This window comes from Maylandia zebra, linkage group LG10 (genome assembly GCF_041146795.1).
Source record: "Maylandia zebra isolate NMK-2024a linkage group LG10, Mzebra_GT3a, whole genome shotgun sequence".
NCBI classification, from domain to species: Eukaryota; Metazoa; Chordata; class Actinopteri; order Cichliformes; family Cichlidae; genus Maylandia; species Maylandia zebra.
This window is the reverse complement of record NC_135176.1, coordinates 14072307-14184150: the sequence shown is the minus strand read 5'-3', so window position 1 is coordinate 14184150 and position 111844 is coordinate 14072307. Positions and strand designations below refer to the sequence as shown.

At 39.5% G+C, this 111844-nt stretch overlaps 3 protein-coding genes across 3 annotated transcripts; 1 reads left to right on the top strand and 2 right to left on the bottom strand.

Moving 5' to 3' along the window:
* Window positions 1–27936: 27936 nt before the first annotated feature.
* LOC101464929 (GDNF family receptor alpha-4) lies at window positions 27937–50945 on the bottom strand. The gene is made up of 8 exons (XM_004563989.3): window positions 50430–50945; window positions 41955–42221; window positions 41778–41870; window positions 41299–41668; window positions 38220–38329; window positions 37574–37708; window positions 33752–33888; window positions 27937–30462 (listed from the first exon to the last, which is right to left on the bottom strand). Exons 1-8 carry the CDS (start codon window positions 50482–50484, stop codon window positions 30262–30264), a joined length of 1368 nt encoding a protein of 455 aa, XP_004564046.1. The 5' UTR covers window positions 50485–50945; the 3' UTR covers window positions 27937–30261.
* Window positions 50946–53248: 2303 nt separating this feature from the next.
* On the top strand, window positions 53249–55557 carry si:dkey-251i10.1 (ADP/ATP translocase 2). Its single transcript, XM_004563988.5, has 4 exons — window positions 53249–53460; window positions 54294–54780; window positions 54867–55007; window positions 55130–55557. The coding sequence occupies exons 1-4, from the start codon at window positions 53350–53352 to the stop codon at window positions 55285–55287; spliced, it is 897 nt and encodes a 298-aa protein (XP_004564045.1). The 5' UTR covers window positions 53249–53349; the 3' UTR covers window positions 55288–55557.
* Window positions 55558–58199: 2642 nt separating this feature from the next.
* Window positions 58200–91982, bottom strand: zbtb20 (zinc finger and BTB domain containing 20). The gene is made up of 4 exons (XM_004563987.5): window positions 91718–91982; window positions 75897–76041; window positions 73135–74640; window positions 58200–70399 (listed from the first exon to the last, which is right to left on the bottom strand). Exons 3-4 carry the CDS (start codon window positions 74618–74620, stop codon window positions 69864–69866), a joined length of 2022 nt encoding a protein of 673 aa, XP_004564044.1. The 5' UTR covers window positions 74621–74640; window positions 75897–76041; window positions 91718–91982; the 3' UTR covers window positions 58200–69863.
* Between the last annotated feature and the right edge of the window lie 19862 nt (window positions 91983–111844).

Genomic DNA, 111844 nt, shown 5'->3' with positions numbered 1-111844 from the left:
TCCGTTTAAATTGGCTGTGATGGAGGACACGTCTAAAACCTGCAGGGACACCGGCCCTCGTGGACTGGGATTGGGGACCCCTGGTATATACATTACACGGCAGGTTCACATCTGAAAAATTTTGAATTAAGTGTCACTTTTTCACAACGCCCTAGGTGACTAACAGCTTTTAGACACAACTTTTTTCAAGGCATCTAAAAGTGTCAAAGACTACAGTTTCTCAAACAGCCGTTTTAGGCTGTTTACCAATGTGAGTCATTCAATCTATCTACACTTAGGTTTTAATTAAAATGACTCATTTTAGAGCAGAAACACACATTTTTACCTCCTGGTAGAAAAAACTGATTGACAATTAATAGATAATTTCCTTCTCTGTGGTGACTGTAGATGGGTGTATTTTATTGTATTACCAACTTGTTTAAATTGTATTAAGGCAAAGTTTGACACAATTACAAGTGATAGGCTTCTTCGAGTGAGGAGTGGGTTCTGTTTTATCTAGTTCAGCATTCGGTTATGGTGACATATGCTTGAATGAGTCAGTTGTTCAGTTTCTCTGGCAGCTACATTGTATTTGTCTGTCCAAACACACTCACAGGCAGCTTTAAGAAATCCAACAGAGCAATGGCCTCAACGCTCAACTTGAGTGTTTGTAGCAGCAGTCCACAGATCAGTGGGTGATGTCATGGTGGGTGACTCATGAAGTTCCTGATGCCGTCTGTACATCAGAGTCTACTCTTGTAGATATTTGCTTTTAACCATGGAGCCTTTTGTGCATTAACTTTATTTCTTTGACGTGTGTTTTGACTTTTTTGGTTGCATGTTGAGCTCTGAGCGACATCATATACGGCAAAACCATTTGGGACATTTTTGTTGAAAAGAATCTAAACTTCTGAGTTGGCATTTTACGTGAAATGAAACTGCACACGCTAATACACATTCTTTAACTTCTCATTCTACAAGCTGGGAACTGACACAAGATCGCGTCACCATTGGTTGTATATCACAGGATATAATGCCTGACCTTTTAAAACACTTGACAGTGAGGAGGACATACTCCTCTATTATGTGTCTATTCCATTAGTCTGGTGCAAGCTAGTAAATATAGCTAGTTAATGTTAGCACTGGTTTACAATATTCATGAAATTTCCGCCCCTGTTTAATCAGTGAAACATTCACTGGCTGTCTCTTGTGTATGCACAGTTGTGGAAGTGACAGTATAGCATTTCATACTGAAAATGCAACTAAGTATCATGATGATCACATCGTATTATCTGGCCTTCTGAATATCTTTGATCTCAAGATTATACTCAGACTCAACTCTGCAGGGCTCTCCTGTATTTTTTAATGAATTCCGTGGTTTCGAGTAGTTTTCAGGTCTTTGCTGTGACTGTCCTCAGTGTGTCCCTGACTGTCTCCCTTTACTTTGTCTCTAAACCCAAACTCTACTGTCTCAAGGTCTGGGGAGGATTGCATCACCCTAGTTCATTTCTGTGGCTGTGTGCTCCGTCCATAGAGCTCAGTAAAGCAGAGAGCCAGTCTCTCTCCTAACTCAGCCTCCCCTGGTGTGTGACCTCAATTACAGAGGCAGAGAGATTATGGGTCAGAATTAATACCACTCTTAATCTGTACACTCCTCTCCAACTCCGTCTATCTGCTCTTATCCGCTGTCTTTAGCGTCTTGATTCAATGCCAGTTTAATAAACACAATAGTTTGATCACTCGTTCTTCCATCAAATGTGCACAGACATCAACTTTCTTCCTCTTACTTGATCTGTATGTTGTTGTTTTTTTGTTTTGTTTTATACAATACAGCACTGATTTTGTTGATCCATAATGCTGCGGGGAGAGTACAGACAGGAGAGACCACATTTGTCCCATATTGGCTTCTTTTTGTTGGTTCCCTGTTAAATTTAAAATCAAATCCTCACATACAAAGTGTTGATTAATCAGGCCATATTTCAACTTAAAGACGTCATATTACTCGTATTACTGTATGGCTGCTAGGATATTTAAAACTGAAATGGGAGGCAGAGCCTTCAGCTTTCAGGCCCCTCTTCTCTGAAACCAGACCCCAGTTTGGACTCAGGATACAGACACCCTCTCCTCATATTGATAAAATCTACTTGCATAATAACTAAGCAAAATCTACTTAGTTATTATGCAAAACTATCAAATTTACACATAGTGGAAACATGTTGTAGGCCACAGGACAAAACCATTGCATTTTGGTGCAGATCTATTTCTTTTTTAAAACTGTAATACAGAACTTTGGCTTTGGGAAAGGATGTGCTCTCTGTGTGCCCTTCTAGTTTGTTCCTGCATCAAAGCAGACTCAAGGCAAAGGTATTTGTTTAGTGCTTTTTGTGTGTTTGGTTTTTAGTGAGAATGCTTACACAGAAGCTACTTGTTGGAGAGGTGTAGCATGCCCAAAGGAAGAAGTCTTCTGTTGCGTTTAAGATTATTTTTTTAAGTCAAAAGAAGATTTACTATTGTTTTTCACAGGGAGCAAAAATCAAGGATTTCAACATTTGTCTCTCTAGACTTTCAGAAATTCTTCTGCACGTTACAAATGTTTATGAAATTTGCCATGAATGCTGAAATTTCATATTTCAAAGTGGAAATGGAATGAAGTAGAAGATGAAAGGTATTTGTTCACAGGTCATTTTAATGAACCTTCACTGATATTAAATAGTTCCCTTGTGATGAGCCTGTGAGCATGTTTTCTTCTGCTGTTTTACTGCAGGCTATTCCACATAATTTGCTGGATTGTATTGATAGTGCAGCAGAAAGGCTGTTAGGAGTGTGATTCAGCATTTATGTTAGTGTTCATGCTTATGTGCGTGTGTGTGTGATCAGGGAAAATCGGGGAGGTGCAATGGGAAGGTAGCTAGAACAAAAATGAAAAACCCACATCTCTGCAAGAAAGGTGGATTTACAGCTTTAAAGCCTGTGGCTGTAGCTTCACCTCTGAGATATCCCATCTCCCCCTTTTTCCTTCCTCTCGTTCACTCCAATTCTTACATCCCTTCATCCCACTTGTAATTCTCCACATTCAGAGACATTTTGCTGTGCTCCTTCCATTCCTTCTATCTCAGCAAACAGGACCAGAGATGAATCCATTAAGTTGCATAATTTACCCTCAAAGCAAAAGTCTCAAAAAGGGCCTCTGCCATTGTGTGTCTTTCAATAGAGAGGAAGCGCTTTTGTGTAAGCCTCACCCGACCAGACTGTAGGCTTTTAAAGTCTGACCACTGGCTCCTATGTACTCAGAAGGTCTAAATCTTCAATGAGGAGTCAGCTGACATCTGCCCTGACATGACTTTTATTAAATGCTGAAAACACAGACATAGAAATGCATTTAAGCTCCACAATGTTTGTGTATCTTTCTTGGCTTCTCGTGGGAAAGTGTCTTGGTTGTGCCTGCGGTTTCTTATTCTGGATCTATGGGCAAGTGTGCCTGTATCTCAGGGAACAAAGAGCTGTCATCAGTCAGCAAAAGTAAGTGCAATGACATCATCAGAGGCACTCTGTGGCTGACATTTACAATCTCGTAACGGTCACGTTTTGTGTGTACATGGAAGGGTAACTGCTTTAGTGTGTTTGCTTTTTCTTCTTTGTGCGTATGCGTGTGATGTTCTTGCACGACTTTAAAAATCACGTTAGGGTTTAAATCTCAAGGTGAAGAGTCGACTATCTCGAAAAACACTTTACAGCCATGCGAGTAGCTCTGTGAGACTCTAATAATGGATAGCTGTGCTTTCAGCTAAATATTAGCAGGCCCACATGCCCCCAGTGGCAATGTGAACATACTGACGCTGAGCAATTATCACTGCTACCATCTTTGCTTCGTGTTTCATGCTCGCTAATTAGAACCTGATACAAAGTAAAGCTGAGGGTGACTAGAAATGCTGTTTACAGATATTTAGTCATAAATCAGTAGAAAGATCTCACTGCTATATTAGGAGGTGATTACAGTTCTTAAGGAATATGAATGTGGAGTTAGGAAGTTGCACTAGAAAACAAAAACATAAGCCTCATGATGACGGAAGAGGAAAATAATGACAAGGTCTTAAGTTTTGTATGTCCCTGCAAAACATTTGTCAATGCAACCACTATGTTGAGGTAATAACTGGATAAATCAAAGCTTAGAATTTGAATTTAGGGGGTTAGAAAATAACAAAATTTAGCCTCATGGACACTAATAGTTGATACATTTCAGTCTGGAACAAAGTGATGGACAAAGTGTCATGGTCCTGGGCCATGTTGGCCCAGTGTTCTTAGTTTTCTTGTATGTTTGTATTTTGTTCCTTATTTAGGCCATGTTTTCTGAGTTGCCCTGTTGTGTTGTTCCCTAAGTGTTTTCCCTTCATGGCTTTTACCCCCTGTGTGCCCCTCTGTGTATCTGTGAGCCCTCGTCTCTCCTTATGTTTTATTCCATGTTTCCCCTGCCCATTATGTCCAAGTTCTCCCCGTGCTCTCTCTCCCCCCCCCCCCCCCCCCCCCGTGTGCCCTGTGTATTTATGAGCCCTCGTCTCCCTTTGTGGTTGTTTCATGTTTCCCCAGCCCGTTATGTCTGTGTTTTCCCCGTGCTCTCTCTCCTCCTGTCTGAACCTCTGTGCACTTCCTGTTTACTTTGTGACTCTCACGCCCGTACATGTCATGTTCAGTTCACCCCGCCCTGTCTCGTTATGATTATCAGTGTCACCTGTGTTCCCCGTGTGTTCCCACTTTCCTCGTTTACCCTCTGTGTATTTCTGTCTGCGTCTCCCTCTGTTCGGCGAGACGTCGTCCCTCATGCTGTGTGTGGATCTCCCTGTGAGTTCTTAGTTTATGGTTTCCCAGTTTAGTCTAGTTTGTATGTTTGTTCTCCCAGCAAATAAAGCTGTGTTTTGAGTTCACCTCCCCGAGTCTGTGAGTCCTGCATTTTGGGTCCAACTCCTGCCTGCCGCACAGCGATTTCTGACACAAAGGATGAAATAGATTCACAGACTACTTTCATCATGCTCAGAGCCACTCGCATAATAATTATATGAGACACTGGTTCAAATGTCATCTCTTTCCCAAGCATATTTCAAAGCACTGTGAACACTCAGGCGCCGTAAATAAAAGTGTGGTGTACTAAAATGTAAAAGCAAAGGTACAACATGTACAAAAAGAAAAAAACAATAACAGTAAACCCACACAAACAAAACCATGACCTTCTTCAGTCTGTTCAGTTTTGAATCAAACTGAAGGCAACTGTTAGGCCTAATGAAAAACATGCTAACTCTTTTTAAAACACTGACTTTATCCTGCGTCAAAATCTTTTGCATCTCGTTAAAAATTGCTGTTTCCTGAAATGAGAATATGTTTTGATAAATTGCAGACTTTGTAAAAGCACTGCAGAATAAAAAATTATGAGAGTGAAATATTATGTTGGTCCACAGAATTAGTGGCTAAAGCACATTATTTCTTTTCAGTGCTTCATCTTTTGGTTTTAAGAGTAAAACACCAGAGTTCTCAGTAATTTAAATAATTTGATCTATGTGAACCAGACCAACAGTAGTTATCGTCTGAGATCTGAGTTATGCTGGCAGCAGCTAGTGGGTGGAGGAGGAATTGTTTTTCCATGATCTGAATCAAAAACAATATGCAGACATGAAAGAAAAGGCACATGATTGACATGATTTGATAGACTGTGATGGTGCAGCGACTCACGTGTACTCAATGACTTAGTTGACAATAATGGCTGATCGTAAGCAGAGTCATGTGCAAAACTATTTCAGCTTTACAAACAGCCAAGATGTGGTTTGTGACACACGTGGCAAGACCACAAACCTTGTCAAACACATAGAAAAGTAAATTGTGGCACAGAACCTGATGATGAGTATATGATGATGCGAACTGAAGAGGACGAGAGGGACAGGTGCTGCTAGGGCAAGACAGCTTGCGGAGTCATTTGGCGCTGTAGGCAGGCGCTATCCATGTACAGAGTGAGAAAAGGTGGTGCTGTTAGCGACGTGTAGCACTGTTTCTGAATTTTTGAAGTGACTTAGGTCTAAGTTAGGTTTTTGTGTTGATGTTTAAACAATGGGAATTCCTTAAAACTACGGAATCCCATTTTTTCAGATTTACAATAATAAATTTAGTTATTAAATAAGTAATGAAATAAATGCAAGCTACAGTTTAGCTTGGAGTATTATGTGTGCACCAGGGATCACTCACATCAATGTGAGTTGGCCTAGTTTTAGCCAGGAAAGGTTGTAGAGTAGAGCGTTTAAAGTAGATTATATAGGCTAGGTGTCATTAAAATATACTGCATACTTGCAGTAAAACAGCCATTTTAGGCCTTTTAAAAATAATAATACAACTCAAATTATCATAAATTATATAAATATGCATCTTTAAAATATACCTATAAAGTGTTTCTCAGCTTTATTGTTATTTTCAATTAGTCATATTTGTTTTGATTGAAAAATGCAGTCACTGACTTGTCAGGTTTTTCATTTTTTATATGACAATTCTTCATAATTAAACAATAAGAAGAAGTAGGCTGATGTCTTGTATCCATTTAAAGGTATGGTTTGAAATACAATGTTTTTGATTTTCCAAACACTTTAGGTTTTTGTACAAAGTATTACCCAATCAGTATCATCAATACCAGATCAAAAAGGAAATCAGTGGTATAACAAGTGTCCAGGCTTTAAAACTTTAGGTAAAGAGTCTGATACGACTCAGTGAAGCTCACGTCTGTTCGATGACAGCAATACTGAGATGAGTTTTTGAGGATACCCTCAACAGTTTTGTCTTTAAGTGCTGCTGTTTTTGCTGCTGCTAGTCTCTGTTAGCTGTTAGCCGGTGTTAGCTGCTGTTAGTTAGCCTTAGTGAAACTGTCTTTGAAGTGGATGCAGCATAGTTAGACTCAGACATTTAGTGAAAAAAAACTCTCATACTATATGAGAATGTAATCACTATTTATCAGAGGGAAAGTGTGATTTATAGGTCACTCTAGCCTAACATTAGCTGGCATGATTTCTACAGCTATTAACTAGCTATTGTTGCTGTTTAGCCGACTCGCTATCAATTGTCCAGAGACGGGAGGGTTACATGTCTAATCTCCTAATAATAATTAATTTTGACAACATTGGGAATAAATAGGCATATTTCTGAAAATGTTTGTGTTTTAGAGCTTTTACTTCAGTTCAGGAGGTAAGGCTTGAGGTGAGGATGAAGAGGATGGCATTTTATTCAGATGCTGGTTGCGTTGACTTTTTTGCTTTGCTTTATCGCTTCTTTGGTGAATGGGACCCTTCCTCCCGTGATAAAACATAGGTATGATCAGGGGCATTTTTAGCCCATTTTGGGGGTGCCAAAGCTCCCCCCAAAGATTTCTTACTTTTTTGACAATATTTGGTACATGATATTGTCATATTTTTTTGTGTGTGATACACTACAAAAAAATATAGAAGGCACACAGTACTTGGTTGAGATGTAATATTTTAACAACAAAAGCATAGATACCCCTCCTCCCAAAATGGTTTGTTCCAGCTCGCCTCTCCCCCACTCTGGCTCTGGTGCCCTTTGTGCCAGACCGATGGTCGCTGAGACGCAGCGGAGAGGTCTAAGTGCCTGGCTTAAAACAGGACATATTTGCTGCATTTAACCTTCAGTTATTGTTTATATAGTTAGGTAGGAGTCAGATCATGTTTCTTTTTAGCTGAAAAACATTACACCAGGTAATCTGCTGAAAACTTGTTTTCCGACGATGTTTGCTACCCTACAATCCGTCCTGCTCTGTAGTAAAATCAGCGACATTTGACCGTCCTGTTGCTCCCATTGAAATTTTTGGAGTGTATTTTTTATGTATCTGTATTATATTATACAGATTTGATGGTTTTGTTACAAACTTCTCAAAAAAGTGTTTTGCTTTTCTTTCACAAATGTGGGGATTAGAAATTTTTTTTAGAATTGAATATTGATTTATTGATTAGCATTCAAATATCTCAGTGAAAACAGAATAAAGATCTACCACAAAGTAAGAAACCGAGACAAGGCTAATCAAAAGGTATTGGGCTGAAGCATATGCTTATTAAATTGTGTTAAAATGTACAAAACAGTGATCTCATGTTTTGAGACGAGGACCCATGCACAGAGAGACTTGATGAATTTAAGAATCTTACGATCTAATAAAGAAATTTGCAGACTTGCACAGAGATGGTAAAATTATGATGACTGATAACGGAGACGAAGACAACAGTCGACAAGGACAGGGAGGAACAGGGGTTTAAATGCACCAAGGAGACAGTCAGAGAGAACTCGGGACAACTGGAGGCATTTAGGGATGCAGGGACTGACAGAGACAGGGAAGAAGTCTCATTGTGACAAGTAAAGTTTATCTTGCCTGGCTGGGCAGCTCTCCTGACCCCCAAAGCTCTGATCCTAGAATCGCCCCTGGGTATGATTCCTCATATGTTGAGTCTGAAGGTACAAACATGAATTAAAATTTGCCTTCACAGCACAAAAAACCTTTCAAGTTCTATTCTCTTCTGCTTCTGCTGTATGTTATATGTGGCCAACGTCTAGCCGCATACATAAAATGCAGCGATGTCCATCAAACTGGTGCCCACTCCTGTCACTTTTAAATGGAATTTTTATGAGAACGCATTTGTTGGAAGATATAATTACACAGTAATTAACAACATTAGCAACATTTTTTCTATTAATGACCTCACAAAATGACTGACTGTACCTTTAAAGTTCTTAAAACCATTAAATGTAAAAAAAAAACCTCTTCATATAGAAATGATGTGTAGACGTAAACAACTAGGCTCAAGCAGTGATCATGAGCAGGCTACAGGGTTTTAGTATGCGCTCTTCACTCTAAATCCTCATCAATAGATTTCTTTTTAATTTCCAGCTTGTTTCAAATTATCAGCTCCCTCTGGAGCAACAGAGCTTTGCATAAGTGTTTTTCAGTACATTACTCATCAGTAAACTCAAATCCTTATTTCATTTTCTCTTGCAGATATTCTAAGATAGCAGTTATTTTGCATCCACGGTAAAACAAAAAACAGATTAAATACCCTGTGTTTTATTGAGTGGGATTGTTAGTACAGCTTTGATTGGTTAAAGTAGAATATAGTTTGTTTAATCGTGCAATATTTTTCATGTGTTGCTAAACAGAGTGTGCACTGTCACTTTCATTCCTGCACTTAATTATGGCTGCGTTATATATTCATCGTCTTCCTCTTGTGCCTTCAGCACCGTGCATCTTGGAGCATGAAGGTTTAACAGTGCAAAGCTCTCACTCATCACCTTTTATGCTTACGCTGACAGGCCTGTGCTGTCCACTGGCCGACTTATTCATTGGCAGTGTTTTATCATTAATGCCACTCTTGTTCTCGAGCCATACATCAGACACTTCATCTTCATTTCCCTCCTCCTCCCCCACTTTTTCTATCTCTCCTGGCCTCCAGCAAGCACATTATGCTTTTACATTGTTATGGAATGGGATAGCCAGTTTGGTATAATGACATTCATTTTCTTGGTACTAAATACAAAAAAAAAATAAAAAAAATAAAAATTAATGAATGCTAGTGGTTAGTACATTAAATAATCATTATAATTATTTTTTGCTGAAGCCCACATCCACAATCACCATTGTAAGTTTAATAGGCTGCTACCAATCAATACTTTGTCTCATTTTTAAGCACAACATTGCTTCTAAAAGTTCTCCTGGTTATCAAGCGGACGCAGGGCTTCACCCCCCACTGTCTTCTCTCTTTGGAGTACTTGTACTGCTGTCGGCCACACTGCGCCTCTTTCCTCCATCTGTTGCCTTGTGTCTCTCACTATGTGCTCTCTCTCTCACAGAAATATCTCCTGCACCACCCCATTAAGCAAAACTCCCTCCGATAGCAGACACTCTGTGTCCTTGCAAACATGATCTGCAATATTGCTATCCCATATTTGTCACAAAATAAACTAAGGCATTATAGTCTCTCTTGGTCCTTTTTACTTTCTCTTCAAACAGAGTCCATTATAAAAGGTCTGTGCTTCTCAATCTTGATATATATCTGTCTGTGATGGAGTACTGTGAGGAAAATAAGGGAAGGTTTTTGTTGCAGCTCTCGCACCTTTTCCATACAACTATTTTTTTTTTTTCATCTTTGTGTTTATGAAAGGGTCTGTGGGAATTGCTCCTCTGTCTTGCTTCCTCTCATCATTCTGTTCCTCCTAGGTGGTTTTACTTATTCAGCCAGCAGCTGTGTTTTGGCAGAGGCTCATCTACCCCTCGCTGCCTTTCTCTCTCTGCCTGTGTGTTGTTTCCTGGGCTTTTCTATACTCTTATCTATCTTCATACAAACATTTCCACATGGTCAAAGCAACAGGTCAACATGCAAAGCTTAGATTGCCTTTAATAATCCATGATTAACTTGTTTCAATCTTGTATCTGTGCTTTCTTATTGGAGGTCAAGTATCTTTATTCTACCTTATATATATTCTTTAACAACTCTAAAGTGCCAAATGTAGTTAGTCTTCATTCTTGTCTTGGTTTACACTATGTTCCCCCTGTGGAGTGCAGTGATACAGGCTGAATTTGTGAAAATGTTAAGTCTGAGAATATTTGTTTTGTGAAAGTCTGTGTTTTCAAGAAGTGTGATCATGCTCAGTAACTCCGTTTCCAGATAAGCATCCATGGGTCAGCATTCATACTGCCATACTTTAATTACAGCACTGTGTCAAACTATTGAGCCCACCCCTCATTTCTTTACTAACTTAGCACATAAAGTAAGGAGATTTGTGTTTGGTTCATTATTATTTCTTGGCAATAAATCCTACACTGTTATTGATTTCACCTTAAATGGAGCAACATGTGTTAAGCAGCAGAGTTGGATCTGTGGGTTACACCCATGAAAAACTTGCCAAATCGTCAGCTTCTGGTACCACAGGTGCTGACAATCATGCCCCTGATTAACATCACCTGTGAGCATGGACCCTGCTACAGCAGTCAGTTGGTGTTTGTTCCAAGAATGCAGCATTCCACAAAACCAAGTTGCAGCAATATTTGGAGTGAGCCCTAAAGCTAATGTCTAAATTAAAGGCTAAGTTCCACATAAGGAAACAAAGATTTTGTTATAACCAGTCAAATCTGGATTTGTTACTCTGTTTGACCACTGACTTTGAGTCCAGTTCTTATGTAACTTCACATACCTCGGCCTTTTCTCCCTGTTTCCCATCCTTAAGTTTGCTTTCTTGTCAGCCAGCCTTCCACTGAGACCATTCCTGATGTTTCTTCAGTGAAACATCAACCGAAGAGCCAGATGCATCTCTGAGGTCCTGTGTCAGGGCATTGCTGGTCTGTGTTATCTTTGACATTTTTCATCCATTCTACTAAATAAATCAGAACAAATTATGTGTTTATGCAACAGACAGCTAGTAAGCAAGCAAGTGCCCGACTAAAGATAAAAATAAGTTTTTTTTTAAAAAGGCCTTCAGCAACCCTGGAGAATTTGTACTCCAAAATGCTTTAAAAAATTACACAACTCTGGCTCCTTGGAAGTCAAATATAAAGAAACGAGGGGCAGTTCATATGTAATAACCATATAGTTTCCCTGTATCAAAATTTGTTAATTAAATACCAATTTCATTGTGATAGTTCTGTAATTTGCCAAATACAAATTACCAGTCATACCTAATATGTAAACTTTCAAATTGCTAAAAATCTCTGTCTGTGTGTGTCTGCAAACGTAACCTCCAGGCTAAAATAGCCCAACTGTGGCATATTTTTTCAACTTATAACACTTTATAACATCTGTATTTTTGAAAAATAACATTTCAATTATACACACAAAACTTGAATTATGCATCATGTTTAATGGTATCAGCACATCACCTAACAACAGGCAAATATAATATAACATTTATATTGTGAGTATTGCAGGCAGCTTAAATGTTGACTCAAATCTACTTTATGTTCACACAAAATAATCAATGGACAGAATGTGTGTAAATTTTACTACAAGGGTTTTAAGGTTTAAGGTCAGACTTAGACAAGTCAGGGGTTATGGTCGCAAGACAAAGTCTCCAAAAACATACTCTGTTATGTGCAGTAGTACATGAATGTGTTTGTGTGTCCTTAATTACAGCGGCCTGACAAGGACACAAAAGAATATAACGATGCATCATCCCTTATCAAATCAAGGTTGTTGTGTGTGAAATGTCACCTGAAATGTCAGATTTGATAGATGTGTTGAGCTCAGATTTTTTTTCCACACACGACCAGATTCGCATTAAAGGACTCTGTCACAGTTTTTTCCAACCAAATCTTGTGTTTTAATAGCAGGATTTTTTTTTTTGACCTGTATAGAGTTTGTTTAAGCAGCACAATAGACAATTAGCAGTGGCTGTTAGTATATCATTAAATGTAAGTCTTCTGCTTGTTTACCTAGTTTTTTTTAATTTAGGAGCCCAACATAGATTTAAATAATTAATGTCAGGCATTATAAGCCTTATAATCCCCCAGTTTAGGGAACCACAGCCACTAAAAAACAAATGTACAGCTAGTTAAAGCCTTCCTATTGTGGCTTTGTATTGGCAGGGGGGAATAAATCTATACAAAATAACAGAACCGAAAGGTTAATGTGAAAATGTAAAATGCAAAATGAAACTAAACTTGAGAGTGTAAAGATTTAACAGCCAGAGCTACAGAACTGTTTCAGCGTGAAGCAAATGAAACTGAGAAGACACAGCCAGCAGGCAGAGTCGGAGCTCAGACGTGATGGGATATTGTAGGGCAGGTGCAACATGGACAAGAGGGAAAAAGATGTGGTTATGAAACAAATACAGACGGAGGTAGCCAAGTGTCATCAATGCAAGGTTTTAACCAAAGCTGTATCGGAGACTAATCTGTGAGGAAATGAGGAAGAGATGAAAACAAAACAGGTTACTGGGAAGATAATGTCAACAACTGTTAAAATTAGTTGTATATATTTTAATATAGAGCTATCAAAACATCACAGATCATTTGCCAAACCTTCTGCATGCAGCAGCCATCTTCATGCTGACATCACTGAAAACTATCCAGTGCACCACAAATTCAATGACCTGTGTTATTGCAGATAGAGACTATATGGCCAATAAAATCATACCAGTCCTTCTCTTAGAAGCGTGCCATTATCACAAAGTCCAGTTCATAGGCATTATCACATAATCCTTCTATGGTAGGTGAAGATGATGTTCACAGAACAAAATCTGCATTTCCAAGTCATCAGGAAGATTCATTTCTCATGATATTTTTGTCTTCTGCAGCAGTATATGTCTGCCTGGCAGACCTGAAGCCGCAGCATTGTCATAGTGGATACTTGGCAGCAGGTGTATCACTGCAGGGCAATGTTTATATGCCAAGTCACTAAAATGATGGTTACAACTGTCTGTGTGGAAGAAAATGTGTAATCTGTCACATTTTTTAGCATCTACCCATACAGCAGCGCCAATGAGAGATTCTTTGTCAGCATTTGAATATTGTTTGCTGGATTTCATTTTCCAAACAGCAGCAAATAGTGTTTGTCACATAAAAATCAGTGCAAGGGTCTCGGCCATAAATGACAGCTCTACAGGCAGCACTTTCAATTAGGATGTTAAGAAATGATCTGATAGAAAATGTGCGGAACATTTTCTGATGCACTCTTGCATGAAAGGTTGTTTTCCCAGCGTTACTTTTGGAAAACATCACTGAAAATCCGTGTAAAAACAAACCCTTTCTTGCTTCAGTGGAGGGTTTATTAGAGAGTGTTTCTTTTTCTTCTGTTTTTATTTTTTTTGGCTAAACAAGAAAAATATCATGCACACAAAGCCGTGCAAAACCACAAATTGCTGATTTTACACTGTGATTTATGGGAGATTAAAAAATAAGGCAAAACATATCAATAAGTGAGGTGACAGTATCCAGTTGCTGTTGAGTTTGCACCGAGCTAACCAGTTTCTAGCCTTTGTCATAAGTGCAGTTAAGCTTATGGCTCTAGCACACGATCGCAGCATTGATCTTCTCTCCCAAATTGTAGCTGGCTTTTATGTAAAGTTATTTTTTTTGTAAAAAAAAAAAAAAAAAAAAAAAAAAAAAAGTATCTTCATAGCAGGTTGACTGTGAAATGCACCCCTTCTGTTACTGTCTTGAGAGACTTTCATATATTTCCGCAGATCTCAAAGATTGATGAATATTAACTGATGATAATTAATAATTAATGATGAACATTCATTCTCAAAATATCATTTTATTTCTGACCTTAAGCCTTTAATCTTTAATCATAACTGTAACCTAATACAAGTCTGAACCCTTAAATAGGTCATCGTGTCTCTCAGTGGGAGGACGTCACCAGCTATGAGACCAAGTTAACATTCAGTATTTGTGTCCCAGTGACATAATGAATAGCACATAAACCCATTGTTGTAAAAGACAACTGTGTAGCACTATACGTGCTAAAAACAGAGACGTGACACGTCAATCTTAAACAACACCCAGCTGAGCTCATCAGCCCCAAATAATCAAACAAGAAGGGCCATAATTAAATAATTTGGACACTATGTGACTGTCATAACAGGCTCAATCCACCACAGCTTTTTTCACTGCAGTAATAAGATAAAGGTCCCTGTAACAACATAGTCGGTCTTGGGAGCAGTGTGGAAAATGAAAAGAACAGAACAGATGAACACATTTTATTGGCAGAGAGGATAGCCTAATGGAAAGTACTGTGCTGAGCTAAAACATTAGATTGGTAGAACTGTAACCGCAGGCATTTTCTCTCTGTTCATCTGAGGTGAAACTATCTGGACCGTCCACAAGTACAAGAGCTTCTCTTCAAAACCCACAGTTTAAAAAAAACATAAAGTTGTGTTTTTCTCTCTTGATGATTTATTTATACATGTGTGTGTATATATTTTAAGCACATTTTCAAATGCATGTCAGAATTTTGAACAATAAAAAAAATCTCAGGAGAACCCGAGGAGCTACAAAGCCTTAATCCTATGACATTCTGCAAATCCCAAGTAGTTTTCTCATATGTAGGTAATGACTAACAACAGACCAGACACCAGCGACGAGCCAGTAAGCAAACCTCAAAGATCCACACCTCTGTATACACTAAAATCATCTGGTCTCGATCCACTAATGCCACTATAACTTGCTCCAATGTTAGTTCAATACCAAATAAGACTTATTTTTAATGGCATCATTATTCGTAATAAACTGGACTTTTTTGCTTCAAGCTGAAATCAAGCTTGATAACAGTGGTAGCACAGAGGTGACTGAAACACCGCCCACTAATTATAGGTTTGAATATTGCACCCATCCAAACAGGAGGGGTGGGGAGATCACCGTTGTTTAGTATATTGCCGAAAGTATTCACTCACCCATCGAAATGATTGAATTCAGGTGCTCCAATCACTTCCATGGCCACAGGTGTATAAAAATAAGCACCTAGGCATGCAGACTGCTTCTACAAACGTTTGTGAAAGAATGTGTGTCTCTCACGAGGTCAGTGAATTCCAGCTTGTTACCATGATAGGATGCCACCTGTGCAACAAGTCCAGGCGTGAAATTTCCTCTCTAGTGAATATTCCACCAGTCAGCTGTTAGTGGTATTATAACAAAGTGGAAGCGATTGGGAATGACAGCCACTCAGCCATAAAGTGGTAAGTCAGTGGATGCTGAGGTGCTCAGTGTGCAGAGGTCATCGACTTTCTGCAGAGTCAGTTGCTACGAATGTCCAAACTTCATGTGGCCTTCAGATTAGCTTAAGAACAGTGTGAAGAGAGCTTCATGGAGTGCGTTTTCATGGCCAAGCAGCTGCATCCAAGCCATACATCACCAAGTTCAATGCAAAGCATCTGTTGCAGTCATTGTATAGTAGGTCACCACTGGACTCTTGAGCAGTGGAGACGTGTTCTCTGGAGTGATGAATCATGCTTCTCTATCTGGCAGTCTGACTGATGAGAGCGGTACTTGTTTGACCGCACTGTGCCAAGTGCAAAGTTTGTTGGAGCGGGGATTATGGTGTGAGGTTGTTAGTCAAGAGATGGACTTGGCTCCTTAGTTCTAGTGAAAGGAACTCTGCTTCAACACATCAAGACATTTTGGACAATTTCATGCTACCAACTTTATGGGAGCAGCTTGAGGATGCCGCTTCCAGTACCAACATGACAGCACGGCAGTGCACAAAGCAAGATCCATAAAGACATGGATGAGCAAGTTTGGTGTGGAAGAACTTGACTGACCTGCACAGTCTCGATCTTAACCTGCCAGAACACCTTTGGGATGAGTTAGAGCAGAAACTGCGAGCCTCCAACATCAGTGTATGACATCACAAAGGAGCTTCTGGAGGAATGGTAAAAAAATTCCCATAAACACACTCCTAAAACTCGTGGAAAGCCTTCCCAGTAGAGGTGAAACCGTTATACCTGCAAACAATCCCTGTGGAGTAAGAAATCTATCATTCTTGCACAACTCCGTTGTATTTATCATTTTCCTCTCATGATCTAATCGCTGGTTATATAATAATAAACCACACTGATGAAATTAAATGCTGGATGTCTGGAAACCTTTTAGAACTAAATACAGAGAAAACAGAAATGAAGTTTATGCATAAGTTTGATAAGGAAGATCTGTAATCACTCATCTGCCTGTTTCCTGTTAGTCCTTTTTTACATGACTTCCAGTTTCCCACGCTGTCAAAGTTAATACTGACATCATTACTCTAGTCCAATGATTCTCTTGCCCGCCTTCAGTGAGCCAGTCAGCCTCCAACCTGTGTGCTTTAAATCTCAGTGCTGCTCTTTCAGTCTGTCTCCCACCTCCTCTCCGTCTCCACTTCACTCTGGTCACTCAGGACCCATCAAAGCCGTTGTCTCCATCTTCATCACCAACAGCGTCTAGGCTCTGTCCTAAATTCTATCATCGCTGGACTCTATTCTTTCACCAGACAGATTAAATAACGTCTGTATCACAAGAAATCATTTTAAATTCTTACAAACAATCTCTCTTTTTTTTTTTAAATATTTGTTGTTGATTTAAAAGTTCAAAGGCAGGAAAATTGTTCATATTTATCGCAATGAGCAAGTTGCAAACCTTGCCTTGATAATCGTTTTAATAAGGCCACCAGAAATGCTTTCAGTCACTTTAAAAAAATATCAAAAGTCAGAAAAATCTTATCTCAAATTGACTCTGAGAAATTGGTCTATTACACACAGGTTAGACTATTTTAAGGATGTATTTGTCAGCAGTCATCAGCAGGATGACTTCAGTTAGTTCAGAATACAACAGCCTTAAATTTCCACAAGGAAATTTGATCATATTTCCCCAGTATTTCACTTCACTGGCTCCCAGTTCAATAGAGAATTAGCTTTAAAATGGTTCTATTAGCTTATAAAGTTCTCAGTATATGTGTGTCATGTCTATAACTCAATTAGACCTCTCAGGTCATCAGGTGGTGATCTTTTAAATGTTCTGACAATTACATCTATGTGTGCTGAAGGTGCTTTCAGCTATTGTGGTCCTGTTCTTTGGAAGAAGCTGCCTGCTCGCCTGAAGTCAATTAGAATTGTGTCTAGATTCAAAAACAAACTCCAAACCTTTTTATTCTCACAGGCTTACACTTAATAACTCTGTGTGTGTGTGTGTGTGCATGTGTGTGTGTGTTAACTTGTATTTTATTTCTTTGTAAAGTTTGTTTTGTTGTGTTTATTTCCTTAAGGTATACCAACTTAGGTTTTTTTGTTTTTATCTTTTATGTTAAACACATTGAGTTTACGTGTCATGAAATGTGCTATATAAATAAAACTGCCATTACCAAAAGAAAATGAAGAGAATATGCTGCAAAGGGTTGGAATCAGTCTATTCTTTCTTCCTTTTTTTCCAATATAGATTTTACTGCAGATAGTAAAGGTCAAGAGCACTTATTGTTGACTTGCAGATCAATTGAAACTGCTTTAATGTACAATAAATACATGAAATTACTCTGAACGTGTCATTTATTCACTCTCTATATTTCCCTGCTATTGACTGGAAACTCAAATTATTGTCTTCAATTGCGACTTTCGTTTGCTTCAGTACATTTATGTCAGTTTGATTCTCCATCCACCTGATTCTCTAATATCTTAATGACAGAGCATTAATGCTAAACTTTATTAATATAGCAGGTCTTTTCAAGTCTAACCGACAGAAGTACACACAATGATAAACCGCTTTTAATATTATACAACTGTACAGTGCTTTTGCTGTCACTCATGATGCTGATTTGTCTGCAGCAGCTGTATTGGTTTCACCATGTATTATGTGTGTAACGGCTGCATGTTTTTCTAATAGTATACTCTAAGCTTCTATTGCAGAATCAATGCACTGCTGCCAGTTGATTTATGCATGTTAAGGTTTGGTTATATGCTGCTAATGGCCACTTTTCATGTGAACACACTTGTAGCTAGATTGATAAACCCTGGTTTAATTCATGGAGTTGATAATCACTTTCATGTGATCGTTTATCCTGACTGCCTGTGTTAAGGTAAATGAAACCAGACACTAAAAAATATCCTGAGGAGATTCACATTGCTTCACAGTATAGGGCCCACTTGTCATTTTAGCTAAATGCTCGATTTTTTTTTGGATGGTTAATTTAGACTGCATTTCCTTTTGACAGACTCATCAAATTTTTTGGAAAATCTATCCTGTTTTTCCCTCTTATTTCTTCTTCTTTTAATTGTTACAGTTATTACTGTTGTACTGTATTCAATGGGAGTGGTGGCATGCTTTCATGTTGTTTACATCAAATTCGTACCCTACCATGTTAGTGTTAAAGCAAGAAATAGAGACTCATCAGACTGGTAAACATTTTCCAGTCTTCTATTGTCTTGTGTGAATTGTCTCAGTTTCCTGTTGTTAGCTGACAGGAGTGACATTCTCATCCCGAGAAAAGCTGCTCACTCGATATTTTCACCTTTTCACACCATTCTCCAGAGATGGTTTTGTGGGAAAATCCCAGTCTATCTTCTCACATTGAACGTCACCTAAATTTCCTTTCTTTTCTTCCGCATTCTGACGCTCGGTTTGAACTTCAGCAGGTCGCCTTGACCATATGTTGATTTACTATTAACGTAATGTTGCTAGTTTGTGGCTGGAGGGCACACAAATTGCTCGCAATTGGAAACAGTTGACTGAATCTCAAGTGTTTGTCAGTAGGTGATGAGTAATCATCTCACATAAGCTTCTCTGACAAATCAGGGAGACCTTCCCTCTTTATCACATTCAATCACCATAAACTTTGAGTAGGCCTATTTTCTTTGCAAAATGCCAAAGCACATTACAATCAGGCCTTCGTCACATGGAAGAAAATTATTGCCTATTATCATTCAATATTTGCATGAAAGAAAGCTGCTCCAGAAGTACTATTTGTTCAAGTGTGGTGTCTGTTGTTATTTTTGCATAAAGTAATAAGGCCACCGAAGGCGAGTGGAGTTTTTTTCCCGATCTAATTATCGGTAATATCCAACATCACGGGGCATTTGAAAAAAAAATTTAAAAATCCCGAAAACAACATCAGTCAGACTGTACATCATCTAGTCTTTGGCAAGAGAAAAGAACGCTGTGATTTCCTCACATTACTTTTTTTCCTAATTTGCACAAAAAAGAGTGCGACTGCGTGAAGAGCTCTGCACGAGTATCAGCATCTGTGTTGCTCTCTGCGTGCGGCACTCTGGAGTCAGCAGGTGAACCAGCTCTGTAAACTGGTAGGAGGCAGAATGTCAGGTGAGTTGCTCTGGTTTGGAAAATTACCATAATAACAACTCTGAACCTGTTTTGAAGGGAAAATCATGATGAGCAACAGCACAAAAACATGCAGGGAAGGCTTATTGTTTACTCCCCTGTAAACCGTTCAAATTCAGCGAAGCAAAAACCTTCCCAATCAGTGAAGTTTAAGCTAAGTGAAGAGAAAGGAATTTAGGAATAAGAAATCTTGTTGCAAACCAGCAGACTCCAGTCACCTGCAGTCTCTTTGTCGATAGCTCCATATTTAGCACACAGATGTACTGATGTCACGTTTTTCTTCTGAAAGCAAGTATTTCACGAACTGTGAAGCTATTCCTTTAAATAACCTAAAGTGGCAAGAGAGAAAAAGAAACTAAAAACAAAATGACATTCAGCTGCTGCCCTAAGAGCACTATCATTATATGCATCCCAGTGTATCCCCTTGGCAAACATCACTCCAGAAACTCCTTGTTTCTGAGGCCATTTGCACCACATCACAACAAAAAATGTCCATCTCCTACACCAAAGGAGAACCACAATTTTTAAAGCACAGTTCACCCGTAGCTAAAAACAAAAATCCAAAATGTGAGCATGGCTGCAGAAAAAACAGAGCTGAAATTATGGGGGTTGTTTTTGTTTGTTTTACCTTTTCCTTATCAGACATGTACTCATCAGTAAAGTTTTGTTTTATGGTGATTAAAATTTGCAGATATGTGATCCTTCTGGATATGGCTGCTTAATTGTGTAATGCACCAATAGCTATTCTTTTTTTTTTTTTTTTAATGACCATGTTCAAAATTAACATTCTGTTGGGTTACACAAGCTTTGGGTTAAAAAACCTGTTTCATAATGTGAATTTTTTAAATGGGCTTTCTCTCCTTTATATCAGTGAAAAATGAGAGGCTCCTTCTAATCATTGCTTTAACAGCCAGTGATAATGAACTGCATCAGCATTTAGAGTCATTTTTTTTCAGAACACGTACTACATATTTTGGATAAAATAGCATTTACATCCAGATGCTGGGAGCAAAGGACATGCAAAGGTGTCAGATTTATGCACAAAAATACGTAGAGTCAGTAGGAAAGGAGCAAGTATTTTTGTACTGGAAGCCAATGACCAATCACGTTTGAGCAGGCATTTTCTGCTTGCGAACAAAGAGTAATTGTGGAGAGCAAAACAGTGACTGCATGTGAAGAAATGAAATCTCAAAACCACATCATGGCTCTGAAATGACTTAACTTTTTTATTGCCTTTATCTGCATTTGTAAACAAAGACAGGCAGATGGCTACATCTGGAGGCCCCAAAGCAACAAGTCTGACAGATTAGTCTTCACTTTGACTTCTCAACCGTGCAATAACACAGTAATAACTTCAACCGCCGTGCTCTTATGTTCAAGTGTCTGATAAAGCCACGGCATTGAGCCATCCTGAACAATGGGATTCCAAGCTGCAGCAGCTAAAATGGATTTGGGTTATTGCTGAGTTTGTTTTAACACCTGTGATTTTATTTTATCTTCTCCAACAATAATAGAACACGGCAACTGGACTGTGGCAGCTGTAAACTGACAAAACAGATGAAACCAGGAGACTTCATACATGACAAAGAGAAAATAGCACCATAAACGATAAAAACATTAGTTTTTTTTTTATTTAAAATGTTCAGAAGAAGGCACGGGCTCTTTTTATGTATCAGGACACAATAATAAAATCATCTAACCCACAACCAAATGTATTTGTAGTACCAACCCCAAGGCTGGAAAATGGGAAGGGCATCCTTTGCAAAATCTTTACCAAATCAAACTTGGAGATAATTAAGAATAAGATTATGTACCAGACTGGTGAGGTTAAAACTGTGTTGCTGTTGATTTAAGACAAAGGAAGAAAAGGAGCATAGAGGTATCTGCGCAAACACCTCCACTTTAGTCTGTTCTTATGGGGCTTTTTCAGATGTAATATTGCAAACTGCCATGCTTAGAGAGAATAGGCTTTCTGCTGGCAACCCTTCTAAGACACACTTGTTCAGTCTTCTTCTAATTGCACTGTCATGCACTTCAACATTTAGTTAGCTAACTGAGGCATGTAGAGTCTGAGATGTAGCTCTTGGGTTTTTTGCAGTTTCATGCTCTGACCTTGGGGTGAATTTGCTGGGACAGCTGCTCCTGGGGAGTGTCTTGAATGTTCCCGAATAATCTTGCTCACTGTAGAATGATGGAGTTCAAATTGTTTGGAAATGGCCTTGTAACCCTTCCCAGATTGATGGGCAGCAGCAATTGCTTCTCTAAGATGATGATGCTGCTGCTGCTGATATCTTCCCTCCTTGGCATTGCGTTAACACTTAGCCGAATGCTCCAGACCAACAAAACGCCAAAATGTCTGCTCTTATAGAGGTGCTCGCACTTGCTGATGATGTATATAATTAAGTGCATTTGATTAGCAGGACCTGGCTGCTATTTAACTTTAATTCCTATGGCAGCAATAAAGGTATACTTAGTTTTTCACATACTGTTTCTGCATTTTGCCTTACTTCTTGTAAATAATGACATGGTGTAGTGTGACATGCTGTTCATCTTACATTGTACTCACCTGATTTCAAGACTTTTTGATTTTTTTTATTATGTAAAATTTTGGAACTTAAAAAATGGTGTACTGTATAAACAACGCCCCTGTTGTAAGCAGACTTCCAGTGCCTCAGTGACATCTGCAGTGTCCATGATGTGAGCAGAATGCCATCTACTATACACAAGTCGCTACTTTCAAAATTTCCATCTGTTTTCATTCATTAATGTCCCATCAAGTGGAAGAAAACAGACTCATGAGAAAATGCACCACCTTAGCATTTCTACAATAAAGAGCTGCCCTTTCAGTGTTTGTTCACAGCACTGTTTCATGGTTAATATTTGAAGTAAAAGGGAAGTTAGAAGAGTATGAAATCTTAATTGTATTAAAATCCTAACATGCCCAAAGGAAGTGAGTGCTGATATGATGAATCATATCAGCTTCGCACAGTTCCCGTCTGGGAAGTTACAATTTTACCTTGTAGTATTTTACCCTGTAGGCAAAAATCTACAAGGTCAAAATAGGTTTTTGCACCAAATCTCTGTAGTGCCCATATGATAACTGCATAATGTTTCTTCCACACAGGCACTGATAAAAAGTAACTAATTAGATCTGCTCAAGCATGGTATTTAACTACAGTTTGGGGTATCAAATAATTGTGAAGACTTGCTCTTCAGAGTGAGGTTTTACATTAAAAATCAAGTAGTAATTGAGAAAAGCAATATAAACATAATTTTAAAAAATTAAAGCAGTAAGAACCAGTCTTTGAATAAAATATTTAGTTCCACTTGAGAGATTTCCCCTGAAAACATCTAGCTTAATTTAAGTTATTTTTTTAGCTTTTACCCAAAATAAAAGACTAGATGTAAGTCTAATATTTTTAAAAGCTTTGCTTGTTATTCACCATTAAAAAGTCTCTTTCATTTATATTTTGCATGGTGGCCGTCCATAGTAGTGTGGCAACTACTGCAGAAAACTAAATATGTGTTGTTAGGACTAAACACATGTGGAGTAGTAAAACAGCAAAATGCAGAAACATGAAGCTGGTGGTTCTCAAAGTGTGACAGGGAGACACACTAGCCCGGATAGATCTGAAAACGGCGTTTTTGCCTGAAAACGCTCCACACTGAAACAGCCGAAAACGTTACGTTCCAGTACTGCGCATGCGTGAAACGCAAGAAGATGCCACTTATTTACTTTCCAGCTCTTTGAAACGTTGCAGCAAAGATGTTGAGGAAAAGCACCGATTTTTTAAAATGGACTAACAATGAGGCGGAGTTGTTGCTGTGAGTAACACAAAAGTACAAAATTGCAAAAGCGAGTGAGAATTAAAGAATATGAAGAAAAGCTATCTGAAGCATGTATAGACTGATATTAATCTTTATTAGGGCTGTCAACATTGAGCGCAAACAAAACAACTGCTGTATAATGCCCTCCGCTATCTTTGTTTAATTGGTCACATGACTGCATCTGCATCATGTGACCAATGACTAACATCATTTTAGAAAGTCTGCGTTTGTTGATGTCCACACTGTTTTCAAACGTATGCGTTTTCTAGAGCGTTTTGAAAACGCTGTGTTTTCCATGAGCGAAAACACCGTCTCAGTGCGGTCGGGAGACCAAAACCGAGAGAAAACGAATTAGTGTGGACGTAGCCTACAAGGGGTAGTAGTGATTTTTTTAAAGGGAAAATAAACAGCACTTTGGTGATGCTATTGCACTGACTTCAATTCAACTTGGATCCATTCGCACATGCTTGGAGTGTGAACTTTTTTTTTGTCTTGGCAGACAAAACTTGAGAAACAGTGATGTATCAGAGCATCAGTGCAATTATCTAATAATGTTACATTTAATAATTCACTGGATAATCAGATAGTTTAGAACATTTCGGTAAATCTCAGTGTCCCTTGCAGGTTGTTTTTGTTACTTTCTGGTACTGATGCTTTTCTGTTTGATTTCAGATGACATATAAAATGCTCTGTTTTGAATAAGTGTGTCTGATATTTTTTCCTATAGTTCTCTTAAAGTTATTGAATATCCTTTATCTGTAACTATGCAAACATATATTTCATTTCAAAGGGTTAATTGTTGGGTTGAAGATCTCACATCAGTGAAAAATCACTCACAATGTGCAATGCAACCTTCCACACTGCACTTTTTTGCCTTACACTCAGAATTAAGGACTCAGGGGAACTTTCCATTTCAGTGGAAGAATTCAAAATCAGTCTTCTAATGTCAAACTCTACACATGAATAATTCTGTGCAGTGAAGCTGAAACATTCGAGAGGAACAACATTAATCAAACCACATTTCTGACTGCAGGCCTTAAAGTAAAGAATCTAACGATTTTTTCTTTCTTCATTACTGTTCACAGGGTGATGTACAGTAGTGAACTTGCAGGCTGCATCACTGGGGTGGTGGAATCACAGGCAATGTGTCACCTTTGCGCACCTCTGATCTGCCAGCTTTTCGGGTAATTCTTGTTTACAGTGCTGACAGGTATCTGACTGTGTGTTTGTGTGCAGAATGAGTCTTGGAAAAAAAATGCAACAACATCACACAATAGTGGATATGAGAGAGAAGCTAATGGGATAATCTCAGTAGACTTTTTATATTTCTTTGCTGGACATATTATCATATTAATAAAAAAAGGACAATTTTTGCTTACTGCTGTAAGGTTTTGGGTTCATGCCTGAGTTATAGATTATTATTAATACATGTTACTTAATATAGGAAGATAAGTGTTGTATGTGGGCATAGGATTACCTTCAAATGCATGCACTGATTTACCTAATTAATAACCACATTAACATAACTGCTTATCTTTTATATATTGTAAGCACAGCGCTGGGATATTAAGCAGTTCGACAGCCTCCCGGGGCAGAACAGTGGCTCAGCTGTGATTACTGTCACCACACAGTGAGAGGGTCCTGAGTTTGAATCCAAATGGAGCTGCACTGCATGCGGCGTTAAATTCCCATCGTTCCTGCTCTTTCCTCACAGATTGCTGCTCTTTCTACCCTTAAATGCCTCGTGTTTTTCGCAGACAGTCTGAAAACATATGTTTTCTCCATATCATGATATACTTTTGTTTTCCTTGTAGCCACTGGCTTCCATTTTCCATTTTTAAGAGACTATATGGAGGCAGGATTTACTAGAAAAGCTTTAGCAAAACGTTGTTAGCTTCACACTTTCAGTTGAGGGCTGCGATAGTTGGGGGAAAAGTCAGAAACAACTACGCTAGCGTCACACTGATGGCATAACTAAAAATCAAATGATTGACGTCTGTAATCTATAGTGAACACGAGGGCAGACATTGACAGGCCATTAACAGGCTCATTCCATGAAGCACAGTAGCAAACACTCAGTCATAAATAATGTTTAAACAGCTTAATTCCCTTTGGCTACTTCAGCATTGTGGTACTGGAATAAAAATTTGACCAAATAATCTTTTGGTGTTAACAGCAGCATGACCGGTAGCTGTAAAAGGTAAGAAGTGGTGTGGTTTAGAATGTTGACAGTCCTTGAAAACCTCAATGTAATATTTGTTATTACATTATAAAAGATTAATTTATTTCAGCAGTGAGTTTTGAACTCTCCGTGGCTTTTCTTCTGCAGACAGCAGTGTTCAAAAAGAACTTTTAAACTAGACAACAGAACATGTATCTGGTCTTCTAGACTGCTGTGTTTGACGTATGCATACATACTAAAGGATATTGATTTATTGATAAACTATCCCCAAGTGTAGAGTAGTACAGCTTAAAAGAAAAAAAAACAATACAATAGCAGGATAAATATTATAATCGAGGACGCTCAGCTGCTTTTCTCAGATTTCTTTTTCTTTTTCTTTTTTCAAATCATAGATCGCCTAAAATGAATTAATAAAATAAAAAAAAGAAACCTAATTGTATTTGTACTATGCTGCACTCCTGGCTGCAGCTGTCTCACAGCCACTTCCCTACAATAATGCCCGAGGCTCTAAAAATAACAACAGCAACGCTGTGTATGAAATGTTTACCCGTGATGGTTTCTAGTAAATGGGTTAAAATGTGAGAAACCACTCAGAACTTGAGAGCTCCCACTGGTCATAAATAACAAAACGTAGAAGATATTTTTACCTCAGGGGGATTAATAAAGTATAACTTAACTTTGGGGACACTTGGCTGAGTTTGGACATAAACAACAAAGGCCCAGAGCCCTTGTGCTGCACTTTTTTGTAATTAAAGTTTCCATTGCTGCCTAAAAATCATTTCACTGTAGCTTGTTCATGTCACAGCGGCTTCATTTTGTATGTAGACACCCCCAGACCCTGTAATCACCTCTGTCAGTCAGGAGTGAAATGTAAAAATGAGAGTCCTGGCTCAATTTGTCCAGAGTCAATATGTAAGCTGGGGGGAAATTAAAGTGACTTATTAGCCTGAACATTTGACTTTCAATTAGAGCTAATTAAGCTACAAATAGTATTTATACAGTCATCAAATAAAAAGCTTTACATATCCTTAGCAGGTTTAAAAATAAAGTAAATATAGCCTGAGATGAAAAAAACATGGCATATTACATCCTGTCATTATTCATTTAACAATATTTTTTCATTTTTAGCCATTCTGTTGTAGATTTGCTGCTGTGCTTGGGATCATCGTCTTGTTTCCTCACAATGTTTTGGCAAATCCTTTAGCTGTAAGACAGACAACCTACTTTGATATACAAAGCACTTTGTGGTCAACTTAATGACTCCGATGTGTCCAGGTCCTGTGGTTGCAAAACAAACCCAAATCATTAACCCTCTACCACCATGCTTGACAGTTGGTATGAGGCGTTTGTGCTTATTTGTTGTGTTTGTGTTTTTATCAAATGTAGCACTGTATTATGGCCACACATCTCCACTTTGGTCGTGCATGTCCAAAGAGTCATTATTCTAGAGGTCTTGCGGTTAGTTGCAACTTTGCAAACCTAAGCTTTTTCTTCTTTCTAGGGTGAAGAGGCTTTCAACACTTCCAAACAAACTGCAGTTGTTCAGTCTTTCTCTAATTGTACTGTCATGAACTTTAGCATTTAACATGCTAACTGAGGCCCTGTTAGGATATGAGCTGCAACCCTTGGTTTCTTTCCAGTTTCTGTGAGGATTGCACAATCTGACCTTAGGGTGAATTTTCTCACTGTACAATAATGAACTTTAAATGATTGGGAAATATCCTCATAACCCATACAAGATTAATGGGCGGCAACAATTGCTTCTTTCCTTATTGGCGTTGTGTTACCACACACGTTAATGCTCCCGAAAACTGCCAAAACTTGCTTTTATAGAGGTGCTCACACTAGCTGATGATCAGTCAAGTGCATTTTATTAGCATCACCTGGCTGCTACTTAGCCTCTTAATTCCTGTGGAAGCAGCAAGGGAATACTTCATTTTCACACAATGCATTTTGGCTTAGGTTTTGTTAAATAAATAATAACATGATTTTGTAGTTCTTATGAGGTTGTAGTTCCCTAATTTGAAGACTTGTTAACGACCAGATTATTTTTTGATGGTTTCACAATAAAACCTTAGAGCTTTCTCATAATAACTGGATACTTTAACACTCTTTTTTATTTTTATTTTTTCCAACTAATTGATTTAATGTTCGCTTACATTATAAATGACCAAAAAGCCCTTCCACAGCGGTCGTTCCTCGGTCATTCAAAAGCACTTTTTTCAATTTCCAACATGACTTTTATTTTGATTTTTTTTAACAAACTGGAACACTTTATGCTATGTCACAAAATTACACAGTTAATACACACTAAGGTCAGCATTATTCAGCATGTCTGGTATGTTTTTACAAGCATTGAAACAGTACTGTACATAGCCTCACCACATCCATGATATAACATACAAACTGTCTGGGGAATAGTTACAGTTTCTTTAATATCTCAGTTTTATGCATGGAAAGTAAGCTGATGTAAACGTTTACTTTACATAGTTTACAAATATAAACAAACCTGCGGATACACATGTAAACTCACATTAAGTCGTTAAGGCCAGAGTGCACGGGATGCAATTACTGACACTTGTCATTGGATGCTTAAGAGCTCGCTGCGGCTGATTCTGCAGCGTAAACGCTGTGATGGGTGATGTTTCTCTGTCATTAGCGGCACGCCTCCTCCACGGTCTGCTTCATAAATGTGAATCCCTGCTGGTTGTCAAATCAGACTATTACTTCACTTCTTCTGTCCGGTTATGTTCTCTTGACACCAGCTAAGCATGAAGTCATACTTCAAAACTTTGCTCTCAACAAGTACGTGGTCAAAAAACTTGCATGATGTCATTTCGCCCTACAGTCAGTAATAGTCACTGCAGGTGCACTAGCCTTACAACATCCATTCAAAGTCCAACTTTAACTTCCCCAAACTTTGAAATAGGATAGACTGGCACTCAGGGAAACAGAGCTTATATGCTTCCAGAGTCTCCTTTACGCCTTCACACTGTCGAGACATATCCAAAGTTCAGTCTTCATATTAATAAACAACTCCAGCAGATGTTGGTGACGCAGTCTCGAGTCACCCATCAATGCAATTACTCCAATACATATTATTTTCTTAAAAACATGAATTCATAATTACAATGAATTGGTGCTATAGCGGTTTATGACTAGTGAGAAACCATGGAGCGATTTTCTTTGCAGAGCTACTTCTTGGAAACCCATCATCAAATCAGAGAAGTTTACCCCTCTTAAAAAGCTTCACTATACTTCTCTTTACCTACACCCCTGCAGCTGCATAATTTCACAAGAAAATGAGCCATAAGAGGAAAAATCATTAACATCAGCAAAAGATATTTCAGGCAGAGAGAATGGCTCAATGTGCTGCTCAATGATCAGAGCAGCCAGCAGGCTTTACAGCCTCCTGTGTCCGTCTCTATCGCTGCATCTCGCTCTCGCAGCATCTACAGTGCATGATGGTGAAGGCGCACTAAAAACACATCTCCTAAGGATAAAAGAAGTGAGAGGGTATGACAGCAGTAAATTGGCTTTTTCCTCCCCTGAGCCCTACTCTAGACTTCCCCTGCATGCTGAGCAATTTGAATTGTGCTGTAATTGCTTATGTTGCTTTTCTCTCCTCGTCATTTCTACAAAAGAATTTGATCTCATTACTTTTGCCTGTGGTTGAATTCGCAGCCACTCACTGCGGTAGGAATAATACTAAGTGGCGTGTTAACAAAAGAAAGGGAGCAGAGTGACTCGGTGCGCCAAACGCAAAGAACTGTATGCGACGCGACAACGCGTTGGTTTTACATTTCATCACTTTTTTAAATGAAGCCATTGCCAAAAGTGTTTCGTTTTTAGTGGTACAAAGCAGATTAAGTGTGGTGCGGCTCCCTATTAGCTCGTTGCGAAGTGGATTATCTTACTCTACCACAGTACGAAGGAGGGAGAGGAAGAGCCGAAGGGGCAGCAGAGAAACGGATGCGACATGGGTCATGAAAAAGAAATCAAAAGCCATGCTCATGCCTGGTTGCAGTGGAGTAGACTGGTTATGGTTTTTGGGAGCAAGTAAAGTGAATGTGGCCTTGGGCAATGTGCTTCTTGGTAAAAGAGGGGTTTCAGTGTGAAGCAAGCTCTAGATGGAGCATTTGCCCAGAGAAAACCTCTCAATTCACCCATGCTCTCATGTATCTGCTCGTGCTGTTGCCTTCCTTTCATTTGAGACAACTTGAGCACAGACAACATGGATACAGCGGGGCTACAGATATCTTTTAACATCTGAGGAGGCTCAAGAGGAAAAAACAGATAGAAAAAAATGCTGGGATACAAAACTAGAAAAAAGGAAAGAAAAAGTGTTATGAGTATTTACATTTCTTTTTGATGACAGTCCTCTGAGGTCCATTCTGAGTGCTGAGATGGATTTGACAGCAGTAGCGAGTGTAAAATGTAAGTGGAGAATGAGATGGAGGCTTCAGTAGCTCCAACACTTCCAGTCTATGATGAGCGCAGGCAGCAGCAGTAATGGATACACGGGCACTGCTTGGTTAGCTGCTCCCCGCTGGCTCCCTCTAGCACCCGATTCTGTGTCAGAGTCCTTCTCGGAATACGGCGGAATGACGTTGAATTCTTCGCTCGCCTCTTCCTCCTGCTCCTCTTCTTCGCTGTCCTCCATCTGCGGGAAGCACAGGAAGAGCGATTCTTTCAATTAACATGTGTGCTGGAGCATGGAGGAGAGGTCAGGAAGAGAAAGTCTACATTAACCCAGAATCTAAAGCACATGTAAAAATATCCTAAAGGCAAAAAACCTGGAAGCTAAGACATGACTTTTAGGTTAACAAAAGACAGAAAGTACATTTTGTTTGTGCAACTTGAAACTATCTATCTATATGTGTATATATAGATGTGTGTTTTTGTTGTCAGTTCTCAATGGTATTTGTACACTATTTTAAATTTTAAAAAAAGGTCAACCCCCAGGACGGGACCTATAGGATGTCAGAGAAGTGAAACGGGCAGGGCAACAGATACACAGTTATAGGAGGAGCTGAGAAGAGAGAACCACAGACAGGAATGAAAATTAGCAACTAGGAAGCCACGGTGAGGGAACGGCCACTGGTGAGCCACTGTCGCCCTGAGCATAGTGAGTGCAGTAAGCGACTTGATCATTGTAGCAATCACCTCAGAGCAATCACCTCCCCCAGAGTGGAGACCCATGCCAAAGGACTAACAAGTGCTGCACTAGCTTCCAAAACAACTTCCTTTGCTGTAGCCGGGGAAACTTTTCTTCTTCTGTGGTTGCAAATACTGTTTTATGATTTGGAGTTTTTATATCTACTGAATTGCCTGACAGCTTTATTCTGCTCACCATTTGATTTGGTAAGATTTTATATTTTTATGTCCTGTATTTCCATATTTTTGCTATTACATCCATGAGCTTGAAGTAAATTTGAATGTTTTATCTTTTTTATCGTTAATGTTTTTGGGATGATCCATTTTTTATTGTGAATAAATGATTTTTATCTACTCTTTAAGCTACCACTCTCTTGTCTGCTCCACTCAGTATCAAAAGAAAAAAGGAGATGTGTGGTGCTGATCTGTGGATCCTTACTGAAACCTAATAATAGTTAGAGTACAACTGTTGACAGTTTTCAGTTTGCTGCAATAGAAAAATGGAACACACCAAGACCATCAGACCATAAAAGTAAACTTTAACTTCTACTTTTGCTAATAGGAAGTTGGGAGAATTGCAGTTGTAATATATTTGTCCTTCACATGACGTAAAATGTGCAAGTGTATGGTTCACTGTCTCTCTGTGTTCGCACTGTCCAAGGTAAGTCCTGCCTTTTCCACTATAGCAAGACAGGGCTGTCAGCATATATAAAGATTGGCAGGTGTAGGCTGAATATAATTACTGGTTGAACCGCTGTTTTTATACAAAAACCAAATTCTGTTTTCATCCATATTTTTCAAAGGTTTGTGCAAGTAAATCTTTCCATGTTTGTCATTGGCTGATTGGTCACATGCTGTTAACACTGCCTCTCATTGCTAAATTAGGAAACTGCAGATTGCCTCACTGAGTTAACAAACACCTTCGTGTGACTGCTTAGCCTGATTGTCGATGTTGGAGTTAAACCAGAGGAGGAAAAGATATTTGGGGTATGCAAAAGAACTGACCTTTGCCCTCTTTTGCCTTTCAGCCCCTCCCCACAGCGAGGGAGTCTACACACAGAGTCGAATCTGTAAAGATGATCATTGCTGATACATAGCATATAGCATGTATATAAGGTGCGCTACAACCTGTAAGGCTTTCTACTCAAATTCTATGACCTAAAGTACAAATAGGCAGTTAAACTACGATGAAGCACATAACCCAGCTGTCCTTGACAGATTAGTAACACTCCAAAAATTACAATTTAAATGTAAAAATGAGGATCATAAGAACCCAAGACTTCTAGTAAGCCTGGTCCATTATTAATATTAATGAAAATCTATAAAATCACATTTAGGAGTCCCACCAGTAATCTCCAATTTGTCGTGCAAAAGATTTAAAAAGTCAAAAGCAGCACTTCTCTGAGGTAAATGTGCACATTTTGCCCAACACTTGGGATGAGGGATCTTGCTATTTAGGCTTTTCCAATGTCTTCTGTTTCCTCATGTAATCTGTTTTTGACTGTATTTGTATTTCAGGTCCCCGGGGAGCTATATCAGCTCTGCCCAGGCTTTTGTTTCATCATTTCATTGAAGATAGTTCTTTAAAAGTCTGGCTGTATGTTTGGGGTCGTTGCCTTATGCCGCAGGAAAATTTGGGACAAATGAGATGTCACACCATGGAACTATGTGATGGATAAGAATATAAAACGTGAAAATGAAAATTTACACAGTCAGGACAAGTCAGCAGGCAGAAAACTCCCACATTAGCTCAGTATTAGTACATAAATGTATGCTGGGCTTTCTCTGGTCTATGCTTTTGATGTGAAGCAGCGTACAGAAGCAGTGGTTTTCACTTTTTGACCATAGAGCAACATCTACTGATGACCTGGGTGTGATCTTTTTTCAGTAAAATATTAGGTTATTCACAAAATGTTGCTCTCTGTGGATTGTTTAAAGCTATTTGTACAAATAAGAAAGAAGCAGAGCTTAATATTAATAACCCAGATAACATTTTACACAACTTCTCCTTCAAGAGTTCACATTCAACAATCTCTCACTGCTGTATGACTTTCTGTGCTATATATTTTTCCTTTGAGAAAGCCCTGAGTTACAGCGAAGCCTCCATTCAAACACAGCCACAGAGGGTTGTGAGGGCACACTGAATGGAAAGAGACTGAGTCCTCACCTCGGATCCTTACTTTAGTTTGGGTTTTACTTTTGGTCTTGGCATTTCACTGCATTAAAAGTACGGAAGGAAACTTGTAGCACAGTCATCTATCCATTTTTTCATTCAGGTTTTCTCAAATCAGTGCATCGATAAAAGCATCAAAGGAGATGTGGAGTGATGCTGCAGAGTTTCACTTTGGTGTATCCACGAGAATTCATAATCTGACCTTTTTCAGTGAAACTCCAGAAATGAACTGTGCATCTCGATGTCTTCTAAATCTACTAGCGGCGGAGTTTCTGTGCTACGAGGGTGGGTGGCTTGGGATAGGAGGAAAAGAAAATGAGGAATTAGAAGGATTAAACTAGTGAGAGAATGGAGACTATGAAGCAGATGGGTGTGCATACATGAATATTAAAAGTAAGGGCTGAGTCTGCTGCTGCAAACACCTACGGCTAATCCTAGGCCACAATGAGAGGTGTGGATAGGAGAGAGAGGGAGGGAAGTAATCTGAGTTTATACAAGGAGCTCCGGAGCCCGGCACACTGCGATAGTCCCACTTAGGTGTTATCACCTGATACACAGGCGACTGCCTCTTTAGCTGAACTGGTACCACCAGCATATGGCGCAGAGAGCACAGACAACTTACACTGTCGAATTCAGGAAGAGTGTTAATACTGACGTGGACCTTCTCCTGGTAGACGTGTGGGGAGGGCTGAGAAGTTGGCATGGGAGAGTTTTCCACAGGAGGAGGTGCGGAGATTCCCATGGAGCTGATGGCACTGCCTAAAAACAAAAGCAGCAGGGGAAATCTTCTTTAGCTTCACATCATTATTCATCCCTGAAGCATCACCCAAAAAAATTTCTGTGACTTTTCTAAGCATAGTTAGAGCCATTAGCTCTGAAAACACTGTGCAAAACTGTGCATGAGATATGAGCCTCTCTTTTTTGCTTTTTGTTTTTGTGGCACGGTAGTGCACCGTTTAGCACATTCACCTCAAATCATGAAGGTTCTGTTTTCAAACCTGCTACTCTGAGACCTCTGCGTGTAAAGTTCTACCTGTGGCTACTTGAACTTTCTCTGCGTGCTTCAGCCTCTTCCATCAGCCATCGGATGGATTGCTGTGAAATTGGTACATATACCCACATATCCCTTGGCATGAGTTCTGATAACTGAAATTTCCTGACTTTTCATTTAATGCCACCTTTAAGTCAAAACCTTGTACAATATTTCTGTTGGCTCCCTACATATAAAATGGGATGAAAATAATCTAATTTCACATCTCTTCTACACATTCCAAATGTTATTTTAGCTAAATCCCACAGAGAACCTCCTGGCTGCCAAAGACAAGAAAATATCTGCTTTGGTGTGAACAATTATTCCAGAAATTAGCTGGGTCCATGCCACATGTTACCAAGCAGTTCTGATAAATGGTAAATGGCCTGTATTTGTATAGCGCTTTACATATCCAGTCATCCACCCATTCACACATTGATAGTTGAAGGACAGTAAATAAAATACTAAAATATTCAAATTAATATTGCAACTGTTTGTATTTGTGGTGAAGTCATTAGTGGTTGTACAAATACTTGTACGTATATGTAAGTATATTCATGTGAAAGAGAAGGTTTTCACAGGACTGCATGGTATCCTGTGATCCAGGTTGTAGGGATAACTGTAGCAGTAGTAACTTAAAGTAATTGTTTTCTGTATGACTTTGTCAGTCTCTCTTTTTAAAAAAGCGGCTTCCTGCTGGTAACCCCTCCAAACAAGCCACACTCGTTCAGGCTTTTTCTAATAGTGCTGTCATGAACTTTAACATTTAGTATGAGCCCCGTAGAGTAAAAGATGTAGCTCTTTGATTTTGTGCAGTTTCTGTGAGCGCTGCACAGTCTGACCTTCGGGTGAATTTATTGGATGTCCACTCCTGGGAAGATAAACACACACCTGAATGCTCCACACCAGCAAACCACCAAAACCTTTTTTAGAGGTGCTCACATGTGCTGATGAGGAATTAATCAAGATTAGCAACACCCAGGTGCTACTTATCCTGTTAATTCCTATGGAGAAAATGATAGTGTAGTTCGTTTTTCACAGTAATACATAGAGTGCTAAGAAAACTTTCTTTTTCACATGACTCCAGTTATTGCTTAAACACTTTTAAGTCATTTCTTATGCTGCTTTTTGCACTAAAAATATTATCGGTGTAATGTTTTAAATTTATATTTATATAAACATGAATATTTTTTGCTGTGGGATATTCTAGCTTCAACCTGTCAGACATTGGCTACAGGGTGGGATATATAAAATGCACATCCTTGAAACTAGTCATTGTAATATTTGGTATATGCTGCATTTGGTTTCTTTCTTTTGCGTGTTCACTCAGCTACTTTTATCTTAAGCCCAAATAATTGGATGCAGGTGACCAATGACTGCTGTGTATACTAGACATGTATTGACTGATTCTTGGCTGGACAGCACTTAATGTTTGATCATATTTTACTTAAGAGAATGTGTCTGGCCTCTAACAATTATTCTTGCTCTCTTATTAGAGTACAGTACATCAGTAAAAATTGTTTCTACTGTATTGTACTGCAATTTTTTTTATTTTTTTTTTACTTTTTACAGTTTTCTTTATACTTACACAGCAGCAAAATGAGATACTACCCTTCCAGCCATTCTGATTTGGCAACAGTTCAACAAGAAGCCACATTATATTTATCAGATTTGGTGAAAGGATTTATTGACTCCACAAAGCTTGGAAATCAGATTCACATTTGGCAGCCAGCCACACACCAGGGATGATGTCTCTTGCCACTGATTTATTTATAAGAAAACATTATGGTTCAATGGTTTGCCATTTCAATCATCAATTATGACCCACCTAATTTGAATTCTGTGTTCATGCACATTTAAAATGCTCACTTAGATCAGCATGCCTACATTCGTTTAAATAATACTCTAAAAAGTAACATTTCCTCGGTCATTATGCTGACACAGGGTGATTTGTCAGATACAAGATACTTAGCGTAAAGATGAGCAGTGTGTTTAAATTTTGATTTGTAAGATGCATCAGCTACTTGTGCTTCCATTTAAATTTACAAGAACTCCTTCAAATAACACAAAATGTAGAAAAAAATACTATTAAAAATAAAATCAACATATATTACCAAATCCTCAAATGTGAATGTCAATAAGCGTACAGTAAATGATCAAAAAGGTACACTGTTTCTTCAAGTTGTGTTTTTACAGTCTCCTTAGTTAAGTTTAAACTTCCTGAAACTGAAACTTTGAAACACACCTGACTCTCTGAATGTTCATGCACACTTTTATTTTCTCAGAATGACCAGGACATACTCATGCCACAGCTTTGTTTAGCCTATTCCTGATGGCTGTGAAATGATAATGACACGATGCTTCCATAAGGAGTTGTAGTTGCATAAATACAAACAAAATATGGGTCATTGTAGCCCATTGCAAGGTGGTTGCTAGGCAACATCATGACACTATAATACATAAATGTATAATTCAGTTTTTACAGATATATACAAATGTTATTGTGAAATTAAAATGACAGGATGCTTGCATAAGGTGTTATAGGTGCATAAATGCTAAAAACAGGTCCTTTTAGACCTTTGCTAGCTGGTTACCAGGCAACCTCATGGTGTTACAATATATAATACATAACTGATGTTTTGTGGATATAAATGAAATGTCACTGCTGTGAAATTAAAATGACAGGATGCTTGCATAAGGTGTTATAGGTGTATAAATGCTAAAAACAATATTTTCTTAGCATAGACAGCAATACCCTGTTGCTAGGCGGTTGTCTTGCAACCTCATGGTGTCACAATATATATTACATAACTGAATTTTTGTGGATATAAATGAGATGTTAAAGTTAAAATGACATGAAGCTTACATAAGGTGTTATAGGTGCATAAATGTTAAATACAGGTCATTTTGGGCAGTTGCTAGGTGGTTTTTAGCATGGTGTCATAATATATAATAATTTAAGTTTTGTGGATTTGAATTAGTTATTGCTGTCATAAAGTAAAAATGATGTAATGCTTTTATAAATTTTTATAAATGCATAAATACTAAACACAAGTCATTTTAGCCCATTTCTAGCTGGTTGCTAGATAACATGATGACATCATCATTTCTGAGATAGATAAGAACCTTAAGGTGCCTAAGAGGTTCCTGTGCGCCACGTTTGGACGCTTAACTCCTGATCATGTAGGAGGAGTGGGCAGAGAAAGACAGAGACACAGAGACGGAGATTTTGTGTACTAGAGGAAAATCCCAGATCTTAAATTTTATTTGTCTTGAACTGTTTGGTTCTCACAAACTGTTGTGAGTACTGCTTTTGTTAGAACATTTCTGGTATCAATTTTTTTCCTTTGGATAAAAAGCTGTAAAACTGTGCTGTGCTGCCTTCCCTTCCCAGCCTTATTACATCGTACTCACGCAGACAAATATTGTTGGTGAACATCTGCAGGATGCGCTGACAGCCCTGCCATTCATTCCCACTGCCTTCGCATGTGCACCACTGGGACACCTCTGTACTGCTGTTGCTCACGTAGTTGGGAGTCATGATGGTTCCTGGTTATAGAAAGAAGACCAAAGTCATACTGCAGGCACAACTTTATAAACTTTTAAAATCATATTTCCTTCAGACCAAGAATTTTATTTTCAGCACACACCTCTATGAAAGGTAAGACACAGACTACTAACGGTATTAGATGCCCTGCAGGTATGGTGTCACCAGGTTCCCAGCTCTAGATATTGATAATTTCAGGTACACAAAATTACATTTTGAGTGTGAGGAATGAGTGAAAATAATATTTCCCACATTATTTTGGTGAACTGCTGGAAACACTGTTTTTGAATCTGCTGCCGCTGTTATAAGTGATGCTATAAAGAGTAGCAGCTAAGGACCATTTGTGAACCCCTGTAGATTTATTTTGCATAATGAAAATTACACATACCGAATATCGCTGCTAAACACCTATTGGAGGAAGTTCTGTTTGTCAGATTCTGTCTGGGGTTTTTTTCTGAGCTATACACTCTTTCAGCCTCTTCCACCTCTTTAATTTGTTTTCCTCCGTCTCACCTATGAGTCCAGCATAAGCCTTCAGGCACATGGTTCTGCGTTCTCGCATACAGCCAGAGGCAGAGAGAGGGGAGGGCTGGCAGTTATGCTGGAAATCAGCAAAGCGGGATCTGAAACACAAACGCGCACACATACACACACACAAGAAGAGAAAACAGTTTTTCATGTGTCAGCACAGAGAAACAGAGTGTGCATTTTAAAAGTGTTTTGACAATTTCATTTCGGGATTCAGGGTTGTGCTGAATGGAAACAACAAAAGCAACACAAACAACGACATAGTATAGGAGCTCAACCCACTAGAGAAAGGGATACATGAAAACTGCCTGGTACTTTAGTAAAGCTTCAAAAAAATGTAGCTTTCTAGCACTCTGACGCCACCTTCTTTTCTGCAAAAATGCACACACTGTTATTGTCAGTGCTGACAGATAATTTGAAAGGTGTGCAAACCATACATTTTGCAGGTAGATGATGTCTTTTAGGTTTGCAATCAACCCTTTCCACAATGGAGGTGCAGCCCATATGCCGTGTGCATTACTGAAACATAACCCGCTGCTTGTTTCTAGAATGCTGCATAGGTTAGCACGCTAGACAAAGAGACTGCTTGATGCTACTGCAATTAAAAGTAATGAAGCATTGTTGTGCTTCATTACTTTTGTATAAAAATCTGAGTGAGTCTATTGACTCACTGATTTAAAGCTGGAGTTCAATTTAAAACTTTTGCTGATGACAACTTCTTGAGTTCAAAATTCCCACGACTCTCTCTTATGCACTTTGTGCTGTTTGGCCTTGCAGTTGTTCTTTTACTTAATCTTCTTTTTCAGCTTTCATTCATTCATATAAAAAGTATCGCCAGGCTAATGAAGTTAATGTATTAAATGTGCACAGATACAGTCATTTGCAGCTGCATCATTCAAAGCTTTTATCAATAATCAACAGCAGATCTATAACACTGTACATTAAATGATGTGAGGTGTGTTTTGGTGCCGTTTCCACACTCTGCAGTATAGTAACACATGTCAGCAGGAATGAAACAGGAGAACCTCCGTCGGCGTAACTTTGTGCTGAACATTGGGGGGGTCAAGATCTCGGTCTAAATAAATAAATAAATCTGGGTAAATTCCCATATGATTAAACATGCAGCTATTTTGCTGGTAATAATTGAAATGAGTAAAGGAAATCAACAGCCTATTTATGCAAGATAATTCATAATTTTATTGGGGGGGTTATATTGGTTGGGTCTGATTATTGGGGGGGTCATTACCCCCCCTAACCCCCCTGAAAATTATGCCCCTGAGAACCTCATATCTCTTTGTTCCTCATAATGCTGTATATTGAAAGTGTGAGTGTTGCGTCACCGTCTACTAAGTCTCAAGTAGTTTACTCTATGGACACTTTGTTAGGTACACCTTGCTAGTATTCGGTAGTACCCCCCTTTTCGTCTTCACTGCTGCCTTAATCTTTCATGGCACAGATTCAACAAGGTGCTGGAAGCTTTCCTCAGAGATTTTGGTCCATATTGGCATGAAAGCGTCACACAGTTGCTGCAGATTTGTCAGCTGCGCATCCATGATTTGACTCTTCTGTTCCACCACGGATGGGTCATATAAATACAGTGATGTCATGTTCAAGAAACCAGTTTGAGAACTGAATCAGTTTGAACTGTTGATATAAGTCATGATAGAATCATGCTTTTATTCTGTTAATGTCATGTGAATTTTGCAGCACTGAGACTCATCAGAGCATGCAACATTTTTTCTCTGAGCTGCTTCCGTGTGAATGGCTGATTACATCCTCGTGTTTACAAGCAGGTGAACAAGTGGACCTAACAATGCGTCTGGTGAGTGTTGTTATATCCATTTAAGAACAATAAGTAGACAGCGCTTGAACAAAAACTGCCCTCACAAATCATCCTGATGAGCAGCGATGTAGCTTTGAATTCTGAGTCACTGGAAGTAAACTGGTCCAATCTTTTGCTCCCACTTCTGTATCTGTAAAAAGCTTCCTCAGTGGTTATGGCCCCACAGGACCTGTCACCTGCTTATATTTCCCTACGAGCAGACAAGAAAGGATACGGTACATTCAAGGCGTAAAATATTTATATTCCGAGACTTTAATCTTTGAGTTACAATGCAACAATGTGCTGAAAACCCACAGGTCCTGGCATTAATATGGATGTAACATTCATATCTACCACCTGCCTGAGCACCGTTGCAGACCAAGCACCCCCATGCCAATACCACTCTCTGTTGGCAGCATGACAATATTCCCCAAAAACCACAAAAACTGCTCAGGAAAATCCCAGAATAATACAAAGAGCTGAAATCAACAGCACAGCCTCCAAACCTCCCACATTCAAATTCAAACAAGCATCGAAATTGGGATCTAAAGATGCACTGCATCAAGTCTTACCACAGGCCAGAACAGGACTCAAAGGCACCATGGGACACTTCAAAATATCTTGTGTCCATGCACCAACAGGTCAGAGCTTATTTAGTGGCACAAGTGGACATGGACAACATTAGCTTTTAATTCCACTTTAAGTCCAAAAGCAAGGGTCGTGCAGTGGGTCTGGTATGTTCAGGACATCTTGGATTGTATCATCTGAATGACATGCTAAATCACATCTGGGAAAAGCAGACCTGGTGGATGAATTTTGTCAATCAAAAAAGCATTTACAGCTTCCATTCACTTTACATTTAGTTACATTTATTCCCCTCACTAGTAATCCGGGGGGTGCATCTCATACATATCACCCTTGAAGGACTGCATGTTTGTGCTTTAGGGGAGAGATTATTTAATTAACTCATTCATCAGTGAAGGGGAAATTTTATTTGCAGCAGTTCTGTTGATACTAACAAAATGGGAGATGCTCATCAGAATGCAGCTCACTGGTGCCACTAGTGTTTAAAAAGACAGCACCGTGTGTTTGATGTATCCATGTTTGAGGACTGTGTCGAATCATTACTTTGTGGTTAACTTTGCAAATATTTCTGACTCATTTTTCAATGCTTTTTCTGTTCTGTGTCCATACGACGAGCCCTTAATGTTCAGCATCAGTCTACTCAAACAGCCATCTTACCTACACAGCTCATCTTTGGAGCAGTAGTTCTGAAGGCTGAGGCAGTTGGGCTTGCCCGCCCTCTCCTCCCCTCTCACATTCTCCTCATAAGAGCATGACGGGACGATGGTTTTCCTCCGGCGCTCCCCACACAGTGTGTCAGAGCAGGGACAGAAGAGCAAAGCGAAGCTGTACTCCTCTGGCACGCGCTCCAGGAAGCGCCGCAGGGCTTTGTGGCATTTCTGGCGGTTACAGCTGTTGTCAGAGACTGTTGCTCGCTTGGTGCAGGCTACAACATATTCTGACCGCAGAGAGCCACATTTCTCGTACAGGCCACAGTCCTGTGCCGCCTTCAAGCACTGGTTTTGACCATCCATAGTATTAGAGGAAGCTGGGGGGAGGGATTTGGGAGGAAAACAGAGCAATGTATACCCAGGAAAATCAAAAATGGCATCTAAATCTAATTTTGGGAGCAAAATCACAAAAACGTTCATCTCTACCTGACATGATGGAGGCCATACGCGACATCTCGATGTTTCTCACCAGGTTTAACTTCAGTTCTTCATATGGAGACACTTCATACTCATCATATGCTAAAAAAGCAGAACAAAGACCACATCTATGACCCAGCTGAGAATTCAGCACATACAGACATTAAATGCAAGCATCAAACCCACCTGCGAATCTCACAGTCCAGTAGACCTTGAGGCAGTGCTCTTCCCTACGAGAGCCACGCTGACACTTGCAAACTTGGAGGGGGCGATAGCGCTGCAAGGAGTTCTGGGCCTCCAGGCACTCCAACCGCGCGTCTGCCCTGAGGGGCGCCACGGCTTCCTCGGCCGCGCAGTACTCCAGCAATCGATAGATGGCCATGCAGGACTGCTCCTGGATGCATCCCTGCTCGGCCACCAAACAGTCTACGGATGCAGATACTGTCACGCTACCTGCAAGAAAGGTTAATGTCGTAAGTGGTGAAAGCTGCATGTTGCCAACATTACTGGGTTTATTGTCCCACCATCCAGTACTAAATAGGCTTTAATTAAGGCAGCAGAGCCAGGTGAGTGCACTCCATAGGCACTCAGCAGGTTATGATAATATCCAAAAAGGAAGATAAAATTGAAACTACACAAGAGCAATAGAGCAAAACCTCAGATCTAATCAAAGAGACTAAGGAGAATAATTTACCAACACTACAGGAGTATGTTATGGCTATAATCATTTTCAAATTATTTCCTCGTCTTCCCAGTGGGCATCGTAGTTGAATTTTCTTCTTCTGGTTTCTTTTTTTCCCCACACAACTTAAAAGTAAATCTTTGACTTTTTTATCAGTTTATTGTTCAGCACAATATTTGCACCAGTGGGAGTTACAGCATGTCCTCTTAAGCTGTTTAGTATGCTTCACCTCAAATTGTAATACGATGGAGCTCATATACTATGAGTTAGCTTCATCTCTCTTAAGAGTTAACCATCTTTGCTTTAAGTGAGCAAAGATGAGAACTTAGCCAAATCTTTAGTAACCACTTCTGTTAGTCATATATTTCCTCAGCTTCTACATTCCCAACAACACCAAAAGGATTTTGCTCTCTAAATTAACATTGCCATACTGTTTGATTAAACTACTTAGTGGAGGATCCTACTGATGTTTTTGATGATTCATCCTATTAACTACCTCTTCATACACCCATGATGTATCCCATTAAACGCAACATTACTACTGCTGACAACTTTCCGAAGCGTAATTTCAAGATTGATTCCCCACCTTGGTTTCTGATTTCGCCGGATGTTCACACAGTTAAAGTTTTGTCTCTTTTATTTTGGGGGTCAAATCAATGTTATTGTCCGTTTAGAAATCTGTCCACACTTTTCTGTTCAAGTGCTTCTTTGAGGGTTTGGGAGTCAGCTTCCTAACTGCATTGCATTCAGACACTAGGAAGAAACTCTAAAAGACAACCGGGCATGTGGTGAGAAAAAAAAAATCTGCTAGTTTCCTGGATCAGAAGGGATGCCATTCAACAGCCAGCCCTCAAGTCTTGGATGCGTTTTTGCTCTGCAAATACTTGAACCACCACCAAGAGAGTATTTCCGGAATTGGCCCCTCCTATGTGACAGTAATTGGCCAAAAAGTGAAAGTAGCTTTCTATAAACAAGCATGCATAGAAATATCATTAAAAAAAGTTTATGAGAGGCAGTGAAAGCAGTGTAAAAATGTATAAGTTTAAATTACATAAAAGATTATACAAACCTGACTATCATCCTCTTACATGTGTCACACTGGTATTTATTAGGCTATGTTCAGATATGTGTACTTGTGAATGTCTTGCGCTGCTGTTGTTATTATTATAAGACACTTAAACAGCTTAGGGCAAATCCTTTTGCAGCAGAGTTCCTTCCATTTGGAACAAGCTTTTACCGATGCCAGACACCGTCTCCACATGTAATGCCAGAGACAAAACCAATTTATTCAGCACTATGCAGCACGTCACTTCCAGTTTTACCTTCACACTGAGACTCAATCTGGATATCACACTCAGACACTGAGTGAATTGAAACATCCACTATCAGGATGTTCCCCCAGCTTATGTGCGCATTCATACAGCTGCTCCTGCAAAACATGCTACTTAAGGACGCTAAAGATTTGCATCAGCTGTATATGTATTTGTAGAAACATGCTGAATATCACCAACCACATTTCCTCTACATGTCAGAACAAAAAACACGTGGCTCCATTGTGATTAGGCATGAAGCATATTTTGATTGGCAATGTTCTGCCTCGAATGACTGCGAGTGATAAACTACAAATCATTTCATAATGCTGATTGCTGCTCAGTAAAAAAAAAAAAAACACAATGCAGGAAGGCCAAAGGCAGGCCGAGTGAGGCGAGAGAGAGTAAAAACATTTGTTTAAAGAAAAGAAAAGAAAAAGCAGTCTTCAAAAAAATGTATCTGAAGGAGCATTTCAGGAAATTAATTTTCTCAAATGTGACACATTATTGTCCCCACAAATTACACTTGATATACAGTCATTCGAGACTTATAAGGAAAATAGCTTGGATAGGCAATATGCACTCACTTTTCCCACTTTAGCTCATTAATTTTCTATATCCTGTCACTTTGTAAGTGCATGTAATGAATAGGCTGGCAGATATATAAAACTGGGTTGCACATAGAGTAAATCATCATGTTTAAAACTTAATGCATGCCTGCTAACAAATATCTGTACCCATTTCATACACACGTATACTTGTGATTCAGTACATTAACATTTACATCACATAAGCTCGTATGCAAACACACGCGGCATTGTGTTAGATTGGTCACACACTTCGATTAAGCTCCTGCTGACTGGCGGCCCAAAGCGCGGCTGCAATCCAATTCTGCTGCTGCATGTTTTGCAATCTCAGGCGCCACATGAGGTCCACGTCTCACTTTGGCATGAGACATATCATAAACAGAAGCTATGCTTCATCGCCACAGCAGGAAAACTTCCAAAGCGACTGCTGGGACTCCATAGGGTGAGGTGGGGGTGGTGGATAGTAACACACAGGCCAATCAGTCATATTCACGGTTACAGCAAAGGTGATGATTACCTGTCTATCTGTGTATCGTGACGTCTCGATAATCCTACCAAAGTATTACATCCCAGCACTTTTAGCTGCAATTTTAGCAGGCTTTGTATAATCTCCAGTTTATTCATTATTCTTTCTCAGTGTTTTTTCCTTCGGGCTTACATTCGATAAAGACAGACTATCAGCAGTTTTACTTTGTGAGAACCTTTCATGGTGTAAGCTCACACATGCGCATACCAACACACATATACATCAGAGATAACAAAAACCTCTATGGAGTCCAGACCAGCTCTTTTATGCCTCGTCCAGCGTGCAGGTCAGAAGTTCATTTTTAGCATTATTTAACGCTATGCTGATAAAGAAGCACTAGGCTCACATTATGGGGGGTTTTTTTGGGACGACAAATTGCTACAGTAAACTTCTGCATTAAGGGAATTGTTGGTGTAAGCACGGGGTTTATGTTTTTCAGGAAAAAAGAAAAATAGAAAGAAAAGTAAGCGGGAGATTAATTACTGCGATATGGGAGCCATAATGCACTCTATTGATTTCTCACTGGGCTGATTAATAGAATTTGTGAGCTGATGAAGGTTGAAGCCATAAACGTCAAACCATACACCACATACCGACATTCACAGAGGGACCAACTGGGTTGGCAATTTTCTCTTCCGTCCTTTCAAACACATGGGATGGGCTGTAGAGCATCCAGATTGTTGGGCAGTAATTTGACTTGAGAGGAGACCGTAGCGGGAGAGTGCGACTCTGATGTGAAATCTGCTCAGAGATTGTGACAGAAGGGACTTCTTGGAAGGAAGTCACAGACTCAAGGAGCAAATGGAAGCACAGCAACAAGATGGAGAAAAAGGAGAAACACGCTCACGGCTGCCACAAAGTGTTACTACGTGCACTCATTCACAAGCACACCAGTGGGATTCCTGTCTGACCTGTTCATGCATTTCTGCGTGCACGTAAAAGATTTTACTTGTTGTAACTGGAATTGTTGACAATCAGCAGCTACAGTTTTGTGTCAGGGAAAGTAGAGCTATAATTAAAATGCACTTATTCCACCATAAAAACACAAACACTTACTGCTCTTCTTGACCTTCTAGTGAGTACATTAAATAAATATAGATTAGGATTGGACTTTAAACAAACAAAAAAATAGCAGCTTGAAGATGTCAGCTTGTGTTTAGGTAATTATTAGTAGCAGTTAAACCACATATTCAACCGTGGTTTTATAGCTGCAATGACAACGATGAGGCTAATGTTCAATATCTCTATAGCCCTGTTTTGTTCATTAGCGGCACATTAAAAGGACGACAGTGTTGGCATGCTAGGGCTGACCCACAACCATGCTGGGATATTGTATTTCTATGAAATTAACTCATCAACTGACCACAAGACGTCATGCTAAAAACAAAACAAAACATGGGACTAATAAATGGGAGCGGATACCCCGCAGAACATTATGCTCAAATCATGATGTGTAATTTGAACACTGTTCCCTGTGCAGTGTGGTCAGAGCTGCTTCCTCAGGAAGGACACAGATGGTTGATCAGTGCTGATTAAGGCTTCAGTGGCTCCTTATTGACACAATCGTTTCCACTGAGAATTATGCAAATTCAAACAATCGGCTCAGCCTCCTCTAACATTAAGCCTTCTTTTAACATTAAACATATGCTTAACAGTTTGCACATATTCTCTTTGTTACGAGCAAAGTTTCGCTACTGCCCTGGGCAGCCTCGGTCGAGCAGTTCCTCTTAAAGAAATGGCAAAAGTTGGTTTTCTTTGTCTGTAATGGAAAGCTGACTTATTTAGTATGTGAACTCGTGCTGAGATGACTCTTATTTAACATGCTATTTCAAAGCATATGCATTTCCTTTAGATGTCGCTGGGTATTTGGGACTTATTAGTGCTCAAAGAAAAACATTTCAAAAGAAGCTGAAAACAAAGTTATTATTTATCAAGGAAACACAACAACAACCATACATTAGCCAAGCAACCACAGTACACTGCGTTATCTTTTTCTCCCTCGTCATTGTGCTTACATGCTTTTGTGGCCTCTCTGTTCTGCATTGTAGCTTCTTCCCCTTCAGTCACTTCATGCAGTTCTACCTGCTGCATTTATTTATTCTCTACAACCTATCAAGTCATCAAATTTTTCCACACCTAAAGTGTACAAGCCCCATCTTTTTTCCAGCAGCTCTCACAGCTGTGGCCACATGAGGACAACACTGATTGGTTTAGTAACATGTTTCATTGACTTTAAAAAAAAAAAAAAAATGTGCAGTCTTCAAAAAATCTGATCATTTGCCAACTTCTTTTCAAAAAGCTGTTTGTGGAACAACTCTTCACACCTCCTTAAATAAAAAACACACCTTGTTTAAATTACCTCGCATGTATGGGCAAACACCTCACCTTTCATTTTGCCTCAGTTTGTGCAACATAACAACACTAGTGCTGAAAACTTCCATACGGAGCCACTTGCTTAACCACTTTTGATGTACCAACCCAAAGAAAGACTCCAGGCCTGGGGGGCCCTCAGTAAGTGAGTCAGGAGTAAGCAAAGCAGTATTAGCTGCTCGACAGTGAGTTGTTGAGCAGCAGGTAAAGCTGTCTGAATCCAGAGGCGACAGTTCTGCTGGTGAGGACAAGAATAATCATTTCATGTTCGATATCAACAGCTACCCAGTGCATCTAGTACATGGATAATGTCTCACTTAATGAGCCGTGCCAGCGGATTGTGCAGCCACATCACGCAGGCAGCATCCCTCCGCTGTACACCAGGTAAAACGCATCAGGTGCTGCATCAGCCAGCTAGGGTGTCTGGATCTGTGTGAATATTTCAGGCTTCTGCCTTCTGCTGCCTGATGTAGTTCTAAATTCCAACGTGCCAAGACATTTCTTGGCCAGACACACACACGAGCACTGACAGTTTCCATCGGGCTGTGGATTTTTTGTTTGTGCCATCAAGTGTGTGCGAGCGGCAATCAAGATGCAGTGCACACGTGAACAAATTGACTATTACAGCCAGTCATACATAAGTGACACAATTTAACGTTTAAGAAAGTGGGGCTTTTTTATGCTTTTAGCTTGACAGTGAGAAACCAGGTGTCATTCAGACCTACATTTAATTGCTATCCTTGATGTGATCCTTTTAATTAAAATGACTCCTTTAATGCAAAATGTCAAATAGATGCATATTCAGAGGAATTTCATATTTTTTATCTAAGGAATATTCAATGGGCTTCTTGCCAGTTTAATTTTTGTGTGCTGTCGTCCTAAACAAAACAGAATTACAGGCACAGGGAACATCAAGACAATGCCTGAGCATTCAGAGGGGAAGACAAAGAAATGCCTATGGCACGGAGAGAAGGATAAAGAGGCTGAGAATTGGATAAACCTGCGTGCATGAGGTGAAGTCAAATAGCCAAATAGAAACTCCAGGGAGACTAGTCCACCTAAGAAGTGGGTAACTTTACACAGCCTGAAAATAAGCCCTAATAAATTTGTGACAACCGTGTTATGGCTCAATCACATCCACTAAATGAACTACCAAAATAGCAGTGCTCAATCAGCAGTTGCAGCCTCTACTGGGACTTTAGCGATAATCCTCAGGGGCCTGGCAGCAAAGGGTCAAAGTCGGGTTAAATGTCACTCAACAATAGCCAGCTTTCAGTTTATATAGCTGGCAAACATGCAGTGTTTCCACATTCAAAGTGATTGCATGCATTATTTGTGGGCTTTCTTTCCATTGCACTATTCATTTGAGGAAAGAACCGTGGATTCAACAACATATACAAAAAATAACCCAGAGAATGAGAATCAGATCATATCTTTGACCCAACAGATGATAGATTTTAAAGTCAGCTTTTAAAAGTCGGGACTTTTGTTCAAAGGCGTGAAAATTCTTAATCTATACCTATAGATGTTTTTCTCCTCTTCAGTCTTGGTGACAAACCTTTTGAGAAGGCCACTGTCATCATCTTGTTGGCGCTGCCATTGTTGAGGCCACCGAGTTGCACAAAGTCGGATATATTCCAAGGTAAAAATAACATTGCATGAAATGGAATACAGTTCGTAGGGGCCAGCAAGTCTGGCCAAACAGCCGTTTTGAAACAAAGTAGCTCCACAACAGATTTGACCAAAACGACATTAACACCGAGACCAGATTCTGCACCGATTACACTTTTTTTTTTAATGACGTTGATTAACAAAATTAAAATCCAATAATTTCTCTTGCAATCAGGTATAATGTCAGAAGTGAACATCAGTGCAGACTAATTTGCATGTGTAATGATTCGTATCTCGATTAATTAGCACTTGAAAGTAGCTGCTTTTCTTGGTGTGATTCCACCTAAGTGCGTGGCAGGTGGGCTTGAAACACTATGATGTTCTGCGTGTCTGAAGGCTCTGACATTCACGAGAAAGCATTCATCATCTAATGATACAAATCTCTAATTGGCAGCCTCACCTGATGTTATCTGAACATTCCCGGATGCCGAGAAGGATGAACCTCCTGTACTTGGAGCATAATCCAACAATTACACTATTTGCATGCATTTGTGCAGTGAAAAGCAGAGGGTGGGCGGTGGCTGTGTGTCCTGCGGTCTGTGTTACATTAGATCAAGAACAATAGATCAAGATACATGACATGTAAAGAGCCACAAGCTCTGATGTACATGTCACATTTTTCAAAAGAAAGATCAAAATGGATATATCTCTAAACCAGCAACCACAGACCAACAAGCTTTACGCTCCACTGAGATGTCCGACCACATTATTGACTTTAGACAATATAAAGGCACTTGGCAGAAGCTTAATGTGTGTTCACACTGCAAATTCACGGAGCCTGCTGAAATGTCAGATATTGCTGAGAGGTCTCTCTTGAGTTGATCTTCACAAAAGACAATGACTGCTCGTGCTGTGACACTAAATGCTCTCTTTTGTTACTTCTATTAAGTTGTGAATGTCAGATTTAATCCTACAGCAAATTCACTTCCATTGCACATTTTATGAAATAAAGGAAGAAAGGTCTATTGTCTCAGACCTGAACACATCATCCACATGTAATATCTGAACTTCTGCTAGCTTTTGTATTATTTCGTGGACCTGTGTAGTTTTATTCTGAAGGCTGTCCCAAAAGTTTCTCTTAAACCTGGAATACAATGCAAGACTATTTATGAACCTGCGTCCAGCCAACGTTTATTCTCCTTCTCATGCGTGGACAAAAAGTCTTTCTCCCTTTATGAATTTCAATATCAAGCCAGCTACCGCTCGGGTCACACAGATGTAGGCAATATACAAAAATAATAACAGAACATCAGCAAAACAAATTTAGCTCCGCTGTCTTCGTGTGTATCTCGGCTTGGGGCTTCATACTCTCTAATATGCTGCTATTCGTTCATACATTTGCATGAAAAACACGCACGCACGTACCCGCACACACATGCACTTTCTTATTAAAGTTGCCGGTACTGTCAGAAAATATCTCTTCCAAAAGATCCCAGCTTTGCATTATACACCGCGATATGGCAGTCTAAACGGGTGATTAAAATCTAACTTCAAAATCAGAAAGGTGATGCTTACCATGAGAGAAAACATTGAGCAGAAGTCCAACGATTATCATCCTGCCCGGTGACATTGGATAGTTAGGGATTAGGAAACTCGCACCCGGCTCACTGCAGCTCAGTGACCCGTCTCCTGCCACATCCAGCCTCCCCTGCCGCTGCGCCCTCACGGACTGACTGACTGAGGCTGATCGGATGGTCTAGCAGCCTATACAAAGTTGGCAAAAACTGAACAGGAGCGATTCAAGTTCTCGCGATTTTTGTTGTTCCATTTATTTTTCGGATCCCGGTTATATTGATCTCTGTCGGACGCCAATTCCAAAATCATTTATCCACAAAAGAAGAAAGAGAGAGAGAAGAAAGTTTCTCTGCAGCTGATCGCGACAAAGCTCCCATCAGTCACACACCGTACCGTAACCTCCCGAGCGCGAGCTGTGTGGCGTTTGCGCTTCTGCTTCCCTGGCAGCTCCACAGTTGTCCAGCCAGAGTTGAGAGCAGACTGAGACTGCACGGTGCAACTCTTGTTAAAGGCGCAATGTGATTGGCCCAATGCAACGAGCGATTGTGGCCAAAGGGACGTGAAAATGTTTCCAGTGGGAGAACAGCTGGGTCCCAGAAGGAAAATATGGGCATCAACTTTATGGACAACGTGCATCTGTTATTGAGGTTACACGGGGAAAAAAAGTTAGCACCATTACTGTGAATCTACTCAACTCTTCACGTGTTGTGTTTAGTTTTTGATGGTCGGTTGTGTTCAAAGCATAGCTCCAGTGAATGAACATGAATGCTTTCGACCTTGACGCTTATAATAGGCTTTTGTGCCATGTCAGGCTGCATTCAGAGGAAATCTGAGGAAGACGAACCTTTGTTTCCGTTTGGACTATATGTCCACGGTTATAAATCGTTTTGGGGTTTTTGTTTCCTCCACAGCTGCCTTAAATTAAACAGCTCTCATCCTTTCCATCAAGACTGGTCTGCAGTTCAGGCTTTTCCCATTCATATCAGTTTATAGCAGGAGTGGAACTGTGAGATCTTAATTTGTTCCAGTGCTGTGGCTGATCTGTGGGGGGACTGTGGTTATCCACAGAGGAATGAATTCAGAAATACTAAAATAAGACTGCTCACCTGTAACGCTAAGGTGATTTCACTCCCTTGTGTTTGTTATTGCACGATTCCGTCTTTCATTATTTCCTCAACTTCTCTCACTTTCAGTATTTTACAAAGATTTGTAGCATCGTTGAAAAGCTTTCAAGTATAGCATCCACTTTTTTAATAAATTGCTTTCTTCTTCTTCTTTTTACTTTAAGGTGTTTGTTTGTGGTTTCGTGGAGTTCACAAGCCTATATGTTTTTAAAAAAATGCTCCACTCAAAAAACACGATTAAATACACCCACAGCTGCCTCTCAATAAAGGCGAACAAAAGCAATTTGAAATTGCAAAGTGCGTGCAATTGACCTGCTGTCCTCACTGTAATTAAAAGCAGAGGGATTAATGGATTAATTTACACATCCTGTTGAAATGTATTCTCAAGTGGCAGCAAGAAATACAAGTGGACAGTGACTGGCGTTAAAATGCACATGCAGACAAACAAGACCAACCACACAGGGCATTTCATAAGGAACTGTAAATATCAGAGGGCAACGCAAGATTTTGAGAAAAAACTAAACATTTTTCCAGGGTGCTTTTAAATTTTGAATAGGCAAATATTTTCTCACAGCAGTACCAAGGGGGTTCATTTAATACGCTGTTAGCCCTTTCACCTTCAGAAGCTGGTCTGTGGTAGGATTTCTTAGAGATGGCTAGACACTGACTGCTGTACATGGCATGACAGCAGCACCTCCCTGTGGTCAACACTGCGCATGAGCCAAGAAACGTGCAGCTCGCAGATCCAAATGCTCAAATACAGCTAAAAATATATGTTGAGTGTTAGTGATGTTATGGTTTTACATAATAATGTCAAAAAATCAATAAAACAAAGTCAACAAGTATATTATTCGATGATCTGTGGTTTGAAAGAAAATCAATGGCTTTTATAAATAGTCAGACAAGCAGAAAAGCCATTAAGATAGATAGATAGATAGATAGATAGATAGATAGATAGATAGATAGATAGATAGATAGATAGATAGATAGATAAAACTGAGGCCAAGTCTTCTGCCGCCCTCTGGTGTACATATGTGCTTAAGTCTACTAGATAGATTAAATATCTATTTGCAGCATTGTCACAATGGTGACTCACACACACCTAAAGGTGGCTTTCAGAGGGTAGTTGTGGTACCAGCAGTGCAGGTGCAGAAATGAACAAGCATCGAATATCATCCTAGCTGACTCTGCGTAGTACGTGAAGAATTATCTGCAGGCTGGTGCAGTGATTTAACCGTTTAGTGTAAATATGCAGATCAGGGCAAAACTAGAATGCGAAACCTATGTTAATAGAGTCACACGTAACACTGAAAATGAGTACAGGCTGTGCCAGAGTTGTTTCATAACAGGTAATATGCCGTTAATAATTGTAGGGATTACGCATCTTTAAGGTCCTTGATAGATGAACCTCACGGTATGATTCACACCAAGAATTTGAAACTGTCTCGTTACCCACCATAGTGATTCTGAGCAGGAAGCCAAAAAGGAACGAGAACACGTTCTGTCTCATTTTGGTTTTCGGTCTAAATTAAGGCACTTCACGTGAATTTAATTATAATTCAGGAATTACTCGCCTGGGGTAAGTGACGACAAGACAAATTGGACCGTTTTATTGGCGGAGCAGCGCGTGACGTGGAGGCTAGTTCTCGTGTAGTATCGCGATCCGATATGTGAAATAAATCCCCGGCGCAGCTACACAATCGGCCATTTTGTCGGTGCAGGCCATCAGCCGCAGAGGGCAGAGGGGCGTATAGTATTTACTAGTTACCTGGAAGACGCATCAAGAACATCGCAATATGAACGATACACTTGTTTCATTCGCCAAGGATTTCTTGGCCGGTGGTATTTCTGCTGCCATCTCCAAAACAGCCGTCGCCCCTATTGAGAGAGTGAAGCTTCTCCTTCAGGTAAAACTCTTTGACTGGCGGAAAGCCGTTAGCCGGCTAGCTTGTGTAATCTTACTCACTGCCATTTAAAAGTATTAATCGAATACTAATTGAGTAGCTTGTACATAAACTAATTGCAGCTTGCTTATTATAATGTTTATCCGGAAACGGTGAAACTATAAAGAGGGACTGCTTCAATAATTTGAGGTCACCACAGGATGGGGAAATGACCTACACGAGCCCGGCTGCTAACGCTAGCTTTATTACACGTTAACCTTAGCCGGCATAGCTAACAAAGGACAAACACGAGAACACTCTGTACGAACAGCCGGCAACTCGTCTGGATTATTTAAAGCGCTGGTATCTCAACTATAGTTACACGGGGATAACATGATTATAGTATTCTCGGTAAAATTTGGCGGCGTATCATTGTGGTGGCCCATGTACCCCCGGATGTTAGGCAGCGTTTAGCACGACTGCTAAGCTAAAGCCCGGGCGGTAGTCAATCACAGCCAGATCAGCAAGTTTTACATCCCTTCTTGTTCAACCCGCACAACGACATTATATTACACCCTTTAGTGACATTTGTGTTATTTGAGGCTTAGTGTCTGTCTGTGTGAGCATGATTAAATTAATAGATGGTTAACCACGTCCGAATTAACTAGTCAGATTACAATTCAACACGGTAGTCATTATCATTAATTACTGATATCTGTTTAAGAATTTCTCTTGTGGTTCCTGCAATTTTTATAGCTTCAAGGTCACAACAAAGGGACCTTGTCGCTGTAAAGTGGTTCCTTAGCTTCCTGATTTTTAACCTCAGTCTGTGTGATTCTCCTTTTCTCTTAATCCAGGTCCAGCATGCCAGTAAGCAGATCACAGCTGATAAGCAGTACAAGGGTATCATGGACTGCGTTGTCCGTATTCCCAAGGAGCAGGGATTCCTTTCCTTCTGGAGAGGTAACCTTGCCAATGTCATCAGATATTTCCCCACCCAGGCCCTCAACTTTGCCTTCAAGGACAAGTACAAGAAGGTCTTCCTTGATGGCGTCGACAAGCGCACGCAGTTCTGGAGGTACTTTGCTGGCAACCTGGCCTCTGGTGGTGCTGCTGGAGCCACCTCCCTCTGTTTCGTGTACCCCCTTGACTTCGCCCGTACCCGTCTGGCAGCTGATGTGGGAAAGGCAGGAGCCGGGAGAGAGTTCTCAGGTCTGGGTGACTGCCTGGTTAAGATCTTCAAGTCTGACGGCTTGAAAGGATTGTACCAGGGCTTCAATGTGTCTGTGCAGGGCATCATTATCTACAGGGCTGCATACTTCGGCATCTATGATACAGCTAAGGGTATGTTTATTTCGCACTGATCATAAAGCGATTCATCTGCATCTATTGGTGTTGTAAATAATTTACCTTTCCTTTTGTGCTTGCAGGAATGCTTCCAGACCCCAAAAACACCCACATTGTGGTGAGCTGGATGATTGCACAGACTGTGACAGCCGTTGCTGGCCTGACCTCATACCCCTTCGATACTGTCCGTAGACGTATGATGATGCAGTCCGGACGTAAAGGAGGTGAGTGTATTTGTAACACGCGTCACCTAGACATGAACCCAGAAGTTACAGTTGATCTGTTCTATATTGAGTTTTATTTCGTAACTAACTCTTTATTTTTATTTTTATTTTTCCTTCCTTAGCTGAAATCATGTACACCGGGACCATTGATTGCTGGCGCAAGATCGCACGCGATGAGGGTGGTAAGGCTTTCTTCAAGGGAGCCTGGTCCAACGTGCTCAGAGGCATGGGCGGCGCCTTCGTGCTGGTGTTGTACGATGAGCTGAAGAAGGTCCTCTAAATCTTCATTGTCACATCACTGTCCAATTTGGCTAAATGTAATAACTTTCCATTTCTACGGACTCTGCGTTCTGCCTTATTTATGGGAACAAACTTCTCACCAATAGTGAGAGATGGCTGTACGTTGTGCATCTTTGATTTTAAAACGTTCCACACCCTGTTTACCAATGTCATTCCTGTTTAAAAAGAAATATGATACCTCCTCCTGTCATTCACTAGGTTTGTATGGTCCCAACTTGAATAAATTTATTCTGGGGAACAAACTAAACAATTTATGTCTACTGTCTCCAATACTGTTATAGCATGGGATGAACACTCACTTGGATAATGAAATGCACGAAGTGGATTACACCCAATGGCTATATTTACTCATGCTTATCTCTCCCTGAGCCTTTCTGCATTTGACCGTGGCCACTTCTAGGATTGTAGAGTAGAATACTCGAGTGTCACCTCCTTTGTTGTGCCACTCAGATTGTTAGTAGCACAATCTATAGCTTGTATACTGACCTTACTGAGGTTCTGTTTCTAGGTTATCTTTCACAGCACATGTAAATTGACAGTATTGCAGTTTTAGTTATTCAAACAGCTGGAAAATGTAAATCTTAAGAGAAATATATAAAATAGAATTTATATAGTTCAAGATATCCCTCTCATTGGATATTCAGTGTCTGAATAAATATAGCTCTTAAATTTAGAAGAACAGAATGACTACCACGCATCCAAGACACCAACTGAATTCAAATCTATTCTCACATCCATCACAAGTTGCTTTGGCGATGTAAGAAGTTTGGTTTTGCTTTGTCAACCTAAATAGCAAACATGATTATAAGGTGTGGTGCATGTTAAGTGAGCTGCAAATGACTGGCTAGGCGAACACTTGCTTTATTAGTCATATCTGTAGCTAGGCAGAGTGTTATGGGAGAAATACTTCCTACATACTTTCTACATTTTTCATAAGTAATAAAGCCTATATGACATAGTGTAAATTAACATAGGTGTAATTTGATTATATAGATATATAAATTATGAGAGAGAGAGAGTTTAAGGTAAACTTGGCAGGTATGTAAAAAAATGGCATGGCTTTTTTTTCTTTTTTTAAACCTAATGAAAAGTCAGATTAAAGATAAAGCAGCGATTAAGAGGCCCTTACACACAAGTTTCAATATACAATCTGGTTTCGGTCTACTTAACCCGAGATACTGAATGTGGACAGCAGGGGGCGCCAGTTGCATACAGCGTGAAACTAGATCAGCTCTGCTAAACTGCTCCCACTGAGAGTTTCTTAATGAGGAGTGTCTAAAGCTCAAACAGGCTTTAAATCTTATCAGAATATTATGACAACAAAACAAAGGCTCACCCTGACCCAACCGAGATAAACAATCATCACAAACAGCCAGGCAGTGTTTGCTATGTTGAACTTATTACTTCAATACAGCGAAACCTGCTGCCTGTATAACTCGTTTCAGAAGGTTAAAGAGGTGTTGATGCATTCCAAAGTGATGCTGTGTAACTGTAGCCTGTACTGTAACACTGTAACTTAAATGTTGTTGTTCCTCTATTACATTGTAAAAAAGAAAAAAAAAGTAATACACCTTACAATAAAGCACCGAGAGCCTGACAAAGTAAAGGAAGAATATTTGTCCAGTGCATTTAAAATGACAAATGTTAAAGTGTTTATAAAGTTGCTAATAAAGTGGACAGATACAGAACTGTTTGCTCAGTGTCTTACATCAATTTAAATGAAACCCTTTGCATTTTACTTTGCTTTGACGAGAGATTCACCTCTAAATCGTTTGGAAATATGAATTAAAAAACCGGCAAATCACTTTCCTGTTTGTACTGAGAGCGTGGGTGTAGCCATATAAAGAAAGGGAATGATTTGCCAAGGCAGTAGAGCTATGTTTGTCCTACACAAGTTTAATTTGCAGTCATAAACACCAATAACGTATGCATCTGAATAAAATGCATACAGTACACATTATCTTCTTTGCCTTCTCCCTGTCTGCTCTTGCTGGGTAATGTTTTTGCCAAATCACACCTGTCATATTATCCATTCTTTAGACATCTGCTAATCTGTTAATGAGTATTATTGAAGCGCATGGTTGACATTTGTTTTTTCTTTAACTTTGCTTGTGGAAATAAGGAGCACTGTTTACAGCACATAGCTCTAATCTGAATATCAATAAAAGCTCGTATTGATCTTGCTCGGGTTGTTCTCCGTCCACACACACAGTATGTTAATCAGTGTAAAAAGCCCCAGCGCAAACCACGTTTGATATGGCCATATCTGAGAATCATCTGCGGCCTTGCGCAGCCACGTGCTGTACTTTGCAGCAGCTCGGGGGTAAAAACGCACACCTAACAACGGGACACACCTGCTCTTTGGTTCCTGCTGAAATCATCTCTGTAGCTCTTTCCACATTGGTCGTGCCAGTTTCCTCCCACAGTCTAAACACTTGTGAGTCAAGTGGACTGTACTCTTGAATTGTCTGTAGGTGTGAAGTACGACTGCGACTGTTTATTAATCATTGTTAGATTTGTAACCAACTGACAGCTTGTCCGGGGTGTTCCCTGCCTCCTGCACAGTGCATTCTGGGATACATTCCAGCCTGTTGTTCATTATCTCGTCACTTCCAACTGTGTTTGGAATCAACACGCACCACAACACACCAGGCTAATATTATTTATGAGCTTAATTTTAGCTACGACGGGTAATTTATTCGAATAAATTGACTCCGAGCATTTCATCTATATGTTTATCTGGTTTTAAGGATTAACTGGATGTTAGTACTTTGCGGCAGCGCAGTTGGGAAATGTGAGTCCTATTATTATTATCATTATTATTACTACACAGGCATTCATTGATCCAAAGACAAAAGATAAAAGAGCACAAAAAGAAAACAGCAACAAGACTTTCTGTGAAGTACAGGAAAGTACTAGTTTTTATTCCTTCATAATCAAACTTCACAAACAGCTTGAACTTGTACAATACCTCAGAGAGTGAAAATTACAAAAAAAGTGCTGGTAACATTTACAAAAATCATCCTTACTTAGCAACAATCAGTTTATTCTTCCACACTTTTTTTAGTCTTTTGTATTAAGGCTTAATACTTCTGTATAAAGTATATGCAAGATAAGTCTTCACAGTTTTTCGAAAAAAGTCACAATATTATGTAACATAATGAAGCTTTTACGGCTATTTTCTTTATAATAACAAATACACATCACTGGTAAATATATGTGAAATACAGGGCTTATTGTAAAATGGCAAGTAATGATACTGTTTGCTGAGATAAATTGATTCCACACACTGTTATAGGAAAGTTCTGACATACCCTTGCTATAACTGAAGGAGGAGGAGAAAAAAAAATATGATAAGCATAAACACTTGGGAGATCGCCTCCAAACTTTGGCACATCCCATGAAACAATTTCACAAAGAATGAGATTTATTTTTGAAATCATACATATGGAAGAATAGTTAAACTGGCATAAAGTGAAAACATGCTGTGTAGTAAGGTGCTAAAATCAGAGATATTACACTGCCAGCCTTTTTTTTTCTTTCCTTTTTTACCCCACATGGACTGACATGAATAAGGTGCATTTGTAAGACTCAAAAGCATGATGTAGGCCTTTCTTAGATGTCAACGAAATATGCAATAAATACAAGTCTTCAAAAACGACCTAAATGAATTTGACCAATAGTCTCGAGGCGACCTCGTATACTCATGCGTTCCCATGGATTCAGAAAAATGAAAATCTCTTCTGCAGTTGTGTAACTCTAACTGTGGCATGTGAAAGTAAAAGCTGTATTGTATCGGTAAAATGGTATGTGTTATTTGATTTTTTTTTTGTGTTGTTTTTTCTGTTTTTGTTTCGTTTTACCTTTAACTGTCGTGAAAAACTGGATGAGTAAGGAGATGGAATTTGAAAACTAAATGCGAAACTAAGCCAAGATATATTCACAAGATCCTCTAAGCTGCACTGGTTTACAGGTCAACAGATGAGAGCTCTAGCCCTAGACTTACCAATTTCACCCTCATGCATACTGTACGGTTAAAGTGACGCAACAAGCTTGCTTAAATAGTCTACATCACAAAAAGCAATTTGGTTTTAGTGCAAACACAATTGGCTGGCTTCAGCTTCTCAATAATAACAAGCTCACCAAGGAGATTACAAGAAGGCACATACTTATGCTTCCTCTAACACGCAACAAATTTAGACAAACCGCAACATCTTTCAACAACACCACAAAGCGGTGAAAACAGGAAAGCTACTACATCCAGATAAAATGGTGACGTTTTGCTCTTTGTGAATTTTTGAAAAATTTACACTTATTTATCAGAAAAATATAGTGACGTTCGGGCCGATCGCTAATGCTGCCGGTAAATGACCGTAATTGAAAATGACGTATGATACATTTTGGTGGCTTCTCTACATAAGCAGCCAATGATGGTGCGTTCATTGACGAAAAGAAGAACAAAAAAAAAAAAAAGATGCATTTTGGATTTTCGTTTTTTCATTATTGTTTCGTTTTAAAGCATTTTTTTTTTTTCTGGAACATCCCAGAAAAATATCACTCAAAGTTTTTAAGGGAAAGGTGTGCACGACGGCGGACAGCTGGGTTTCTCTTTTGGCATTTGTGTTTATTTCTAAACATGTTGGCTTGTGTGATGAAGACGACTGACTCGTGGTGAACGATTCCATCCCTCATAACATCCCTACTCTCACTTCGGATCTGTAAGAGCTGCTTGATTTGTCCAAAACAATCACAGGAGGAAACAACAGTTTTAATGCCCCTCAAATCTGGACACTAATACTCAGGGTACTGCTGGGTAAATTTAACATAAAAAAAAGAAGAAGAAGAAGAAGGAAAAAGGGGCGAGGGGAGAAAAAAAAGAACCCTGCTACAAACAGCAATATATGGATGTCATGTGCATTTAAAAAACCAATTCTGTACCTTTGAATACAAAAAAAACAAAACAAAGTAAAACACGTCAAATATCACCATTTACTCAGCATTCCCATGGTGAGGACAAGCGTCCCATACTATGGTTCAAATATGTGTCGTGTGAATTATATTGCTTTTGATAGAATAAGACCAAAATCAGTCTAGTGCAAATCTCTTATCTGGTTTGAGAAGTGGTGGTAGGTGTAATGAGAGGCAACTGTTAAATCTGCTCTAGAAAGAACATATCGGGTGATTCTGACAACTACTTAGCTGTGAAGTGGTATCCCTTTATGAATTTTCTTTTCCAGAAAAGAAAAACAAATCTGTCACCAGTCTATGCCATAACAACAATTTTGAAGGACATCCCTAATAAATAGTTCCTATTAAATATATATATATATTTTTATATATAACCCATCACCTACTGAATGCAATTAACCAGCACAAAAGGAAATATGGTAACTCCTTCTATCCAAATAACTCCTATTTTGATCGGGAGGATGGCGGCCATGTTACTCACCCTCCCGTGTACAGCGGGGGGAGGGTGTGCTTTGTCTGTCAGCTCACATCGGTGCTAACGGGTGTTGCCTGTGCAGTTATGTCTGTCAAATACATCTCTCAACTTGGAAATGTTGGAAAACTCACTCCAGTCCAGTGTTTGACAAATCATATTATAAAAACATCCTTGCACATACATTTAAAAAAAGAAAAAAGAAAAGAAAAAACTTTATCCCCTATTTCAAAACAGCAGTCAATACATTTCATACAAGCTTGTTTCATAACAACAATAATAACAACATACAAACCAACTTGGAGCATAAATTATCAAAAACAAACTGAACACATTACTGCAGCATATATTTCAGGGTTGCTTAGTTGTGATGTTAACTAACTTTACTACAACAGCTCCACTTCTGCCAAGTTCATAACTATATAAGAGATGTCTTTTTTTTTTCTTTTTTTATGAAGGGAAATAGTCAAAATCAAAAGCTGACATAGGCAAAAAAAAAAAAAAAGCCTGACAAAATATACACATATTTATAACCACATCTCAAATTTCAACTCATGTGCATGTTTACAAAAGCATCTAGGTACATGATATGGCAGCAAAAAGCCTGAAAGCACGATGGAAGAAGAAGAAAAATCAAAATCAAACCTAAGCTGCTTTTTAAAAAGGGTGCGTGTAATTTTGGATTTTAAATGTTAATATCTTCGGCCCGGGTTTTGATTTAAAAAAAAAAAAAAAAAAAAAACCCTGCCTGAATTACAGTAATTCAATTTTCTATTTTGAATACACAGGATGAACAAATACAGCAGATTTTACCCAGATTTGGACCTCATAGTTATAAAACTAATTGTTGCCAAATGATTTACATTCGCTATTACAAAAATATACTCTTTTTTTGAATCACTTTGATAAATAATACCTAATCACGTCGCGATGTTGAAATCCATCGTACAGTTTGGTTTGAATTTACTTTTGTTGCGCAGTGACAACCGGCTTTGTTGCCTTTCTTTCAGCGAACATTAAGGTCGATTTGTTAATAGGTGACGAGCACCTAAACTAGATTTGAGTTGCTGAGACTTAAAGTTGTGTATAATTTTTTTTTTCCATTTTTTTTTTTTTGGCTTAATAAACAACTTACAAATATGTGCAAACTTAACATCTTGGTCCATCTCAAGTATAAATGGCTGAATGTACTCTTAAGTTACAATGTCAGATTAATTACTAGGGACAGCCTTAAATATATTAAACACAATCCAATGTGAAGGTGAAAGTGTACACCGATTTGCTAAATGTGTGTATAGAAGACGTAACCAATGATTATTATGTTTTGCCAGAGGAACAATGCAACATTTACAATCTTATACATGTTTTAACATGCAATAGTTTACATCACAGCTATTGTGTCAGATTCATTTTTATGTTTTGTTGCATTTCTTATTTTTAAAAAAAGAAAATCTATTTTGGTCTACAATAGGCAAATTAACACAACCACAAAACTATAAACAAGTGACATAACGTATACGCATTTTCACAAGCACCCTGCCATGAGATTAAAAACAAAGAAAATCAATCATATTAATATTAATAATAGTAATAATAATAATAACGGTGGCAATCTAGCCCAATTGTAGGAACCCCACACACATTATAAAGAAATATTCATTTTTTCAAAAACTTAAAATTGTCCTAACCTTTTCTTTGGTTTGTTTGTTTGTTTTATTTAACTTCTAATGATTACCATGGCCCCGTTTTGCTAATTACCCCCAACCTGCCCATTTTATGAAGACACAGTGCTAGTGCTGAAATTTTTCATCTAAGTCTTCAGTGATGGCAGACCACGAGTTGGCCGAGACCACGGCCAACGTCATGGCGAGGAACCTCGACTTTTTCTAATGTCTCTGCACTATTAAAGAGTGACCTACACAGAGAGAGAGGCAGAACGATAGCATAGTGTATATGTTGTCTATAAAACCAGTCCGCACAAGCGTTAGCTGTGGTCAGAGCTTATAAGGGTTTGTGATCTCATGGCAAAGTTTGAAATAAATGTCGAGATGAGATCTAAAAAAAAATTTAAGAAATTAAAAAAAAAAACGAAATGGGATAATTTTTAGGGAAATGTAAATTTTTGCTAAACTTGTGATAAGCAAGTCTGCTACCACACGGGTTTGTAAAAACGATTAAGTGCTGGGAATTCTCCTTAATGTTTGGTTTGAGTTGGAATGTGCTGCTCTGAACAGGAATGCATGTTTTTAGTTGACGCTGCTGCACACCTTTAACCTAATCGTCTCATCCAGCTGAACTAAGCCAAAAAGACTTGAGTGACTGAGAATACAAAGAGGCTCAGCTCTTCAGAGTCCAAGTCCCCTCATCAGTGTGATAAAGAAAAGATACTGAATGCGTGTTATCCAGGGACTCGATAACAAAGTACTCCTCCACTGAAAAAAAAAAAAAAAGCTGTGTAGACAGGACTGCATGCTTTATTTGGACTGTTAGATGGTAGTTACCTGAAGATGGTGTTTTATTTCTAAAACAACACATCTGGGGTAGAGTAATAACTGCATGTTCGGAGAATAGTAAATATAATCTAGATATTGTAATAGCTTAGTATAGCTGTGTCTACTTGAAAATCTGAACAGCTGCTTCATTATGTCTGCAAAACCCTTAAATTTCAAACAGAACTGTTTCTGAGGATGTCATAGTGTGACGGTTGAATGACAGGGACTAGCTATATCACATTGCCTATATTTGTGATGCTTCCTTTTCCAGTAAATGTCTATGAAACTAAGTGTATATTTGTTAATCATAGCTGTTTTCTCCTAATTTAATTGAAAACTATGCATTATGGAGGATTCAAAGATTCAAAATAAAGGCAATCACTTTCTTTTGGCATGCTGCATTTAATGTTATAAAAGGTTTTGCATTTAAGAAAAAAAATGAAGATTTTTTTCTTCTTCTTTATATTTGTCTGCTTCCCTCTTACTCTTATAATTTAAAGTCTCCCCTCATCCTCCCCAAATTTGGCACCGTAACTAGGCTGGAGAAGGTTAGAGAGAAAACTGTGGTAATTAGTCCACAGGGGACAAAATAATAAGCCATCACAAAACCTTTTATCTCAGAGCCACTCGGTCCTGAAACTTGATTTGTGGTTTTTCATTCTGCCGTATTTCTCTCTTAGTTTTTGTTCATCCAAGCACCTAAAGACTGCTGTTCAGGGAAGAGCTGTTTATCTGTAGCCAAAACTTTCAATTTGGCATCCCACTTTTTATTTCCAAATTGCGGTGATAAAAACCGGCCAGTCTAATGTTTAATAACCATTTTCTTTTCTCTTTTTTTTTTAACCACATTGCTCGTTGCTTGCCCTTTACGATTCCAAGCTGCACATAAATAACAAGGCTGTAAGATAAGATAAAACTTTAATGATCATTGTGGGGAAATTGGGCATTGGCTTGCATTTGGACGGGCCTGCCATCAAGGTCAAAGCACGCCTGGTGTGATTTGCGCACAGTGTACTTTGGAGCCAACTAAGAACCTTAAAGCAGCTTTCAGATCCTACAGACTGCAAACCATTTCATTCATGTAGTCTCAGAGGAGGCAACTAGTGGCATTCCCACAGATGTTATTGTAATATGAAAAAACGCAACGGCCATAATGACCAACAAAGAGAATCAAAAATATTCAACGATTCTACTTGTTTTTGTTTTGTTCGTTTAAACTTCACCTCTTCTGGCTGATGTGTGGCTCCCCCTGCTGTTCACAAAATGCCACTGCCCTTTCTCCCCAAACATACAGTACAGTACAGTATATGGCTTGTTTGCAAATGTGAAAAACTGGAAAAAAAAAAAGCCTCATCTATGACAGAGAGCAATGTGACAGGAAAACAAAATGGCTATCCAGTATTAGGATTTCATATTTTAATTTCCAACTGCCATCTAAACCAACCAATCAAAGGCGTGCGTGATTGCATTTTAAATCTTTTCATCCTCCAAACTGTATACATGTATGTTTAAAAAATAAAACTAGCTGATGTAGTCTTTACTGTATATGAATAGAACATTTCAGGTATTTAAAGGGTTCTCTTATGCACTCACAACCACCAGGTTTTTAGCAGTAATAGTATAAATAGTCTATTTTTCATTAGTCCACTGTGTATATTCTGTATTTGTGCAACGTAGGAGAGAAAAACTATGAATATTCTGTATAGTTGCTGTATGTACTGATAGGCACTTGATAGGCGTACTCCCTATATCACACAAGGTATTGTATATTCTAGCTGCAATTTTATCAAACTATCTGAAAATGTATTCTTTATCTGTGTGGAGATGGTGATACTTAAAATATATATAGTTTATTTGTAAGAAGTTATCTATTTCATTCTTATGTGTACTGTAGAAGGACGAAAAAAGCAACGAAAAAAATAAAAAAGCTGTTAAGTATTATATGAATGCGTTCATGTGTTTTCTACTTTTGTGACTTTCTTCGCGCCTAAATAAAATAAATCTGGCTTAAAATGTGTGGAGACAGACTTAAAGACAAACAGGAAGACAGACACATGCTTATCAGAATAAAATGAACCTGTTCCTTACTCAGTATCACCCTCACCATTACTATCTTCCATTTCCTTGTTTTCAACTAAATGCAAAGCGTATATGCATATATATATAATACACTGTGAAAAATAACCGACTATTCTTTATTCAGTCGCGCGAAGCTATGTATGTATAAACAACACCACTATGACCACCAGAAAAAAGCAGAAGGAACTCCGAAATAAAGAAGTATAACAATGAATTAAACTTACTGCAAGAAGGACAACAATGTACTGTAGACCCTGTGTCTCTACACTACGATAAACAAAACATAAACAGGAATATATCTGAAACACAATACAAACAGCTGCAGGCTCAAGACTAGTATCTACTTTTCAATATGTTTTGTTCAGGAAAATATGCGTACACTTTGCAAACATAAAGTCTAGTCTAACAACTAGAAGAAGCACGATTGAGATAAGGACTTTTTTTTTCTGGATAATGTTGCAACTTTTCAACAATTTTTGACTTGGGGTTTTTTTTTTGTTTTTTTTTTGCAACACTGAGAAAAGGGAATTAAGCACCACCACGAGTATCTGAAGCAGTATAAGGAATATATAACTATGGACAGTGAAGAGCGTGTGATGCTAATGCGACAGGGGACAGAGGGGGAGGAAGCCTGGGTATGCTCTGAGCACGTTATGACACACTGGAGAGAAGGTGCTTCCCCTTCCGAGCCTGGTCTGCTATCAAACACCTTATGATACAAGAAGTCAACTGACGACGGGACGAGTTATTTAGCCCTCATCCAGATAACGTTGAGATTGGCTACTTTTGTTATTCCAAAAGAAGTGATAGAGAGAAACGATTGATAGTGAACTTGTGAAATCAAATATTTGGAGGAGAAAAGAAAAAGAAAACCAACATCGAGCTACTTAACCTACTATTTAGACCAATGATACCACAAAGCTGGTTGTACTCATCTAGCTACAGTCAATAGTGCATTTGATATACGTGTTTACACAAAATATGTAAAAATTTCGGTGCCATGAAGGAATGCTAGATTACTGAATACACACGTTACACTGAAACGATTTCATTAATGTCTCTGCCTTTGCTGTTAAAGAAGTGATGATGTTAGTTTGGCAGTGTTTATTTGGTACTGAACAGACAACAAACACCAACATCATGAGCTGTGCGCCATACGTGTGGCAATACTGTTGGAAAGAGATCTCGGCAGTTGCTTACATATTTCTATTTAGTGCATTGTCTGTTAAGGCATGAGATTACCCTCCACGTGCTGTGTAGAGACAAATATAGCACTAGCATGCAGCAATATTGCCATCCTGGCAACAACAGCTACAAACAGGAACCATGTAGTTTAGGCTTATATGCACACCGTAAGAGACGGGCCCAATCAAATGTTAAATAATGTGCTACTTTTACTGAGGACCAACCTCACGGCTTTTCAGTGTATTTCTAAAGTGTGGCCGATTTATTTTTATTTCAGTTTCAGACCAGGAGAATCCAGAATCCCGACATCACCGGGTCTCACATGTTCGTCACTTGACTTCATCTGAAACCGACTCGGCAGTGATGTGAAATCTAGTAGCAATTATATGAAATTTAGCATCAAAAATGCTTGACACAACTTCTCCAATCTGGTACAGTGAAGTCAACAGTACTTGACCTAAGCTTGAGTAAAATCCTCCGAACAACTGTTACAGGTGCCTTATTATCCCAAAAGGTTTGGAGAGCTGCTTCTCATAGTACCTGCGCTGCATATTGCAAAGGAAGCCCTACAGTTCAGATATTCCACTTATCAACATTTTGATTAGGCTATATACCACACAGACACTCACAGACATACGGACACTAAGGAAGGGACACAACTGTGTACGACTGACGGACAGATATCAAAGAAGCCGCATTCCATCACCTCCCCTACACCTTTAAACCCCACAGAAAAAAGTTGTTCTAGGACACATACCATTTATGTTACACACACACACTTTATAAATGTTTTATTATTAATAATATAATAATAGTTATTATTATTTTTTTACCTCCGCCAACAGCGTCGGACGGGAGTTTGTTTATTATTACTGTCGTTGTTGCACTGTTAATGTTGTTTGGCTTGGATGTTTCTCATAGGAAAATTCTGCTCTTTTACTAAGAAATGCAGTTGAATAAAACTGTTACAGGGAGCTGACTCCATAGAAGAGTGAATTCAAAGGTTAAAACATAGATGAGCACACATAATGGTACAGGTTTAAATAAAAACAGGTGCTTGCATTAACACGGCACAAGTATATATACTGTAGGTAACTGCAAGCAATAACAAAAGCCAAGAATCGCTGAAGTACTTAATGAAGAAATTGAAACAAAGCTATTCTATTACATGTGAACTCTACAACCAAATGTTAGATTTAAAAAAAAATCCTCTTTTCTAAAACTATAATATCTCTGTTAACAGTAGTGCACTTATTGGTTTAAGCAGTGCAACATATATGCAAGAAAATAATGCAGTCCACTTATCAAGATTTTTTTTAAAAAAGTTGTTGTTTTTTTCCTTTGAAATTGAATAAAAGAAAATCATAGTTCATTTAAGGAAAATGATTAAATATCAAGCACAGGCATTTTAAGAAAATGTGCAAAGTAGCACTTTTTTTTTTAAAATCGACAGCGGGTCTTTTTAAGACCCCCGTATGCAGTTAGTTATTCTTTTAATAATACAACTACGAAAGTGTTTGCTCACATAAATGAGCAAATCCTTCAGATTGCAGTTGCAGGCAGTTGCGTGCGTGCGTCTGTGTGTGTGTGTGTGTGTGTGTCCGAGTGTATGTGTGCGTGTGTCTGTGTGTGTCCTATTTTGGATTAAAAAGCAATAAAAATAAAAAAAAAGAATTGAAATATCAGAAATGAGCCTTAAGTGATGTGATGCAGGGATGACAACTTGCACACACTAGCTTCCAAATCTATTCTGTACATGCTGTTGTCTAGGTTTTAGAAAAATTAGGAATGTATGCTATTGTCTACAAAGTCCATTTGCAACTTGTGGTATACCATGAAACAGTGTGATAGCAATCAGTCAGTGGAGCTACTTGTTTTGCTTTCAGACTGTATTTCCTTTCAAAACACTGCACGCTATTTGAGCCTTCAGGGAGCGCTAGGACATGAAAAGCAATGCATTTAGCTCCCATCTGCTGAAATAGCTTTGCAATACCATTAAACGGGTTATACAGGTGCTCTGTGATCAGGGGTGACGTTTCCTTTAATTTCAAATTTGATTCAAATTAAATGATCCACTCCTAAACAACACTGTTTCAATCAACAACTAGCCTAACCCCTCCCCGATATTCAAATTCAATTATCAAATTAAAACCACATCGGCTACTTAATAACAACAATAGTTGAAGTGACAAATCTTTGTTTTGTTTGGGTTTGTTTTTTTTTTAATCTATATCCCATAACAGTCAGGTGCAAGTTGAGGAGCAGCAATTATGAAGGAGAGAGTTTAGTCGCATATTCCAACCTGCCAAAACTATGAGCGTGAAAGGCTAAATAAAAACCGTCAGCAAAAACAATCTTTCTTTTTTTCTTATGTTTTGACATGGAAGAGGTCTAATAGCCTTAACAGTCTTTTGAAGATATTAGTGGCAGTGTATGCAAATGAGTTAAACTCCAAACTTCAGAAAAAAAGAAACAGATTTTTGCTCAAATACTGTCTCATCAACACACCGTAATTTAGTCATCTTTACCATCAGAATGCATGGACAATAATTATAAAGCATGTGAGAAATATCTGCCCCCGTCACCGCTGACGAGGGTGTTACATTTCAGGACAATGATTGAAATTGGTACCTTGACAATGGCTGCATTATAATCCCTTAATACAATAGGAATAAATAAAACCCAGTGTCAAATTAACTACTCTCCTTTTTTTTTATTTCATATAAGAAGGCAATCTTGTGACCATCAGTATTTTTAGAGGGAATATGTAGCCCAACCCCAGGTGTTTTTTTTTCTTATTATTATTGTTGTTGTAAATTATACCACAGTAAGCTTGGACATCTAAAGTTTCCAAACTGGTCAATATGGGTTCACAACTGCCATGATAGATATTTCATGGCAATGTACACACACACACACACATACACACACACACACACACACGGTAACGCACACACACGCACACACTTGGATAAACAGACAGACACATGCAAATGCACGAACATTCAAACAGGTATATTCATTCAGACATGTCGACACAAAAGGTGTGTTTGTGTGTATGTGTTTCTTTCGTAGGCCTTTCGGTAGTGTTCAACACATAAATCAGTATTTTAGGAAAGCATACATTTAGAGGCCTGTAGTTAGGATCCATCCAGTAGATCAATATCAAACTACTAAGCCTTAAGGCCACCATCTTTTTTTTTCTTTTAGAATAACAGAAAAAAAAAATCTTTTTTTTTTTTGGGAAACTTAATGTGCCAGTGTCTATACTCATTACTCTTCATACCTCAAAATAAGAAAAGGAAAATCTAGTGCCATTTTATTTGTCATTCTTTTTGAAAGAAGTTTATCTAGTTGTACTTATCCATCGGAGACATGCATTCGCATGTGGTCATTGAAGTGCTCCATTTGGTCAAACTTGGCAGGGCAGACGGAGCATACGTAGGTGGTCCCTTCTTGGCAGCTCGCTTCTGCAGCTACACCCACTCCTGTTCCAACCCCAGCCCCTACTCCAGCACCTCCACTTACTGGCATGGCGAGGGCAACCACTCCAGCTCCGGGCTCAGGGACGGCCATAGGCATGGGAATGGAGACAGGACCCGGGGCAACTGCACTCCCTGACAGCCCAGTGATGGCGCTGGCTGTGCTGTGCAGGGCCATGTGCCTCTCCAGCAGGGTCTTGTGTGAGAACTTCTTCTTGCAGATGTAGCACTCATAGGACTTCTCTCCACGGTGCAGCCGCATGTGGACGTTGAGAGAGCTCTTCTGGGTGAAGCGCTTGTTGCAGATGCTGCACTGGTAGGCCCGCACCCCCGTGTGTGTCACCATATGTTTTATTAAGTAATCCTTCAGGGAGAAAGAGCGCCAGCAGATGCTGCATTGATGAGGCTTCTCACCTGGATGTGCATGAAAGACAAAAGCATTAAGGAGGGTGGGGGGAAAAAGGGGGAAGAAAGTTGTGGATTAGGTTAGGAATATGGACAAGATGGGTGTCAAAAAATCACTACTAAACATTTTAAATGATTAAAATCTCACAATGTATCTCCAGACCAGGTGGACGTGCAATTACTGAACGGTGAAAGAAAAATTTATTCAAGGGAAAATTCTTATAACCCTTCTCACCCTTTCTCTGGTTTCTTTCTCTGAGGTTAATTTAGCTCCATCTGTTTATCACATAAACATCCACCTCGATAGGGACATTCACTGAGGTCTGTGTGGCGCGGTCATTTTTAATGAAAGATTTCAGGGTGCGCACGCTGCTGTGGGTAAATCAGCCATTACGAAGGCACGTGTCTGATTTATTAATTACAAAAAAATTGGACCAAATTAGTAGTTGGAAATTGAATCAAGGCAAATTTTGACGCTAAACGCTCCTGAAACACAGCCAGCTGACTCTTAAGCCCTACATAGAAAAAAAAAACATGGCAGGATCAGCTGACTTCAACTTGTACAGCAACATCAGACGCCCAAAGCCACAGGGGTTACTTTTCCAGTACAGGAACACACCTCTGGCTAGAATTATTTAAACCTGCGTTTGCTGTATTGTGATGCTGCTTTCACGTTGCGCTGCACGCTACAGCGCCGTGGGAAAGGTTTAGGTTTCGTCACAGTTGCTCTGATACAACATGCGCAAATTTAAAAAAAAAAAACACACAAAAAGCGAGAAAACGATACATTTGAAGTATTTTACAAAAATGTAATAACGCTGTAATGACGGCGCAGAAAAGTGGGGCTAAAATGTCAGGACTGCGAAAGCAATATTTTATGCATCTATTTGGCATTTCTGCCACTTTGTCGCGACGTTAAGATCATTTTCCATAATTGTCTCTGCTGACATTATGGGCTGTAAAATATTAACATATCAATAATAACGTAAAACGAACAGGCGGAGAAGGAGACTGATAACACAAGTTGTACCACGCAAGTTAATGAAGTTCTGTGTATCGACTGCTTTTCTGCTGTGCCGAATGAATGAATGTGTTGCCACCTGCTTTCATTTAACGAAGCTAATAAATTCTGCTTTTGCTTTGTCTTTTTTTGTTTATTTCCACTTGACCCGACCCAGGCCCTTGCAGAGGTCAGGTTTCAGGGTCACAACACATGAGCAGCACATACATAACAGGTATTTTACTGTGTTGCCCGGGGGGGCGGTGTACTCGCAGTACAGTGATTCATACCGCTGAAAAGCATTCTCTATGTCTCTGACAGGTTTTTGATTGCAGAAAAATGACACACTACCTCTGCTGCACGTGTTATCATTATCTTTTTAGCTATTTTGAGTGCGCCGCGTCAACGTGCCCTGTGAAGATGTGATATATTACATTTTCTGGGGTACTTTGTAACTCCTGCTTAATAAACAAACAAAAGATGTTATCTTGTGTATGCGTTAGATGTATTCTCATATGGACAGCAGCGGCATGTTATACTAAATCACGCTGGCATCCTTGTGGATTCTGAAAAATATAATTTTTACGAGATTAACAAAGGCGATCCATCATCGGCAGCCACGACTTGTTCAGATCTAGTCCAGGGGGATTAATCGATCGCTGATTTATTTTCCTTCTCAATCTGTCATCACTCTGCTGCTCACAATTATGCGAGTAAAACAGGAAATTTAGTTTCAAATAGCTTTCATATGACAAGTGGTTCTGGCCAAGCGATGGATTGTAATGAATAATAATGGCTATTTGAGTACGCAATTTTAACAAGATCATCTAATTATATACGATATTTTATTCTTTCTTTCTGTGATGATGATTTCTACAGCATGTGATTGATTAGGTTCTAAGTGCTGGAGGAAAGCGGTGCACAGTGAAACGATGTGCTGCACAAGCACTCTGCTGGCATTGCAAGTTAAACAGAAATGATGGCAAAGATAATAGTCAACCGTGACCTAACGAATGCGATTTGGGCTGTTTTTTCATCAGTTAGTAATTTAGTTAAATTGCTAGGATGGGTACTGGTTTATTATTTATTGTGCTGGAAGCAATAAGATGACAGACATGTGTCGACAGGCCTCAGCTTTACACTGGAACTACAATCCACAGTGCAGTGCAACGCTAGAACTTGGCAACTATCTTCGTGCAACAGTGCCTCTCATAAATCTACATACTGATTTATACTGTATGTAAATAGTAAAGATGAACTTTCTAAAGAGTAACTTTGCAAATACCTAAAAGTTCACTTTTTATGGTCGAGATCTCGTTTTTCTGCTTTAATCTAAACTTGACCTACACTTGTTCCTACATTCAAACAGTCATTTCTATGACACCCACATGTTTTGCAGAAAACCGAAGACAGGAAATCAGATATCAATATGTACAGTATTCATTTGGTTGTTTCCCCAGTGTGAACAAACTACTACCTCACATGTGTGGTAACCTTGGATTTTTCCAGCTCTTCCGCACTGGCATATTGCTCCTGCACTAACAAAATTTGTCTGAATAGTTTATGATTAGCGAGCTCGGGTACTGTCATGAAACATCGTAATCAGAATGAATTTCAGATGAAAAAGACTGTGGCGAACCGAAAAGCTTTCAGCATTCACAAGCAGAGGCATTACCTAGAGAAGTGATGAATTATTATTGCTTAACTAAGAAAATTCAACTGATTAAAAATATTTTTCGCTTACCAGTATGGACAAACATGTGTTTGACGTAGTTCTGTTTGGCAGTAAAGGTTTTACTGCAGAGAGTGCATTCATAGGGCTTCTTTTCCCCCTGACCAATTCCTCCTGCAGCCTGTTGCTGCTGAGCTGGCGATTGCGGTACCGAAATAGGGTTGGGGAATGATGGCATTGCAGGGGGCGGCACTGCCACAAACTGGGGTTGCTGCTGGCCAGGAAGGTAAAGGAAAGGCTTGTGGTCTCTAGCCGGCTGTGTAGGAAAGAGTGTGGGCAGGAAGGTGCTTCCAGCAGTGCCCATCACTTGGGAATTGCTGGTCACGGTGAGCGGCATCCTTAGATTGCTGGTGTCTGGCTGGCGCATGTACTGGGACAAAGGGCTGAGTTTGACTGAGTTTTGCAGGGTATGCATCATGCTACTATCACTAGTGCTGTGGGATGTGTCCCCGTCCTCTGTCTTTTGCACTTGCTCTGGGGACGAGTCATTGACCTCTATCTGCACTGGAACTCCTTCCCCGCCACCGTCTCGGCTAAAGCCAGTCAGGTATGGCTGCTGCTCCATTGTATCTGGCTCAGTACTAATGGAGGAGCTCACCCCTGAGTCAAAACTTTCAACCTTGGATTCACTCTCTACACCCTCAATCTGGTCAGTGTCGTCCTGGCAGTCCCCCATAGTTTCATAGCAGCTGTACTCATCATCCTCTTCCTGCTTTACTTTCACGCCTCCTGTTTGTATGCGTACCGGTCGTGGTTGCTTGCGGCAGTGAGTGGACTCAGCTGTGGAGATGAAGCGATCAACCTGCTGAGATCTTTCCTGGATGCGGTTCATCCAGGGTGGATCTTGAGATTGCTGGTCCTTCTGAGTGCTAAGATTCGGATCGTAATTCGTCGACAGAGGGTTAATGTAAAGGGAGCGCTCGCGGGTGCCGTTCTGCAGAGACAGGCCAGGGTAGGAGTACAGAGATGTGTATGCACGATCCACATTTTGCTGTGATGTTGCTTGCATATAACCTGACTCTGCGTCACTGCTGGGCCCAGAGGTGCCAGACTCTGGAGTGCCGCGGGGTGTTTCCTGACCAGAATCTCCCGGTATAACAGGGAACCCCCCTGGACCAGCCAGGCCCACGTTCTGGGACACGATCCGTGTGCACTCATCAATGACGGTCTTAATCTGAAGGATGCTGGCAGCAGTGAGGATCTGCAGAGCCTCTGATTGAGACACTCGCAGAATCCCACTGTACATAAAGTCTATCAGCTTTTGGATGGATTGTACCGAGACCACAGAAGGGATCTCAATGTCGCTGTAGCCCAAGAGCAGCTTGTCCTGAAAGAAGGGGCTTCCAGCAGCCAGCACGCACCGGTGAGCTCGCAGCATACTTCCATGGATCCGAACAGTCACGTCACAGAAGTGCCCACGGTTGCGCTGCTCATTGAGGGTCTCAAGTACAGAATTGCTGAAGTTGTGGAGATTGATGTTATGAATGCGCTCGGTCATCCCCTTGCAACTGATGTCACCTGCAAGCAGGAAGCAACATGCCTGACTGAACACAACACTAAAAGTCCCGGCACTTTTTTTTCCCACATGTAACAACAAAACATCGTCATTGTTCCCAGCGTCGCTGATAAATTAGGATTAATAAAATCGTGCACAATGGAATACAACAGTTATAACCAAAGGCAATATGATAAGAAGCTCTTTATCCATTCAAGGAAATTGCCTTTCTAAACTGTGTGTAAAAATGTCGTCAACCATGACACAGCAATCAGTTTGAATACGAATTCAATACAACTGCCTGTTATAAATAATAAAAATAATACAATTCTTTGGAGAATGTCTAAAACAATAAGACAAATGTGTTCATTCTGAGGGGGGGGGGGGGGTCTTTCAGTTCAGTCTCATAGTATTAGGAGACAATCCAGTAATTCCAGCTTCTGAGCTACATTTTTCTTCCACATCGCCAAACTGAAGGACAATTAAGATGGTTCCCATCTAATTACTCCAAGTTTCTATCAGTGTGTATTTCTGAAATTCCTCCGAACACCATTAGGTGGTGCACTGGGCTTAAAGGACAAACAGGCCTCTTTTGTTAGCCATGTGTTCACTGTGATGGCGCTTCCTAACTATCCTAGGGATCCGCTAAAACGTGACCCGGCTGATCAGTGTGAGAGATAAATGAAAGTGCTTTTCTTCCATGTCCTCAGCTGAAGGAATAAAAATGAGAAAGGTAGTAAGTATACGAATTGTCTGTTTTGTTCTACAACTGCTTTGAAAGCACAGAAACACACTTAAGTATAATTTCTGCTTTAAAGTACAGCTGCTGACCTTATTTGAAGGATCATTAAACACAACTTGTACTGAAACCAAGAAAATTGCCCTTCAAAACCAAGTGGAATATTATACTGATTTTTTTTTTTTTTTGGTTTTTACACTTCATCTGTCAGTGAATTAATTTATTTAAAAAATAGTGCTAATGAAAATATGAGGCAGAATCGAACAAATTACTGCTGAATACACAGGGGAACGTTTGAAGAAACACTTTATAATTTAAAATGTTATTATATAGCGAGTAGAAGTAAAATTAATGTTGGGGGGTCAAATGATAAAAACTAGATTTTGTTTTAACCAGTGAAGTTGAATTTAGGTAAAAATTACTGCAAGAGGCAGTACAAAAGTGTCAACACAACCCTTTAGTGCTAATTCCCAGCTCAGTGAATGAAACGTTAAGGAAGAATACGTTATTTTAAAAAAATGAAAGGAGTATAGTACTCACAGTTAGATGACGTTTTGTTACGAAGATGCTTGTGTGGCTGGTGATGAAGTGCGGGTCAAGCTTCAGTTTGCTGGTGGAGATGGCTGATCAGAGGCCTGGTGCTAGGCAAGGCTGTCAGTCCTCTCTGTCCAAATCATGTGTTGCTCTGCCACAGTGTTTGGAAGGGGGGGGGGGGGGGGGGGGGAGACAGAGGGAGAGAGAGAGTGAGAGTGAGAGAGAGGGAAAAAGACAAAGACAAATCTTAATGCCACATACAGCCTCGTCGATACTGCCACTCCCTTAATGAACCAGGAGCCACATTAGCAGGAGTGTCTGCTGCAACAGATGTGTGAAGAGTTTTTAAAAAGCAAGATGAATGGACGTCGGTGAGTTCACATGACTGAAAACTACAAATCAAGGTTGAAAATAATTTTGGTATTGGCTCCCCCCCCCCGCACACACAAACACACACACACCCACGCACACAGTTGCCTGAGCTTTTGGGCAATAAAACCACACCCTTCCAAAGAAAAAAATGATCTACTTTTTTTCCTAAGGAGCTTTGTTTTTGTTTGAATATTTTGGAAAAGGTCTCAGTCATATTCACCATCCGTGTGTGTGTGTGTGTGTGTGCGCGTGTGTGTATCTGTTCCCCTTGTCATTTTCAAATCCACAAATGAAACGGCACAATGTCTCACACAGATGTAAAGCAACGTTTTCAGCTGTAATAATAGAAAAGAGTCAAATATTAAACACACAAGGCTTTCATTGAAAACACAAGAAAGGCATTCAACAACATTAAGCATGTGATGAGCTGCTTTGGTGATGCTAAGGAAGTCTGACACAACTGCTCTCACACTGTACAAACACATGCAAATGCATGTATGCAAATGTTTGACCCCAAAAAAGAAGACAAAAAAAAAAATCACAAAATCACATAAAACTCATCAGACTCAAGTCGCACACTCGTGCTATCGTTCAAGAGCAGGGAAACTGGAAAAGGGGGGTTTAAAAAATGCATTGAATCGGTGAAAAAATGCCTCCACCAAACAAATTAGACCCACATTGTTCCAAAGTGCCATCAGGTAATGCAACCAGTGAAGCTTTTAAAGTACCTGGAAATTTTCACGGCATGTTTGGATGTGAATATTTATCATTAATTTGAGGGTGGATGATATTTCTGACACTCAATTTTTTTTTCTTTTGTAAAAGACGTTCAGCAGCAGCCACGCTTGCTACAACAGGAACATGAAGTGCTCTGTAAAACGCCACTAACTACTCTGTGCTGCTGAATGAACAGAACAGGGCCAGGATTTGACCAGACGTGCGCATTAATGTTGGAGCAAATTATTCTTTTACGGCTCTCAAGTACTTTCCAACAGCACACCTACTTTGAGACACTGAAGTAAAGCCTGCCTACAGAAACTATGAGATTTTAAGCAGTGACCTCCCTTTTTTTTTTTTTTTTTCCTTACACACTCGTGTGGAAGGATCATTGGCTGCATTCGGTTCTGCTCTTCTATGCCAAGGTAACAGACACGCGTTAATGTGTAAATGTGGCCCGAAGATGATCATTGTCGTTATAATTGAGCACGCTGAAGCAGAAAATCTGGGCTGAAAAAGTACAGTTAAAGTGTAACTGAGTAGAAATGGCTGAGTTGACGGACTGCTTGGGTCTCGGGCCTCCCTTCGAGGAGCGCCGCACTCTGTGGGACGCTCAGTGCTTGTTTTCCAGACATGTTCGTAACAACTTACAAATTTGATGATTAGATATAGGCATGTAATAACATGTTTAGGAGCAGATGGTGATCACACAATACTCAGATGGATCATGCTTTCAACCAAACGCAAACAGTTGGTTGTTTTTCAGTTTTGATCTGGATAAAAAAAAAAATTATTATAAAATGAACCTCCTACATATGAAATATAACTTTAGCCATTTTCTATTCACTATAAAGTTATGTGAGTGACCTAAAATAACACATACAGATGGTTTACTATAAATATATATATTTATATAAGTCTAAACTGAGCGCTGGCGTAGCTGCTAAGTTAGAAACTATGTATAACTGCGACCTGTTGCGTGTGAATGAACCCCTCCTTAAATAATCCTGACTGACAAAGTCAAAGGAAACCCCCTCATACATATATATATATATACATATATATATATATATTGTTTCACCACCTAAAAAACAATAGCGAGACCACTGTTTTTTACTAGACCGCACACCCACATGTCAAATTTCTTTATCCATTATAATGTCAAATATTTGACTTTTTTTCCTTTTTCCTGCTGGGGTTAGCTTGACATGCAAATGTTATCCAGGTGCCATGGTTGGGTTTTGTGGCTACTGCTCGACATTGCGCACATATATGTTGCTTCTACCAGTCCAGACATGTAAATCCACCTGCCTAATGGGGAAACTGAGGTGAACGCTGGCAACAAAGGAGTAGGCCAAGGGAAGCGGGCTTCAGTTGCCCAGACTGCCACTCACAACAGTGATTCCATTTTAGCCGTGACACAGTGGGTGAGCAGCAGCCAGCGCCTACCTGCAGTGAATTCTAATCAGCCCAGGGGTCTGTCTCCCTCCCTCCCTCCTGTACCCTGCCTTGGACTAAAGGGGCTGATGATCCTTCAAAATTAATTAGATCCTTGTAGGAGGCGGCCATTTTCTTTCACTTGCTAATACTCCATGGGGAGGAAAAAAATTTAAATCAAACTAAATTCAGCATTCGTACCCCACCTCCCCCATATTGGTGTCTTTCTTTCTGCGCCTCTACCTGTTTCCTGTTTCATCACGTTGAACCTCTCCCCGTCTTCCCTTCCTACCCGTCTATCTCTCCATCCGTCTATGCCCCCACTCTTCTTCCTCCCTCCTCTCTCCTTGCAAACCTTCTCCAACACCCCCCCCCCCCCCCCCCCCCCCCCCCACTCTCTGGCTGCCTCCATGCCCCCAGCTCTGTGTCTGCCTCTGTGGAGTTTGCTGTCAATAAATCCCCAGAGGTCAGTTTGTCTGCTGGAAATCAGACACAATGCTTCAGACCGCCAATGCAACGCATGCTCTGCTGCTGCCGCCACAACAAAGACTAGGGAGGGGTGGAGGAGGAGGAGGAAGAAGGGGGCATTAAAAAAAAAAGGGGAAAAAAAGGAGGAATTAAGACGGGAAGACGAGGGTTGCAACTTCACCAGGCAGGCTCCAGGTTAATCAGCTGACTGCGTGAGGAGGCGAGCTCGTGGAACACGCTGCACCGAATTGGACATTAGTTAATCAAGGTGGGGTGGGGTGTGAGGGTTTTGGGGTGGGTGTGAGGGGGGTTAGAATGGTGAGAATGGGGGATGGGGTTGAGAACAGACATAAGAGGCATGGTTATGAAAGGAGCAGTATCAGCCATTTGAATAATGTACATCTTGAATATGCAAATACTGCTTACAACACACACTACAAGCATACATTCAAGGCCCTTGGTACATTCAGTGTGGAGACAAAAGGGCCGCGGGGCATGATGAAAAAGCTCATGTCCATGCACGCGCACGTAGCATCTTGATGGATGTGATGCAGATCTGCACTTATCGAGAGTGTTTTTGTGTTACACCTTATTAACAGTAAGTCTGTCTAAAACCTCCGCTGCTTAACAATCACCGTCCGACGTTGTAATTATTAATTTCAATCATCCAAGCACATTAGCATATAAACTGCCAGAAATCAGGCTGTAATAGTACGTTTTGGATATGGGATCTAATGTAATTCTGTTCACAATGTAAATATGTAGCCAGAACACTGGGGTGGGGGGGAATGAAGCAATATTCGTGAGGTAAGTGAAGGGGGCGCGTTTGTTAAAGACAGAGTGCGTTCAGCTCACTTCTTTGACAAAATGGGTGCGCACACGCAACTCGGCGTCATCAGTTAACGCCTCAAACTTAAAAATCAAACGTTAGCCAGTACTATTTTGCCGCTGCACGCTTTGAAAAAAGAAATAAATGAAAAAGTCTGGCCAACGACAGCTGTGTCAGCTAATTAAATCGGAACAATTTGGAGCGCTGCGTTTCTCTCGTTACCTTTGAGCACTTAACAGGTAAGTAATGCGCCCAACTCCCATACACTCCAAGAAAAGCTGCAGAAAAACCACATCCTCAGTCTCAGGATTTAATTGATTTGGCTTTATTGCAGTCACTGAAAATCATCAACAAGCACACGGAGACTGTTGACAAGTTGAGCCAAGATTTTTCACACAACATTTTTTTTTTTCCTTCCAATTTCTACTTCTCCCTGGACTGAAACTGTACGGCGCGACATGTCAGAACCGGTGAAATAGTTTGAATGATTTCGAGTGCAAATCATTGATAATTATAGCGTGTTTAAAATAGACTCGATACGCAACTATTATTATGAAACATGAAACGCCTTTTGAACTTTGAACTGCCATTTCACCTCAAAACGGAGGCGTACCAGAGATCCCTCCTTCAAAACGGTACTTTCGATTTTAAACTCAAGACCAGGAACGGTTTCAAAACATGAAAATATCTAAATTTACAACACTTTTCCTTTCTCAAATTCCTTCCTTCTTGGTCAAAGCATTGTAAAGTAATTACACCACTATAATGTTATAGCCTCTCTTCAGTTGAAATTGCTTCAATGACTGTATTGTGTTCATGCATTTGTGTGCATCATACGCTAACTGCAGCCACTGTTAACTCTTTACGGTCCCCTTAATTTAATCACGCCGCGAATCTTTAGTTCCACTGAAATGTCTCCAGTAGCGCAGCATATTAATGTGTTAACATATTCAGCCCAACAGAAAGCCACTCAATGTGACAGGATGTGCGGCTTTCAAATAAATTCCTCTAGCACATAAATAACAATAAACACTGCAATTCAAGTGGAGGACAGTTAAAGTATTTTTTGACAGGACAGCTTGTTCAACTTCGTCACTTTCTGTCAAAAACACACCCACCGCCACCCGTTATCCATAGCAGATCCATTGTACACTTACAGATGGGAGGATAATCTACTTCTAATATACTTTTTTTTTCACACAAAGTCCACACAAACACTTGTGAATTAGTGCTATCAGTATTTTTTTTGTTCATACTGTATTTTATGAAGAGGATGGGGTGGGGAGTGGGGGAGGTGGGAGGGGGACAAACAGCCACTGCTGGCTTACGGCCATTAAAATTAAAGACGGCAGTCACTTTGGTGATGGAACAGAAAAGAAAAAAAATCTCAGAATTGGCAAATGGCTCTGCTTTTGTTAATGAGCATTTGACCATAAAGAACCATCTGACTACTCATATGATAGTCTCCAAAACACCTCTAACCCCCGAAGCAGATAATGCTAAATTCAAGAGTTATCATTTAGGCACAAGTGTCCAATGCAACTGCCTCTCTACAGCTACTACACACGTCAAGGACATTTTGCCTCTCCAAAAAAGGACCTCACAGGCCATTAAGAGATCTTCACGAACCTACACAGCTGCTCATATAGGACCTCTCTGTCTATTACTAGTGTATCATGATAAAGAGCAGTTAATACATTCAGCTCATCAAGAAATATCAGCGTGTATGCCTCTATTCATATTTCTATTCTCAAAAATTGGACTGTGTAGCTATGAGGAACAGTTTTGTATCTTCAAAGAAAATAAAGCATCTCCTGACTTTCTATCCTTGAGATGTAAACAAGGGGGGAAAAACAGGCGTTTGTGCTGAATTTTGAGGGGACTGTGCGGGACCTCTGTGAAGAAGCGCGCAGCTCTAACACAATAACGAACAAAGCAGGCTCTGAATGTGTTTAGGGTTAAGAGTACACTATGTTTGTCACTATAGCGAGGCCAAACAAAATGAAACCACAGTCTCATCTGTATTTAGAGCTAGAAAAACAGAAAAAAAGATGCTCGCATAAGTTTTATGTAAAGCCGGGTTTCACATGCAGCGCTTTCAAGGTGTCCTGCCTCTCAAAGACAGCACACATACGTGCTGTGGTTAAACAGTAAAGCCTTCTTTCATCAGTCATGGTTAGTGCCTCCACAATGGCACTTTGCTCTGTAAAATTTAAACCTTTAAGTTAACCTGACTAATGATTTAACTGCTAGCAGTGACTTTAAATCACTACTCGACCGTGCGTGCGTGGAATAGTCAGCAACTTCAGAAGTTGTGTACCATGAGGTTTCACAGCAGCTGCACAAGGGTGCACGAGCCAGCGCGGTGATGGTCCAGCACAGAGCTGAACTTTCACAAATGCACAAGGGTGCTTTAAGCAGGTCAGCTGCTCCGCTAGCTGCTTTTGCTTCAAGGGTCAGCAGCCTACCCTCTCTCTCTGGCAAGCACAAGCACAATGTTTGCCGTTTAAAAAAGACATGGTACAAAACTGCTAACATGCTAGCAGGAGAAAAAAGAGAAAAATGGTCATTGCAAAAGAAAAAATAGTTTCATGATGCAACATATTTCTTCAGCCTGTAGCTACGGTAACAAAAATACAAATGGCATTGGGATGAAATAAAACTGACTCATTATTCAGGTGAACTGGTGATATCTTCAATATGATGTCTTCAAACACAGATTTTTCTCATTATGTGAATAAGATGGTAAATCCAGAAGACTTAATGGAAGCATGCTGTCCTTATTTGAAGCCATATGGATGTTAGCAGTGTTTAGTTTATTTTTAGTTTGGCAAGCTGTTGTGTAGTAAATACAGATGATTATATATGTCTCATCAGATCATTTGACATATGACCCATCTAAAAGTGCAATGCTGACGCACTGAAACACTGCCGACCACAACCGTGCCCTAAACACGCTTTGACCAAGCGCTGGTCTGATCCACTGGTCTGCAGGCTGAGCAATGTGATTTAGAGCTAATGACTTAAACAAAAATTGGCACATAGGTAAGGTTTTCTGGTAATCCATCAAGGGGTGGCAATCTAACCACATTATGAAATTTCATCCATACAATAGCGTGTTGCGAGATTAACTTGTTAAGCAAGCCAACTACAGGATTTCACAAGCGCTCAGGGAAAGGCCAAAAACTAAAGATTTCCACTCTTTCGGCCTTGTGTTAATCTCTAGATGTTATTTAGACATTTGAGCTGACTGAAATTTCACAGCAGCACACTCAAAGTACAGATAAGTCATCGGTCCCTCGTGGAAACGGCGCTCGCATAAGGACAATAAGATCATTCATGTAAAGAGGAAATCAGCTCTCGTCGGGCATTTATGATGAGTACATTTTAAGAAACTACTGCCAACACTGTAAGCCACACCCTCTTACTCAGTAAATACACCTTTTGGAGGAAACAAAGGAGTAAATGGAGAAGTTTAAAGAAAAATATGCAAACTTGGACATGTGACAAAACAAAGCTTATGAGCTTCATGGGAATCACATGTAAGGCTTCTACTAACACAGTCCAATTTAGTGTCAAACCTTTGGACAGTCTAATCTCAAAATGGGCCTATGCATTGCCTGGAAAGTCTGTTGTTTGTGCTTGTTGTTTTCCTAGCAATTACATCAGGAAAAACTATGTAAGCAACACCAGTTAGTGTGGTTATACAAGTTCTATAGCATATCAGAGGTTGCATATACATAACAACTTCTTGTGTCCTTGTGTGACTGTGAGGATGACTATATGTTTTTAAAATGATGTCAGATGAGCTGATGGTAGCTGTTTGGCTGTTTTTTTAAAATAGATTTTTACCACCCGATGTGTTAGCTGTTAACACGCTCATTAATTTATGGTCTTTCCATTTCCTGTTTGCTTTGTTGGTGCCCAAAAAAACAAAAAAATGCCATTAGCAGTGAAGTCTTCTCCAAGATCGATCATATTTAAAGTAGGGAAATTGATTTAAAAGGCGTTTAAGTGATGCTGACAATGTTGCGTTTCTTACTGGACTTCCTTATGTTTTCCAAAGACAACAACTGGTGGAGCTGTACAATGCTGTAATTTGTAATTACAGAGCAAACCGCACTTGCTTTGTAACGAATTTCCATTACCTTACATGGCTTGCGTTGTTTGTTGCTGTGCAATGTGTCACCGTCAACACAACAAGATATTTGCGTGTTCACCATTGCTACACTTCCTATTGTTCCTTGTGCATTTTAGTGTAGCCCAGGTTGTCCTCTCTGATCTGTTTTAATGCAAAAAAAAAAAAAAGCAGAGAGACCACAGGGTCACCTCAGCACAAAGCGCCGATAATATCAGCTCCGTTTATGATAATCCTCTGGCCCTTTGGCCTTGCTAATGCTCATGAATTGTTGGTCAGTGTGGTCTTTTGAATGCAGCAGAATTATTATCGTTGATGCTAACAATCTATAGCTCATAAGCCCCAGAGTGTAACCTAAGCTGATCAGCTGTTTCTGGTAATATTACTATAAAGATCGTGCCACAGGCCTGTGAGTATTTTCGGCAGGTCATGAAACAAATGTGCCACTTCTAAGTCATTTGTGGTGCCACGGTTTGATGGAGAGGCTCAGGAATGCATATGCCTTTATTCCTGGTCATGTGACTGTGTTAGGTGAAGTTAACAGGGTACGTACAATAGCTATGTGTGTCTTTGTCTATTTGTGTGACCTTCCTTCCTATAAATGCATGTTGGAACTGAGCCTAAAGAGAAGTGGGAATAAGAAACATGCTTTGTGAATGAATGAATGATTGTTTAGACACTAGCCAGCAGCACAGCTCACTCTAGTGAAAGACTCTAAATTGGATTCATGTTGTTTAATCTGTTCACAGAAAAATTTTTTTAAAAAGAGCTTAAAGTGAGTTTACATAGCAGCTGCCACAAGGTCATGTATGGACGTTTTCACGTGCAGCGTCCCACTGCTGCCACAACCAGCAACCATTGCATTGGATTTCAAGCCGCCCAACTATCTCATGGAGACACATGGACTGCATCTACAATAAAAAAGTAATGCAGGTGTTACGAACGTCACTAGAACGATCCCACTGGGTCACTTGATAAATGTCAAACTTATTGTCAACAAACCTGGCAACTCGGATAAAACTGAACATTTGCCTTGCCATCTGGTTGTCATTGAACAGGATAGGCATGCATTTTCTTTGTCACCTAAACCAACAGTCCTAATAATAATAATAAAAAAAGACAATCTATACTTTACTATTCATTAAAACAAGAAGCTGTTAGACAAATTAACTATTATTTTCAGACTCTTCAAACCTAAACGTGTCTTGATATAGATACAATTCAGGGCAATAAATAACATGGATGGTATAAGAACAGATATGCCTTTTCAAGATGAAAATGCAAGAGAAAAATTCCCTTGTTAAAGATTTTCTTTCAATAAGAAAAATACCTAACAGTGATTTCCTAAGGCTGTATTTAAAAAAAGAAAAGACGAGAAAAAAAAAAACCAACTAATGACTTACTCAATAAAAAAAGAAAGAAAATACAGTTTTAGATTATGTGAAAATACTCTAAGGTTTCAGCAAACGTAATATTTGATAAAACCACAACACAAATACTATTGTGTAAATAAAATAATTCCCCCTTAGTTTACCCAAAGCACAGTGCATACCAATGTACCTCGAGCGAGAGTGTGCACAATCTTAACATTTTGGCTGGTGTGAGTACAGTTTAGTGGAATGAGGCTTAAAAAGTCTCCTCGATGCCAAGAATGAAGCCGGGAACTTACAGCGCTTATATTTATTGTGAAAAGCTGAAAAACTTACAAAGGACACTACTGCTCTTTGCAGTTTTCTCATACTCTCTTTAGATACTCTCCCCTTCAGCTAGGCAGTGAGCTCACCATGACTTGTAGAAAACCATATGGGTAGCAGGGTGAACTGAGGACACACATGCACCTTGGCAAACATACAACTTTGCTATTAGAATCCAGGATACATTTTTCACATCAGTTGAATACCTAGGCCTGCTTGTGTGTTTAAAGAGAAAGAACATTAATTAGGTTTAAATGCTCCTTCCATGCGACCGACAAAATAAATGTTTCTAAGACACGTTATTAAAATGAGTTCTAAAGAAGTTTAAACATCTTCAATAAAGGAAGAAAAAAAAAGAAACTCTTCCGTTGTGAAATTGTTGTGAAATAACTTCTGATCAAGTTCTTACATGAGATTTGGCTCCTGCAGCACAAATATAAAAGCTTTGATAACAACTGCATGAACCAAGAGAGTGTAATGGAAACACATGATCATACCCACCGTGTTTGTAATGTATATACTGTATACATGTGACACAAGGAGACCGCAACTGCGAAAACAAAGCAGCTGGCATTGCACTTTAAATGACAAAATTTAAAAAAAATAAATCTTAAGACTAATAAACATATTTCTTATCGTGTGAGCAGGCTAATATTAATTCTGGTCCTGTACCAAGCTCATGTGTAAACATTAAAATAAAACCTTCTTATCCGACGGCAAGTGTGTGATGAGTTTCTCCCCTGTGGGACGCTCCTTTTAGATTTTGCTTTATTTTGGAGAAAGTAAACATTCAAATCTAAAACCATATACTATGAAGCTATGCAGGAAGTAAGGATAGTAAGCGGGTTTCATGAGACTTTATAAAGTTTTATAGCCGAACAAAAGCTTACTGACGACCGGCTGTAACACTGGCAAATACTTATTCAGGCTCAATTTGTGCTTTCATTACGCATTCCTGTGATACTTGCAGGGAGGGAAGATTCCAAAACAAAAGTCCTTTGAAAACTGAAAAACGCGTCATAAAGTTTTTATGCTGCACGATCTTATAGTCACACCAGGTTCAGCTAAGGTTTAATAAAAGTTCTGATCTAAAAGGGCACATATTAAAAAAAACAAGACAAAAAAACAACTCAATGAATTTTAAAAGAAGGAGAAGAAAAAGTCTGGAGCTGTAAATATTCCTGAAATATTATTTATGGATAATATACCCTGATTGGGTTTCTTTTTAAAAAATAAATAAAAGCCTCTCAGTTGATTCCAAAATATTTTTTATGCTTTCTTCTCCACATCTTCAATAACAAAACACAATTTTCCTCCCTTTAAACAAGTGATTTTGTGTTCAGTCCTTGCTTTATTGCTGGAAGGAAATCCCCATAACACACTGTAACAGTGGTTTTGTGTTGCATTATGCAGCTAACGGGGAAATTTATTCCTTACTGACAAAGGCAACCTGTGCAGATTGTCAATAGGTTTTGTGATTGATTTGTATATTCAGGGATAAAAATAATGTAATATAAAGAGAAGCATGTAATGTGTGGAAAGGGTGATTTGTGGGTAGAAGGATCCAAGCCAGTTAGCCAGGAGGTAGCTAGCCTGCCAACAATTTCTAGTTTGCAAAGCGTAATCCAACGATCCAGCAAGGAAGAACTATCATTATATTTTACTAGGATCAAGGGATACAAGGAAAATAGAAATGGAAAATAATTTAATCACTGATACTTTAGAGGCACCTGAGTTTTTTGGGGGGTTACCATGGCAGCTAGGGACTCAAATGTTGCGTTACAGCTGCAAATGCTGTAAAACAGGAGTCTTACCAATAAACAGAAGGTGAGAAACTTTATTCATTCTTCTTAAACAAAACCAAATCCTGAAGCTTAAAGTCTATTAAAGGCTTAAAGGCTACTCTGTAGTTAATTACAAGACTTATTAACTTTAAGATGTGCACCTGAAAACAGTCTCTGTTGGCAATCACATCAAAGATGAGCCTTACTCCAAAGGGGGGAATATTCATCTAACGAGTATCATACAGGGAGGGGGAAAAAAAATAAAAAGCTGGGAAAAGATAAACTCTGCCTGAGACAAAAAGGCCAAGCAGTTAACAAGCACTGTGACATTCTGGATGCAATCCACAAAGTGGCTTGTTATATCGATGGATCTCTGCTGCATTCCCAAAATGGCTGCCAAATATGTTCAACTGAGCCAGACAAAGTGCCACAATGGACTCAAGTGCAAGTCTGCTGTCATACGATGGTAAAGACCTGACTTGAAATTTTAGTTATTGATTTTACTTCATCTGTAAAGGCTCGCCATTACCGCGAGGAGGAATTTTATTTGGTTCGTTTCTTTGCCGTTGTATTGCCAGCACATGCCAGAATTTTCAGCCAAATGTAGACTTTCCAAAATAAAATTATAAATACAGAGTACACATGGCAGAACGAGCGAGGTGAATTCCTCTCATGACCAGCGCTACACGCCCTCCCACACCTCTCCAGTCCGTTTCACTACATAGTGTAGCTCCCAAGGCCAAAAAAAACATTTCAGGGCAACTGCACTGCAACAATATGATCCTTTCAAATATTTATAAATATAATCATGTAAGTTCGGGACCACCACGCTTACCTGGTAACAGCCTGGTGAAGATAGCTGAATGGCGTGGGAATACCAACAACCAATGAAGCACTGCGGAGGCTTCAGAAAGATGTCTCTATCTTGTCTTTTTGGGCATCAGTGCCTTATTTCACTTATTTATTTTTTTATTTTTTATTTTTTGGAAATCTGACCTACCATCTGCGTCCATGTACAGTACAAGATGATTGTTTTTTTTTTTCCTGGTTATATGTGTCTTACAAAGAAGCACTTATTACATTAGTACAGCATGGTACCCTTACACATTTTCACTTGAGTAAACCCAAATAATCAGGTGGGAGAAAATGTGTGAAAGCGTGACTAAATCAGTCAAAAACACTTCAAAACTGAATGCTGGGCACACATTGCGCCAGTTTTCTGGTCAATAATAATAAACTGGCAAATGTGAAGAGACGGTGACAAGCTACAGCGGACGAGTGAAGGATGCTGAAGCCAAAAGAAAATTGGGATTGATTGCCGCATGTGGATTAACTGATCACCCCCCACCCCTTCCACACACACACACTCACACACAGCCTCTTTCTTCCATGTGAGTATAGGTGTACAGTTTATCTGCTGGGTTTCCTCACACAATAACCACTTTCCTTGATGTGCAGACGTACTCTTAAATATTCATTAGTCATGGGTGGGTTTGAGCCGTGACACAGAAAGTGGGCAAATGGCGATGGCTCAAACCCTGTGAATATTAATGTGTGTGGAATTTATACATGTAAATACCCGTTCCTGACTTAACTGAGATGAAACCGGGCACCTGATCCACGGACTACAAACACTCCCAAAGCACATAATGGCTTACCCTCGCTCAGCAGCTCCTGTACACCTCTGTGGTGATAAAACAAGAGTTTTTGACATCAAGCCATGGCGAGAGCTCACTTACAGCCAAGACAAGTACCCTCCAATTCATCAAAACAATAAAATGTCCACAAATGCAGGTGCTACGCCTTTTTTTTTTTTTTGGGGGGGGGGGGGGGGGTTACTATAATTTTTGAGTTTCTTTTCAGATGAAGGGCGTTCAATTCAGTGTACACATTGTGACAATATAATTTTTACTTTCTCATTATTTCCTCACCCACATGCAACCTGTCAAATCAGCGTGCTCTAATTCATGGGACAGAATTGCAATTATGCCTGGCTGAAGTCTCACATCAAGGAGAGGGGAGGAGGGTGGGGTGGGTGGGTGTGTGGAGGGGGTGAAGGAAATGTTGCATTTCTCCTACAAACATGCTGCACGCTCAGCTCCGTGTTTTCCAAATGTGTCCATTCAGAAAACAAACGATCCAGTGCTGCCACCAATTACGTAACCGAGCCTATAGACAAGCAAGTCGTTTACGTTGTGGAGGCATATTCTGAATGAAGGCGGGCAGGAGGAAGTGATCACAACAAAAGTGAAAAAAAAAAAAAAAAACAGAGGCAAACGCAGAATCGTAAAAAAAAAAAAAAAAAAAAGGAAGAGAGAAAGAAAGAAAAAAACCTACACACGCTCTGACACACACACACAGGTGCACATCCACAGATCGAGTCTGCGCTTTAAGGACGTGGACGCGGCGTTTCTCTCGTGCCTGTCAAACCCGGGACCGGTCTCTTGTTTGGGGCTATTCACTGACCAAACCAACACCAACCTGTGACATGACTAATGCGTTGACGCAAAGCTTTATACCTGGGAACAACTCCCGGGCTCCAGCCGGGTGTGTGGCTATTAATCAGACACGGAACGTGCTGTATTATAGAAACCTATCAGCGGCGCTCGCGTTAGACACAAGGACACGCCGTATTACTCTCTTTATCTGACAAAGCCGAGCGCTTTGGGACAACATCTGTTTGCCACACACACACACGCATGCACGCACACACACGCATACACGCACGCTCTCTGCCCCTGTCCATCTCTCAGTCACACGCGCGCGCGTGCACGCTCGCGATCGAGCACGGAGAGAGCAAGACTGACATGTTGCTCGGGATGAACTCTCTGTGGCCCTTTCAGTAAATTCATCCGCGTATATTAATCTATATACACACATATGCACGCATCTATATATATATATATATTTAATTTTTTTTAATTGCGCAAACAATACACATATTTTGACTTTAATCAAGAGGCGAAGCGCCGCTGTGCTGCCATGTAACAAGGAAGAGCGAAGGAATCACGAGTTGCCCATTAATATTTTGCAACAAAATGTCTCAAAAGGAACACAGAGAGCCTCTCTTGCAACTTTAATTACACCAGAGCATGGCTTCGTATCTAGGCCAGCCTCACATGGTAAACATTTTTTTTAATCTACTGTAGGGTATGAATTTAAAACGTGGGGGGAGGGAGCGATTGCGACAGTTTAAAGTGAGCTTTTATTTTTGGGAGAAACATGGCACCAAAATCCAGACCAAAAGAGTCCCACCAGATCCAGTTCTTATTTATCCCAGAAACTGGACCTGCAGTATTGCTTTACCTACAGACACAATATTAGCCAGCCTCCCCTCGCCTGCTGAGCACATCTGAACGTAACCCCATCTCATAAATGCAACGGCGTAATGATATTAATTCACAAAAAAATGTAGGCTAGACATCTGTCTCAGTGTGAGCCGCTTCGCTCCAAGGATAGATTTCACGCGTGCACAAAAAAACCAAAAAAAAAAAACCCCAAAAAAAACCAACCACCTCTCCCGGTAAGTTTAACAAACTGAAATGCATTTAAGACAGTTTTCTAGTGAGAGTATATAAGAGCGGTAGGAAGGAGAAGAAGAAGGAAAAAAATGCAATAAGGAAACGTGTTTCCTCTGACTCAAATAACTGACCTAAAAGCCAAATGCGCACGTCGCCTGCCACAGTTGTTCCGGGCTCACAGTGTGTAAAATGTGAGCAGGCAGCCCGCGAGCATCGCTCAGGCTTTCGCTGATTGAGAGAAACAGACCTGTGAACACACTTTGACCGGAGTAGTATTGTTCTCAAGTGTCCCCCCCCCCACCACCACCACCACCACCACAACCACCACCACCTCTCCACTGTCCGGCTCACGGGTAAATCTAAAAGTAAAGGGGGCACAGTCAGAATAATGACAGATGGCAAACTTGCGTCACGCCAGGGCAGCGCGTTTTTTGGTAGTCGAATATAGATGGACAACAAAACCCCCTGGCAGCCAAAACTGAATACCCTCACCCCTACCTACCTACCTACCCTACCACCACCACCCCTTCCTCCTCTAATCTAACGCAAGGGGCTCGTTTCATTAGGCTACATTTCGGACGCTGGCATCACGTTTATTGAACGTTCGTGACCCTCCAAAGAATGAAGTTTCCAATGTTTGCGGAGATTTCTGGGGGGGCTGGTAAAGCCAGCCACAACTACATGGGAAGTGAGTGGCATTTTCATGCATTTCACCCGAAAGTCAGCGAGCATGTTTTAATCCCCGATAGAGGAAATTCCTTGTATTCCCCCCCTTCTCTCTCTCTCCCGCTCCCTCTCTCTCTAATAATAGCGGCAGAGATGTTGTAAAGACCCATCCCTTTTCCTACTTTTCTCTCAATTTCTTACCTGCACTTCGAAGCTCGTTCACAAGAAGAAAAAAAAAGTGGCGACAGCGTTTCCACGGCGTTCCCCCCCCTGACGAAGCGCGCTGAGTTGATGTCTTTTTTTTCCTTCTTCTTTTAATATGTTCCCTTACTTTGTTTCATTTCTCACTTCCATCTTCTTTTCATCTCATCAATAAACACACGCTGCAGCCTACCTTCATAGAGCAGCTCGGTTCAAGTGTGCCCTCCCATTTTTTAACTATACATCGAGTACTTTGAGGGGTGGTGGTGGAGGAGGAGGAGGGAGGGGGGGGGGAGTGAACGGGCAGGCACGCCTTTTCACTTAAAGCTGCTATTGGAAGAACAGTGCACTGTCTTGGGTTGGATCAGAAATCCGTCAACATTATTGCGCCCCAATCGCAGGGAGCGCGGTGGGACGGTCAAACCGGCTCCATTATGGCTCTCTGGAAGTGGTAGGAGTTGTAGTAATAGTAGTTGTAGCGGGCTAATAGCGCTCAACCTACTCATTTGCCACTGCCTAAGCAGCAGCACGGCAGTTTATATAAGTGGAAGTCGGGCTGTGAAAGTGAGCGGTGCCTGTAAAAGGATGAGGGTTAAACAGGCTCGCAGTGACGATAAAAAGCAGGCGAATCTCTTCCTGAACCCATAAATCCCCCCACTTCTTCTTCTTTTTTTAAAAAATGTAATTCACTCATTTTTATTACGTGGCTTTCAGCGCCAACAGTTTTAAAATCTCTGCGCTCGCAAATGTGAATGAACTCCGCAATCAATCCCCCACTTTGGGATGAAGAAGGACAGGGGGAATTGTCGGTTACACGTCCATCACGCGTCTGAACTTCTGATTGGACGCCGCCTCTGTCTGTACCGCGAGCCAGCTGCGCCGACGCCTCCCATTGGACGCCGGCGCCGTCGCTCACTTCCAGCGCCAACAAGCTAGATTGTCTGCCGTGTCTTCTACTTTCTACGCATTTCTATTTTCTCATTTATTTATTTTTTAACGTCCCGAGCTGACCTCGGGTTTGCGAGCAGGGGGAAAAAACGGTGTCGGTTCAGCCGGCCAATCAGATTTGGTTGAGCCGCTGCTTTTCCCCTTTTGTTGTTGTTGATTTTTTTGTCATTATCCAGTGCCTTGAGATATATTCTGGCTGCCTTAGAAAAAAAAGAAGTAATGGGTCATGTGGGATCTCCCCCCCCCCCCAACCTCCCCGCACCCACCGCCTTAATGCCCCCCTCCCTGTCTAGACAGTGACAGGTGTGCGTGTGTGCGCACACTCTTGTCTGTAGTTCACATCGGAATAATGAACCACGTAGAAGGTAGTGTATAACAGATACTTTAAATAAAATATGTATGTGTGTGATTAGGGTGTGCAGTGGACGGAGTGTTCAGTGTAAGCTTCCCTGCTTCTTGAAAGACAAGCTTTTTACTTGACAAAGAGGTCAACTAAGGTTAGCCCTATGTGACAAACCGTCCTGCGTCCCGAGCTGAGCTGCTGGGTGAAAGAGGGATGTTCAAACGAATAAATAAATAAATAAAAACTCTCTTTAAGCAAAGCTGTACTCTTGAACTTTGCGTGCAAAACCCTCCAGCTGTACAGGAGAGACAGAGGTGCTGCTTCAGACAATCGCCATGTCGGAAGCTGGGTAGGCTCCTTACGGATATTGTTGTGCGAGCACCGCGGTGAGCACCCAGGGCACTCTCAGTTGACTGTGCGCGCCATCTGCAGGACTGCGATGTGGATTAATACCGCGGGTTCAACGGAGGACACCCTTCCGTCACTGCTTTGACCTACATTAACCAGGAACAGTGTAGGAACACCACTACCGGCCTTAATGCGATCGGTTGCAATCCGACAACGAATCACGAAAACCAAAAAATGCCTTTAATACTCGTTCAAAATCAGAATGATCACAATCTTAGATCACAAACAGAAAAAAATTGCACATCAGTGCGGTGAACGCCTTTCCCGGAACAGTATTTAGGATACTTCGCGTTATTAACACGATGGCTCAGCCGGCACCACGTGCAGGGAGGATTCACCATCGAGAACATTGTGTTTCTGTGGTAGCTCTTAAGTGCTTTGCATATTTTACCGGACTTGCCTTTATGGCAACGGGTTGTTGACACCATTAGAAATTTAATGAGAAACGTGCTTAGTTTATTTGTAGTTATCTGCCTATTTGTGCTATTAATACAGTATCAGGCATTAAGTGAAGGGACTGAGGGCAAAGCAGTTATTTTGTAAAGCTTGCTAAAACACATGCTTTTAACTTAAAATTTTGTGCAATGCATCTAAAAATGAAATTTAAATTGCAGTACAATTGCATGCCTATTTTCCCTTATTGTGCCGGTTTATTAACAAATTAAGCTATGCTATTTAAAAGTGAATTTAAAAAGAAATCAAGGACGGTGTGGAAAAAAATGATTGAAAATATGGCTGATATTAAATGAATACCTCATGACAAGAAAATAGCAAATTTATATATATTATATATATATTACAATAGTGAAAATCTTTAAAAAAAAATAAAAAATAAATATATAAATACATGAAAATGCAATAAATAAATAAATAAAACTATTTGGTTTGTTAGAGCTTCCCTGAGGATTATGAATAGCCTGGAACTGTTTTTTTTTTTTATTCCCAAACCTCTTAACTTAGCCTTGTTAATAGCAATATTTAAGAAATTTGACCAATTTTTACAACTAAATAAGATAAATACATCTGCTGAGCCCCTAAATACCTTTGTTCATTTCTAATGAGTCCTCATCAATTTCCAGAGAAAATCCACAGATTTTTTATTTATTTATTTTTTTTTTTTTTACAAAAGTCTGGAATTAATAAAATAAATGTAAAATAAAAATAAAATATTGTACTACAAATCACTTCTCTATTAGATTTTTGGGATCCTTCTGAATTCTTACAAGTAAAATCCATATCTGGAGGTAAAATAGGAGTATACATGTGTATAATCTCACAATTTCAGGTCAGGGCAAACCTCACACAGCAGCTCTGCGACTTGAAAATTATTTGGTTATTCATTAATTAATTTATTTGTCTCTTGTGCTTCTCCCCATATTCAAATACAAGTTAAGCCTTAGCTTTCACTTCATTTGCACATGACCTCTGAGAGCCTGCTTGGCCTTACATACAGCCGTGTAGTCAGACAATGATGCCACTGCGAGCTTCAACAAACCAGCTTTTGGTAATCAGTTAACCGACAACTGATCCTACAAGTTTGGACTCAGGATGTGCAACTAGAAATATGGCATGGTAGGCTATTATCGCTCTAGAAACACATAGAAACACATCAGTATTTCCCACGCTTCTTTGTGTGCTTTAAGAAACGTTACTGTGCAAGTCCACTCACAAGTCTTGTCCTTGCATCTTTTGCTCTCCCATTAATACATTCCACTAAATGAATGGACCACGGGCTATTCATTTTACAGACAGTCTAGACAACTCATTATGGCTTGTATCTCAACTTACAATGTGCAAACTGATTTTGAATTAGTTGTGGTCCAATTAAAAATGTTATTACCTTCCCAATCCATCCCATTTAAACCCGTCTTAGTAGAAACAGGTTAATGGCTCATCATCTCAGCAATCTTTCTCATTACTTTGTTTACGTCAACTGTAAACTGAACAATCTGCAAGCACTACAAACCACTTTGGTAAAATTCAGTTTTAGTTAGCCGTAGATATTTCAAAATGCTAACGCTAACAAAGCACTTAAGTGGCACCAACATTTATGAAAAATTTTCAGCATGGCCCTTCGTCATTCACCACTCACACTCCTTGTGTCCTCAGAATTGCTGTGCCTCAATGTTCTGTGGCATAGATTCAAAAGGGTGTGGTAAACATTCCTCAGAATGTTTCGGTCTATACTGAGGTGATATTATCATGTTGTGGCATTTTTGCTGGTAGCACCTCAGCCATGAAAACTTCCTGCTCTACCGCTTATAGAACCGGTATAGAACAGTAAAGTCATTGTCATGTTCAAAAACAAGTCTGAGCTGTTAAGGCTTTTTAACATGACATATTAGCGAAGATGGATCCACTCTTTCTTGTTGCTTGCGCCAGATTTTGACCCTGCCATATAAATGTCGGTGCAGAAAGCGAGAGACATCGCACAAGATAACATTGGTCCATTCTTCATGTGGCCTGTGGTGAAAGGAGTAGCAAATATAGGCGTTGTCTTCTGCTGCTAGCTCATCTTCTTCACACACACTGCAGCTTTGAGCTTTTCCTGGGCATTACCCTACCCAACACCAAAATGCAAATAAACGGCACAATCAAATTCGAATTAAACTATCTTTAACTTCCCTGTTCCCGACTTCAGTTCAAAGTCTGAGTGATATCCAACTGCGACAATTGACAGAATTTTCACAGCTAGCAGTCATCTTGCATCATGCCACCGTCATGTTCTTAATGGTTTTTCATGAATTTTCCGGAGTTCATGTTTGAAAAAGTCTTGTTGTGCATTCAGAGGTATTCTTAACCTCGGTTGTAATAACTGGTTATTTAAGTTGTTGTTTCTCAATCACCTTCAACCAGTCTGGCCATTCTTCTCTGCCATTTAGCACTTAGCACTTTCTTTTTTGGGCCCCTCCTTGAGTTGGTTGTGTGTGAAAATCATAGCTCTGCAATTTGTGAAATAATCAAACCAGCCCAAGTGGCAGCAACAACTATGCCATGTTCAAAGTCACTTAAATAGACGTTCCACCCTATCCCAATGATTGATTTGCACTTGAGCGGATCCTCTTGACCATGTCTACATTCTTAAATCCACCGGCTTTCTGCCACATGAACGGCTGATTAGACATTTGCTTTTGAGGAGCAGCCGAACAGACTGACCGGTGAGTGCACCACGTATATGAACCCTTTTTTCTTCTTACAAGTGCAGCAAAGATTGAAGTCCTTTGTGTGTAATACGGCTGCTGAACCTTTTCAGTGTCGAGCATGAGCTGCTGGTTTAAGCTAGTCAACAAGGTCATGCTGCACCACACCGCCATCTTAGCAGAGTGCCACCACAGAACATCATTGTTCTGTGTCATCATGTGGGAAATCCACATTAGATTTGTTTTATGTCTGGTGTGTAAAGCTACTTGAAAATCTAGATTGTGCCATGGTCCATCTGTGAATGCCAGCCTACCATCCATGCATGGATGTGAGGCCCACTTGAACACTCAGTCACACTTTGTCTCTTAATCAGTAGCATCACTCCAAGTTATTGGGAAATCATATAGTATTTATGAATGTGCGCTGTTCATTGCCGCTGTTGCAATATGATAGAAATGCACTTCATTTCCAGCCATAGTGTGACCTAGTTTGCCCTCTTAATAGTTGCACACTGTACCATCAGATATATTAGACAAATTTCACACAAGTTGTGGTCGTCATTGGCTTTTTCTTTTGCCATTTCCCCATACTTCACAGATTTTCTGCTATAAAAAAAAACAGCAGCAAAGACAATCTCTTTTTGTGATGTTTTTCATGTTTCTGGGAGAGAGAACGAATGGCCATTAAAATTAAAATAACTTACAAGCTACCCAAAGCTTGCATCATTTTGTAATGCACAGTAAGTTTGCACTGCAGAAAGCTTCTCGCCTCTTATCTTCAAAACTGGCTGCAGGCAGATTGTTGACAAGTACAGACGATAAAATCTCTTTGTTAGCTGTTCTTCTCTTCTTCTTTTGGTTATTTGGTCTTTGGTCTTAATTTGTCAATTACTGGGCCTAAAATAACTTTTTTCAGTAGTCCAGTATGTCACTGACAACATTAGTATTACATGTCTTACTGAAACTCACAAGATATGATCAGAGATAAGCCAGATGCGACACAAAGTAAGACTCTTCACATCACAACAAGTGTGGGGTTTTTTTTCTTTTCTCACTCCCTTTTGGTCGGGGCTTCTCTCTGATTCTGGCTTGGTGTTACTAGATTCAGCAGAAACTGTAAAACGGCACCTATTCAGGTTGTGCTGCATGTGTGAGGCAAGGCAAATACTGGATCTGTTTGCTCTTTGCAAGCACCAAGTCTTCCATGAGTGACGCAACATTTGAGGTTAAGGATTCCAGAGAGAAGAAAAAACGAAATCAAACAAAAGGGGAAAAAGATGAATGTCTAAAATCAGTAGATTGATCCTCTGGTTTAACCCTTTAACCGGCACGATTTAGCCTCGCTTGCTGGAGTGCCGCTAGCACTGCAGTTGTTCTTCTTTGACAGAACAAGCGGGGAAATATTTGTGCACTCACAACGCATGCATAGACACCTGCTGTGCTACACCATGCTGTTAAGATTTACATGTTTGGATAGAACTGTGGGGATCACTGATGCGGCACAGGCTTTCCAAAACAAGCACTGCTTGTAGAGTATTAGTCATTCCAAAGCAAAAATAATGTAGCAGTAAAGGAAAATCAAACACTATTATCATCCTTCAAATTTCTTCTTACTCTCACCTCGAATCTGCAGGAAACTCCAACGAGAGACAACATATTAAACCTCTGCCTAGTACATGTCTCTTTTTTGCCTCACAAAGGCAATTGAGGTAACATAAATGAGTTACCACAATGCTGTCTTTTCGAGAACACAGTCCAAGTGGTATAAATGATTAATAGGCTTCTTCACTTGTCTTTCAGCTCTCAAGGGCCCCTCTCTGTGTCAGCCTTGTAGCTGAGATATAAGAATAACGTGCCACTGGTCTGCACAGATTCTCCCTCAACTCTCTGCTTTGTGATTCATATTTCATCTCACCTCTATTTGCCACAAGCGGAGCAAAGTAGTGACTCAAAAATGTTATGAGATAGTGACGACTTTAGCCCTTCTGTTATGTTGAAAAGTACTTCTCTCCCCTGATTATAACGCACAGGGTGTTTTAAAATGCCCGGAGGCACATCGGCAACTTTACTTGTATGTACCTGAGACAAAATGTCAGGTCAAGCGAGATCAGTTGTTGTGTTAATTTGTTTTCATTCATGGGTGTTAATGGTATGCCATGGGAAATTTCATCACCAGTTGTACATGCATGAATGCACATGCATGAATCTTAACTCGTTTTTGAACCGAAAAGACATTTGAGTTCTCAGTTTTGCCCCTCCAAAATATCACAACAATGTCTGTCTTCCAGCAGTCTCTTTAAAGCTTTCACAGATGAGCTGATTGATGATAAGTGCTCCAATACAGAGCTGCAACTGAGTCCCCGAAGGCCTTGGGAAGCTCCTTAGCTGGACACAACTATTTTTCAAGTGACCAAATTTCAAGTGTTGGCGCGAAAAACGTGTCTGAGCAATTTGGGCTCTTCCTAGGAGGCACGGACATTCATCCTTCAATGACTGCTCCGTCAGAAGCTTGGCCAAGACCTTGAATGACCATACAGGTGACCGACTGGCAGTCAAAGCCATGGCAGGTGGTAGTGGGCACAAGAAGGAATGTCAGAGCTCTCAAAGCCCAGACTCTGACATCCCCCATTTGTCCTGCTGTCAACTGCTGGGGGCTTTGAAAGGGAGACTGTTTTCTATTTCTGCACACAGACAGTCCAAGCATAAAATCTGACTGCAACTTTCACACGGGCATGAGCAGCCAACTGATAAATAAGGGTAAAATAAGAAATAAAATGGGATTTCTTCTGCAGGGTACAGTAAATTGTACTGTTCTTTCTTTCTTTACTGATTTTGGTCCCGCCCACTGACACAATCAGAGCAAACACTTCAAATATCACTGTGTTTTTAGGCTCAAATAGGCACTTCCTCCACCAGGACACTTTTTCAGGGAAAAGCCATTCGCATCACTCTATTCTGATTAATTGCTCTAAAAAGCCATTATAGTGTGATGTGGAGAACCAGCATGCTCAACACAAGGACCCTAAAACTGTAACAGCAGAATCAGATGATTTATTTATTATTTATTTACCTGTTCAAATGTGTGCCATGAGGGCTATTTGTCTTTGTTACTCCAGCCCTTGATAATGTGACACCATATCAGCATTTTAAGTAATTTTTTTCAAAAACATGTGTTTGTTTCTCTCAAATGAGCAGTAGTATACGCTTAAAACATGAAAAGAATAATACTAATATGTAACATCTACTTGAGGTAGTAGTACTACAGAATTTTACCAGCAGAGGGTGTACAACTCCGCGTAATCAGACACCACCACTTTTGAAAATCAAACACAACTGGGTGTTAGGTAACATTTTAATGAGCCTTTAACTGTAATTTATTATCCAGATTGAACAACAATTCTAATATCTATCTATCTATCTATCTATCTATCTATCTATCTATCTATCTATCTATCTATCTATCTATCTATCTGTCTGTCTGTCTGTCTGTCTGTCTGTCTGTCTGTCTGTCTGTCTATCTATCTATCTATCTATCTATCTATCCTAACTTTGTGGGTATAATTAATGCTTCCGAGCTTCCCACATCAAACCTAAATTCATTTTTTCCCACAAGGCTCTATAATCCCAGTCACTTTCTACTGTCATGTGTACAGTATTTTTCAGCTTAACATCAGGGTTTTACTCCCACCACCAGCTCTGTTACTCAGGCTCATATGCCAAGGGGGGTGAATGTGAGCTATATCATTACATGGTGCAGTGGACAAGTGAATGCATTAGCACCCCTAGAATTCCCCAGCTGCTTATTAATTAACACGCTGTGGGTTGGTGGGAATTATCAGCAAGGAAAGGTTACTGCAAGCTAGCAAGCTACGTTAGTGTTAGTCAGGGAAGTGCCTTATTCGACGTGTGTGTGGTTTTGCTTTATCGGTGTGCCAAATGCCATTTAACCAGGCTGGCCGCTAAGCAGACGGCATGCACTGACAAGTGGAAGTGAGTTGGCTAATCATACAGCAGTGTTGTTGTGAGGTATTTGAAATGTGCTGTGTGTTTACTGAGCTGTCTATCTGCCTTCAAATTGTGAATGCACGTCTAATTGTTTTGTTTGTTATCTGCTGGGCATATTTCACATCCAGAGGAGCAAAGACCCTGAAACGTATGATAAATGATAAATTCTTTCAGTGATTTTTCAGCCTTATTTTCATGTATTAGTCATGGTGCTGGCATGCGTATAACGCCCACAACAGTGTGCCAATGTTCTCTGTAGCAGCCTGGTTTACTTCCGCCATCCACTGATGTCTCAAGGACTACAGGGACGGTTTGAGTTTCATTTTCATTCCGCCTGGTGGTATCACAGAGCGGTTTTGATGGTCAGACAGCTCCTCTGCCTATCTGCACGAGAGAAAATTATAGGAAATTATATAACGTGCTGTCAAAGTATGTGGATCCACATTTGAGAAAATGCAATAAAGAGGAGATGAGAGCCCTTCTGCCACTCAGTGGCACTATGAGCTGTGCTAAGTAAGCAATGATGATCAAGAGTGTTTCTCTTGAACTACTTAGGCTGAGTAACTAAATCAACAAGATCACAATAAAGTGTTTTCTCACCAACACAACTCAACTTAACACAATGAGGAATTAGAATCACGCACACACGTCCACATCACTTAATTATACATCCTGAAATATGGCAAGCAACGTTAATGAATTAAAGTTTTTTAAAAAATGAGAAAAGTATGGTGAATCACAGCTGACTCCTCACTAAAGTGTGAGGCATGCTGGTACATGTAGGCAGTGTGAGACAGACTGAGCGGTAGAACAAACAATTCTCTGTTAGTATGGCAAATTATAGTGTGCATTTCATTATACTGTACCCTCAGCAGTACAAAGACTATGGTACAGTGTGTCCACATAATTAGCAGCAGTGTTTTCCTTAAATTGTCACTGTTAAAGGCCGTGAAACTCATTTCTACAATAAGCTGACTCTGACCACTGGTGACCTACATGAACACCTCTTCAGCCAAAGTTTTACAAAAGTTTTATTTAATGGTGTTTAATTACTGGTGAGCTTACAGAGGACCTGTTATGCTCATTTCTAACCTTTTCATTAGATCTTTATTGCTGGACTATACTAGAGTAGCTTTGCATCTGTCACATTTCATGTTAATCCTTATTTGTCTTATACCAGACCTTGTTCGGTTTTATTTATATAGCGCAGAATCACAACAACAGTTGTTGTAAGGTGATAATGAAGAGAAAGCCCAAAACAATCAAACTTGGTGACAGTGGGAAGTAAAAATTCCCTTTTAACAGGAAGAAACCTCTGGCTGAAACATAATCTGAGCATCCATCATTGTAAATGTATATATAAAGAAGGGGTCTCCAACGCCAGTCCTCGAGAGCTCCTTGTTCCAACACACCTGAATCAAATGAATGGCTTGTTACCAAGTCTTTGCCGAACTTGATGGCATGCTGAAGAGGTAATTCAGCTGTGTTGGAGTACGGCTGCATCAGTAGCTTTTCAGGATTGAGAGTTGGAGACCCCTGATATAGAGAAATAAGGAAAATGCTTACTAGGCTCACTTTAAGGGTATTTGTGCACCAATCAGAATTTAGAAGTATTGCTCAAATTAAATTGATGTTTGATCATCGACATAAACGGTGGACATAGCTATTGTGATGTCTTCCAGTGTTTCCTCTAGGACCGTGTTGGTTTTTAAAAAACTAGATATGATGAGGAGGGTGCGTCTGACCTTGAAACTGCATGCTTTCTAGTTGTCAACTTGTCAATCACAAGTGGTTAGCCAATGAGAATACTTCAGATAATCCTGTATTTTTGAAACAGCATGACTGATGTTTACAAAATAGACATTTTTTTTCTATAAGAACCAAAAATGAATGATTGAGAAACTCACCAGGAAAGTATTTACGAAGCTGTTTTTCCATAAGCTGCTATAAAACAGGAAGTCTTTCTGTAACTACAGCTACTGCCCTCTGGTGGCCGTTAGATCAAATGGAAGTTTAAGGCACTTCTGTCTGTACTGGCTTAATTCTTTTCCATTCTGGAAGCTGTAGTCATGATATTTACTTTCTATGTGTTTGGCAGATGCTGTACGTCTTAACAAAGAAGACTGACTTAAATCTTTAAACTTGGATCTCAAAGAATGAGGAGGAACTGGAGGACATAAAGAAATCCCTAAACTTTATGTCTGAAGAAATAACAACAATTTCAAAACAACAAAAACTGATACTCAATTTAATGGATGATATTAAAGAACTAAGAAGGCAGAGCGAGGAAAAGGACAAGAAGATTGCTATGCTGGAAGGACGGGTGTCAGATCTGGAACAATATTCAAGAGTAAATGATGTGATAGTGACAGGACTGGAAACCAAGCATCAGACATACGCACGGGTAGCAGCAGCAGAGAGAGGGGAGCCACCCGAGCAAGAGCTACGCTCTTTGGAAGAGCAGGTAATGGCCTTCTTTAAAAGCAAAGGTATAGAAATGGACAGTAAAAATATTGAGGGATGCCATCCTCTTCCGAGAAAAAATCAAATACCTGCCATTATCATTCGTTTTGTTAATAGAAAACAGAAAAAAGAACTGCTCAAGCAAGGAAGAAAGCTAAAAGGTACAAATGTTTATTTAAATGAACACCTAATCAAGAAAAATGCAGACATTGCAAGACAAGCAAGAATATTAAGAAAACAGAAGAAAATACAGTCAACTTGGACGTCAGACTGTAAAATATTCATTAAGTTAAATGGAACACCAGAGCAGGCTAAGGTTCTAGTCATCAAAGAGATGACTGAACTAGAAAAATATAACTGATAAATGCAAAGCAGTGCTAAATATGATGTGACCGTCCAAGTGCACAACCAACGCAGATGTCTGACAATTTTCAACTAACAACTCATATAGATATTGAAAATAAGACATTGATGTATGACAGCAACATAGATCCTGATTGTAATTTCTTTAACAATAAGACAAATGAATGCAATTATTATACAAATGAGCAACTTAAAAAGGAATTCAAGGTAGAACAGGGTATAACAATGGTTCACTTTAATAGTCGAAGCTTATATGCAAACTTTCAATCCATCAAAGACTACATAACACAGTTTGAACAGCCATTCAATGTGATAGCCATATCGGAGACCTGGATAACTCCTGGAAAAGAAGACGACTTTAAAATAAATGGATATGAATTCCTTCATGTAGACAGGATCAACAAGAAAGGAGGTGGGGTGGCACTTTACATTGATAAAAACCTAAAGTACAAAAGAATGGGAAGAATGACAACTGTTATTGATGGAGTGATGGAATGTTTATCAGTAGAAATAAGTATAGAAAAAAGGAAAAACCTAATTGTCAGTTGTATATATAGAACACCAGGATCTAAGATTGAGATATTTAAGGATAATATGGAGGACTTATTTACAAATATAAATCAGAAAAGAATGTTTATTTGTGGGGACTTTAATATTGACTTATTGAATCCAAATCATAATAAGAGTACAGAAGAATTTATTGATTCCATGTACAGCATAGGTTTATTTCCACTGATAACAAGACCGACCAGAATAACATCTCATTGTGCAACTCTATTAGATAATATATTTACAAATATAATAGAAGGAAAGATAAAAAGTGGGATGTTAATCAATGATATAAGTGACCATTTACCAGTCTTTGCATCGTATAATTGCCATTATAAAGTGAACAACGATGGACATAAGATTATTTACAAAAGAATAAGAACAGAGAAGACCTTAAATTGTCTTAGAAATGAACTTTTAAAGCAAGATTGGAATATTGTATATGAACAAACAGAAGTTAATAAAGCTTACGAAGGATTTTTAAGAACATTTAACACATTACTTGATAAAAACTGCCCAGTAATTGAAATCAATAGGAAACACAACTATGCAGGAAGACCATGGATGACAAAAGGACTACAAAATGCCAGCAAAAAAAAGAATACCCTATATCGAGAATTCATAAAAAAGAGAACAATAGAAACTGAAATGAAGTATAAAACTTACAAAAATAAATTAACTAATATAATGAGATCCTGTAAAAGAGAGTATTACATTAAAAGGTTAGAACACAATAAAGATAACACAAGAGATATATGGAATGTATTAAACAGAATAATCAAAAATGAATCAAGGAATAATGATTACCCTGGGTACTTTATAGAAGGGACAAGAAGTATTAATAACATGGAGGAGATAGTAAATGGCTTTAATGAATTCTTCGTAAACATAGGGCCAAAACTGGCAGAAGAAATAAAGGTTGATGGAATAGAAAGGGACACTGGTGAAAATATTGAAAGGAATAGTAGCTCAATGTTTTTAAGAGCAGTGGAAGAGAAAGAGATTTATGACATGGTTAGAGGACTTAAGAACAAAACCAGTACAGACTGGAATGATATTGATATGGTAACGGTAAAGACAGTTATTGATGGTATCGTAAAACCATTAAAATATATATTCAACTTGTCGTTTCAAAAAGGAGTTTTTCCACAAAAAATGAAAGTTGCTAAAGTTATTCCCATTTACAAAACCGGTGAAAGACATCATTTTACAAACTATAGACCAGTGTCAATACTCTCCCAGTTCTCTAAGATACTGGAAAAACTCTTCATAAAAAGATTTGACAGTTTTGTGGAAAAATATGAATTAATGACAGATAGTCAGTATGGGTTCAGAAACAACAGATCAACAGCTTTGGCACTGATAGATTTAATGGAAAAGATAACGGAATGTATGGATAATAAGAGGTATGCGCTCGGAGTTTTCTTAGATCTAAAGAAGGCGTTTGATACTGTTAATCATGAAATTCTATTAAAAAAACTGGAAAAGTACGGGTTTAGGGGAGTGGTTTTGGAATGGTTAAAAAGCTATGTAGGGAATAGGCAACAATATGTACAAATAAATGAATATAAATCTAATTTGATGGATATAGCTTGTGGAGTACCTCAAGGTTCAGTACTGGGTCCAAAAATGTTTATTATGTACTTAAATGATATCTGCAGAGTATCGGAGATTTTAAAGTTTGTAATATTTGCAGATGACACAAATATACTGTGTTCAGGTGGGGAATTGCCACAGGTTTTGGAAATGATCACACAGGAATTAACGATATTAAAGAAGTGGTTTGATATAAATAAATTATCATTGAATCTCGATAAAACCAAATTTATGTTGTTTGGAAACCAAAAGAAAAACATCGAAGTAGAAATATGTGTTGACAATGTATATTTAGAAAGAGTAAATGAAATAAAATTTCTTGGGGTGATCATTGACCACAAGCTCTGTTGGAAGCCACACATTACTTATGTTCGGGGGAAATTGGCACGGGGCATTGCCGTCCTGGGAAAAGCAAAGCATATGTTGGATCAGAAAGCACTGCACATTTTATACTGTGCTTTACTACTGCCATATATGAGCTACTGTGTAGAGGTCTGGGAAACACATACAAAAGTAACACACAAACAATAACTATAATACAGAAAAGGGCCATTAGATTAATAAATAATGTAGGGTACAGGGACCATACAAATGCACTCTTTGTCAAAATGCAAGCTATTAAATTCCAAGACTTGGTGAAGCTTAAAACAGCGCAAATAATGTATAAAGTCAGAAATAAATTGCTTCCCAAAGAAATCTGTAAATTGTTCATAGAAAGAGAAGGTGGGTATAACTTAAGAGGGAAATGGAATTTAAAAATACAAAGTGCTAGAACAACTTTAAGAACTATGTCAATCTCAGTTGCAGGAGTTAAATTATGGAACAGTCTAACAGAAGAAATAAAAGACAGTCAAAACATAAAACAGTTTAAAGTAAAATATAAAAACCTAATTTTAAATAAGTATAAGAATGAAGAAAACGGGGTTAACCCAGGATGGTAATGTTGCTGGTAATGGTGTTGCGGTTCTTTTTTGGTTGTTTTTTTGTTTTGTTTTGGTTTGTTGTTTTTCCATAACTTGTGTATCTGCAAATATACACATTCTGTATTTTTCATATGAAAGAAACTATACTGTGGTGGGGCTTGCTAATTTCTTGTTTTTGATTTATGTATGTTATGTTTTGTTTTACTTCATATGTTTATATGTTTCATATGTTGTTTGTTTAATTTAAGACAAAAAAAAAAAATTAAATGAATGAGAGGTAAAACTTGAGGGGGTAGGGACAAATAAGTAAATACTTCAGCCTACTCCTTTTCAAACAAATAATGGAATGATATTTTGTAATGATTGTGAAGGCACATGTTTGAAATGTTTGAAATAAAAATGAACTGAACTGAACTGAACATTATGTGATTCTTTGCAACAGGAAGCACCTTTTTCAAATCATTATTCATTAAGTCTTTTATTTGGCTTTTTCAAAATGTCATAACCAGCAAAAAAACATGAGGTATACTGTGTTTTATAAAGCCACTAGCTTTTGAAAAATATAGTTTGCATAATGAAATTTTTGTAATAAAACCAGGTAGAATTATATCTGCTTCCCGTGAATGCAGAAATATATACTTATGCTTTCATTTTCACCTCTGTTGAAGCTTGAAAGCTGTAAAGTACCTGAACCCTAAAACCTGCTGTCGTGTACCTACTCAGACCATGCAGTAGCAATCTGAGTGTGACAGTTTCCATCAGAAGCAAATGCTGCATACATCAGGCAAATTGTTGAACATCTGCCTTGGGACATGCAAAAATCCCAGAATCCAAACTGCAGCCTGCTTCCCGAGGAAGCACACATTGTACATTGGCGCATTGTACATGTCGACTGGGGTACAGATAGTTTATTTCAGGGAAGTTGCAGTAAAAGTGAGAGCAGACAGGCCCAGCAGTCATAATGATGCCCACAAATAAGCCCAAAAAGTGACACTTCCCCAAGTGAGTCTTGATCCACTTGTAGGTGTCTCCTGTCTTTGACAGCCAGGGTGTCGGTTTTTAAATCAGCTGGATTTTTGGACAGAGAAAAGAAATTTGGCAAGAGAAAATCCAACAATGTTTCAGACTGGAATATAACTTACACATTACTTAACTGATATTAATGTTTAAAAGAGCCTCTATAGATTTTTCAATGTGAAATATTTGACATTACAATAAGAATATTATTATTCAGGAAAAAAACACTCCACTATATTGCATGAGCAATATCCTTTAGCTTGAATAAAGATGACCCCATGAAAATATTCCATCTCCCTGTGACTAGAAGTAGATCTGGCGAGTGTCCAACGCAGCAGCCCCATGATCTGGATGTTCTGCCTGGGTTTAGCCTGTTTAGATGACCAGTGCTTGTCCTTGGCCTACTTTTTTTGTCAGAGGCACACCATAGATCCAAAAGACTTTAAGCTCAGCAACACAGCAGGATGGAGACGACATATTTATGGGTGAGTGCTTTCTCAAGTCTTGTTAAAAGACTATTATAATGGAGGTTTGTGGATGTACATGAGTGGAAATGCTCTCAGTATTCAAGCTCGTCCATGGGGAGAGGTTTTTTCTCTCTTTGCTACTCCTAGCATGATATATTTTTAACAGCATGTGTAAGTGCGTGTGCCTTTGTGCATGTGTGGGTGTTGCACGGGCAATGAAAGGGTTCTTTTTTTTGGTTTTAAGATATATATTTTCTCCTCATTTACATAATGAGCATGAATATTATGCTGTTTTCTTGTGACTGATTTTTTTCTTCTTCTGTCTGGGCCTACACTTTTCATTATTTGCACCAGAAGAATCAGAACTTTGAGAATGTGAGAGTACTCAAGTTTTTGGCACAGGAAATGTGAGCGTAGAGCTGTTAGCTCACTCAAGAGCAGAATTATATAATCTTGTATACAGGTCAGCCATATTAGGATCATCTTCTGAGAGAAAACGCCTGTAGAGTATGCGGATCATAACTCAATCCAATCCTTTCATATGCATAAAAGCTCATACGCGCCACTTATGACTGAACATGTACATTAATCACTGTCACAGTAAACAGATCACCTCACGCATATGCTGCTGCAGCCTTACATTAATTACTAATGCATTCACATACACACACACACACATGACGTGTTCCCATTTTCCCACTAAAATATTTACACAGACATGTATGAAATGCAGCTGTGTTCACTTCCATACTGGGAACTCACGTTAGATGTATGCATTTTACATAAACGGCCACGTCTCTGTTTACGCGTTCATTGCAGAAGAGGAAGCCGTCAATTCTGTCGGCAATCAGGGCTGGGGACATAACGAGTGCTGACATAGAAATGCGCAGTTAAATGAAAAACACAAACCTAGCATCATCACAGATGTGAGAAGTGCAAATAATTATCTGTGACATTTACAGATGATTTGTAAACCCATTTCTGCTGCCACTTAGTCAGGAATAGTTTAGTAGAACAGAGCACAGGAGTGCGCTTTAATACACAATAACAGAGTACTGCAACACGGAGAAGGAATCACACTAGACTTAATTGTTTTGGGGGTTTTTTTGTTCTTTTTTATTAAACTAAAATTAATATCACTTGATTGATATCCAGGAAATTAATTAAGAGTAAGTTGAGAGGACAGATTCTGACTTTTTTCATTCCCTTAAACCCAGCAGATATGCTTTCTTTTTCACTTTGTTCTTTAGGGTTTGATTGTTTATTGGGTTTTATCTTTAAATTTCTATTCCATTTCTCTATCAGCCAAGAAGAGATTCTTGAAAAATGTGACAATAGGTGACAAAATCCACTTTGGTCCGTGTGAAAGCCTGTAACAATTTGTTTTACACTTAAATAAGCGTTTTTTACAAGTGCAAAAAGACTCTTTACACCGTCTTCCTCTTCTTTTTTGTATAAAGTTCCTCTATGTGGTTCTGTCCCACTAATACTGGAAACACAAATAAGGAAGATAATTTGATTAACTCAGACTTCAGAAGCTTGATAATTAGGTTGGAATAGAAGTTGATTTCTTCACCAAACATGGCAGATTTTCTTTCTTATCACCTCCCTTTAGTAGATTCACCAGTGGCTATTTTACTTCTCTCGTGTAATTAAAGAATTTCTTTTTTTTAAGAATAAAATGATGGGCAAAAATTGATGATGGTGATGTTTTGAAAAATCCATTTCAGTATCAATCAACTATAATGATATACACTCACCAGTCAGTTCATTAGGTACGCTTTTCTAATATCATGGGTTGTTGTCAGAGCTAACTTAATTCTTCGTGCTGCAAACATTGCTCTGAGATTTTGGTGCATATTGACATGACAGCATCACACAGTTTCTGCAGACTTTTTGGCTGTGCATCTATGATGTTGATCTCTTGTTCCTCCACATCTCAAAGGTGCTCTGTTGGTTTGAGATCTGTTGACTATGACATTTGAGACATTTGAGTACACTGAGCTGAACCAGTTCAAGACAGGATGGATCCATGCTTGCATGTAGTTTAAGCCAAACTCTGACCCTATGTTGCGGTAGATGTTAAGACTCATCAGACCAGGTGAGGTTTTTCCAGTGTTTTGGTGAATCCGCGTGAACTGTAGCATCGGTTTCCTGTTCTTAGCTGACAGGAGTGACACCCAGTGTGGTCTTTTGCTGCTGTAGCCCGTCTGCTTCCAGCTTTGACATGTTGTGCATTCAGAGATCCTCTTCTGCATACCTTGATTGTAGTGAGTGGTTATTTCAGTTACTGTTTTTCTGTGATACCAGCGGTCACTGATCTCTGGCATGTTCACCCAGAGAACTGACTCTCACCGGATATGTTCTCTTTCCTGACCAATATCTGTAAACCCAAGAGACAGGTGTGTAGTAAATCCCAGTAGGTCAACAGTTTCTGAAACCAGTCTGGCACCAACAATCATACCGAGGTGAAAGTCACCTTAATCACCCTTTTCCCATTTTGATACTCAGTATGCCTTGACCTAAACTGTCTACATGTCTAAATGTTGCTGCCATGTGATCAGCCTAGATAACTGTGCTAACAAACAAGATGAACTAGTATACCTAATGATGCCCGATGAGCTTATTTCCCTTTGATGACACATATGTGGCCCCTTTCCAATTTAAAAACAAACATGTATGTGGAAACTTGTATAGTCACCAGCTCTGACACAACACTGACAAACATTCAGAATTTCCTTGAGCTGCACAATAGCAACAGAAGACTGATTGTAACTGTGACAAGTTAGTCCAATTAAATTAGATGAAGTATATTAATCAATATTTCACTAAATAAAATGTGGCAGATTATATTTCCTTATTACACATTGCTATCTTGTGTAAACAACATCTTTCCAAGATGATCTGCAGCACTGTATAATTTTTAAAACAGACAAAAGTAAGAAAAACTGAGTCTTAAAAGATGAAAGAAAAAAAAGCCTTGGGTTATATAGTGCTTGAATCTTTAAATGCATTATAAATAGAGTTGTCAGAGGGCATCAAAGGCTAGTGGAAGTGAATAAATGTTATATGATGACAATTGAAATATTACTTCACTGTGCTCGAATCTCTGCTCATTAAACCTCTGTCACACAAAGCTGCCGTGCAACTTGTAATAAGTAAGGTTTGTAGTTCAGTAGTTCATGAGCCAAGAGACGACGATCAGATGTGCGAATGTAAACTAACAGGCGTTTAATAAAGCGCAGAGAGGTAACTCGGGTCATCTGTCTGTCAAAGTACGACTACAAGTGTATTACTAACAGTAGGATGAGGCCATCTGTGAACACAAAGCGTTTCAGTTTGTTTCATTGCCGCTGTACATTTCGATCAAAGCTTCTACTCTCACCTGGGGAATAAACGTGTGTTCATCATTTTGAATTGCTTTACTTCTGCACCATTGCTCCAGCATTGTGGGGGGCTGGAAAGTGGGGATGTGGCTGGGTGAGGGGTGGATTTGTACAATTATAGAACTGATGATGTAAAGACACTAAAGCACACATTCCCCCTTATATAACCCCGAGTGGTACAGTCCACAGTCTTAAAGGCAGAGTGTGCTGAGAGGAGTGCATGCATTCTTTAATCTGTTTTAGTTAAACTAAACAAAAATGCGAACGAGGTGATCAAACAGAGGAGAAATCATATAACAATTCAGACGGAGAAGGGGCTAAAGAAAGTTTCAACGCATTATCATTAATGTGTCTATTTGGGACTATTTAACGTTGAGATATTCCTAAAATCGCAGATTATTACTGTCCTTTGTGCTCCTCTATAACCTGAGTGCATATTTGCACAGCCACGTGGAAATATGCTCAGGTGGGCAAATCCAATGCAGAGTTACTGACTCAGACCTCAGTCCTACAAGGGTG

Coding starts and splice junctions, on each gene's coding strand:
- LOC101464929 (XM_004563989.3), bottom strand. CDS start 50,484: ATGTCACCGGGCAGGATGATAATCGTTGGACTTCTGCTCAATGTTTTC. Junction 42,222..50,429: donor GCTCAATGTTTTCTCTCATG/GTAAGCATCACC, acceptor CCTTTCTTGCAG/GTAGCGTGACAGTATCTGCA. Junction 37,709..38,219: donor GGCTTATGCTGGACTCATAG/GTGAGACGGAGG, acceptor TTCTATAACCAG/GAACCATCATGACTCCCAAC.
- si:dkey-251i10.1 (XM_004563988.5), top strand. CDS start 53,350: ATGAACGATACACTTGTTTCATTCGCCAAGGATTTCTTGGCCGGTGGT. Junction 53,461..54,293: donor GAGTGAAGCTTCTCCTTCAG/GTAAAACTCTTT, acceptor CTCTTAATCCAG/GTCCAGCATGCCAGTAAGCA. Junction 54,781..54,866: donor CATCTATGATACAGCTAAGG/GTATGTTTATTT, acceptor TTGTGCTTGCAG/GAATGCTTCCAGACCCCAAA.
- zbtb20 (XM_004563987.5), bottom strand. CDS start 74,620: ATGACCGAGCGCATTCATAACATCAATCTCCACAACTTCAGCAATTCT. Junction 70,400..73,134: donor ACACATGTTTGTCCATACTG/GTAAGCGAAAAA, acceptor ATGCACATCCAG/GTGAGAAGCCTCATCAATGC.